At 36.7% G+C, this 126,061-nt stretch overlaps 7 protein-coding genes and 1 long non-coding RNA gene across 16 annotated transcripts; 3 read left to right on the forward strand and 5 right to left on the reverse strand.

The window, feature by feature from the left end:
• Positions 1 to 19,553: 19,553 nt before the first annotated feature.
• Positions 19,554 to 30,822, forward strand: LOC128858962 (1-acyl-sn-glycerol-3-phosphate acyltransferase alpha). Of its 9 annotated transcripts, none has more exons than XM_054095581.1 (4): positions 19,554 to 19,914; positions 22,290 to 23,257; positions 29,449 to 29,582; positions 29,636 to 30,822. In XM_054095581.1, exons 2-4 carry the CDS (start codon positions 23,070 to 23,072, stop codon positions 30,421 to 30,423), a joined length of 1,110 nt encoding a protein of 369 aa, XP_053951556.1. In that variant the 5' UTR covers positions 19,554 to 19,914; positions 22,290 to 23,069; the 3' UTR covers positions 30,424 to 30,822. The 9 variants fall into 9 exon arrangements, with proteins under 9 accessions (XP_053951556.1, XP_053951559.1, XP_053951561.1 ...); XM_054095584.1 differs by having other exon boundaries at positions 22,295 to 23,257; XM_054095586.1 differs by having other exon boundaries at positions 19,554 to 19,804.
• A 6,721-nt stretch (positions 30,823 to 37,543) lies between these two features.
• Positions 37,544 to 40,257, reverse strand: LOC128858961 (protein maelstrom 1). Its single transcript, XM_054095580.1, has 6 exons — positions 40,122 to 40,257; positions 39,868 to 40,006; positions 39,574 to 39,775; positions 39,355 to 39,504; positions 38,897 to 39,288; positions 37,544 to 38,835 (listed from the first exon to the last, which is right to left on the reverse strand). Exons 2-6 carry the CDS (start codon positions 39,982 to 39,984, stop codon positions 38,152 to 38,154), a joined length of 1,545 nt encoding a protein of 514 aa, XP_053951555.1. The 5' UTR covers positions 39,985 to 40,006; positions 40,122 to 40,257; the 3' UTR covers positions 37,544 to 38,151.
• Positions 40,258 to 42,312: 2,055 nt separating this feature from the next.
• Positions 42,313 to 44,637, reverse strand: LOC128858963 (uncharacterized). Its single transcript, XM_054095592.1, has 2 exons — positions 43,732 to 44,637; positions 42,313 to 43,671 (listed from the first exon to the last, which is right to left on the reverse strand). Exons 1-2 carry the CDS (start codon positions 44,403 to 44,405, stop codon positions 42,909 to 42,911), a joined length of 1,437 nt encoding a protein of 478 aa, XP_053951567.1. The 5' UTR covers positions 44,406 to 44,637; the 3' UTR covers positions 42,313 to 42,908.
• A 376-nt stretch (positions 44,638 to 45,013) lies between these two features.
• On the forward strand, positions 45,014 to 48,162 carry LOC128858964 (N-alpha-acetyltransferase 30A). Its single transcript, XM_054095593.1, has 4 exons — positions 45,014 to 45,407; positions 45,483 to 46,723; positions 46,801 to 47,046; positions 47,206 to 48,162. The coding sequence occupies exons 2-4, from the start codon at positions 45,716 to 45,718 to the stop codon at positions 47,368 to 47,370; spliced, it is 1,419 nt and encodes a 472-aa protein (XP_053951568.1). The 5' UTR covers positions 45,014 to 45,407; positions 45,483 to 45,715; the 3' UTR covers positions 47,371 to 48,162.
• Positions 48,163 to 91,530: 43,368 nt separating this feature from the next.
• LOC128858966 (uncharacterized histidine-rich protein DDB_G0274557) lies at positions 91,531 to 96,014 on the forward strand. The gene is made up of 2 exons (XM_054095595.1): positions 91,531 to 91,793; positions 95,259 to 96,014. Exons 1-2 carry the CDS (start codon positions 91,779 to 91,781, stop codon positions 95,631 to 95,633), a joined length of 390 nt encoding a protein of 129 aa, XP_053951570.1. The 5' UTR covers positions 91,531 to 91,778; the 3' UTR covers positions 95,634 to 96,014.
• Positions 96,015 to 96,613: 599 nt separating this feature from the next.
• On the reverse strand, positions 96,614 to 104,896 carry LOC128858965 (kelch-like protein 1). Its single transcript, XM_054095594.1, has 7 exons — positions 104,701 to 104,896; positions 104,223 to 104,580; positions 101,218 to 101,526; positions 100,835 to 101,148; positions 99,438 to 99,642; positions 97,118 to 97,204; positions 96,614 to 97,063 (listed from the first exon to the last, which is right to left on the reverse strand). The coding sequence occupies exons 1-7, from the start codon at positions 104,826 to 104,828 to the stop codon at positions 96,833 to 96,835; spliced, it is 1,632 nt and encodes a 543-aa protein (XP_053951569.1). The 5' UTR covers positions 104,829 to 104,896; the 3' UTR covers positions 96,614 to 96,832.
• Positions 104,897 to 105,329: 433 nt separating this feature from the next.
• On the reverse strand, positions 105,330 to 106,090 carry LOC128856740 (uncharacterized). The gene is made up of 2 exons (XR_008453862.1): positions 106,055 to 106,090; positions 105,330 to 105,993 (listed from the first exon to the last, which is right to left on the reverse strand). It is a non-coding gene; the product is annotated as an uncharacterized LOC128856740 (long non-coding RNA).
• Positions 106,091 to 108,618: 2,528 nt separating this feature from the next.
• On the reverse strand, positions 108,619 to 112,312 carry LOC128857707 (uncharacterized). The gene is made up of 3 exons (XM_054093451.1): positions 112,232 to 112,312; positions 111,064 to 111,265; positions 108,619 to 110,959 (listed from the first exon to the last, which is right to left on the reverse strand). The coding sequence occupies exons 1-3, from the start codon at positions 112,310 to 112,312 to the stop codon at positions 108,867 to 108,869; spliced, it is 2,376 nt and encodes a 791-aa protein (XP_053949426.1). The 3' UTR covers positions 108,619 to 108,866.
• Between the last annotated feature and the right edge of the window lie 13,749 nt (positions 112,313 to 126,061).

The following is a 126,061-nucleotide window of genomic DNA, read 5'->3' on the forward strand; positions in this document are numbered from 1 at the left end:
TATATCTCTGAACTGGATTCTCTGAAATTAAAAAACCAAACAGATTTCGTAAAGTAATGTTAAATGTAGTAATTATTCGAAAGAATAAGCAAAATACATTTTTTTTGACAAAATGGCGGTTTCCCAAAAAACAAAACGATTTTTGTCCAAAATTTCGGCCATTAATTGTTTATAAAAAAAAAATATATTTATTGGTGAAAACAAATCTTCGATTAATTACTAAAAAATATATTTAAGAAGCTTGTTTTAAGATTTGAGACTAATCGGTTTAGCCGTTTTCGGGTAATGTTGGTCACCGACTTTGAAAATACAGGTACCATTTTGAGAAAAACGTGTTTAAAGTTTGGAAAGCACTCTGAAACGGCTTTTCAAATTTGCGTGTTACTATGAAAATATTCACCGGAACGATATTAATCTGTGTGTATTTCTAAATATATGTATGTACCTACTTAAGAAAAAAATATATAAAAAAAAAAATTTTTTGATAATTCTAGCTCTATATAATCTCTTAAAAAAACAGTTACTTTACTCTGACGTCAGCTCCCTTCGCAATACAAACCAAACCAAAGTAGAAGAAACTACATGTTTGAGAAAATTCAATGAATGGCTGGGTAATATTGTAATTTGTGAGAATAAAATTAAACAAACGGATGCAACGAAGTGCCGCGTATTAAATTGTTAAAGCACAAATGAATATAAGCCTCTAAATGCAGTTTTTTGCGTTTCCTACAATTCTAGTATTAGTATTGCTGCTACATCAACAACAACTACCATAAATTCTTTTAAAAGCCTCTTTTGCTTCAATAAGCATTAATTTTGTAATTTATTGCACAACCAACAAAAACTTGCTTATATACAACGAAATATGATATTTGCTGTCGCGACAAGAACATCTGTCGCTTTTTTGTTTATATGCGGCAATACTTTCATTGTGGCACCACAGTACGTTTCAGTCAAATGCTTTGCCGCAACGGACCCATTGTGACAGCCCTATAATTCACAAGTGGCAAATACGATTGACGTACGACGCCATTTGCAAAAATTATACATCTTCAGATTTGCAAATATCGCAAAAATTAATTCAGGAATTTTTCTCGATGAAGCTTACGCGATAGGGAATGGGGGAATTTTAAACGTTTGCTTACATTATTTTTGCTAGCAAACAACTCTTCCTTTTCTATTATCTTTACCTTTATATGGCGGGAAATTTCTTTCGTACAAACCTTGTTCTTGTAACCGTAAATACAATGCAAAAAATGTCGAGCCAAAGAATGGTTCCCACGACAGTCGGTTCTACGTAACCTCGGTTCGTAGGGGAATTTTTATGCTGCTACAAGTACGAGAGAATGGTTACATACGTACAACTTAAAAAACATGCAGCGCTAGCATCAGAGGCTATCAGCTGATCGCCGAATGAATAGGTCGCAATCTTTTAGAAAGTGATATATGGTTTTTATGTTTTCCTCAGTTGGGCTGGAAAGGAGGGAAATGGGATCCGTATTAGAGTAACATTCTCTTTTATCTCGAAGCATTGGGCAAAATTTTAATAGGTGGAGGACAGTTGCTGTGTCGTTGCAAAATGGACAGTTATTGGTTCTTATGCTACCAAGGAGGTGAGCATGCGGAGCTATTGTGTGTCCTATCCGGAGGCGTATGTATGGAGTGAGAAAGTTAGCTGGAATTGTTGAAGGATATACTGGTTTGATCCTTGCTGAGTTGACTATTGTATAATGATGATTATAAGAAATCCAATCGATGAAGAGTTTCGAGTGCCTCTTTTCATTGATGAGACGATATATATCAGATTTTGTAAAGAAGTTGAATGTTAATGTGGGCGCGTTATATGCATGTTTTGCTAATTCATCTTCGTAAAAATTTCCTGTTATACCAGTATGACTAAGAACCTACATTAGCTTAATTTTCTTTTGATATAAAATAGATATTCTCTAATTGAATTAATGACAGTAGTTTGGTTATAGCAATTTTTTATAGCTTGAAAACATGATAAGCTGTCGGTACATATTACATACTTTCCAGAGTTTTTAGAAGCATGTAGAACAGCGTGGAAAACTGGGGTGGCCTCAGCAATAAATATAGAACAGAAAGGGAATAGCAGCCAATAGGATATCGGCTTACCTTTCTCGCTAACGACAGCAAAAGACGTACTTGAGTTTTTAGAGCCGTCCGTGTAAAAAAATTTTCAACTATTATGATTTAATTCGCTCGCGACTACTCGAAATTCAGCGATATAAATCGCATTAGGAGTGATGTTCTTAGGTAGGCGGACTAGATTGTCTATAAAAGATTCTTTAGGAATCAACCATGGTGGATGACAAAGTTTACGTAATTTAGGTAGTTTTAATGGCAAGTTATTTGTTTTAGCGAAAATCACTTTTTAGCAATTGGATCCGTGGTGATGATGAAAACAAAACTTTTCGTAGCATGTTGTTGGAACCAAGAATAATCCTAGGGTAGAGTTTCATAGTACTGTCTTCCATGTTATCCCTTAGTGAGGGAAGACTAGATTCAGCTAATAAATTTTGTATAGGCGATGTTGGAAATGCACGAAGCGATCTTCTTATAGCTAAATGATATGGGGCAGCAAGCATTTTGAGATGGTTATTTGAGTGATGTTCATAAATTTCAATAGCGTAGTATTAAAGCGTTGGCGACATGAATTAATAGAGCTGGGCCAATGAGCGAACGCTTACATGATAGGTACTTAACAATATTTGAGTTTTTAATAATTCTATTTCTTATATACTGACAGTAATCTTTAAATACATACTTACTATCTAGAACTAATCCAAGAAACTTAAGTGTAGGAGAACATGTAATATTGACATTATTAAATGAAATGGTTGGAAAATTACAATTTTGTTTTCTATTCTATTCTATTCTTTGATTTAGATCTAGAGTACGATATTGAAGCGCCTGACGAGAGGGACCAAGATGACAGCTGGGAAAGGGAGTCTACAAAGGAAGATGATATGGAATTCAGGCCGGAAGATTTGAGAAATAGGAGAAGGTCATCAGCATATAGCTGGTGACATATATTAGGAAAATTTGATAGAATAGAACTAATTTCGTCGAATGCTATGGTGAACAAAATAACTGATAACGGAGATCCCTGAGGAGTTCCGTTATCTAAAGGAAGTGTGGAAGAAGATGTACCAGAAATAAGAACTTTGATTTTACGTTTATAAAGGAAAGATTTTACGAAATTAAAAATATGGGACCTTCCATTAAATTAATTGGTGGTTTTTGTTAGATAGAGCATCACAAATGAAGTGGGTCAAGGTACAAAAGAGCATCGATTGTGCTTTGGCCTTTTTTAAAAGCAACCTGATAAGAGTGTATGAGCTTATTAAATTGGATGAACCAGGAAAGCCTTGAGCAACAATTTTTTCTAAGAGTTTACCTAGGCAAGGAAGAAGAGAAATAGGACGATAGCTGGTAACTTCGCAGGGAGATTTGCCCTGTTTTAAAATTGGAATGATGACGCTGGTTTTCCAGACTTGAGGGATGATAGAGGCTTGAAAAATATTGTTGTAATGTTTAAGGAGTCTATTGAGGAGAAGAGGGGGTAGGCGTTTGATGATAGGATAGGAAATTTTATCTAAGCCAGGAGTTTTACCTTTCAAAGAAGACAGGGCAAGATGGAGTTCAATTGAAGACAAATCAGAGTCGAGATATTTGGCTGAATGTAATAAGGGAGGGGGGTAAGTAACTATGGGATAACTAGATTTCTTGTTAGAAGAGTATACAGGTGAGAAATTAGAGTCAGAGGAGATGTTAGAAAAATAAGTGGCGAACTCTAAGGCTATATCCTGAGGATATAGTAGAGTGCCTTGAGAGGAGTTGAGGGAGGGGATAGGAGAGGAAGTCCGGTTGCCAGATAGTATTTTTATGTTTCTCCAAATCATTTTGGGATCAGAAGAGGAGTTTATGCTGGAGGTGAGAGTCTGAAAAGATTTTATTTTTGCCAACTTAGCTTTTCTTCTAAAAATTGCATTCGCTTTTTTATATGCTACAAGATTTGATGGCGAGCGATTATATTTGAAATGATGCCAAGTTTGTTGTTTATGAAGTCTAAGCGAGGAAAGTTCGTTATCCCACCAAGGAGGGTTTTTATTGCGGGGCTTAGGAGAGGCTTGTGCAATGGATTGGTTGGCTGCAGATCTTATAATTTTTTGAATCCGGGAAGTTTCTTGATTAATATTATTAGAAGGAGGTAGTTTATCTGAGTATTTCGAACCAAATTCTTCAAACTTAGGCCAGTCAGCTGAAGAGGTTTTGAAGAATATTCTAGGTCTAGGTTGAATTGGAGGATGGTTCCATGTGTAGAAGTCCACGCAAGTGGGGAAAGTTACTGATCGCCATTCACTTGGGAGTGGCCAGGACGATTCTTCTGCATATCGTTCAAGCAGCTCACAACGGCCGGGATTAGCCCACGTATCCTCTGGGTAGCTTCCGAACACCCGTTCGGGAGTGAGCTAACGTGAGAAGGCGAAACATTCCAGGATAGCTGGTTGTCCGCCACTTAAAAATCCCCCCCCAATGAAAAATTAAAAAAGCCTCGGATGAGACCTCCCTATACTGATGACGACCACTGCAAACGAAATAAGGATTACGATTTGAGGGCATGCACCTGGAATGTCCGGTCCCTTAATGGGGAAGGTGCCACTGCCCGGCTGGTTGATGTCCTCATGAGAGTAAAGGCTGACATCACTGCCATTCAAGAGATGCGATGGACAGGGCAAGGCAAGAAAAGCGTAGGACCTTGTGACGTCTACTACAGCTGCCATGTAAAGGAGCGCAAATTCGGTGTTGGATTTGTTGTGGGAGAGAGACTTTGTCGCCAAGTACTGCCGTTCACTCCGGTAGACGAGCGTCTCGCAACAATCCGCATCAAAGCCCGTTTTTTTTAACATATCGCTAATTTGCGCCCGCGCCCCGACGGAAAAGAAGAACGATGTGACCAAAGATTCCTTCTATGAGCGCTTGGAACGTTCCTATGAGCGCTGCCCCCGTCACGACATAAAAATCGTGTTTGGCGACTTCAACGCCAGGGTGGGCAAGGAGGGAATTTTTGGTCCCACAGTCGGAAAATTCAGCCTGCACAACGAAACATCCGGTAACGGACAGCAGCTGATCGACTTCGCCGGGGCCCGAAACATGGTAGTCTGTAGCACCAGATTCCAGCATAAGAAGATTCACCAAGCCACCTGGCTGTCTCCTGATCGAAAAACACGAAACCAGATCAATCATGTTGTGATAGATGGAAGACACGCTTCTAGTGTATTAGATGTACGTTCGATCCGCGGACCCAACATCGACTCGGATCATTACCTTGTTGCAGCCAAACTGCGCACACGCCTCTGTGCGGCAAAAAACGTGCATCTACCTACGCAAAGAATGTTCGACATCGAAAAGCTGCAATCACAACAGACAGCTAGAAGATTCGCCACTCGACTCTCACTCCTGCTCTCAGAGAGTACTGCCCAACAAACCGGCATGCACGAATAATGGACCAACATTTCTCGTTCTCTACGTACCGCCGCCGAAGAAGAAATCGGATTCCGGCGAGCCCGAAATCCCGCCTATAGAGCCACGCTGCGATCGGGCGCAACGCGAGCCATGTGGGATCGCTACAGAGAGCTGAAAAAGGAAGAGAGACGTATTATCCGACAGAAGAAACGAGAGGCCGAAATACATGAGTGCGAGGAGCTTGAGATGCTGGCCAATAGGAACAACGCCCGAAAATTCTACCAGAAAGTTCGGCGGCTTACAGAAGGTTTTAAGACCGGGGCGTTTTCCTGTAAGAACAGGACATGTCACCGAGAATATGAAGATCCCGATACCCCAATCGTTGAAGACGGAATTGTCGTTCCGCTACCCGATCATGACGAGTTGAGAATAGCGATAACACGGCTAAAGAACAACAAAGCCGCGGGCGCCGACGGACTGCCGGCTGAGCTATTCAAACATGGCGGCGAGGAGCTGATAAGGTGCATGCATCAGCTCCTATGTAAAATATGGTCAGATGAAAGCATGCCTGTCAATTGGAATTTAAGTGTGCTCTGCTCAATCCATAAGAAGGGCGATCCTGCAATTTGTGCCAATTACCGCGGGATTAGTCTTCTAAATATCGCCTATACCTAAGGTTCTAACGAGCGTATTGTGTGAAAGGCTGAAGCCCACCGTGAACCAACTGATTGGACGTTATCAGTGTGGCTTCAGACCCGGAAAGTCTACCATCGACAAAATATACACAATATGTCAAATGTTGGAAAAGGCCCTTGAAAGGAGAATCGACACACACCATCTTTTCGTCGACTTCAAAGCTGCATTCGACAGTACGAAAAGGAGTTACCTGTATGCCGCGATGTCTGAGTTTGGTATCCCCGCAAAACTAATGCGGCTATGTAAGATGACGTTGCTCAACTCCAGCAGCGCCGTCAGAATTGGGAAGGACCTCTCCGAGCCGTTTGATACCAAACGAGGTTTCAGACAGGGCAGACTCGTGACTTCTTTAACCTAATGTTGGAGAGCATAGTACGAGCCGCAGAACTTAATCGCTCAGGCACAATTTCTTATAAGAGCGTACAATTGCTGGCGTATGCCGATGATATTGACATCATCGGCCTTAACAACCGCGCTGTTAGTTCTGCCTTCTCCAAACTGGATAAAGAGTCAAAGCGAATGGGTCTGGTGGTGAACGAGGACAAAACGAAGTACCTCCTGTCTTCAAACAAACAGTCGGCGCACTCGCGTATCGGCACCCACGTCACAGTTGTAAAAGACTTCGTTTATCTAGGAACCAGCATTAACACCGATAACAATGTCAGCCTTGAAATCCAACGTAGAATCTCTCTTGCCAAAAAGTGCTACTTTGGACTAAGTAGGCAACTGAGCAGTGAAGTCCTCTCTCTACGAACAAAACTAACACTCTTCAAGACTCTCATCATGCCCGTCCTAACGTATGGCGCAGAAGCTTGGACGATGACAACATCCGATGAAGCGATGCTTGGAGTGTTCGAGAGAAAGATTCTGCGTAAGATTTTTGGACCTTTGCGCGTTGGCAACGGCGAATATCGCAGACGATGGAATGATGAGCTGTATGAGCTTTACGACGACAAAGACATAGCGCAGCGAATAAAGATCCAGTGGCTACGTTGGCTGGGTCATGTCGTCCAAATGGATACAAACGCTCCGGCCTGGAAAGTATTCGGTGCGGTACCAGCTGGTGGTAGCAGAGGAAGAGGAAGGCCTCCTCTGCGTTGGAAAGATCAGGTGGAGAAGGACTTGGCTTCACTTGGTGTGTCCAACTGGCGCCGGTTAGCATGAGAAAGAAACGACTGGCGCGCTTTGTTAAACTCGGCGAAAATCGCGTAAGCGGTTATAGCGCCAATTAAGAAGAAGAAGTAAAAGTTGAATTATGGTGGGAAATGTTAGCTTTGATAGGAAAATGATCGCTTCCATAAAGATCATCAATACGATGCCAATTAACTTTGGAGGAGAGGGAAGTAGAACAGAATGTAAGGTCAATATGAGTAAAAGTGGAATGAGTGGAAAAATGGGTAGGGGAACCATCGTTAAGTACAAAACAGTCGGAGGTAAGTAGAGCGTCTTCAATTGCGCGGCCTTTGGTATTAATTGAGGGAGAACCCCAAAGAGGACACCAGGCATTGAAATCACCAGCAAGTAAGAAAGGAGAAGAGGAAGGAGGGATAAGGTTCAGGAAATCAGCTGAAGTAAATGTTTGCTGAGGTGGAGAATAGGCACAAATTAGAATGATTTTAAAGGGGGAGGAAATTTCATGGGAAATGGACGAGATGTTAGAAGGAGGTGTAGGGAGAATGTTATGAGGGATGTTTCTTCTAATCAGGATTGCGATACCTTGCTTGCTTGATGTGTTAGACGGAAGGTTATAGAAGTGACCAATGTAGGGTTTTGGAGTATACGCTATTAAATTGTTAACTATATGTGTTTCATTCAATAATATAACAGAGGGGTTGTGTTCTTTATTTAATATTTCAAGTTGAAAGTAGTTATTTATGTAACCGTTAATGTTCCATTGAAGGACAGTTAACATCATGAAGAGAAAAGGAAAATAAAAATAATTGTAAGGATTTATGTTTCCATGAACGAGGGGATGTGTGAGGAGGGAACGGTAGATGGAGAAGGCGCAGAGGCGGGAGGCAAATTAATGGCAGGAGATGAAGATAGGGAGAGAGGAGAGAAAGGAGGGGAAGGAGAGTTATTTAAGGAAGATACTGAGGGAGATGGAGTATTATAGCAGTCTGTAGAGATTGTATGGATGTTGGTATTAGATAAGATGTTATGGCTTGAAGTTTTAACTATAATTTTGAGGTTGGAGTCATTTGAGGTTAGCTTGTTTAGATTTTTGGTGAAATTTGTATTTAAAGAATCGATGTTGCTGGTAGCAGTTACATTGGCGTAAGAAAATGGCGAAGGAGTAGTTGGAGTTTGAGACTTATATAGACTGATGGCTTCCCTCATGGAGCATTTGTGAATAGTTTTAATTTTGAGTAATTCTTTAGATTTGACAAATTTTGGACAGTCATTAGAAGAAGAAGGATGTTCACCTCCGCAATTAGCACATTTCACTCTAGTACAATCAGAGGGGGAGGAATGGTTAGAGGGAAGATTGCAGAGCACGCAAGATGGGTTGTTGTTGCAGCGCTTGGTCGTGTGACCTAACAACTGGCAATTTCTGCAGCGCATGGGATTAGGATAATAAGGACGGATATCTAGTGTTCGCCAGCAGTGGCGGCTACGTCGGTCACCGCCGAGTTACCTATTTATTTTCGTTTCGCCAATCATCCTGGCTTCGCCGTAATGAGTGTTCTCACACACACTGCCCGACACGATATCTGTATTGGATGAAAATGTTTGTAAGTACAATAGGTAATGTGTGTGTAATATGATTTATCATTTATTTATTTATTGAATTCATGGATGTAGGTAAACCTATGAATGCAATAAATGAATCAGTTATAAGTGCAAAAGATCTTAATTTAGCATATATAATATACAAACATAATGTGTGTGTGTGCTCTTCATTATGAGCGTCCGATACCAATATCGTATTATCGGGTAGTGTGAAAACGCTCGATTTCGCGACCGGCGCACGAGACTCTGGACGGGGAGTCCCCGTGTTGTTTAGTTTATTTATCTATATTTCATTTGTCTGTGAGAGTAATTTTCTTCATACGGCAACTTGCAGACTCGCAAGCGCAAAGTTTCTTTTTATTGTATTGTAAAGTCATCACACCGACGTTCTAGTGCACAGTTCTACGGGATAAAAGTTTAACGTTATTTGTTATTAATTTCATAGGTAAGTCAACATCAACTTTTTAACGACTTTAACGATAGTATATTACAACCCAAGGCCAGAAAGTTGGATTTCCTGGCAGGTGTGAGATGATGGCCGAGACGAAGCCGAGATTGAGAATAATATTTAACCCAATTGATTCTGTTTTCGTCAAATAAAATATTTTGACAACAAACTAACAGGTTAGAATGCACGGACTAGTATTGTGAGGTTTCGTATTGAATTATCGGCTCTAGCATGTATATTACTGGACTGCCGGCCACGAAAGTCTTGTAATCCGCTAGAGCGCGCTGCGGCTCGAGTAGGCCTCAAAAGTTGCTCTTCCTGGAGTCAAATGCGGCAGAATGACCGTACTTTCAGCGGAGAGATCAAGAAAAATTCAATAGTTACCTATATCTTTTATATGTCGTAAATACTCGTACTATTAATCAAGAAATAGATTCGATTTTATATTTACCCAGATAAGTAAAGTACCTACCTACTTATTTTTAAACCTGCGCTAGTGATGATGATTCAAAGTTGGCAGCTGACTCGTAAATTTTGTATAGTCGTTTTTTTCATTTCCGACAAAAAGTTTGCTAAAAATTGTTCCGGGTATGTATCGTAATCCATGGTTTTAGTATTTTCACTTTAACCAGGACCTCCCTGTGTAATAATCATCAACCAATTCTTATAATCTGTATCCTGTAACATTGTGTTCTTACCAAACTTAACGAAAAAATATTTTAGATTATCATGTTTGGAGAACCCTCCAGAGACAGAGATGTAGGGAGAAAATGGGAATCCGGTGCGTCAAAAAGAATAAGAAAGGCTGAAACTGTTATATCCAACCACGCTCTGAGTTCCAGTATGATGAAATTTTTAAAAAGCCTTCTTCAGGTGCCACTGCTTCAGAGTCATGTGATGAATCTTAATTTTCTGAAACAGAATCAGTTACAGAGTTCAATGAAACTTTTAGTCAAATTTCTGATACAACTTTACCTTCAACATAGAGTGAATCTGCTGTGACCCAAATTTCTGAATCCAATAAAGAGTTAGTAAGTGAGTATATGTGTGAGTCAGAAAATCAAGAGCAAGCAGTTCATTTAAGCGAGCCATTAATACACCTAGATCCGGGGAAGTGGGTATTGCCACTAAATGATGCGCAGCGCCATGACTTAATTCAAAACGGTCGCGATCAAGACCTAGAGAAATCTGATGAAAATTACCCAAAACACCAAAGTAAAAAAAATGTTTCTAAATTTCATTATACTAGAAAATTGAGTAACGGAGAAACGCAACATCGCAGATGGTTAACTTACTCCATGTCTCAAGATAAAGTTTATTGCTTTCCATGTAGACTTTTTTCACAATTGCAGACACAGATAGTAAAAGAAGGATGTTGTGAAGCATCTGAGTCGGTTACTGCAAGGACATGAACGAAGTCAAGGAGTGCATGACTGAATGGAGTGCATGAGAAATGGATGGAACTCTTTAAAGGAATCAAACACGGTAAAACAATAGACAAGTATAACGAGAGATTGATTAGGGAATCCCAAAAGTATTAGTATGATTTGTTTGAAAGACTGATAGGTATAATAAACTACTTCAGTGGTCGCCAACCCGTCGATCGCGAGCTACCGGTAGCTCGCAAAGGCAATTCTGGTAGCTCGCGCTGCTCACGTTGCAAAAAATCCAAAAGTCTGAAAATTATACCAATATTAGCAAATTTCAGAAATTTTCATAATAAATAGATAAAAGCGGCAACACTGCGGTAAGCGATTTCGCGCCGACAAACACGACGCGAAGTCGCGTCTCCGTTCTAGGATCGGCTGGAACCGATTAGCGTGTTCGAGAATTTTTTGGCTTTATATATACGCAATGCACGTCGACATTGCGCTCAGTTTAATACTGAACGGCATTATCAACGTTCTGCGTGCAGCGGTTGGGTTAGAGTTCGAAACATTATGGCAAGCAGTAGTAAGAAGGCGAAGACATACCATTTCCATTCGGAATGGGAAGAACAATACTTCTTCACAGAAGTTAAAGGCAAAAGTGTTTGTTTGTTATGTAATACAAATGTGTCAGTTCCTAAAAAAGGAAATATTGAGAGGCATCATAAAACTGTACATTCGAATTTTGAGAAGGCATTCCCGTTAAATTCTGCCACCAGAAAAGAAAAACTGAAACATTTAAAAATCCAGTTAATTCGACAACAGTCAATATTTTTGAAAACAATCGACAAAAATAAGGCTGGAACTGAAGCATCTTATCGTGTTTCCCAGATAATTGCACAAAAGAAAAAACCTTATGAAGACAGGGAAATCATAAAACAAGCATTTTTGGAAGCTGCAGATTCTTTTTTCGCCAACTTTAGAAATAAAGACGAAATAGTGTCTGCTATAAAATCTATGCAACTTTCTGCTAATACAGTGCACAGTGGTCCGGCGGCCGGACAAAATTCAATTTTTCAACATTTTTGAAATAAAAATTTGATAATGCAGATGTTTTCTTAAATATTCAAGGCAGATTTCCTGAAAATATTACTTAATTTAAAAAATTGTTCATTGTAGTTTTTTGACTTTAAACATGAAATTGTATGCAAATCGTTCTTCATACAAGAGTTTCATTTTCATGTCTGCAAATAAATATTACCATTTGATTGTTAACCAAATATTGAAAAAAAAAGATAATTGAATATATTAACGGAAACAGTAATAATTCTCTTAAGTTGTGGTACAAAGACCAATTTTTTTTTTTGAAATTTCAAAATTTTTCGAAAATTTTTTTTTTAAAGATCATTTTTTCGAGTGGTCCACACCGGTCCAGTTGAAATCAACCTGAGAGCTGCAGCCACATATTTCAGCTATGATCTCAAACTGAAACCTGTTGCGCAAATTAAAAATAATGTAGCTTTTGTGCATTTACCCACAGGCAAAACGTTACATATGGCTTATGCAATTTTGTGTAAAAGACAGAAAAAGACATCACAGACCCCATCAGCATTAAGAGACAACTAAAAAAAAAAATTTTACAATACACTATATACAATAAAATTATATATAATAATATAACATTTTTATCTGTCACCGGAGGAACGGGCATAAGCCGATTAGAATATTAACGAACATCTGAGAATTGCTTGTAATATAATAATAAAATCAAAATGACGTATAGTTTTGAAAAAAATGAGTTATTTATTGTATTTTTTTGCGTTCTTCAGAAAAAAAAAGTTTTGAGTCAAAGAAGTTTGAATTACACGATACAAGAGGGTTCTGAATCATAAAAAAAAGTTAAGAAATGAAAAACAAAAAAACAACTAAATATCCAAAAAAAATTTAAAAACTAAAACAAAAAAAAAATTTAAAAATTAAAAATAAAAAAAACATTAAAAATTAAAAATAAAAAAAAATTTAAAAATTAAAAAAAAAATTAAAAATAAAAAAATAAAAAAATAAAAATCTAAAAACAAAATAAAAAATGAGGAGAGAATAACCTTACCGTAAACCTCCACGCGGTACTCTCTGGGGTCGTGAAAAATGTAAAAATTAACTCACCAGCTAATTACGGAAGTAAAAATGTATTTATAGTATTCAATGAATTTAAAATTTGCTAAAACTAAGGTCAGATTCGTCATCACTGATCCTTAAAACCCCTAAATATATATTTTCAGCTTAATTAAATGAGTTTTTGAATTTTGTCCGCCAACGCCTTCTGGTCGGACCACTGTGCAGTGATGAGGCGAGTAGAAGTAATGAGCAATGATATTTTTTTACAGTTAAGAAGTGACTTAGATAACTGTATTTATTTTTCACTGCAACTGGATGAATCAACAGATGTAGTTGACACCTCACAGATGGCCATATTTGTCAGGATGGCTTTTAGTGATTTTACAATTAAAGAAGATCTTTTGAAGTTTATTCCACTCAAAGGTCATACTACTGGGCTAGAGCTGTTTTCTCATTTAAAAAATCGCATATCTTCTGAGAAAATTCCAATATCAAAAATGGTAGGCCTGACAGCTGACGGTGCTCCAGCTATGGTGGGTTGTGATAAGGGGCTCGTGGCGCTATGTCATAAGGATGAAAGTTTTCCACAATTTCTTAGTTACCACTGTATTATACATCAGCAAGCATTATGTGGAAATTTTCTAAACTTGAACAACGTTATGAAACTGGTGGTGAACAAGATTAGAGCTCAAGCGTTACAAAGAAGATTATTTAAAACTTTGGCTGATGAAATTGACTGTCAATACGGAGAGCTACTTCTTCACTCTGAAGTGCGATGGTTAAGCAGAGGACGAGTGCACAAACGTTTCAATGATGTCCTGCCTGCTATACTCCAATTTTTCAAAGAACGCGATGAACCGATTCCTGAACTGGAAAATTCGACTTGACTCAGAGATTTTGGTTTTCTTGGGGACATTACAGAGAAATTAAATGAGCTTAACTTGCAGCTTCAAGGCAGGGATAAAGAATTAGCGGAAATGATTTCTGATATAAATGCATTTATTACAAAACTTGAGTTTTGGGAACAAAACCTAAAAAACCGCGATACTAAGCATTTTCCTATTCTTTCCGAAAAGATTTCCAAAAATCTATTGTATTAGAGCCCTATGACAGTAAATATCATATGAAAATAGTTTCTAACTTGAAGGAAAACTTCAAAAATCGTTTCAAGGATTTCAGCAAAATTGCTTTAGTGACGCAATTTGTTCTTTCACCCTTCATGGACTTTGATATACAACAGTTTGCAACTTGTGTTATGAACAACTTTGGCGAAGACATTGCTGTGACAGAAATGGAACTGATTGCTTTTCAAAGTGACTTGACTTAAAAATCTTTAGGTTCAAATACAAAATGTATATGGACTTTAGTAAGTAAAGATAAGTATTCAGTTTTATGTCGTGTTGCGTTGAAAGTGAAAGCGTTATTCAGTTCAACTTATTTGTGTGAATCTTCTTTTTCCAGTATGAAATTTATTAAAAATAAATACCGCAATCGGCTTACAGATATACATTTGGATAACTGTATTCGAATGACTGTATCAAATTATACTGCAAATATTAAAAAAATTATCGATGAGTCAGAATGTCAACCTTCTCATTAAATATGTTCTTTATATCTGCCCATATTTTATTTATATAATAATGTGGAGGCCGCCGTAGCCGATTGGGTTTGTGCGTGACTACCATTCGGAATTCACAGGGAGAAGGTCGGTTCGAATCTCGGTGAAAACACGAAAATTAAGAAAAACATTTTTCTAATAGCGGTCGCCCCTCGGCAGGCAATGGCAAACCTCCGAGTGTATTTCTGCCATGAAAAAGCTCCTCATAAAAATATCTGCCGTTCGGAGTCGGCTTGAAACTGTAGGTCCCTCCATTTGTGGAACAACATCAAGACGCACACCACAAATAGGAGGAGGAGCTCGGCCAAACACCCAAAAAGGGTGTACACGCCAATTATATATATATATAATAATGTACTATTACTGTTTTGTTGTTTTTTTAAGTCGCTTGTGATTTGCCATTATGACTGCAAAAAAATTTGTTACGATTGATAGGTGTGAACATGGATGTAGTTATGCCTAAGTATAAGCACTATAAGTCATAAGTTTATTATATTATACAATATATAGAACGTATATTAGTAAAATAAATACATGTATTGTATGTCGAATATAACTGTGTCAACTGGAGCTGTAGAAGAACATTTCATTGACGTCGCAGAAACAACAGGAGAGTATTTAACAAAATCAATATTACAAGAACTGGAAAGAAATGATCTAGATATCCAAAACTGTCGAGAACAGGGATATGATAATGGCCCCAATATAGTCAGAATTAACAAAGGTATCAGAATAAGAATACTCAATATAAATCCAAGAGCATTCTTCACACCACGCGGATGCCACAGTTGGAATTTACTTTTGATATATGCAGCTAACTCTTTAACGACAGCCAAAACATTTTTCGGCTTTATCAATAAAATCTATGTGCTGTTTTCAAAGTCAAGCAAGCGTTGGGAGATAGTAAAAAGTAAATTAAAATTGGCTTTACAAACTCTGTCTGAAACGAGATGGGAGAGTAGAATCGAAGCAGTAAAAGCAATATTTTTACAATTTGATGATGTCATCGAATGGGTGAATGAATTGAAAAATAAATCTGATGATTCCGAAACTCTAAGCGACAGTGAAGCAGTCCTAAAGGAAATGTTAACTTTTGAGTTTATTGTTGCATTACACGTGTGGTATGAGGTTTTGCTACGTGTAAACAATATAAATAAACTATGGCAATCGGTTCAAGTCAACTTGCAAGTCGCTATTGATACTTTACGTTCATTTTGTAGCTGGATTCAAGAATTCCGAAATACAGAATTTGAAAGAAGCGTAACAGAAGCTAGATTATTTGTGGAGAAAAGTACTTATGAAATTCAGTCTCAATTTAAGGAAAAAAGAATAGCCAGGAAAAAACGAATGCTTAGTTACGAACATACTGATGAACCAGTTGAATCTCCTGAAATGCAGTGCAGAGTTAATTATTTTAGCACAATGGTAGATGCTATAATAGTCGATACGGAATGTCGATTTACAGCGCTCAATGAATATTTTGAGCAATTTGGTTTTATTTATGATATCAATTATTTGAAATCTATGCCAAAAGAGGATCTTCTCAAACATTGTACTGATTTAGGTACAAGACTTCGGGAAGGCGAAAACAGTGACATAGAGCCTTTCGAACTATATGAAGAACTTCAGCTTTTAAAAACTAATTCACTAGACTCTATCAACGACGCGAAACAACTCATCCAATACATTTTAGAAAATAATTTAGAAGAAATATATCCAAATGTTTATATTACAATTAGAATCATGCTCACAGTTCCGGTCAGCACAGCTTCCGCTGAGAGAAGCTTCTCAAAGTTGAAATTGATAAAAACCTATTTGAGAAGCACAATGAGCCAAGACAGACTATCCGCGTTATCTGTTCTGTCAATCGATGCTGAAATAGCGGCTAGACTTAACTACGACACAATCCTGAAAAAATTCAGTGAGGCTAAAGCCGAAAAGTTCGACTATTTTAATTTCTGTGTGTAATTATTTTTTGTCCTCATTTTATTAACAATAAAACTCGTTGTACTCATGAATTATTTTATAATTTGGCTCACTTAATTTTACGGTTTTTTTTCACTGCGAAGTAAGAGGCCTCGCGAAGTTGATGTCGCCGACGTACACATTTGGTCTAGCGCCGCCACTGTTCGCCAGGCCACTTCAATACGACTAGGCAAAGTGTATTTATCGAAGTCAGTAATAAAGCGCCAGTAGGTGCCCCCGAGCCATTGTTTAATTTGGTGAATTTGTGAACCGCAGTAACGCCTTGATCTTTAAGACCATCAATTATTTCCTCATCAGCAAGTTTGCATATGAATGGAGCATATATCGTCCTCTTTACTGAATTAAGAGAGTCATGGAGTGAAAATACAACAGCACCAGTGCCAGGCAGATATGTAGTGGACAAAAATGTTTCGGCAATTTTTTGACTTTTTACAAGTATTAGTAGACTACCATCTCGAAAAGCTGTGATTTTGTTAACGTCTTTACTAATTGATTGAATACCTTTGTAGACAGCAAAACAAGATGTGGATGAGATCGGTTTAGTGTCGTCCTGAGATTTTAAAACCAGATACTTAGGATCATCCTTCTTGGTTATAGGTAATTCCGGGAACACATCAAGAGTTGAGGTTCTTGGTTTTTTCCTTTTGCTTTTGGGAGATGAGGGTAAAGGTGCAAACCTATTATCCCCCAGCTTGTTGGCCCCAGGGGGCATTTTGATGGAATATTATGGTTTTGTCAAAATAAGTTGTAAGTTAAAAGCTTTAACAGAAATACAAAAAAGCACGTGGAAAAACTTTAAAAGCAAACTTAGGTTAAGTAGCGGAGACAGAAAGAAGCAAGTATAAAGCACAAACGAATTAAATGCGACCGTACGATTTGACAGCTCGGTAGCGAATGTTGTTTCTAATTTATAAGATTAACTTGTACTAAATTTGGATTCTATTTTGATGCCTTTCCTCTCGTAACTCCACTTTATGCTGTTATATTCTTTACTATTCTATTTTATATTATTTTGTTAAATTTTTTTTGTTTATTATGTCTTATCCTCTTTTAAAATTTGATTACTAGTCAAACGAACCATAACGGGAATATCCGTTTTCATTCCATATTTCTGCTAACGAACCGGAAGATAGCAGAATTTGGTATTGCTCCAGGGTTGCATTCATACTTGCCAGTAATATTTACATGTTAAACATACTTAGATAATTTAAAAAGCTCGCCTAAGTGCTCTACTAACACTTGTAAACAAACTAAAAACTGTATTTAGTCAATTATTACAAACAAATTCATATATCCACTTAAATCGCAGGCCCTAATTCAGCATTCAACTCCTCTTGCACTTACAGTGGCAGCATCACATGTGGAACTTACCATTCCGCTATTCAGTGATGCCATTCGAACCTAAAGTTATACATTTACCAGAGAACGTAATATACGTTCTCTGCATTTACGAGCGAATTTGAGGGATTTTTTTCCAGTGGAACTAAATTATTATAGTTAACTAATTTATGTTGAATTTGATTAAAAAGTATTGCGTCGCATTTATAGAAGGCATTTTGTTGTTTCCTTGATTATTATTTTTTTTTTTTGAATAATTTCTGCTGAGTGGACAGGTGAGACTGGTACAAGAATTTAATCCAGCAAAATACAGTCGGTTTAATATAAATACATTATTTTTCAACTAAACTATTTAATTTTTAGGGCTGGAGAAAACCTTTTTGTTGATATATGTAAATATGGATAAATTTGTTATAAAAAAAACATATATATGAATATTAGTGCAAGATTAAAAATAAATACAAAAACCGTTTATAAGACATACAAGGTGAAGTCCAAAATAAACAAGACTGAGCTAAAATAGAGACGACCGGAGCTTTGTTCTGATTACTTCGAGTTTATTTATTCCAAATAGTCCCCTCTGGCCTCAATACACTGTTTTGCGTGATCTAAAAGCTTTTCGAAAGAGTGTTTCAGATCATTGACCGGAATGTCCTTCAGAATGTCGGTACAAGCCTTTTGGATGGTCTCTACGAAAGCAAAACGTTTTCCTTTCATTGCCAAATGCAATTTTCCGAATAAGTAGAAGTCACAGGGAGCCATATCAGGCCAATACGGTGAGTGATTGATGGTTAAAATGCGATTTCTAGTCACAAGAGTGGATCGATGAGATGGCGCATTATCATGCAATAAGTGCCAACTTCCACATTCGCGGTATGCAGGGCTAATTCGACGAATACGATGCAACAAACGCTTCAAAATGCAAAGTTAGAAAATTGTATTGACGGTTTGAGCCGTTGGCATGAACTCCTTGTGGACAATTCCCTTGGAATCGTAAAAACAAATGAACATCGACTTGGTTTTTGACTTCTCCAAACGCAATTTTTTGGGTGGTGGCTCGTCTGGGGCCTTCCATTCGGCACTTTGACGCTTAGCTTGAGGTTCATGTTGGAAACACCACTTTTCATCACCAGTTACAATGTTCTATGTAAAAGAAGTTCTCGTCTTTTCTCGCCTCTTTAATGAGGTCTTTCGAATGTTGAATTTGGAGCAATTTTTGGTCCTCAGCTAACTTGTGCTGACCTTTCGTAAGCCCAAATGATCAGTTCAAATGCGATAAATCGATGTTTTGGAAATATTCAACTGCGATTCCATGAATTTCAACGATGATTTCGGTTAATTTACGAACTATTTCGATGAAGTTTTCGGTGATTTCTGATATTGGGCGGCCCGTATGTTCATTGTCATTTATGTTCTCATAACCACCTCTGAAACGTTTAAACCACTTCTGAACTCTGACACGAGATAGACCATCATCGCTATAAACTTTTTTCATCAATCCAAGTGTTTCAGTAAACGTTTACAAACAAAATTTGATATTAGCCCTTTGTTCGAAACTAATTTTTATACTGATGACATAAGCATACCGACACGCAATAACTTCGCTTCCAAGCTTTCACTGGAAGTCAGCTAGGGTTGTAATTTCCAACGCACTAACTCATTAAAAAGATGGCGCCCTATTTTTTAGAACGCCAGTCTTGTTTATTTGGACTTCACCTTGTTAAATACTGTTTTATTTATTATCTGTCATATCGTTAAATTCTTGACTTTGTTTGGGCTTAATTTTTTCACGAAGATGCGGCAACACTGCAGCTAATCAGTTGATTATAAACAGTCGGAATCGTTTGGTGTTGTTGGATGTTGTCAATGTTGTTGGCTGCTTCTTGGCGGGTGTGGGTATGTCATGTTCTGAGTGCGATACTAATGCAGATAACGAAACAGTTTAATTTAAATCAATTACGAAATTTGTGGCAAACAAGAAAGGTTTATAATTTGTTAGCGCAACGTTAAAAAGTGTGAAAATTACTAATAATAGTATACATATTCATACATACTTATTTAAGAATCGTGTTGTGCGAAAAATCGATAAAAACAGTGAATATTATACAAAAGCACTAGCAAATGTAATGAAAACAAAGCGACATTTAAATGATACAACAAATATGTAAATACTGAGAAATTTTTACAGCTGAATATTATACTTTTTGGTGCATGTAAATTTTCTCACTATGTGTTACCATTGAACAAAGCTATGTACAGTAGAGTGTGCCCTAATTTATTTTTGTTGTGGTTTGATCTTCTACATACAACTGTGTAAATATGCACATGCACGGATATGCATCTATGTAGTATGCATTTGAATACATACATAAGTATGTATATACCGCCGCACCCTCCCATCTGGCGGAATTCGTTTATTGAATGTGTTCTTCCCTATAAGACTTTGTCACTTTTCGCTGCATGCTGTCACTCTACCGACCTATGTATGTTTACGAGAATATGTGCGTATGTATGTATGTATGTGTACAAAATGTCATCCTTTCGAACCCCGGTAGTCTCCTTTTTTATTGAAAGTTTTTCCATAGTTGGTAATTGCTATAGCGGGTATGAATTTGTGTTAGTTTTTCTTTTCGCGTCATCCTTATACCCCTACTTATTTATTTTTTTCACATTATTCTGTCTCCTATTATGTTGTATTATTATGCTGTTTTTTGCGCTCTCTCATCATTGTAGTCTCCAGTTTATTATTTACATACCGTTGAAATTGCTACACCAACAACACAATCTGTTGCCGGACGTCAGGAGGTCTCTCTACAATTGTGAATAATATGACTGGGTTTGCTATGGGAGTGATTGTGTACTGTATTTTTTTGTTACATTCAATTGGCCGGTATGTCGCGTCTCTCAAATAGTCCAGATTTATGTGATTGAGTAAAAATCACGTATTAGGAAGTAACTTGCATTTTCGTTTGCTTAATCTGATGGGTAAATGCAATTTTACGTATGCATGTATGTATACAACAATCAAAATATTTCGATGCATATACAAACATACTCCAATAGGTATGTATGTATATGAAAATATGCACCTGTCTCACAAGCTTACACTTTAATGCAGCACTTATGCACCTAATTGGCACTGGTTGAAATTCTTGTTACTGTTGCTTTTGTTTTAGCGCTTTACATACTCCTTTAGTGGCTTTCTTCGATGCCGGATTTTTCGATGGGGTATGATCCAAGCGAAAACACTGCTAGATATGTTGGTTTGAGAGAACACTTCTATGACAGCCCATTCGATGTAGTAGATTGGCACAGTTTTCCGCCCTTCAACCTCGGTGAGCTTCCGTTAGCAGCGGTTGTTGTTAGTGTAGCAACATACGAATTCCCTCGTGCTCGGTTGTTGTGGGTGCTACCATTGTTGGAGCAATACAAACATTTCCCATACTTTCCAATGCTGCTGGAGTGACAGTCCGCAGTCGAACATACATCTGGGTAGTTCCGGTGATGTAGAACCGACTGAAGAGAACACATTGTGGCCGCCATTTTTGTTGTGTTATGATTTAGGCGCATCAGTTCAGAACTCCGTTCGGCTTGAGCATTCTTGAGTCATTATTAATATTACTATGAGTGGATTTAGCACTGCTACTTTAAAAATCAATTGTGTCCCCTACATCTGCTCAGAGAAATACTCTAAGTCCAACTTGCTCAATAAATTGTAATCCAATAAATTTGTATTATTTTATTGAGTTTTATTTCCTCCTCTGGTAAAATATGTTTACTCAGTTGCTTGTGCCTCTGCATTAGTTCTAGGCACAATGCCAACACATGCTTGGCGGTTTCATCTTCCTCGCTGCACAACCTTCAAATCGGAGTATATTCCCAGGCTAGTAGGATGGTGATTCAATCTATAATGTCCTGTTAGAATTCCTGTGATAATTCGAAAATTATTCCTATTTAATTCTATACAATCTTTAAATTGCTCCAAGCTTCTTATAATTGATTTTTATTGCGATAAATCCGGTATATTGCCCCTGTATGGTATTCTTTGCATTTCCTCTGCTTCCTGAATAAGAGAGGAGAAGTTATCCTTTTCTATGCCAAAAAATGGCTCCGGGCCTATAAATGGTGGGGCAAAGGGGTGGTTAAGTGCTGAAATATTATGAATTCATAAAAACCTATATAAAAACGAACATTTAAATACCTTGGAGGAATTGAAGTGCTGCTTTTGTCGAGCGTACTGAATTTTTTACCAAAAAATGCTTTTCTGTGTTACTTTTTAAAGTTCCGTTAACTTTGAAAAAATCTTCGTAAGTTTTTATTTTGTATTGTTTCTCTCAAGTGCGCGTGTGTGCACAAGGTCTGTTGCTTCTATCCTACGCACAGTTAGGCAGCAAAAACAAGTGCAACAATTATGACTACAACAATATTGTGCATTTCTCACCTACAAACTATGTACGAGTATGAGAGAGTTGAATTAAAATCGATTTATTAAACTCAGTGCAGTGAAAGCTAATTATAGGAGGTGAAGTGAAATCGCACTTCGTGACATATAAACCAAATAATGAAAACAAAAAAAAAAATAAAAATAAAAACATTAATGGGCCTTAAATTATGCAGCTGTTCAAACACAATTTTCAAATTAGCTTCATAAACACAAAACAGCAATCATCAAAGGTAAACTTCAGAGAGCAACTAAATATTTTGGAAACAATGACGCGCACAGCCTAGCAGTAATTCATGGCACACACTGTACAAACATACATATATAGTATGTGTTAAAAGGGCTAAATATAAGCACAATCTACTTAAAACTTAAAGTGACTACCTGCAAAAAATTATAAATTAGAAAAAAAATTACCCGTGTTAAGATATGTAAAACAAAATAAAATAAATGAAAATAAAATAAAGTTATTACGCTTAAGGAGTGTGCGGGTGAAAAGCGTATGACAGCCGTAGCCACCTCCCTACGCCTAAAAAAGTTTCAACCACTCGCAAATTAGTGGGGCTGCATTTCGGCCAAATGCACTAAGCGTATTGTATAGTAATCGACCGCGAACGCGAACGCTGCTAACGAGCCACACAAGGCCGCACAAATAATGACAATTCATATACCTAAGTAATTACAAATATATACAAGCTTTTTACCTATAAATATATACACAACGAAAGTTGTCAGTGCACCAAACATAAAATTAACAACAACGCGCCAAGCAGCTATACATTTGCAAGCCGATCACTTGGTTACAGACTCCATTTGGTGTTCATTCGCCTTTTCACGATGACCTCGTACATAGAGTTGCTTGTATTGTTTTTGCTACTACTCTTACCATTTCCGTTCTTCTACGAGAATAGTCATATTTTTCGTTACTACTTCAAATTTTTCATCTACTACGGCATTGTGTCCTTCAATTCCATCATCCTGATACCGGCATTCCTGCTGCGACCGTTCGATGTGCGAAATTTGCTGTGAGTATAAAAAAAATTGATTATGCTGCTTAGCATTCAGAGTGTTTATTTTACAAATAATTAAGTAAGCGTGTGTGTGTATGTGTCCTGGCATGAGTAGTGGGAATTTGATTTACCGCTCGTTGTTATACGCAGTCAAAACTAAATCGATAATAATGTTGTTCTTGGTCAGTTGGTTGACTCTTGGTGGGTGGTATGACACATTTGGAGGTTTTTGAAACCGCTTCACCTCTGCGAAAGTTTCACAAGTTCAAAGGTGCGACAGACAGCAGTTTTGTTTGGTGACAATTAAGTGTTTTAGTGTAATTAACGCGCTTTTAGTGAAAGAGAGAAATTTTAGGGAGGTAAGAGAGACGCAGCTACATACTCCTTTCGCCCGCAAGAACTTATTTATTTATTTTATTTATTTATTTATTTATTATTAAAGTCAACATACAACCATAGGTTATTTTTACAATGATTGACCTTAAGAATAGTTTACATAAACGGATTAACAGTAAAATCGAAACTAAAATTAGAATTAAAATTACAGATAGTAGTAAAGAAGTATAAGTTGGAGAAAGTATTAAAAGGAAAGTAAGGTAAAAAATAGTAGTAGCAGGAGTAGGGATTAATGGGAAGAGATTTAAAGTACATTCAGCAATTTTCGGCAAGATAGCGAAGCAATTTATTTTTGAAACACGAGCTTTCTTTTATACGTTTGATTTTGTAAGGTAAGGTATTCCAGAGACGGACAGAGAACACAAAGTATTGACGTTCAGTCACCAAACAACTGTATTTCATCGGGACTAAGTTTAACGAACGGCAGGACTTTAAAGGCATAAGTCGATCTTTGAGGTATCTGGGTTTCTGAGTGTTTATGATCTTGTGGAGTAAAACTAAACATTTAAACCTAAGCAAGTCGTTAAAGGATACGGAAGCAATTTTTTTCGCGAATACTGAAATATGGTCATAACGTTTTTTACAGTACACGTATCTAGCAATGTTGTTATACAAAACATTAAGCTTACTACGACACACACTATCACAAGGAGTATATAACTCGCAACCATACAGTAACGTTGGTAACAAATACGTTTTAGCTAGTAGCAGTCGAGTGTTTACTGGTGTAAAATATTGAGTTGTCCATAAATTTCGGAGCATACCATAAACTTTGCCTATGACAGTAAAAATGTGGTTGCTCCATGTCAAAGTTCTATTAAATGTAACCCCTAGATTTTTAACATTGTCCACATATTTAATCGCAGCGCCATTTAGTTTGACTTGTGTATAGCCATCGAGCTTGATATATTTTTTGTAAATAACGATGCATTGGGACTTATCGGGATTAAGAATTAACCCATTTTCAGAAGCCCACTTGCTTGTGAGGCTCAAGTCAGAATTCATATTACTTATGCAAATGTCAATGCAGCTAATGGGACAACTAACATATAATTGAACGTCATCAGCATATACATGGACATCACTATATTATTTTTGTCAATTTTGTATTAGTTCGTTGTACGTATTTAAATATTACATGAAAAGTTGTGGGCATGCCACTATGAAACTGTCAGGAATTACTGGGCATAGTCTCATTTATTATTGAAACAAAAAAATCTGAGGCTTGTGTTTTGCAAAAGTTAACAAAAGTTTTCTAAAAGTAAAAACAAAAAACAAAGTGTTTGCCAAACATTTTGAACAAAAAAATAAATTTAAAAAAAAAATTAAATAAATTCCAGACGAAAGTATTTTAATTATATTTTCTTTTAAAAGAGTGTTAAGTGTCAAAAAGAGCCCAAGATATTTTATTTTCAAAAACTCTATATCAAAATTTTCAACTTTGAATAAATCTCAAAATTACTATTTTTTTTTCATTTTACTGTTTACTTTATAATATTCGGGCAAATGAACGTGAGAATGCAGGTTTTTTCCTCACTACCCTCATAAAAACTGCGGAGATGGCGGGCGCTACCCTCTTCCATTCCTCCCTAGAGATTACGCCGTTGTTGTTGTTGTAGCAGCATAAACATTCCCTGTGCATATAAGAGGAATGCTGCTGAAGTGACAGTCCTTGGCCGGATATAAATCCGGGTCGTTCCGGTTACGTAGAACCGACTGTCGTGGGAATGCTTCTCAGATAACTGAGAATCATTTTGGCCGCCATAGCGCTCCAGGATCTTGGTAGCCATACGAAGATCAGAGAAGGGCCGTTTACTCTGCCCTGCCTACCGTTTCGGCCTAGTGGAGGGTCCTCGAAGAGATGCCCCCGAAGCCCCAGGAAAAGTAGGGAAAGCCCTTTGCTGGTGCTGGCTATCCCATCCAGCGCCACTAATCTAGCAATCGCAGACGGTTCCGTCTGTAATCCGCTACCTTGTCACCGTTCAGGTTTCCAAAGAACGAAGGCCGTTGACGCCGCAGATCATTTAGCGCTACCCAGGGTGCACCACGCGGAGACGGGCTGCCTTACACCCCACCTACCTTTTGCTTGCGATGGCCAAATATTGGGAGCGTGTCATTATTCTGTTTTCCAAAATTCTGGATGACAAATGGATGATTAAAATTCTGCTTTCTAAAATTCTGCTTTTTAAAATTCTGCTTTCTAAAATTCTGCTTTTTCAAAATGCTGCATGTTTAATGCGAAAAGGCCGAAGGCCGCCCACGCGAAAAGGAGTTGTACGCAAAAATACGGTGGATTGCGTAGCCGGAGTCGGACTGATGAGGGTTATTTTTTTAAAGCGTGGCCGAAGGCCGCCCACGCGAAAAGAAGTTTTACGCAAAAATACTGTGGATTCTATCGAAACTGACGAAAAAATTATTATTATTATTTTTTATTTAATATCTCGAATAATAATAAAAAAAAATAATAATAATAAATTAAATAATTACATTACCTCTTTAACATTGTTATCATTGTATTTTAATACAGCATTTTGTAATACAGAATTTTGAAAGCAGAATTTTAGAAAGCAGAATTTTAAAAAAGCAGAGTTTTAAAAAAGCAGAATTTTAAAAAGCAGAATTTTGTTTTTAGAATTTTGTACAAACAGAATTTCGACACCAACCCCAAAATTTGTATCCTATAATTCTTCGTTTCTTGTCCGAAACAAAACGTTGTTGTTGTTTATTGTAATTTTAATTACTCCTCTTGCCGGCCTTGTTTTGTGCGTGTCTTCAAGCTAATAAGAAACATAAATTACTCTATCAAAGTGGTTCTCTATAGCCCGAGCACCTACTAAACACACGTAAAATGGGCAGTATCGGGCATAAACGAACGACCTCCTACGACCAAGTAAACGAAATTCAAGACTGCTACAAAATTTAGTGACTGCTTCTTTGATAACTTTCGTTTTAAATTTTTCACCTACAGATATATTTTTCTCTGCTCTAGATATCAGAACATCAAAGACATTTTCGCATTTCTCTCTGGCAACTGCACCAGGGCGACGTCATGCCTCTCTGATGGGCAGAATCTTGTATTTTATCATTCGTGAGAGGGATGCCTGGAGACTAACGCCAGTCATAACTGGCTTTTGGTCTGTCGGAGAACAAGCAGCCCAAATGGGCATCCCTCACAACACATACTGTCACAGTTGTAAACAACTGGATAAAAAGGAAACAATCTTCCACTTCCCTATGGAAGGACAGAATGTTAACCTTGGGCAGGCCGCTGTTCGAGAGTCACGAACAACTGTATGGCTTAGATGTCAACAATCTAATAAGGTTCTTAAACCGCACAGACTGGATATAGTCATGTCGTAAATAACTGGTAAACAAGTTGGTAACGAGGATGTGGCAACAAAATGGCGCGGAAGCGCTAGTTGGATTCTAGAAGAATCACCACTAAAACCAACCATCCAACCAACCATCACTTGTGAGTTATATTTATCAAATGGATTATATGGAATTTTGCAAGCCACCGCTAGCTGTCCAATGGCAAAGTAAATTCGTGGTTTTGTTTTTAATTTGTGCAGTTAGCACTACTGGCGATAATCCAACATCGAGCATTGTACTTGAGGCACTTAGTATCTGTATTTGCTGGCTAGTCACATACCTCTAACAGCTTACCGATTTTCATTGTTTATTTTACGATATATTAAAATTCTTAAAGCGACCTCAGTTAGTGGCATTCATTAGATTTACTGTTTACAGTCTATACCTTTTACGTCAGAGAAAGAGTTATGAACCAAAACAAACAAAAAAAAAAACAGAAATTTTATTTCGAGCTCGTAATGTTCATACAAATATGAAATTGATTCGATTATTTATTGCAACTAATTTTCAGTTTAATATTTACCTACATACATACATACATACACACATACATATGTAGGTATGCATGCACGCACATATGCATATAAATCATTACTAATTAATAAGTAACTGAGCGTATCGTTTGCTTCGTCAATTGCTTGGCAAATAAATTGGGGCTAGAAACAAATACGATTCAATTGAACAAAAAAGTCAACAACCGTTGTCGAAATATGTGTATGTATATGTGTACATTATACGATATGTGGAGTAAAAAGATTAAACATCACTGGCCCTCAATCCAAATATAGAGCGTAAGCGAAAATTCTTTCTCACAGAGAAGCAAAAGGCAAAAAGTTAATGAACGGAAAATTACCCATTACTTGCAAAAACTATTCGAAGAAGACATATCAGCTGAGTTTGTTTACAAATTTTGGTGTTGTCAAAAAAAAAAATACCATAAATATTAGTAATAATATTACCATAAATATATTTTTTGTCGATAAATTTTCCATTCTATCGTTTTCTGACTCTAAATTGCAAATATCAAACCAGCACAAGGAAAAAGTGCTTAAAATGCGAGATTCCATAAAAAATAAATTTGTTTGCTTATAAAAATTTTAATTAAATAAAATGTCTTCAGCACAAACTGGCCGTCTCTCTTGCATCGAGCTGTCACTTTGCTCTCACAATTTTCGAGTGATAGATCATTTTATGGCGTTAACGAGCGCGGAATAACTATTACAAACACGACTACTATTCCAATCGGTTTTAAACACTTAATATGAGAGCATTTCAGGAAAGTAAAAAATAAAATAAAAATGTCGGCATCCTGTAAAAACTGTCAGGGCTGGTTTATCATATATTTTTTTATTTGATGTCGATTTTTATCATAGTAAAAAGAGTTGAGAATGTGAGGCCACTAACATACCGTTATCTGGCTCTCAGCGAATTTGACAGAATCAGCTGATGGTCTGACGTAGCCGAGGTTATGAATCGGTTTGTTTACAAGCAAACCAAGAATGTGTTAGTCTTGTATGAAATAAAAAAAATGTTACTTCGATGTTGTTCAGATGGCAGCGAATTAATTTGAGTGTTGGGTATGTTGATTTTTTCTTATATCATCAACACAAACTCAGTTTTGTCGTAAACAAACCACCGTCACATTATCGGTTGTATCCAAGAATGATAGAGAAGAAGATTGCGCCTTCCGAATTCGCCGAGTTCATCAATAAAGAAACAAAAGGGAGGGAATCACTTGTTTGTGAAGAAGAAGAGTAGGCGAAAGCTATGGAAACACAAGAAATTATACGCACACCCTTTCTAACCACGACGTCTTCCGCATAAAAACGCAAACGAACTACATTTGGAGGATTATTATTATTTGAGCTTATACAGTTTAACACGCGGCACTTCGTTTGTATTAGTTTGTTAAGTTTTAATCTCAATCTGTAATCACAATATTACCAAGCCGTTCCCTGAATATGCACAAACATGCAATTTCTCCTACTTTTGCTTGTTTTGTTCGTTTGTTTTGTATTGCGAAGGGAGCTGACGTCAGAGTAAAGAAAATGTTGTTTAATGGCGCCACCTTCAGTACTCAATTCGCCTTGGGCTACATCAGCAAATCTGTTGATTCCTTCAAAATCGCTCATCCGGTTAACGGCCTAATGTTGGCCACACCTCTGCATTCTGTACATCGTAGACACCTGTCATCTAATTCTCTCCTATAGCACATCTAAAATTACGTCATATAAAACTTACTCTAAAAATTCCATTTCGATCGATGTTATATTGTATTTCATCATTCTGTACTGCATATAAAACATACAAATGTCTGAATACATTTCTAAGCATTTTTTTTATTATAATCGGCGCTATTTTACTTTGAAATTAACTCATTTTTTTTAATTTAATTTTTGGCTTATGTATGTATGTATATCGTACTTTCTTACTTGCAGTTGGGCGAGCACTTTTTGCCATCGCGTCTCAACCTTGATTGGCCTACGCTGGGAGCTGCGTGGCAAAGAACATCTGGAAAAGGATCAGGCTTGCATAATTGTGGCGAATCATCAGAGCTCATTGGATATACTGGGTAAAAAATGCATATCAATTTACTATTTAATAATTCCTCAACCTCTCCCACAGGTATGTTCGAAATCTGGCACGTAATGAATAAATGCACAGTGGTAGCCAAACGAGAACTCTTCTATGCTTGGCCCTTCGGTTTGGCCGCCTGGCTGGCCGGTCTTATTTTTATCGATCGTGTGCGTGGCGAAAAGGCACGCGATACACTCAACGCTGTGAATACTCGTGTGAAGATGGAGCGTATCAAATTGTGGGTATATCCCGAAGGTACACGACGCAACACCGGCGAATTGCATCCCTTCAAGAAAGGCGCCTTTCACATGGCCATCGATGAGCAAATACCCATAATGCCGGTAGTCTTCAGTTCGTATTGTAGTTTTCTCAATGATAAAATGAAAATTTTAAATGCGGGCAATATAATTGTGACCGCTTTGCCGCCAATCAACACGACAAATCTAACAAAGGACGATCTGCCCGAGCTAATGGAGCGCGTACACCGGCAAATGGCGTTAACCTTAAAACAAACCTCGGCCGAAGTGTTGGCGCGTTACAAGACGATCAAGCAATCGCCCTTAAATGCAACGTCGTCCAGCAACACGGGCGAAAGTCTCAGTAGCAATACGAACGGTAGTAGTAGCGGTAGCAGTAGTAGTGGTGTTACTGTTGGTATGCAGTCTAAAAAGCATACAATAATTCATGCAACACCCACTGTTGCGACGACGACTGCGGCGGCTGGTTCATTGCAGCACCGTTTGCCATGCGATACTATCGTTGCGGCCGCGGCGGCGACGGAGGAGTACAAGTGTAGTAGTAAGCAAAAAGCAACTGCGCTAGAGACGACACATTAGGCAAAATGAGAGAGTATACAAATTAGGTGTCAGTGGTAAACGCACACCCACATACGCACACACGCAATTTTTGCAGACTTTTTAACAGCAACAGTATTAACGTCGTTTAGCTTACTAATGTAAACAAATAAACCGGGTGCATTATTTGTGCTTTCACGAAATGACATTCTAACAGCACATTCTATATGTACATACGAGTATATCTGTGTGGAAAGGCCCTAAATCACATTTTTACCAAATTGAGTTTTTAACACAGCTTTTAATACACCTTCACCAAAAAAGTATGGCATTACCATGGAACGTCAATATAAGCATTAAAAAAAATGAACTCATTAGATTTAAGCTGCGATTAGTGGTGCCGTAGCTTAGCCGTAACCGTAACCATAGGAATCAGATGTTCTGTTCAAACATATGGGCATCACTGTAAAGGATTATAGGTGCCGAACCATAACGCCGTAACCATAACTTTAGCCGTAGGTATCTATTAAATTTTGATTTTCCCCCTGAAGCAGCTGTGAAATACTTTACATTTGCTTTGATATTTGGGATAAAAATTTGAATATTAGAAATGAACGACGAAAATCGAATCGATTTAGTGTCAAATTATCCGCATTTTTATGACAAAAATGTTGTTATTGTTGTTGTAGCAGCAGAAACATTATCCGTAAATGTACGGGAAATGCTGCTAGAGTGGCAGTCCTTGGCCGGATGAAAATCCGTGTCGTTCCAGTAACCAGTAAAACCGACCGACGTGGGAACGTTTCTGTTGAAATTTTGACAGATCAACAACTTAAAAATGGCGAAACGCACTAAGAAGGTTGGAAACGTGGGTAAATATGGTACCCGTTATGGTGCTTCATTTCGTAAAATGCAAATGTTGTCATTAATTCTACTTAAATATTTGCTGTTTATGGTTGCGGCATGACTAATCGACAAATGCAGTAATGTTGCGGCTATGGCGTTATGGCTACGGCACCACTAATTGCAGCCTTATTCCTGTTCCGCTCAAATTTACTTGCACTTTTTTTCCTTCTCCTTAGTTAGGACCTTTCTACAAAAAAGATAACGAAATGCACAAGGTGGTACAAAATTAATCATACAAGTTTGTTTTTGAATAACTTTTTTGCTCAATAAGAAAAAATTATTTTCGGTGATGGATATCTTTATTTTGAACTTTACGCAGTCCTTTGCCTGTATGTTTGTATACTGCAGCTGTCTAGTTCAGGATGATTAATTTTCTGCCACCTTGTACATACTATGTCCATGAATAAGACAAACTCGCTCGTTTAATAATGTATATGTATAATTTGAAACGAAGCCTTCATTGTTTTTTTTTTTTTTTTAATTTAGTTAGCCAAGGCGTAGCAATTTTTTGGCAATTAATATTTTTGCATAGATTTAAGCGTTTATCTAAAATTTAGCCGACGAAATTTGTAGTTATACACGTACATATATATAACAAGTGAATTGCAAGTGAAAACGTGATGAATTTTATGTATTTGAAATATCTCATTTAATCTACAAATGCATATACAACTAACGGCAGTAGTTTAAGCAAATTTTATCAAAATGATATTTTAATGAGGTATTAATTAAATTAATATAATTTATTATTTTTTGTGCTAATTTTTAATTTAAGTGAATTTAGTTTTATTTTACTTCTATTTCATTGTTTAATTTAATTTTTTTTCGTTCTATTCCTATTAACTTTAATTTGTTTAAGTATAATTTAATTATGCTTAACATTATTTTGTTTTATTTCCTTTCCGTTATTTTTTTTTATTCTAATTAATTTAAGGTAATTAACTTTATTTAATTTTATTTTATTTCATCTCACTTCATTCTAACTCATTTTTCTTTTACCTTAGTATTTTATATAATCTTATTGTATTATACTTAATTTTATTTAATAAAAATTAATATTATTTAATTTTATATATATTACTTTTTTCTTTTTTATTTTATTTTCTTTTATTTTTATCTAATTTAGCTTGATTAAATACAATTTTATTTTATTTTCATTAATTTTATTTTATTTATTTATATTCTCATTTATTTAACTTAATTGAATTTAATAAAACCTAGTATTATTTTATTTGATTCTCTTTTTTATTTTATCTAATTTTGCTTAATTAAATTAAATTTTATTTCATTTTCATTAATTTAATTAAAATTTATTTTTAGCTTAATTGAATTTGGTTGGTTGGTTGGTTTAAGGGTGACCCCGCATCGGAGTACCACATAGACCGCAAGTTGGGTCCGTTGTGTTGCCCTAGAGCTCATTATTTTAAATGATTTCCCCACCTAACCGAGATTTTTATTGTAGATTTTGATCAAAGATATTAATTCGTTTCGAAAATTTGATGAGAGATTCGATTTTCAGGTCCGAGAGTACTGAAAGATTGTCAATTGTTGGAGAGCCTAGAAGAGCGAGTCGACTTCTGGCTAGACCCGGACAACTGCATAGCAAATGTCTGCTCGATACTTCCTCATCTTCGTCCTCGCAGTATCTGCACAGGTCGTTCTGAGGAACCCCGAGCCGACGTGCGTGAGTGCCCAAAAGGCAGTGGCCGGTGATAAGAGATGTTATATGCCTTAGTTCGTATTTCGAAAGACTTATAAGGATTTTTGTCTGTTTCAGATTGTAGGATGGCCAGATTTGTCTGGTCGTAACGCAAGTAGTTTCCACTCGCCACCTCCGATCAGCAATGCTGTGAAATTCTCGATCGATGAGCATTTTACATGTTGAGAGCGGAATGTGGATTGTGGGTAAGTCACTAACATTTGATTGCGCAGCTCCAGCTCTTGCGAGCTCATCAGCTTTGCAGTTACCTTCGAATCCACTGTGACCCGGTATCCAGATAACTTGGACAGAATTCTGAACACTTATCTCGTTAAGAGATAAGAGACAGGATCGAACCACATCTGAGTGGGTATAAGAGGAGCTGAGTGCTCGAACGGCCGCTTGACTGTCGGTGAAAAAGCGGATATCCTCTAGTGATATTCTATTTTCTAAGAGAGTTTTCGCAGCATACCAGATAGCGCATACTTCCGCTTGGAATACGCTACAGTAGTCGGGTAATCTAAATGATAGATTGATGTGAGGGGATTTGGAAAAGATTCCAAATCCCACTTTGCCGTCTTGTTTTTAACCATCTGTATATATAATCAGCGGGCCATCGATTTCGGTTAGATTTGTCTTCCATTCTTCCCTAGTTGGGAGTGAACAGGAGAATAGCAAGGGTGGTAATGGAAGACTTACATGATAGTCTATGTCGGAAGAGATAACAGTGTTCCTGTTCAGTATGGCCGAATGGCCAAGATACTTATTCCATTTCGATATAGCATTCATGCGTGTCGCTGCTTTCGCTGCAATCGCTTTGCCAGCCAGATCGATAGGGAACAAGTGAAGCAACGTATTTAGAGCCTTAGTAGGTGTTGTACTTAAGCATCCTGTTATCAGGAGGCAGGCTGTTCTTTGGACTCGATCAATTGTGGCTACTCTGCACCGTTTTTCGAGTGCTGTCCACCATACAACCACACCGTAGAAGAGTATCGGTTTGATGATCGAGATATATATCCAATAAATTATCCGAGGTGAAAAACCCCAGGTTTTGCCTGTAGCTTTCTTACAAGTATAGAGAGCTATGAAAGCTTTTTTACATCTGTTTTCGATGTTCAATTTCCAACTCAACTTCCTATCTAGAATAACTCCTAGATATTTAGCTGAATCAGATAGGAGTAATGATTCCCCTTTTAAAGTTATTGTTTGCAGTGGAGGAGATTGTTGTTTCCTATTGAAGAGAACAAGATCTGTCTTTGCTGGATTCGCATTTAGTCCGCATTCGGTGCACCATTTTGACAGAATATTGATTGAGCGTTGCATGAGCTCAGTGAGGGTATTCAGGTGTTTGCCTGACACGCAGAGTGCAATGTCATCTGCATAGGCTACAACCTTGCAGCCTGCTTTTTCGAGATTTCGAAGCAAACTGTTTACAGCGAGATTCCAGAGAAGGGGTGAAAGTACTCCGCCTTGAGGAGTGCCTTTGACGGCGTACATTCTCATGCGGCTTAACCCAAGCTCTGAAGTGATTATTCTATTTTGGAGCATTTGTTCGATCATCTTTCGGATGGAGTAATTAATACCCAATTTGGCAATTTCAGACAAAATAGCGTTGGGTTCAATATTATTAAAAGCACCTTCTATGTCCATAAATGCGACAAGAGAGTACTCCTTATTGTGAAGGGAAGTTTCCACTGTTTGCACCAGTGAATGAAGTGCCGTTTCAGTCGATTTCCCTTTAGTGTAGGCATGTTGTAGTGTAGGCAGAGATCAACTTAGTATCAAGTTGGGTTTTGATTTGCTCATCTAAGACTTTTTCAAAAGCCTTTAAGCAAAAAGAGGTTAGGCTAATGGGCCTGAAGTCGTTTGGTTTGCAGTGTGAAGGCTTCCCCGTTTTCGGAATGAATACTACCTTCGATTTCTTCCAAATTGTCGGAAGGTAAGAGAGATTTAAACACTTGTTAAAGATCCTTGTTAACCAAGGCAGTAGAATTTCCAGTCCTTCTTGAAGTTCTGCTGGAATGATGTTGTCAGGACCTGGTGATTTAAATTTTTTAAAGCTTAGTATTGCTGTAGAGATGCTATTCGAGCTGATTAGATCTGATCTATTCCCATAATTACTCTGAAGAGTACTGGGAAGTGCAGGTAAGTTGGCAACACAGCCTGGAAAGTGAGATTCTAGAAGTATTCTAAGAGTGTGGTCAGTTGAAGTAGTCCAAGTTCCATCTTGAGTCATGATAAAACTGGGAGAGACTGGGTTTGATGCAAGAATCTTGCGTAGCCTGCTTACTTCTGAAGTGTTCTCTAATTCTTGATGTGCGTTTTGCACTTCTGACGGCTTTCTTAAAGTCTTTGAGACATTGTCGATATTCTTCCCATTCGTCTGTTATTTTAGATTGGTTAAAGAGTTTCCGAGTTCGATTGCGAAGTTCTGAGATTTCTGGAGTCCACCAAAAAGGTTTACGCTTACCTCCTGTTTTCGTCAGGGGGCAAGATTGTCGTGCTGCGCTTTGACACGTCTTCGTTATCATGTTGACAGCGTTTTCGATATCGTTTTTATTTGCCATTTCAAACTGCCTGATATCAGGAAGTCCATTGGCAAGATGTTCTTTATATTTGATCCAATTCATACGTTTTTTGTTAAGGTACTTCATGGGTTTTGCCGTTTCGGCTTTTAATAAAACTTAATAATATTTAATTTTATTTCCTTTATTATTTTATTTTCTCTTATTTTTATCTAATTTTGCTTAAGTTAATTAAATTAAATTTTAGTTTATTATTCCGATTAATTTAATTTAATTTAAATTTTTTTATTTTAATTTTTTTATGTTTGTTGTTTTTTTTTTTAATATACATTTTGTTTTTATTAATATTTTTGCATATTAATTTAGTTGAATTTATATATTTTCCCATTTATTTATGTTACATCACTGCATTTCATTTTTCGTTATTTAAATTCATACAAATTTTACTTGAAAATGTACCAAAAAATGCGGTAGTCGTCATTGGCCGATTAAGAAAGAACAGTATTTTTAAGGTATAACCTCGCATCGGCGGTCACCGCTACATTCCGAATTAAAATACGAACCGTTAAAGCGAATGTGTACTTTGTATTTTTATAGATGTAATAGTTAAACATTTATTGTCAGTATTTTTTTGACTAACTATTAATTTATATGTATATATACCACCTAACTAATTTCACAAGTAAATATATTTTAAGTTAAATTAATTTCCTGCGTATGTAATTTTTGTTGTTGTAAATTTTTTTGATTTGGCACCTTTATTAAATATGGCATTTGTAAATATATAAAGTATGGCTTAACTAACACAACAGTTTTCTAAAATTTGGACCGTTAAGTCTTTCTAATTAACAAATAATCTGTTTTTTGTACTTTCAATGAACTAAACTTTAAATGAAAATATGAAAACTTGTTTTTATTATTGCTCGACAAAAACAATGTAAACCAGAAAACGTCAGAATCCTATCCACAAGAGTCAGTCTTCTTTTACAAACGTCGGCAGTTTTCTATAATCCGTACGAAGTAAAGTACGAACTGAAAAAGGTAAGCATGTAAAGGCTGAGAATGTTAACATTCTCTGGTTATATTTAGGTCGATAAGGCAGATTCCAAAGAGCTGAGAAGAACTACATAAAAAACTTGGAAGCACCGATTTCATTCGCAACTGCTTCATACAAATTTTAAAGTCATATATGATATCTATGATATATGATTTTAAACGCAGACGCAGGGTCATCTATGGATGCAGGTTTTTTTTACATGAACTATTCTTAGACGGTGTGTAATTGCCACTAGTATATATCGGGTGTTTTTTTAGGAACTTGAGAACTTGAAATAATAATACAAAACAGGAATATTGTTGGAATATATTTTGTTTTTTTTTTGTAATCAGGGAGATAATGGCATTTATTTTCTGATATCCGGCGTATGCTCGCCACGGCTACGAATTGCATTGATTCACCCGATTAGTCCAATTTTGGGTACCTTCACAAGCAGAGCATTTACCTGTGATGCGCGGGTCCCCAGCAAGGCACGTACGCCATCATCTTAAAATTAGAGAAGAAAGCAGTTGTTGTTGTAGCAGCATAAATATTCCCCATACCTGGACGGGGAATGCTGCTGGAGTGACAATCAATGGCCGGATATAAATTCGGGTCGTTCCGGTTACGTAAAACCGACTGTCATGGGAACGAGAAGAAATCAGTCGTAACGCCTGAGTGTAAAGAGGTTTGAATACTAATGAATTAGGCAAAAGCGGGCAAAAATAGTATTCAACGAAGTAAAGACAGAAGTACCGAGTTAATAAAGGCAAAACCACTAGAAGCTGCATGTTAAAGCGCGCTACAATGATTTCCGATGACTACTCCAAAGTCGATCAGCAAAGCCAACCACCTGGTGCATGAAATGGAAATTCACTTGTAAACCAGGAATCACCTAATAGCCGATGCTCCAAATATATTTCATGAAATATAAATTTAGTAAATAAATACCGTTATAAGAGGTCCAAGTCTAGGAAATAGATGTACGACTTAGAATTTGTTTTAAGTGTGCGGCATTTTATTTAATAAACACATTTCACTGTACATTAATATTGTAGTCAAGTTACTCAAACAGATCTAACATGAAAATTAATTAAGTAAAAATTTAGTGTTTTTCGCGTACTTATCGTTACCCAAAATGCACAAAGCGTGTAAGCAGAAATTTTATCGAAATGGCTTTTTTTACATTATCTGCTGTATTATGTATGTATTTGTAGATGTATCTGTATTAAAATACGCTCTGACAAAACTACTTTAGCTAATCCAAAATCCTTTTTTTTTTAATTTATAAGGGTAAGCACAATCCGCTGCATATATGCCTGCATATTCATATTTCACGGCAACAGAAATTTTGCAAATGCAGCGAATTATGCACAATCAAGGCCATATGCACGGGTTGTGATTGCCCTTAATGGATTTTGCTTCTGTTAAATTTCAAACATGTTGGATAGGGACTCTTTGTGCATGTTTTTGTAACGATTTTGTAATTTTTTTTACTTACAATTAAATATTGAAATACGCGCACTTTTTGCTAATACTCTACGCCTTATTTGGATATACATTAATTGTATAAACATAGTTTTAGAATTAAACACTTTGTTTAATCAATTGCAGTAGTCGGGATTTCGCCATAGCCTGCCACGTCCCGAGCCTGCAGTTGTATTGCTAGTGGCAGAATGATTCATACGCATTCTTCCACGTCCATAACCACTGGAAGTTCCAGGCCTATCATTGTCGGTTGTTTCGTCGCGAGTGTAATTGATATCGAAGTGCGATGTATCTGGTTCGCGTGGCACATCACGCGAACGTATTGACCACGGATTCCCACCGTCGCACAAATCAAGATCAAGTGTTCTGCCATCAAAACCTTCCGTGTTCCAGCGACTGCTTCTTGGTGGCGAAAGTGAAGTAATTTTTGAAGTTTTCTTTCTAGCTCCCAAATACGGAAAGTCATTGGTCTGGTTATTGTTCGTAGAGGTACCGATAGCACTTGAATGTGCCGACATAAATGTTTTGTGGTCATCATAACAAACTCTGTTCTCTGAAAATGGCCTGGTGGCGTATGTGCTTTCGCTATTTCCAGAAATTTGTGATTCAGTATCGAAGCAAGTACTCGGTGGTGCCGGATTGTTATTGCCACTGTGGTCTACATCCGTACGAATCGGTTTGTGCCGTCCTTCTACCACAGAGATAGCGACGTCACCACACATGAAATCCGAGAAAATGTATCCCCAGCGGGTTACACACGATTGTGTACAATATTTACTTTTGTCCATCTCTTCATGTTTCTGTGAATGAAAATAAAAGAAACTTTTGAATAAACAATTTAGTAATTTAAATTACACTCACATTGCAGGCAATATCGGTTTGATATTCGTAAAAATCACGGTCAAAGCAAGCATCAGTTATGTAGTGACATTTTGGGCTTCGTACGTCGCCCTCTTTTGCTGTAGCTTCCTTGAGTATAAAGAAAAGGTATTGTATGGAATATACCTTCAATTCAACATTAGTTGAACTGGAATTTTTGAGGAAGTCCAATACAGACTTAACAATTGGTATTGAATCACGATGTGTATAAATGGGTGGATAATCTCCAGTTTCTGGGTCGCGTACAAAGTCCAATACATGATTATAAATCAGACCCAAATTCTCTTCACCCAAAGCATTTGGTGGCAACGGAAGCTTGTGGGTGCGGTCCGCATGATCTTGCGCATCAAACTGCAGACCGTACAAGTCGCGACCTTTGGAGCAAGTCAAAACGTAAATAATTAAGAGTCATACAAAAAATTCTCAATCCTGCATCATACCAGGATTTATTAACGTATGATATTTCCGGCAAACGCCCTCCTGCAATGAATATTCAGCAACAGATATTTCGGCTGGTACATAGATATCACCCCTGAGCGATTTCACAAAATAATTAACCATTACAAAAAAATATGACTGCGTTTTAAGTTCTATAATATAAAAAGAGAGGTTAAGTCATTTACATGCAAAACAGTTATCAGAAATTCCTGTTAGCTTACGGTCATTATTGACACTATTGCGCACCACCATCTCTATATTTCTTTTCATCTGAACATTCCATTGATCTGCCACTTGTAAATCTTTTTCCACTTGATCTAAGGGTTTCCCTGTGCAGGTTAGCTTCGGTGGTGCAGATTTTAATTTAGATCTTTCTTGTTTAGCGCGCTCATTATAAGGGCTGCGTTCTTCCATACTCATCGACTGGATATAAAAAACGGAAATGAGGCTATAGCAACATAACTTACGCCTTCAACACTACCGCAAAATAAATCAAGAAAAAAGTTCATATTTACAATCCAAATTTTGCCTGCTTCTTCCGTAGCTTGGCTCAAAGTCATCCTTTTACCATACTTTGACTTCCATTCATTAGTGAACGTAAGAAAACCATTCGGCTTTTTATTTTTCCTCATTTTTGAATATATCGTTTTAATGCTGCCATGAAATAAAAACTACATGAGCTTCAGGAACAATTAAAAATTCCTCAAACGAAATTTATTAAATTATCTGTGCAATCCAAATAATTTAAACGAACTTAATTATAAAATACCTGCACTAAATTAATAAGTTTTCTTTTTTGAGCTGAAAATAAAGCTTCCCAAAAACTTTTCTTTGGTTTATCAATTTGTGAAACAATTAAAATTGTTGACAAGCAAATAAATTTTACGCACTAGCTGGAATTGATTTTTGCCGTAATGAACATGAATTTTAATGTCAAATTGACGGCTGGGGAAAATACTGCAACGGGACAAAAGAGCTGCCATACTCGGGCATTTTAACCTGTTAAGTGATTATGTCGTATGTATGCGTCAATTTCAAAAGTTAATTTTTTAGTTAATGTCGTATATGTGCGTCATGCCGAAAAAGGAAATTGTATTTGCTATGAAATTTAAAGTTAAGCAAAAAACGAAAATTTCCCTGTTAGTTTGACATTATAAAGTAAGCATGAACATCTGATAATCGTTATCATAATTATTCAGCCAACGCGCACGGTGAATCCAATATTTGGCTGAAAACCGGGTTTGCATCGACAGTCCATCGCTTGAAATTAATTCAGCGTAGTAAATAGAGCTGTCTAAGAAAAACAAGTTAAATAAATTACAATGAAATGTTAGCTGTTCCCAAAGCCCAAGATTACGATTAAGTTCCTTTTAGATATACAAGAAAGGAAATTTCGCTTAGATTCGCAGATTCGCAGCAACTCCTCAAGCAAATAAAAAAATGGGCGGAGTCCTCACCAAAAGCGTATAACATTTCTTGTGAATATAATGTGGGTGCTAGTGGGCGGAAATGTTTTAAAATTCAAAACCTTGAATGCCAGTATTTCGTAAAGTACTGAAGAGACTCGTTTTCAAATGGAGGCAAAATTAGAAATCCATAACCTTAAAATGCCAGTATTTCATAAAGTATTTAAGCGATTAGTTTTCAATTGGAGGAAAAAGTGGAAGTTTAAAAACCTTTAAATTCCAGTATTTCGTAAAGTTCTAAAGCAATAAGTTCTCAAGTGATGTTAATTTCGCAATTTAAAAAAAAAAAAATTGTTTTAAATAATTTTTTCTTTTATAGTTATATACGTACATACATATGTACATAATTGGCGCTTTGGGTATTTGGACGAGCTCTTCCTCCTATTTGTGGCGTGTTTCTTGTTGTTGTTCCACAAATGGAGGGACCTACAGTTTCAAGCCGACTCCGAATAGCAGATATTTTTTATGAAGACCTTTTGCATGGCAGAAATACATTCGGAGGTTCGCCAAGGAGCGGCCGTTATTAGAAAAAAATATTTTTTACCATTTTAATGTTTCATGCACTGCCGAATGGTAGTCACGCACCAAATTATTCGGCTACGCCGGTCGTTTATATAAAAAAGTAAATAGATATATACATTTAAATAAATACATATGTACCTATAGAATGATACAAATTTCGTTAAAATCGTCTTAGTAAAGGGTTTTCCAATAACAGGTGTTATTTTGAATAGCTCGCAGTTATCGAGAGATGATTAACGAGTTTTTATGGCCGGAATTGGAGGGTATTGATCTGGACAACGATTCTTTTCAACAAGACGGCGCTACGTGCCACACAAGCAACGAAACGATCGATCTTTTGCGGGAAAAGTTTCCGGACCGTGTTATCTCTCGAAGAGGTGATCACAATTGGCCATCGAGATCTTGTGATTTAGCACCTTGTGACTTTTTTCTTTGGGGCCACGTGAAAGAGAATGTCTACGCCAACAGCCCAGGGTCGATTCAAGACCTCAAAGATGAAATTCGTGAGGCTATCGAGGACATAGGGCAGCCACTTTGCAATTCGGTTATGGAAAATTTCATGAAAATTGTCCTGTAAGCGTGGTCATGGTGTTCATTTGCCTGATGTTATTTTCCACTATTAACGGCATTCCTTCCTCTTTATAATAAAATAAACATCCGATCATTTATATTAAAAAATAACATTTTTCTTTGAATATCAAAATAACACCTCTTATTGGAAACCCCTTTACTTTAAGAAATAAAATCATTTTAAGGTTTTGAAGTTTCCATCTTTCCGTCCCTCTAACATCCATATTATTCGTTTGTATAATAAATGTTATGTGCCCTTAAAATAAAACGTTCGGACCATGCCCACTTTTATTTCTTTCCGTCTGCACTTATGCCAAATTTCTAATTTAAAGTATCTTTTGCAAACTACCCTTTTCTGCTGCTATCGATAAATTACCCGTCAGAAAGTGTAAACACAAACTATTGTATTTTTATTTGATAAGTACATATATTAATTTGTTGTATTTGGTAGCAAAAACAAGGGTACACGCAGGAGAAATTTAACTGTTTCATACCCGAAATTAACTTTTTACGATAACAAAATATAAGGCACAACCAGAGAACGTTGATTCCACGTTCTCTGGTAAAACCGCACAGCTGTGTGATTAAAATTACACAAAGCTTTTGTCAAGTGTCTTCATGTATCGGCACATGCAGAAGTATAATTTTTTGCGTTAGGGAAATTTAAGGGCATAAATGAATACCACTAACAAATTTAAAAACTTTCACAACGGAATTAAAATAAAATGTTTAAAGACATTTTTCTAGCAATACAATTTGTACACATTTACCTTTAAAATACAGGGTCAATATTTAATGTACAATTTTTACTTTAGTTCGTTTGAAGTTGGTATATCAATTATTTATTTGAATGATCAAAATGACTCTTTACCATTGATGTATGTAACATGCCTTTCCTTGGCTTTGATCTCACATTAATTAATAAAATGCAGTGATTATACTCTTGATTGGGTATCGTCTGGTATTTGAACGGGTTGCTTATGCTGGTCTGTTTGCGCTCAAGGATTTGGTCCGTCAGGCACATCTTCAGGTTCTGGTTTAATAAATACGTCATCATCCTCTTGATCTTCTTTACTATTCTCGTGCAATAATACATATTCCCTAGTACTAAACCCAAATTTGATAACATCTTTCTCAATTAGTTCATAATATTTGCGCGGCTCAATTTTTTTGTTATTCAGAAATGTGCCATTGGCTGATTCTAAATCGATTAGATACAGCCGCACACGTTTACCTTGTGAACCATCCTCACGTTCGAATGGCACTAGGCGATATTGTAGCGCTGCATGTTGCTTTGAGCAACTGGGATGATCTACAGCTAAATCGGCCACTTTACGATCTCGCCCCACCAAAAAGCAACTTTGTCTATGTATGTGCAATGTGGGAAGAGCCGTTTCACCCTTGAACGGATATAAACGCCAACGACGTTTTGGCTTTCTTGCCTCCGGTGGTTCAGCATATTTGACAACAACTCCATTCACTTTGTTTGTGTCTTCCAATAATGCTCCACTTAGGCCAAAATTTGGTTTCTCTTTATCAATTGGCTCCTCTTTTGTCAGATTTGCATCCTGCTTTTCATTTGCTCGTTTGCCACCCCATTCATAGTTTTTGCTATCATCATCACGTGAATTTCTACGCTGTGGTCGGCCACGTTTGGATGGTGAATTTTGTTGCCTAGAGGGCTCTCTGGGCTCTCGCTTAATTCGTTCATCACCATGCGGCCTGCCATGGTCCCTTACAGCACGCGGGCTACGACTGTGTCTAAATTAATTAATTTTGAAATTTTATATTATGATATATAAACAAATATAAGCTATTTACTCCTTGCGCTCGTTGTAACGGTCATATCCCTTAATTCGATCATCTCTCCATTGACCATTGTGATTTCTATTTGCATAACGTTCTCGATAGTCACGTCTTTCCGGTAAATGATCTCTTTCTGCGTATTCATTGCGTGTTTTATTTCCTCGCTCATAACGATCACTACGCGATCGCTCTAAATCGCGTTCATGACTCCTGTCACGTTCCCTACTCTGCTTGCGTCTTTGCCGACTTCTACTTCTGCTACGTTGTCGAGTTCGTCTATCAGGACTGTCCCATTTGGAGACATTCGGTTCTCCACCACTACTTTGTTCCTCACGCTCGCGACTTCGCTGGCGTCGACGCTGCACTCGTTCTGTGGTCTCATAAACATTTTCTCGTTTTTTGCTACCATTCTCTTTGCCTTTTGACTTTTTACGCTCCTCAGTTTCTGAATCTGTGTCTGATGAATCACTTCCAGAAGTTGAGGTAGAGCTGCTGCTACTTGATTCGTGCTGCTCCGAATATTTGTTGGATCGATTTTTCTTGCTTGAATGTGTTGAGACACCTTTCATACGTTTTTGCTCGCGATGCCTTGACTCGGACTCGGAACTATGGCTCTCGTTACTGCTAGTATCAGATTGCAAATCGTCATCCTTGCATTTGTCCTTGTCCGACTTCTTAGATTTCGACATTATTTTCTTATAATAATTTATAATTATTTCAACAAATGTATCCGAGAAATGTAAATATTTTGCGCCTGAATAAAATCGGCGTTGACAGTGACAGCAAATAGGAAGCGTTGCATTGTCAAATGATAGCGAAATACCTTGCTTTTAGCACAGGGTGATCTTAATTAAAACGAAAACAGAAATATTTAATTCTGAGTATAATAACAACAGTTTCATGTAATAAAATAATATCAACTGCATAAAAAATGTAAAATTATACAGTTATAACATTATAACTTCCTTCTGCAATTTTTAAGATATCAAGCTTATATGTATCTAATAACGGTATAAGTTTAACAAACCTGTTCTTATGTCATAGCAGATGTCAACTATTAACTGCTCAAATCAAAAGTATGCTACCATATTTTTCGAATTCGTACCTTTTAAAAAAACGGTTAGCTCTAAACTACTCGTTTCTTATGATTAATTTTTTACTATACTCTTTTATGCTTAAATACTTGTTCTTCGTGTAATGCTTTTTAAAACTTCAATTGATAAATACTCCAACATTTGTATAAACTTAAAATTGTACATATATTCCTCAGAGTTTTGATGAATTTATTAGCTTGGCATCTGGCAAGGCAGAACTTGTCTTTCACGTTCAGCTCGCGAGGAAAGTGAAAATTTCAGAAAACTTACGAAAAGTCAAAATTGCTAGTAATTTTAATTGAGAAATTTAATGTAACTTGTTTAGGAATTAAATAAGAATATATATAGCTTGACTGAAATGCAGGACTAGAATTTGGGAGCGGTTGGTTAGATCAAGGGTCGAGTTGATGGAAGTCAGCAGAAGGCAGGGCAAAGCAGGGGATAGACATTAGTAATAAAAGGTGAAGAAGAAGGTGGCAAAGAAGGGTGACTTCGGTTATAAGTCAGTACTGAGGAAATCAGAAAAGAAGAGGACAACAAGCTGGTGGAAGTACCAAAGTCTGTTTACAATAGGGACGGCATATATAAGTCTTTGAGGTAATAAAATCCTTCATGCTAATCAAAATTGATATTAAAATTGCTACATTTCTCGTTTTACGTCTTTCTATGTAGGCAAAGCAAAGTACAAGTGTTCGAAGCAGGAAGTGTCAAACTCGTGCTGGTGTGGTTAGCGACACGAAAAGTGCTGAAAAATTGAGCAACAAATAGCAAATAAGAACGGAACAAAGAAACTTTAAAAATATCGGCATTTCATTACCCAACTAACTTGGAACTAGGAACTAGGAACTCTTGCATTAATTTAACGCTGTAATCAATTTCTGTGTAATTTTTCATTTATAAAAGCAATGGATGATACCGCAAGTGCCATTGCTGAACAGCAAAAATTAGCTACATCACAAAAACCGAAGAAAAGGCAAAGGAATAAAAAAACGAACGGAAAGGGATCTGCCAACATTTCACCAAGTGACAACTTGATAGACGTGAACAATGGTCAAAAACTCGATAAAGTCGGTGGCGATGCCATGGTTTCAACTAACGGAATATCAGAAAAATTAGAACAATTACATATTACAGGCGATGGACTTCAAATGAATGGTGTTAATGAGAAGTGCAGCAATCAAGTTAGTAGTCATGCTGTTCAGAATGGGCACCATACACCCTCGACCGTTAATAATACGAACGACAGTACGAGGGTGTCAATTGCGCAGCCACAACAGCAGCAATCACCACTTGAAACACCAGCGTGTGTTGCTGTGAAAAAATCAAAAAGTAAAAGTAATAAACAAATCAACAAAGAACCACATCAGACAAGTAACTACAGCACTGACGAACCATCATCTCCAGCAATAACAAGGTCAATGGAAGCACTTGACAAAACATCGGAAGTAGCTGAGGTGAAATTGAAAAACGGTTTTCAGGTTTGCGTTAATAAAAAAGATAATATATTGCATTGCAAAGAGTCCCAGCAACAGTGTGCACCATTTGCAAATACTGAATTATCAACGATTAGCAATAACGAAACTGAAATTTTGACTACAGTTCCGCCGGATGCAGACGCTGTGGCGAGGGTGTTCGGGAAGACTGTAACAGTATCTACGCCTAACACCTGCCCACAACAAAACCAATTGCCGACAACTATAACAGTACACAACAACACTACAAAAGCTAACCCTCCCACTGCAATACACAGTTCAAACAACACTGCCAAGCAGGACGAAGACGATGCACAGCAAGCTAGCGCAAATGCTATGGCAGCGTCAGCAGAAAAGCCGACATACGCCACAACACCCGCTTTAGATTTGAGTAATGTGCATATTGAGTATAAAGAATACGAGTCGGAGCTGCAAATGCATGTGAGTTGGTATACATATGACATATACATATAGCATATGAGAAAGGAATGCTTACATTAAAAATGTATTTTCTATAGGACATAATGCGTTTGATACAGGCTGAATTGTCGGAGCCATACTCCATTTACACGTATCGATACTTCATATACAATTGGCCGAAATTGTGTTTTTTGGCAGCGCATGGCAGTGAGTATGTTGGTGCCATAGTTTGCAAACTTGACATGCATATGAATGTGAGACGCGGCTACATAGCCATGTTGGCGGTGCGCAAGGAATATAGAAAACTTAAAATTGGCACAACATTGGTGCAAAGGGCTATTGAGGTACATAATGCATATAAAATGCGGATTTGTTAGAAATATCGCCATAACGAATAAGCTGATGTTATATTTTATATATATTATATTTTATATTTATGAAGTTATATTTTATATTTATATACATTTTTTTTATATATATATTCTCCACAACGTAATTTGCAGGCCATGCTCGCCGACAATGCCGATGAAGTTGTACTGGAAACCGAAATGCGTAATGTGCCCGCGTTGCGTTTATACGAGAACTTGGGCTTTGTTCGTGATAAACGCTTGTTTCGTTACTATTTGAATGGTGTCGATGCGTTGCGCTTAAAATTGTGGTTCAGATGAGATTGTGTTTAGTTAAAGTTTCATTGCCAGATTGCATGCACACATAAATATTTTTATTATATTGTAATAATTCGTATGCGAAGCAAAATCGGTTGAGACGGTCTCTTTTACGTTTACGTTGACATTTTAGCTATTAAAACAAAAACGAGAAAAAAAAACCAAAACATTTCGAAAATCATATAAAAAATTACATGAACTATATTAATTGTTTGATTACCTTTTGAAACATGGCAGCACGTGGCTAATGCAAATGTGAGAACGTAGTATCAGTCAATTTCGCAATGGATGGGTTTTGCGTTTCATAACAACTTGCGCATTGTACCTTTTATTTTTGGGTTTTAGTTATTAAGTTTAATAACGACGTTAAAATAAAAGAATTGTATGTCAAATTAGTTTTCGTTTTTTTTTTGTGGTCGTTTTTTTAGTAGGTAAATTCTCAAATTACATAGTTTACGAATTGATTTATTAATTGCTATATAAATAAGTGTCTCAGAATGTTTGAATTCCTTATGTTGAAGATTTTTCAGAACATCTAATGTTCGTTTCATGTTTCACTCATTTGTTTTAAATAAAATTAATTTTTTTATGTAATTTTAATATACTTTGTTTAATATTACTGTCACGTGTTTGATAAATTTGTTCATTAATTTATTTCAATTGCGCTTGACTGACTTTTTGTTTTTTGTTATTGGCATAAAATTCTTTCAACAAAGCCTGCAATAATATAATGTCTATTAAAAAAAAAACAAAAAAAAAACAAAAAATAACAGTGCTGCCTAGCACAAACCACGAGAGCTACTTGAGCAAAAAATTGTAAATAAAAAAATTAATTACTACTATTTAACCATTTTTTAACTGTTATCTAGTTGAAATGCTCGGAAATTTTTCTCGCATAATCATAGCTTTCTAATTTCTAATAAAAAAATTTAATAAAACATATTGCATAATTTCAATCTTATAATTTGTAAATGACTAATTTTCGCTTTAGAGCTATTTTTAATGAAGTGTACATTTAGGCGCGCTCTTTATGTTACTAACTTCCGCTGCAATACCCTGCAGCAACCGTGTGAAGTCTAAATATTTACAGTGATAATTCTCATAACAAGGAAAATATTTTTATTGCAAATATAAGCAAAATAAAATGCTACTTAAATGTGACAACACAAAAGCAATTAAAATTTTTGTAAAAAATAAGCTACATTTGCATGTGTAATTAAAAATATTTAGTTGTGTCAGTAGTAAGATAAAAAATATGTCTAAAAAAAGAAAATCGTTAAATTTAAGGCAAGAAAATATTTGAAAGTAAACACCAAAACAAAAAGAAATATAAAAAATAGTATGTCTATGTGAAAATAGTAGAATGTGAATATTACGTAATAGATCAAATCATGTAACTGTTTATATGGATTCATTATTTTTGTTGGAAAAATGCAAAATCATGTCTAAAACGCGCCTTCTGAACAATTTTGTATGTGTACTTAAAACAATGGAATCATCAGCTTAAAAAAAAGTTGGAAATATTAGATTAGGTGAAGTAAAAAGTTCTGAACATTTGCCACTAGACAGATTTAGTGAAAAATATCTCACAGGGTATACATCAAAGCGGGTCCAGCAAAAAAAAAGTCAACAGTTAGTGTATAATATGTTAAATAATATAAGTTCTGCAATGGAAAGAAAGAAAGAGATAATTCGATACACAATCTGGCTCATAATTCTTTTCACAATGTAATATTTTGTAGTAGAATTATTTTCTTAGTAGATTCAATTAAGGGGTCGCGGTGGTCTAGAGCTCGAAAATTTAGGGTATTTTCATGAATTTTTTTTCCGATAAAAAAATGAAAAACGATATTTAAAATTTTTAGACTTTCTATTTAACTTCTTTTACATACAAAAATGAAAAAAAAATTTTCCGGAAAAAAAAATTTTCCTGGAAAAAAAAATTTCCGGGATTTTTTTTACAATAAAAAAATGAAAAACGATATTTAAATTTTTTAGGCTTTCTATTTAACTTTTTTTACTTACAAAAATGAAAAAACATTTTTTTTTTTTAATTTTAATAATTTTAAAAATGACGCTGAAGTTGACCTTTTCGAAAAATTGGACTTGGACGGCGTTGTCCATTTTGGCTCTTCTACTTATCTGAAACACAAAAACTAAAAAAATTATTAATCAGTACGACTGTAGCTATGCCCCGCTGCTAGAAAAAAAAATTTGACAACATCAGGCCGAAAAAAAGTTTTGAGATAACTGAGTCTAAAGTTTTGAGAGTGGATAATGCGACCATTGATGCAGCCGCGTGACGAATCTGACGCTACCTGCTAAAACGGCTGTAAAATCGAAAATACTGGGAATATCCTTCCAAATTTTCAAGTTTTCTAATTTGAAAGTATATTCTTAATATTCGAAATATCAAAAAAAATCGATTTTTTCAAAATTCTACACTACCGGGATATTACTTTGAATTCCTTTTCCTGTAAACCAATATAGTTATTTGATCGCGTAATATGCAAAAGCAACAACAAAAACAAAAATGCGTCGTTGTTGTTGTTGTAGTTGTAGCAGCATAAACATTTCCCATGCATATACGGGGAATGCTGCTGAAGTGACAGTACTTGGCCGGATATAAATCCGGGTCGTTCCGGTTACGTAGAACTGACTGTCGTGGGAACGAACCAAAATGCGTCATACTTTGCATTGTCTCATAATTGTTTTCAAAACTGGGAAAAAAATAAACAAACATCATAAATTTAACCCTCCGTTGGACACCTGAGACCTTCGCTTGTACACCCGAGTCTGGCTTTTTTTCGCTCTATTCGAGGATCGTTTTTAAAAGGTTATTTGCGTAAATCGATGGACGGGTACCCAACGCAGGGTTAACGGTGTACATTTTTTTTGTATATTTTTGGTTGCTTCTGCACTTAAAGTTGATGGGTCAGTTAGTTACAAGTGATTTAAAACTGTTCATTACATCGCATCAATAAAAACAATAACGCCGGGTTATCGCACGAGTAAAAATAGTATACAATTGTTTTATTATAATTATCATAAAGGTAAATTACCAAAGAAATGACTGAAATGTTTTCTATTAATAGGTCTGTTCATTTAAAAATTATCCAGTAACTTGCCAGTAACTCAATTTCCGAAAATTCTCTCGTAAAGCAGAAAATATAACAAAAAAATACATTAACGCCAAACCACTAACAATTTGCTAGTTTTACGGACAGCTGATTAAATTGTTGAAAAAATCACAAAAATTAAAAAAATGTTCACTTGAGCTACCTCGTATTAAATTAGAAACAAAACTAAAGCAAATAAAATGCAAAATAACGAGCTTCGGAATCACATGATTTCATTTTGTCCACAATAATTTGTTCCGTCTCATCATCGCTGTCAGATGAAGAACATTCCATTAGCTATTACAGTTCGCAAATTTTAATTCGCTTTTATTTTTACGTTGCGATCAGCTGTTGTTCTCACTTGCAAAATCTTACAAGTAAAAATTTATTCAGTAAAAACTTGCAACTTCCCTTCAAAATAAAATGCCACTTTGCTCTCTCACTTTCCCCTACTTTGCAAGTTGTTTTTGGGTACATGAACACCAAAACATGATAATTTATGACAATTGTTACAAACTATTTGCTTCATGAACAGACCTAATGCGAGGATAGCGCACAATATTCTAAATCGTAAAGTATACAAAAATCGGTCTGATCTAAAACACTACAGTGGCAGACCAAAAAAGCTCACACCAAGGATGGAAAGTTCAATAGTGAAATAAATTGACGAAAAACGCAGTACAGCTTTAGAGTGTTAGCCGCAGATTTGGAAGATCGCTAGGATGTGAAAGTAGGTCACGAAACAGTCCGAAGAGTTCTCTTATAATCAAAATTTTCATTAAGAGGTGCAGGAAAAAAGTAATTACCAGCGCATGCTAATGTTGACGAACTACTTTCTTTTACTCTAACTCACGTTGCGCACTCAGTGGAATATTAGGATTATGTGTTTATTTTTTTGTGATGAGACAAAAATAATGTTTTATAAGCTCAATGGATGCAATGGAGTTTGGAGGAAGCCGCTGGCAGCTCTAAAAAACAAGAACACTATTCCCACAGTGAAATTTGGGAAGCTAAGTGTAATGGTATGGGGTTGCATTTGCAGCAAAGTTGTTAGGAAATTATAACTATTGAAGACAACACGGCAAACGAAATCTATTTAGACATTTTACATAATAATTAGAAACGAAGTGTACATAAATTTGGATTCACTGATCCAAAAAACCCCATTATACCAATTGTAATGATCCCAAGTAGCAGGTCTTGATTGCTACGTAATTGTTCAAAAGCGCTAGATACTCCTGCCCAAATACGCTCACAAACAACTTGATGCAGTGCATCGAAGAGTAATGGGAAAGGATTCCATAGGAATATGACCTAAAAATAATAATTTTATCAATACCCAGGAATAGATACTGCAGGTGGCACATTTATTTGATCTTTTATTTTCTTGATATGTGAAAAGAATTTTGAGACAGTGCCGACATCTTTGTTTTAATTGCTGTTTTTGTTTTTAAATCACTTTAAATTCATAAATGGTGAAAAAATAGAACAAGTTTGCTTACTTTCGAATTCCACTTCAAACATTTTTTCTTGTCGAATATTTTTATGAGTTCAGTGCGTACTAAGTTGGAAAGACGGTGGAGTCGGCCAAAAAAATGTGTGCTATTAATGGAGTCAATACAGTATGCAAATTCAACACCAAACTGGTGGCTCTTATGCAGAGTATACACGCTCCAACTGTGTTGTACGAACACGAGCATGTTGGTTCTACAAGCGATTTGGACGTTGGTCCAACGGTTGCATGAAAATTAAAATGTTTTAATTTTCGGTGGGCGTAGTTAGCGGTTGTACAATGAGTTGCAACGTGTATACGCATATTGTGCAATCAAATTTGTACACAATTTCATTTTTAGTTATTGTCTATACACGGAAATAAAAAAACAAAAAATAAAATAAAATGAAATAAAAAAAAGTAAATAAAAAGTATTGAAAAAAAACATTAAAAAAAAAACAAAGAAATGAGATAAAAATAATTAAAATAAAAAAAAAACATATAAGAAAAATATAAAAAAATATTAAAAAAAGTAAATAAATATACAATAAGAAAAATTAAAGAAAAAATAAATAAAAAAAAAAAATTAAATAAAAAGAATTGAAAAAAACATTAAAAAATAAACTGACAAAAAAATGAAATAAGAATAATTAAAATAAAAAAATCATTAAAGAAAAATATAAAGAAATATAAAAACTAGTAAAAAACTAAAAAAAAGTAAATAAATATAAGAAAAATTAAATAAAAGAAATTAAATAAAAGGAATTAAAAAAACATTAAAAAAATAAACAAAAAAATAATTAAATAATTATTATATTTAGAATAAAAAAAAAAACCTTAAAGAAAAAAATAAAGAAATATAAAAAAGCAATTAAATAGCATTAAATAAGAAAAATGAAATAAAAAACAAAAATTAAATAAAAGGAATTAAAATAAAAATCATTACAAAAATAAACCAAAAATAAATAAAAATAATAAAAAAAAACACATTAAAGAAAAATATAAAAAAGTATATAAATATAAGAAAAATTAAAGAAACAAGAAATAACAAATAATAAATTATAAATAAAATAAAGTTTCTGCAATTATTATTATTGAACAAATTTCACTCGATTCCTGCATTTTGCGAAATGTTTAACACCACGCATATGAGAATAATAAAGTTGGCAACGCGTTGTATATCATGTTGGAACGTGTATACTAAATAGCCGTCTAAATTATTGCACAAATTTTGTAAAGATACTGAAGATTAACCAGAAAACGGTTTAGAAGCATTCACATAAGGGTGGTCTCAAGAAGAGTTATGGATCATTACAGACGTCTAGCAGGAAAGGCGCAGAGCTTTACTTTTCCAATACATACTAATATACACATATGTACATTCATACACATAAACACACACGTGCGTACATAATTAGCACTTAATATTTGCAAATAACCGAATTGTGTATAGTTTGTACAAATCGTGGTGCAGCCGAACGCAGATGAGACGAATATAGATGAGTCGAGTACGAAGTAGTTGAATGTATGTGTTCTTTTGTTAAAAAACGCTTATTCATTTATCAATATCATTTAAAATAATTCTCATTAGCTGAATGTTGTGCATAGTTTTGCACGACGAAGTTGCCGAATTACATGAATTTGCGTAGGGATGCGCGAGAATGTGTAGTCTTAGCTGTGTACGTAGTGACTTACCATAATAAGATTGCACAATTATAGATGCGCTTTAACACCTTTGATTTTGCTAGCGGTTAATCAACAATGAAATGAAATAAAGTAAAATATAAATAAAATAAATGCAATGTAAAAAAAGATAAAATGAGAGTGAAATGAAATTCGACACATAATTAAATAGATTAAATTATATTAACAAATTAAATTTTCTCCTTAGTTACACATACACATACTTATATATACATATACATATTTGTTAAGACAATTTTACTTAAATAATTTTTCTTAGCATTACTGAAAATCTTTAAGTCCAAGTGAGTTGTATGTAACATGAACATTTGTATGTAGCTAACAATCAACACCTATTTATGTAAGTTAAATATAAATAAGTAAATAAGGCGGCCACCGTAGACGATGGGCTTGGTGCATTACTACCATTCGGTAGAGCCCGGGTTCGAAACTCCGAACATGAAAACATGAAGTAGTAAATTATACAAAAAGCGGACTAGCCGTCGCACCTCGGCAGACAATGGCACACCTCTGAGTGTGTTTCTTCGCTCCACAGCGCATAAAAAACCATCTGCTCTTCCGAGGCGGTTCCGGTTTGCGGAAAAACAGCAAGACGCACCCTACATATAGGAGGAGGAGCCAAACACCCAGTAAAGGGTGTAAGCGCCATTTATATATAAATATTTAAATATACATATATATATATAAGTTAAATGTAACTTTTGTAGCAATGTAAAATAAGTTGGTATTAGGAAATACGATAAAAGTACATATAAACGTATTAAATTATTTAAGAAATCCAAATGTAGTAAATACATAGAATCATGTGAATGCATAATATATAATATAATATAATAATAATGGCATACATACATGAGTACATATACATACATAAATATATATATCAATGAGCTACATATTTACAGCAATGGGTGTATAAAAGAAATGTTGATGATAATAATTATTCAAGCAATGATTATGAAAATTAAACTCGTGAAAAATCGTTATAAAAAACAACACAGTTATTATGCATTACAAACAGGTAAGTTGTTTTTGTTGTTGTATCCAGCATAAATACATGCGTGAGGAAAGCTGCTGGCAGTCCTTGGCCGTATATACTTAGTTTTGCTGTAAATTCTGTGTCAAGGTGACATTTTTAAATGTGGAAAGCGGAAAATATTCCAAAAAGTACCTGAACGCCAAACCACTAATAATTTGCAAGTTTGACGAACAGCTGATTAAATTATTGGCAGGAAAAATTACAAAAATTAAAATTTTTTCACTTGAGCTACCTCGTAATAAATAAGAAAACAAAACTAAATAAAGCAAAGAAAATGCGAAGTAACGAGCTTCGGAATCACATGATTTCATTTTGTCCACAATAATTTGTTCCGTCTCATCATCGCTGTCAGATGAAGAACATTCCATTAGTTATTGCAGTTCGCAAATTTTAATTCGCGTTTATTTTTACGTTGCGATCAGCTGTTGTTCTCACTTGCAAATTCTTACAAGTAAAAATTTATCCAGTAATAACTTGCAACTTCCCTTCAAAATGAAATGCCACTTTGCTCTCTCACTTTCCCCTACTTTGCAAGTTTTTTGAAGTGAAAACTTCTTTAGAATCGTTGGGAGTGATTTGAGACTCGATGAAACGAAAAAGCGACACCAAAAAGAAGAAGAAAAAAGATATACGTATATATAATAGGACTATGAATAAGTTCGTGCGGTTTTTTTCGAAATTTGAAACTTTATTGAAGTAAAATGGTTACAAATTTAATATTCAAAATATTGTCCATCGCTTACTACTACTTTTTCCCATCTTTCTGGCAATTCACGGATTCCCTTTGTGAAAAATTCGGTCGGTTTTGCCGCAATCCACGAATCGATCCATTTTTTGACTTCATCGTAATTACGGAAGTGCTGGTCAGCCAGGCCATGTTGCATCGATCGGAAGAGATAGTAATCGGATGGCGCAAGGTCTGGACTATACGGCGGGTGGGGTAGGACATCCCATTTGAGCGTTTCTAAGTATGTTTTGACCACTTGTGCAACATGTGGCCGAGCATTGTCATGTTGCAAAATAACTTTGTCGTGTCTATCGGCGTATTGCGGCCGTTTTTCTCGCAGTGCTCGGCTCAAACGCATCAATTGTCGTCGGTAGACATCCCCCGTAATCGTTTCATTCGGTTTCAGTAGCTCATAATACACAACACCCAGCTGGTCCCACCAGATACACAGCATAACCTTCAGGCCATGAATATTCTGCGCCGACGTCGATGTTGAAGCATGGCCAGGGTATCCATACGTTGCCCGACGTTTTGGATTGTCGTAATGGACCCACTTTTCATCGCCAGTCACAATTCGATGCAAAAAACCCTTTCTTTTGTGCCGTTGAAGCAGTTGTTCGCATGCCATAAAACGGCGTTCAACGTCTCTTGGCTTCAATTCATACGGCACCCAATGGCCTACCTTTCGGATCATTCCCATGGCTTTTAAACGTTTGGAAATGGTTGATTGATCAACTCCCAAAGTTTTTGCAACCTCTTCTTGCGTTTGAGCCGGATCTTGATCGAGCAATTCCTCCAATTCGGTATCCATGAACTTTGGCGGCGCACCCTCGCGTTCTTCGTCTTCCAAGCCAAAATCACCACTTTTAAAGCGTGCAAACCACTTCTGGCACGTTCGCTCAGATAGAGCATGCTCACCATAAACTTCCACCAAGATACGATGACTTTCGGCTGCTTTTTTCTTCATATTAAAATAATGAAGAAGAATTCCCCGCAAAAACACATTATTTGGCACGAAATTCGACATTTTCAAGTGTGGTAAAAATATTGTTGTTTACGCTTCAAATAAAAAACTTATACTGACGTTTGTGCCTTACGACAGTAGCTCTCCAATGAATGTTTGGAAATGTGGATCGATGGAATAATAATCAAGTTATGCCATCTGTTGTAAAACCGTAATGAACTTATTCATAGTCCTATTATGTATGTATAGAAAATGCTTCATTACCAGGCACACAGAAGGATGGCATAAGCAAATTTAAATTTGTGAATTTATATATGTATGTATATATGCGGATATATGTATATATGTTGTGTGTATGTACATATGTGCCTCGCCACAGCAAAACATACGGTAAAATGTCTCAAGAAATCCAGCGCGCATTCATAGGCACAGCACAACATTGCATGTCGACCCGGCCTAATGTACAGTAACCTTGAACAGGCAGCTGCGGTTGTCGAGCATTTAGAAACATATATTTACATACATATATGGGTGCAAACATATTTACGGAGCCGCGGGCACTCGACTTGACAAAAATTGAATATTGGCAAATAATTCTACGCGAAATATTCCAATATTGACTATTTTCGAATTGTCGAGAAAATTAGCATATGGGCGGCTCGTTTTATAAATGAAAGTACTTGCTCTTAGAACTATGAGTTCGAATTTATAAATCAATTTTTTGGTGATGAGTTTTTGTTGCACAGTACAATAGTTGAAACTGTTCGGCGCCGCCGCGACTGTTCAGCGCTATGGCAACTAGGATGATGGCCGCTACGCCTGCGCCTATTAATGCATTTTGTTCTTGTAGTCGCTAGGCATAGAATTTTAGCTTTGGACGACATACGCATTTACAGGAATAAAGTGAGTGGCCTGTGTGTGCGATTGTATGTAGATGCATATGTGTATATTAATAAGCATTGTTTTGCTGGAAGTTCAGAACACAAATATGTATGTACGTACATAGGCTAGGCCATAGTATAGCATACATACATATGTATAAAAAATTCAAACCAAGCGTCCTACGAATGTTTGCGTGTATGTTAGTACGTCTTTGTATTATACGCGTTACGACGCTCATAATAGCAACCGCGTGTGCTGTATTGCGTCCGTATTTTTATATTCGTAAATATTTTCATTTTTCAATATTTACCGCAGTTATGCCGAAAAATAATGCAGAAAAGTGTCGTGAATTTCGACGAAAAAAAAAACAAAAAGAAAATAAAACTAAAAAAAACGCAGACTTCAACAGAACGTGTCCATGAATTTCGTGCAAGCCGAAAAACAATCGCCGATCAAAAACAACAATTGACGCGGTATTTCAAAGATATGTTGACAACATCGAAACCAAAGCATTTGTATCATATTTTAGCTATCATAAGCCACTCGTATCATTTGTTGAAATTGAAAACATTGAGGATGAATAACAATAAAATGAAGAAAATAAAATATGAACTTTATAGCAATATTATAATGAACCTATAATTATCCCGCTCCTAATGCTGCTTTCGTCTCATTCTCTCTCAGTTTGTTTTACGGAAGGTTTCACTTCTATCGCGTCTAACCGTTAGACTGGTATTTTTTTTGGGTACATGAACACCAACACGTGATAATTTGTAACAATTCTTACAAACTATTTGCTTCATGAACAGCCCTACAATTTTACAATCATACGACGCGAACGAATTCGCAGCAAGAGTTCCGTTCTTTTTGCTTTTATTCGTATGCATTGACTACTCATAAATTATACTCAGATTCGTGGCAAATTTCGCTTGTTAACAATGGAGTGGGGAGCTAAGGAAAATCGCATTGCAGTGATTGCATTACAAAAGTGTGGTAAAAGTGCAAGTGAAATTTACGAATTGCTGAAAAAACTTAATATTTCGATATTGTTTACTACAGCATCAATTGTTTTCCTCAAGCATCTGAAGGGACAAGCAGAAAAAGAAGTGGTCGTCCTCACGTGGTTCAAGCCAGTGCAGCCATAAAAGTCGTCCGAGAAAGAATTCGAGAAATCGAAGAAATCTCCTTAGAAAGCAGAAAATCATGTCCAGGGCAATGAATGTCTCGACCAGATCCATGTCAAGACTAATTAGAGATGATCCCCACAAGAAAGCCTTCCGTTGCTCAACTGGTCATCTTCTGACAAAGCGCTTGATGAAAATTAGACTCGATAGATGCAAGCAGCTGCTTTGGTGGCACGCGGTGAACGGCCATGAAAATATTTGTTTCACAGATGAGAAAATTTTCACTGTTGAATAAGTTTTTAATAAGCAAAACGACAAAATCTGTGCTAAAACTTCTAAAGACTCAAAAAATGTTGCTCCAAGGTTTCAGCTTGGCCACCATCCAGCCTGCGTAATGGTTTGGTGGGGAGTGTATTGCAGAGGCGTTACATCTCTTCATTTCTGCGAAAAACGGGTTAACACCGGGGCAAAAGTGTATCAGGATGATGTCCTAGAAGGCATAGTAAATCACTTCAGCAGTACTCACTTCAATGAGGAGCGTTGCATCTTCCAGCAAGATTCCACTCCAGCCCCCAAGGCAAAAACCATCAGGCAGCGGCTAAAAAAATAGTCCTGACCGCAGAAGATTGCCCGTCTGGAAGTGCAGATTTGAATCCCTTGGACTGCAGTTTGTGGTCAGAATTGGAGAACATGGCCTGTCGAAGATCCCACAGAAATTTGGACAGTCTCAAACAATCTTCGATAGGCGCATTGACGTCAATATCCATGGAAACCGTGAGTGCTGCAATAGCTGAAGGGGACAGGTACTTGTAAAATTTCGAAAAAATAAATTTTTTTTTCATAAAATGTTAATATGTATAATCCTTTAAAAATATGTCATATGTCATTTTTAAATTTTAGAACGTAAATTTAAGTATTTCTTATATTATAGATGAAAATATTTTTTTCAAAGCAAAAGTAGTAGGAAAATTCGCCCAAAAAATTCATTTTTTTCAAGCATTTTATTCCGCGATTTTTTTTCCATTTTTGTTTAATTCATATATAAATTATGACATTAGCAAACAAAAAAATTTTTAGTTTCTTGTATTCAAGTCACTGACGCTGATGCTACAATGCCCGCCGATTGAGAAGCCGCCATTTTAAATGATTAAAAAAAAAAAAAAATTGTTATATTGTTTTAATGTATAAATAAACTGTATGCCAATTTTTAAAAAAAATATATTGAATTCTTCATTTTAAATAATTTTAATGAAAATCAGGGAAAATATGGCCATTTACAGGTATCTGTCCCCTGAATGGCCCAATCGTTTGAAGGTTTGTGTAAAAGCAAATAGTGGACATTTCGAATGAAAATAAATTTGTTTTTTGTATTTACATGTTTAAATAAAACTAACTTCATTAAAGTATTATAATTTTATATTTACTTATATGACGGACTTAACTTGTAACAGAACTTGTGGTAGGACTAAGTAAACCCGGCACTTTCCGATAACGTAGAATCGACTGACGAGAGACAATCAGGTGTGTCCCAAACTTGAGTTCTAATATCGGGTGTTGCTTTAGCTGCATATGGAGAGCTAGCGATATCGATAAGTATGGGCCGACCGCTGATAATAGCAAATTATCTTCACATTTTTGTTTAGCAAAGCAACACAACGTTTCCAGATTGGGGAAATTTGCTAAAAAAAAAAATAAATATGTTCGGGAAGTTCATAGAGAGTTCTTTGTGCATTTTACGGGGTGCGGTTTGCATACTGTTGACATTTTCGGTTCTTATTTCTTTCGGAATGCGGAAGAGCTGCCGTTACGGTGAATGGCGATCGCTATTGAGCCATGTTGACTGAATTTTAGTTTCCAAAATTTAAGCAGCTAAACATCGACGATATTTTGGCATTGGCAGCCAATATTCAAGCCACCGTTGACGCCATATGCCCAGATTTTTTTGGAAAAAGTAGTGAAAAATTGGACTGAGCTAATGGATAATATAACTCGTAGCCGCGACGGTCGATTTCGTTCAGGCATTTGTGATGTTAAAAAAAATATGTCTATAATGTCGATAAAATCGTAGAAATAATCGAAGTTGACCGGCATTTTAGTCGTCGTAGCATCGCTAGAGCTAAAGTTCGACCATAAAACCGTTTTAAACGCAAAAATATTAAATTTATTTTTCCCAAACTCATATTTCTGCTTTGTATTATCATTTTGAGTTGCCAAGCTCTTAAAAAAACACCTAATATATAATATTTCCCAGGAACATAATTTTTTTTAATTAAAATTATTAATTTATTTTTTTTTAATTAATTAGTTTTTAATTCCGCTTTAGTAAACTGTCTATTAAAATCTTTATTTGCGTGAATCTTTTCACTTTGCACAAATATAATGCATGTATTTTTTGTTATTTAAAAATTTCTCGAATTACTCACCCACATCATCTTACTTCTACCGGCGGCATTTGTGACAAACCACCTTTAAAAGCAATTGCGGCGAAATATGCGCTAAAATATCCGCTACTCAATTCGTCAACACAGTGCGCCATTCTCAGCTGTCAAACCATAGTAAGCGATATCGATAGTTCTCATGCAGCTGCAAAAAAAAAAACACCCGTTATTTCAGAAGATTCAATTTATTATCAGGCTGCATAAAAAATATGCACGGAAAGCTAAAGTATGCGCAAAATTATGAAATTTGCAAAATAACGGAAGTGTAACACTTTGCATACAAAAGCAAAAACAAAAAAGAAACAAAAAAAAAACAAAAACGCACGCTTTTAACTGCCACTAACCTGAATTTGAATTTCATATCAAACTTTAAGGAAATGCATAGAGCCATGCTATATTACCCTACATACGAGTAAGTCTCTTCGCTCGCACAAGCACTTCCTACCCAGTAATGATAGCTGCGCGTGCCTTGCAACACAATTAACATAAGCACGCACATACATACATACCACTTTGATCGAAAAGTTTCCGGAATATAGTATAGAAAATTCAAAATAAAAGTTTATTACTCAAAAGTGATATTAACACCTTCAAAGTACTCCACATCAACTGCAACGCACTTATGCCCGCGTTTGATACAACTCACGAAATATTTCTGGAACTCTATTTTCGGTATTGTCATCAGAGCCGCCTACGATTTTCCCCATTACTTCTTTCGGCTGTTAAAACGTTTCGCCGTTTACCGTAGTAGTTTTTTTGATTCGATCAAACGGAAGAGAAATCGCAGGGAGCCATCGCAGGTGAATTCGATGGCTGTAGGCTGGCATTCGTTTTGTTCTCCGTCGAAAATTCACGGATAATGATGGAACTGTGCGACGGTGCGTTATTATGGTGCAAAATTTACGAGTTGTTTTCTCATAAATACTTTCTTTTTTGGCGAATAAAAATTCCTAAATAACTGTCTAATCTTCTGGCAAAAATTCGTGGTTCAATGTAATCCACAAAAACCGTGAGCATCCCTTTCTTTTTTGAGTGAAAATGACATGGTTTTTTTCGGGCTTGGTTCAATTGAAGCTCTCGACTCACTCGCTTGATATCTAGATTGCGTGTCGTACTTATAAGTCCACGTCTTGTTTCTAGTAATTATGAGTTTGTTGAATGTCGGGTCGAATTCAGCTTTGGAAATCATGTCTTTGGCGGCCTCTTTTTTGCATGAAATTAAGTTCCTTTGGGACTAACTTTGCAGCAACTCGGCGCAAACCTAAATTATTAACTACAATGTCCTGAACGGATGCATACGCAATGTTCAAGTGCTATGCCCGCTCTGTGATGGTTATTGATCAACTTTTTTTTCACTTTATTGATGTTTGCAACAGCTTTCCATGTTGACGTTCTGCCACTGCGTTCGCCTTCCTCGATGGACTCCCGATCTGAAGCGTTCATGCCACTCGTAAACATCTGCTTACTTTATAGTTTCGTTTCAGTTTCTTAACATTCCTAAGATTTTCACACCATTGAATCCATTTTTAACGCAATATTTAATATAAACTCGTTGTTGCAAATTCAAATGCATTTTTAAAACTGCAAAAAATCGAAAACGGGTGCAGAGGTGTAGATTTACTCAAGACGGTGTCACTTTTACAAATGTTAAGCAATGGAGATAAAATTTTAGTAGGTATGTTAATCACAGATGTCAAGAAGGGAGTGGCAGCCACCAAAACCATGGAGAAAGGGGAAATTAAATTTTTATACAGATGGTTCCAAGCTAGACGATAAAGTTGACTATGGAGTATTTTCGAAAGAACTAGGACTGGAACTATGCGTCCGACTATCAGACTACTGCAGCGTTTATCAGCCAGCCATAAAAGAAGTGACTACATACCGCATGCCGTAACAAAAACGACTATAAATATATTCCCGGATAGCCAAGCGGCAATTAAATTAATGAATGCGGCTATACTAAGATCAAAGGTTGCACAGGAATGCTGAGCAGCCCTAATGATATTAGCGTCGTGTTCAAAGTCAGCTTTATTTGGGTCCCGGGACACAGAGATATTGAGAGAAACTGTAGAGCTAATGAGCTAGCCAGAAAAGGTACTGCTCTTCAATTGTTCCGTGATAAAAGTACCATTGGAATACCTTTGGCCATGAGTAAAATAATAATAAAAAACAACATTACCCAAGAGGTCAATAGGTCATGGGAAGATGAAGATACATGCGTAACAGATAGGCTACTATGGCCGCAAATGAACAATAAAAGGTCAAAGGAAATGCTTAGCCTCTCAAGAGAAGATATCTCGAAGGTCGTGGCTTGTGTCACCGGTCACTGGCTATTTGGCAGGCATTCCTTGAGACTAGGAGTATTCTCCTAGAATATTGTAAAAGTTCTAGAGATGAGGAAGAGGAAGAAACAGTTGAGTACTTCCTTCAAGAGCCGCAAAATGGTTTCATGAAAATAAATAAACAATGTTCCCGTGTCGCACATGGGTATCACAACGGACCTGTAAGGTCTAAGTGAGTTGGTCATACGGACCAACTACCACCATAACCTAACCTAATCACAGATGTGGCAACCCAGCAAAAAACAAAAGACAGAACTCAAATCAGTTGACTTAGTACGTCACCTGTCAGTTGTTCCGGGAACTTTTTTATCAAGGTGGTTTGCATATACGAGTACACACACTTGTTTATGTGTTGATTGTGCGTATAGGTCCACACATTTTTACTTTTGCTAATTTTGTTGCTACATGTTATTGGAAAAATGCATATATATATATACGTGCATATGTATGTATGTATTTTTGATCAACACAAGCAAATTTTTGCGATATCTGTGCACCATCCCAGAAAACATTCGTTTGTCCGGATTAATATTTATCCTAAGCTTTGGGGGCATGCCTTGGCGTTATTTGTTAGGTTGTTCAAAATTTATTTATTTTGTAATCAATGTTTATTTAATTTTAAATACTTATTTGCTCCTTTGTATAGTTGAAATCGTATAAAATTTGTCTGTTAAAGTTTTATAGTGCAATTAAAGGGGAAATGAAGTTAATTGGAAAATTTTGCATTTTTGCTTTTATTGCGTTTATTGCCTCAATTTGCAGATACATGCATTTGTTTTTATCAAGCAATTGCGGTAATACTCGTAATTAAAAGCACGCTGATGGTGTTTTGGCTAATTTTTTAATTTAATTTTTCTGCTGTAAGCACTCACACTTTTGGCTGAAATGCACACTGGGCCCCTTCCATACCCGCGAGTGCTCAAAAATCGATTTTTAAAAATTGAATTAATTGAAATGAATTTATTAATAATAATGAAATTTATTAAATAAAATTAATCATGAATATAGGGTGCATTTTTCATAAGTTATATCAAATTTCTAGTTTTATTTTTGGTGGAGTTATAGAGCTGGAAAGTTTATTTAACTTATTTAAGCAAAACTTAAAACTTAAAATTAGAATCAAAAGAAAATAACAGAACAAAAAACCAAAAACGGAAACAAAAATAAACTGAGTTAATTGATTAATTTAAGGGTTGCCACCTTGCATACATTATTTTCTCTTTCAAAAAATATCAGTATCTTGCCACATGGAAAGAGGAAGGCAACGAGAGAACTAAGTAAGAAAGAAATAGGAGAGAACAGGTGAAAATCTACAAAAAAAAGCAAAAAAATAAAAAATTGAAAAAATAATATATATACATAAAAAACTAAAAATAAAACCTAAACCCAATACAAAAACAAAAAGCAACCCAGTAATTTATATATTGTTCTTCTGGAAGAGTTGCCACCTTGAATAAATTGTTTCCTTTTTTTCAAAAAATATTAGTATCTTGCCAAATGGAAGGAGGAAAGCAATGAGAAATCTACTTATAAATATTTTTTTACAGTACAACCTCTTCTAACGGACACCTCCAATAGTCGGGTATCTCTCTTGAGCGAAAATGTTTTTCTATACCAAATCTTAAGCATCCGAAAAGGTCGCCCTTGTTTGGACGGACAATAACTGACTGATGGTGAGTGTTCACGCAAAAGAGGTTTCACTGTATATGAAATATAATTATAAATAATTCCATTACTGTTATAACGTAACCAGCAGCTGGGGCTATCGGGCTGCCAAGGAAACTAAAAATAAAGTGGGAAATAGGAGTGAGCAGATGGAAAATCTACAAACACAAAAACTGAAAAAAAAATTTAAGAAAACTATATTAATATAACTTTTTTCTTCATATTCCAAAGTCAGTACTCTGGCATTACTATAAATATATTAATAAATATATATTTACTGTTTTAATTGTCTTGCCTTTGTTACTACATACGAGAGTGCATTAATAAAACAATAAATAAAAAATATGCCCTTGCCACTTCAAGTCCAATATTTTGCTTATTAAGCAGCTCTTTTCAATAACTAATTTTCTCACTGATCTGTTAAGCTGTTTTGTTGTGATAGCCATTTGGAATAGATATCAACTAGTAATTTCATAAAAATTGAAAATTGTGAAAATTGTGCTCGTTAGCCCTCTATTGGACGCCCGAGTTTGGCCAGACTGGCCTTTTCGAATTTGTACGTGATTTTAACAAATTTCTATTATATCTAAATATAACAAAATGGCGGACTTTTGGAAAGGGTATGCCCGCCATTTTGTTATTTTTCGAAAAAAATTTCCCATTGTAGCACCTGCCAGAATGACAAGCCTACAGAATAATAATCAGTTTAACTTTTTCGTTTCAGATGTCCTGAAGAGCCAAAATCCTGTTGATAAGCCACCTATCTTTTTTTTAAGACGCTTACTTTGGTGCCACACTACTACAAAAAAATGTTAAAAAAAAAATGTTTTTGTATTATATACTAGTATTTTATGTCAATAACATAATAATATAAAATCAAAACTATCGAATGTTATTTTCTTAAAAAAAATCCTAAAAAATATCTTTAAAAAATGAGTATTTGACCAGACTACTACCTTAATTTTCTATCAATCTATGGATATAATTTTTAAAAAGGACGTTCGAACAGCCAGACCCGAAGGTTTTAAAATGGTTCGAAAAAAAGCCAGACCCGAAGGTTTTAAAAATGGTGTCCAACGAGGGTTAAAAGCAAATTAAATTTTTTGCTTGGAAAAACCACCAGACAAGCTGTAGTGCAATCAATTCCAATACAGTAATAAAAAGTGGGTATTAAAGTCTGGCCACTCTAGAAAAAAAAAACAGATCTACAGACTATTTCAGCAGGGCCTTTTCTTTCGGAAATGGTTTCTCGTTCCGAATACCCTTTAAGGCCGAATGTGAAAGTGATTTACTACTGAATCTGAGCCATTTGCAGCGACGATTCAAAATTAAATTCAAAAGCAATGAGAGGCTTATACAGGCAGGAGCTCTTCTTAAACTGAGCTTCCGACTGTTGAGGCACTGACTGTATAGTTTACAAGCCGTATTTGCTGCAATTAGAAAAGCTTTGTTAAAACTGATCAATTGAATCATTGTGGCTGCCGTTGCTAACGTGCAAAAGTTCAAAAATCTTCCGCCGAATCTTTCTCTCAAACACTCCAAGGGACGCCTCATCAGATGCTGTTATCGTCCAAGATCGGAAACCCTACATGTCCGAAATCAGCATTTTGTTGTTGAGATCAGTGGCTGTGCTTCGTTAACGGTTAAATATCTTGTACCGCTTTTGAGTTCAATTGATGAAGAGATAAGGTTTAGGCAAAAAGGTTATCTTATTTGTAGGGTTTTCCTATTCAATTCTTCTCTCAACCTGAAAAAAACACACTCACTATCTTCTTCGACTTTTTTTAAAGAAATCTTGCCGTTAGTTTTCCTGCAATGGAGCGCAATGGCGATGTCCAAGCATTCGGTAAAAACTTTCTACATCGCATGCTTGATGATTGAAAATGGTACTGGAGCTGGATGGCATTTGGAGAGTAACTTGCTTTACTGTTTCAGGTAGCAGACTGGATATCTGGCGAAAGGTGGCGAGGACAAAAATTAGGGTCTGCAGTGATGCCTTATAAACCGCTCGCTCCTCTAAAAAAATATACCAAGAATGCAAGTAAGTTGAAACTATTTTCCGTTGCAAGGTGGATTGAGCTTGAACATACGCGGGTGCTGAGACGTAGTGGTGTTCAAGGAAATGAAAAGTGCTAAAGAATTAGTGAGCTGTGGTTTTTTAGAGCGCCCAATTAGACCGGGTCTCTTAATAGCGCCAAGCATTTGCAAGAGCATAGACAGCCATCGTAACAGAATGAGATGGTGCGTGAATACCATTCGAAAATGCATGACTTTGAAACCCCGGGTACGAAGCACCAATTGATGGGCATTTTTTTCTAATGGCGGTAGGTGCTTAGCAGACAATGTCAAACCTCCGAGTGGTAAAACAACTGTCGTTAGGAGGCGGCGTAAAAATGTAGGCCCCTCTATTTGTGGGAAACATTAGGACGCGCACGAAAAATCGCGGTACCGAAATAATACGATTGTGCAAACCTTTCATTCATTTTATTAAAAAAATATATCTTTTAGTTCGGGCGTAGAAAAAAATTCTTTTTGTTGACTGTGTAATTTCAAAAAAAAAAAAAAAGAAAATAAATAAATAAAAAAAATTAAAAAAAAAAATTAAAAATATCGTAACTTCATAAAATTTACACCTTATTCGACTTTTATCTGTTAATATACTTTTGAGCGATGTTTTGTATGCGGCGGCCCCAGGGTGAATTGTCCAAAGTAAATCGAGTGTGATGGTGTGAAGTGTGTACGCATGTAATTACCTTGCACGCTACTGTTTACCAAGCGTGAAAAGCTGGAATTTCTTTGCGTGGAATTTTTGTGGAGATACAAAAAGAGACAAGCGCTGGTGTGATCTCAATGAAAGATCAATATTTTAGTTGAACTACTTAGGTAGGTTGGATTGGTTGCCGGCCACCGCAGGCCAAAATAAAATTACGATCCCACAACTAGATGCATTCAGAAGATGCAGAATCGTTTCCTCTTTTCCATAGTAAAAGGTTTTCTATAACAGGTGTTATTTTGGAATGGATTGCGCTCTCGAGAGATGATTAACGATTTCCTATGGCCGAAATTGGATGGTATTGATCTGGACAGCGTTTATTTTCAATAAGACGGCGCACAGAAGCAACGAAACCATTGATCTTTTACGGGAAAAGTTTCCGGACCGTGTTATCTCTCGAAGAGGTGATCACAATGGGCCATCGAGTTCTTGTGATTTAGCACCTTGTGACTTTTTTCTTTGGGGCCACGTGAAAGAGAATGTCTACGCCAACAGCCCAGGGTCGATTCAAGACCTCAAAGTTGAAATTCGTGAGGCTATCGAGGACAAGGGGATACACTTTGCAATTCGGTTATGGAAAATTTCATGAAAAGGATAGTGTCTTGTAAGCATGGTCATGGTGGTCATTTGCCTGATGTTATTTTCCAATATTAACGGCACACCTTCCTCTTTATAAGGAAATAAACATCCGATCATTTATATTATATTAAAAAATAGCATTTTTCTTTGAATATCAAAATAACACCTCTTATTGGAAAACCCTTTACTTATAGTTACTGCAGCATCTTCCGGAAGGTGCACCTAGGCAGACATTTCGGGTGGCTTCCTTGGAGTTCCATTGCCAGTGTAAGTATCTTTGTGATTAGAGTTGTTTAAGGGAGCCGAAAAACTGATGATTTTCAATAATGTTTTGTTGCTAGTCAATTGCTTTATTTTACAAAAATTAAAAACATAGCATTAATACAACATGTTTCGACTTGACTGTAGCAAAATTTCCAAAAAAATAATTACTAATTGTAAAAGTTATCGCTGTTTGCGTGGAGCCCGTTTCTCCAGAAGTCCCTTGCGGTGATCATCACAAATCCTTGGAGATTCAAGATTAAAATCAATCGGCAAGAGAAATTAGTTTTATTAATAGATAATCTTGTGCCTGATCGAAGTTTTTTTTCAAAATTAACAATATGATTTTCGAGAGAAAAAACGACAGTTAATTGTTTAAAAAAATAGAAATTAAAAAAATCCTTCGATCAGGCACGAGTTTTTTATGTTTTTCAAAGGCAATATAAACTTTATTGAAATCTACCAAGCAGTTTTTAAGTCACAGTGATCACCAGTTCAAAAAAACACAGTTTTAAGAAGAACGCATTTAAAGTTTTGCTATCGGTTCCGGAACGCCCGAGCGCCCTTTGTTAATTGTTGAATAAATCGCAGTGGCGTAACAATAGGGTGGCATGGGTGGTAAAATGCCACGAGCCCCCGACCCAAGAGGGCCACAGGCCAACAGGCCGCGAGCTCAAGAATTTTTTTATATTGTACATGAGTAATTTATTTTATGTGAAAAGTATATTTTTATAAATTCTGCTTAAAAGCCAATCAATAAATCGTTAAGCATTTCAACCGAACTAACAAAAAGATGTTTATTCATTTTTAGAGAAGCACGCGTGACGAGTAATTTTACTTACTTATGACCGTCAAAAACCCGTCAATCAAAATACCGATAATTGCAGGTTCTTATTCATTTTAAAATGCATCCATTGGTTCCTACATATTTTGGAGCGGAACGTTGGCAGCGCGGGTGAGCATTAATAATCGGGGAATTCCCCATTTAGTTTTTTTTTTCGTATCGCTACTGCGGGGATGAGTTGGCCACACTATGTTACTAGAATCCCGGATTTGATATTTTTTTATGAGGGCTTCACTGACTGCGTATTCTTTGTGCGATTATTTTAACGATTGGTGATTTGTATGCTTGATTTTGTTATTTTATTGAATATGAAAATAGTGGCAAAGTAAATTTATTGTGAAAGTTAAATATTAAAATGTCTAGTTCCAGAAAATATTTAAGTGGCATCGAAAAACGAAAGAGAAAGAAGGAAACTGAAGAAAAAAATAAAAAGCTACCTAAAATTAGTCAGTACTTGAAAAATGATGACTTAAACAATAAAAAATCGATTGAGCAGTGCTCCAGAAGTGAAGAATTGGAGCTTACTAAAAGTACACCAGTGTTATCAGATGCAGCACCCAACAACAGTGAATATCCAGATCCAGAACAACCACAACAAGGTACCGGCAAAAATCAAAGTGAATTATATTCTACCATGAAAAATATTGTATCTTCGCCATATGTTACTGATAAGGGTAGTTTTAAAGAGGTAACTAATCAAGTGAAAAGCTTCGTGATTGAAAACGGACATTGCAAACCTAATGGCCCTTTCTTAAAAGATAGTAACAATAGATCTTTTATAGAAAAACATTATTATATTGTTTCCAAGTCTGGCGTCAAGCTTGAACGTACATGGCTTTCCTATTCTTTAATACTTCAGAGTGCGTATTGTGAACCGTTTTGGTTATTCGCAAATCGGGCATCTAAGAATATACAAAATGTTTGGATTGAGGGATATGACGACTGGAAACATATTGTAGATGGCACACAAAGACACGAGACATCAAAAATTCATCTGGATTCCTGTCATACGTATCAAAAGCGGCGACTACATGGAACACTCGGTGAAGAGCAAGAGTCTATAATCAAAAGAAGAAAAATCCTTTTGGCGACAAGTACTTTCTAGACTTCTTGATGTTACTCTGACACTTTCAACATGTAATATAGCCATTCTATTCTATCATATTCGATGCAACGCAAGATATTTCAAAAATTGATCAAATGTGTGAACTTTACCGTTATTGTATGATCGATTGTAATGGGATCCCTAAGGCACTTGTCATTAAAGAAACATTTTTGGGATTTCATGAAGTTAAGGATCAAACTGACTTAGCAATGTCCAAGCAAATTATTAAATCCATAAATGACAAAAACATTCCTCTAAATAAGTGTCGAGGACAAGGATATGATGGTGCTAACACAATGAAAGGGACTTATGATGGAGTTCAAAAACTCATAAAAGATGTTGAGCTAAATGCCTTATATAATATGTTCACTGTGCTGCTCATAATTTAAATCTAGTACTCAATGATGCAGTGAGAAAGGTTATTGATATGCAGCATTTTTTTGAAACAATTCAACAAATTTCTAATTTTTTTGGGCATAGTATCAAAAAAATGGAATATTTTATCAAGTTTGATATCTAATGAAGAAAGTGAGTCTTCAAATTCAATAGCATTGAATGTTGTAGTTACGTCACTGATAACTCGAAAAATATTTATCGTATTCACTTCAAATTTTCACACAATATTTTTAAACTAACTTTTATACTTTAAGAAAATGCAAAAAAAATCCAAATTTTTGCAAATTCTGTCAATTCCTAACCTCTTAAAGTGGCTTCAAAAATTCGTCTCCGAAAAAAAAATGGAATTAAACAATGAATATTTTAAATTTTTTTGTTCATATTCGAAAAGCTCAACGCTTCTTATATTCTCTGCAAAAGAGAGGATAATCAGAGGAAAACTGACGGAGTTGTAGAATTTTGCCTGAAAGAATTTAGTGCAGGCAACTTGGGACTACTGAAATCTTAGGCTCATTTGATTGATTTTTTTTAAACCAATTTTTGTGTTTTTCCATATTTGAAAAGCTCAATGCTTCCTTAATTCGGTGTCGAAATTTCAAGCAAATCAGAGGAAAATTGGCGGAGCTATAGAACTTTGAATGAACGAGTTTAGTTCTGGCAACTTGGCATTACTGAAGTCTTAGGCTGACTTAGCCTTAATCCCATATCGTTCCATTTGGCATTAGTCCCATGTAGATTGGTTGCTCGCGTCTAGCGCTTATTTCTACTATATAACGCCAACAGAAAATTTGAAAAAATTCATAAGGTATCTTCTAAGAGTTAACTAAACTTAACCGAAGAGATTTTTTCAAAATTTTTTATTTTAATATAATAATATTTTATCATAAACAAATGGTATGAAACATGCACCGTGCAGTAGTTTCATAAAAGTAGTTTCATGATTTCTCAACGTATTAGCCAGACACGAACGACCCATCGAAATGGGATTAGGGTTAATTTCGTTTATGCAAGCAAGATTCCCTATTTTAAATTTTCATCAACACTTTAATATCTCCTTTGCTTGTTAATTCCTCCATATTTTTTTCCAATTGATAATATCACCAGTGTTTTGCTTTTTTACACCGTCCAAACGGCTTAACTGACTTGAGTGATATCTTTCGTACTTTGGTGGTCACTTGGATGGTGCTTAGCTATCTTTGAACCTGGTAGAGTGGAGATATTTGGAAAAACCAAATTTGTATTTTTAGTCCAAATTAAATTTGTATTTATAGTCCAATACCCGACTTGACACAGCCTGAGTTGATGTATAAAACTACCAACACTTCATCTGCAATTATGAGCAAATGGCTTGGAATACTGGTCATTTTAATTTGCTAATGCTTTGATGCTAGGTTGATTGCGCTTAATTGTAAATTGTCCTAATTTATTCACAGGTAAGCTAAAGACGTTAAATTACAGTTTGGATAAAAGTATGCTGAGTTGAAGCCACAAGAAAGTGTGTCTAATTTCCTTGCTTAATTTCTAGACCAAGTAAGTATTCAATTCATGTTGTTTACAGGCTATGTTAGGCTATCTGAAAAGTAGCTGGAACAGAGAATGTTAATAATATAAATGAATAAATTCCATTAACATTCTCTGGCTAGAAGAATAGTACTCGCTCAAACGTAATCCAATTTACTCTCCAGCATTACCACAACTCACCACACTCACAGTTGTCAGCGAAGTATGAGAATCGCTTATGCAACAAATACCAGTAAAAGTAAAATCAAATGAAAATATTAAAAAATAAATAAAATTGAAAAAATATAAAAATCGTGACAAACTTTATGATAGATTTTATTTGTTTTTACTACACACTTTAAATAATAAAAAATGTAGTTTCATATTACGCCCATTGAACAGACAACCGCCTACCTATTACGCGGCCAAATTGCAAATTGCAAATAAATTATTATGGATATAACATGCAAACATTTTAATTACAATAACTGAATTATGAAACCTGAAGAGGATTGTTACCGACTACTGACTACTACTGACAACCTACTGCCGGCTTGTTGGCTGTCAGTTGTGAAGTGGTGAAATGTGGCTTCAACACACAAACATACCTATCTTTTACCAAACTTTTTCTTTTCTTTTCTTCCAACGAAGCTGCTGTTAATGGGCTGGCCTATAAATAAGTAAATAAATAAATACTTATATGAATACTTGAGTTGGTAGACCAAGAGCAGGGCTCACATATGTATAAGTACGTACAGCCAGCGTGAAAATAGAGTGTACACCACATATTGATAAGTTTTGGCTACTTGTTTTTTATTTTGTTGGTAGGTAAGGCGGCCGCCGTAGCCGAATGGCGAAAGGCCAAAATGAAAGAAAAAAGAATTTTAATAGCGGTCGCCCCTCGGCAGGCAATCGTAAACCTCCGAGTGTAATTCTGCCATGAAAAAGTTTGTCCTAAAAAATATTTGCCATTCGGAGTCGGCTTGAGGCTGCAGGTCCCTAAATTTGTGGAATAACATGCAGACGCACGCCACAAATAGGAAGAGTAGCTCGGCAAAAAAAAAAAAAAAGAAGAAGTTTGGTAGGTAGGTGAAATGGTACCACACTGGTACTCCCAAAGAAACGCTGAAGCGCCGTTTTGATACCATTATGAGACCTCCAACAGGCAGATATCTACAGCCAGCCATAGCTGTTGATGTTAAAGAGAAGATTGATGAGATTTAGGTTGGCGCACTGCTGCAGGCTGTCTAAGAAAGGAGCATCCAGTGACATTAATAGTCTAGCTGCCACACCAAGACATTTTCAGAGAAAGTGCTTCACAGTCTCCTGCTCTGAAAGGTCCGCACAGCCTCTGCAATGGGGGTTAAATGGTAAACCTAGCTTGTGTGCAATGACCGGTAAATACAGCTACGAGTTTGGAAATTGAATGGCGTGGCATCCTCAGAACTTTCTGACTCCTCCATATATTGTATTGGGACCAAAGGGCTTTCGAAATACTACATGAAGAAATGGAGCTCCATCTTTTATGCGCTTGCCTGAGATATAATTTGTGCAGTTCCCCTTGAGCAACTGATGACCGGGTAGGTGGGCCCTGAGGCCAACTTAGTCCCCTTCCTGGCAAGCTCATCAGCAATTTCATTTCCTTCTATATTGCTATGTCTTAGCACACAGATCAGAGAAATGTTTCCTGCACACCCAAGAGATTTGATCTCCTTTTTCTTACAGGAGTTTACTAGTTTGGTTCTGCAGACAAACTTAGCCAGATGGGAACCACGACCGTATGAAATCGCTACTGAATCTTAGGAGACAGAATATGAGAAAAGCGATAGGCGTACTGACTAATTGAAAGACATGCAAATAGACTGACTAGGGACTAATGGCTTTTGTCGAAGCTGTCAGTATATCGAAAAAGAGGAAACCGTGGAACACTTCCTGTGCACATGCATTGCTCTATACAGAAAAAGGCTTTCCGCGCTCGGATTCACCTATCTTGTCAATATGGGAGAGGTCTCACTCAATAGGGTTGTCGCAACTAACAAAATTCATAAAATCCACAGGTTGGTTCAGAGGAGACGTAGGAGTGTAAAGGATGAGCTCTACTGGTATCACAATGGGACTATGAAGGCCTAAGTGGTTCGAATGACAGCCATTCAACCAAAGCTAACCTAGCCTAGTGTAAAACTATCATTGCATGTATGAAAAAATGCAAACAAATGCTACTTTTGCTTCATTTCAAATATTTGTGGTTATGTCACGACGAATCAACTTAAGCTTTAAGGTTATGCCTATGGCATTATGCGATTTTTGTGCGGGCCATTAACGATCGAGCTGACCGAACTATCAAAATGAATGCAGAACTTTTTTTTTTTGGTTTTGTTTCTTCCTTGTTCACTCCTCTCGGGAGCATAGGCCCTCGACAAGACTCAATCTTGCATTGGTTTCATTAATCTATTTTGCTATCTGACAGGGTAGGTGATTAGCCTGCTGCTACCAGTTGTCCTAAGTAGGGGGAATGCCCACCTGTCGTTGCTTAGGAACAACGCATTCTTACTGCTGGGAGCGCCATCTGTGTTTCACATTTGTCTGCCAGAAGGATTGAGGATTTGAGAGATTTGCTGTGTCTGCGCTATTACCGCGGTTGCCCGCTTCCTATTGCTGGCGCCACTTGATGCATTGTGTTCCTGTGTGTTTTCTTTGTTTTTTCTTCTTTAGCAGCCACAATGCAAGTAATGCGCTGACTTTTTGTGCGGGAGTAAGGATGAAAAGGATATGTTTTTGAGGTTGAAGAATGAGTTTTTTTTTCTATGACAGAATTATTCTCGAATGCTTGCTTTTACCGATCAAGAGGCAATCGTAATAAGAAAAAAAGTTAAAAATTTGCTATCAGTTTGATGATTTTAAATTCGACCCAATAACTTTTTTCTCAGCCTCTTTTAATGATGTATATGTAGACACGTACTCGCCTGTAAGTATGTACCTGTGTGATATCTGCATATAGCAGCTGTGAGCTTGCCTATACAAACTAATTTGTAATGTAAAAATAGTAAAAACTGTTCGTATTTATTAAAAATAAAAGTACATAAAAATATGTCAATTTAAATTGGCGGCTTGACAGAAGAAAATTGCCGATTGCATAACGTATGCGGAAGTTTGCGTTACTGCAAATAAATAAAAGAGATAAATCTTGAAAGAAAACGAATGAAAATGCTCTCGTTACCCGTTTAGCTCATACGTCGTTACATCACTTACGTCACGATGCGCGATGCTTAAACTATGTAAACTGCCAGTGGGAAAGCGATAGAATTATATTGTTAATTTATGCTACGTTTACATTGGTATGCTCGAGTGCGGTGGCATACCTCAAGTATATTAAATACCATTTTGCGTCATTTTATTTACGCTATAACTGGTTCATCGATTGATTCCTTGAGCGAATCTACTTTCTCCGTAAAACATTATTTCTTACGTACTAAATTCATACACAAATCGCACCAAAAATATGATTTTTATAAATTTATCTGCTCCTGCGTCACTTATCTTGTATGTAAAAAAAAGACAAAAAATTGTGAAAATCATTTTGATGATATACCAACATTCTGAATAAGACTCAATCAAGATGAATACGATTTTCATAGATACATATGTAGACTCCAGCGCTGTCTAGCCGATCCAAAAAAACTTACAAATCAACTCAGTGAGCGCTGTTGATTATTTCGATACATTTGAACGACGTTATTAGACGTTGCTATCGTTCAAGCTTCACGCATCAGCCGAATGCGGGTGGATCGATGCCCTCGTTTCTTAGCCAGTCTACATCTATATCATACTCGTCTCAATATCGGCAGCCTGTAGTGCGATTCACTAGCACGTTTCATATGGCGGGTTAAGTAGGATTTCCAACTTCGGTGTTTTCAGGTAGGTTTTAACGAGTTTGGCAACGTGAGGCCGAGCGTTGTCATGCTGTAGAATCACTTTTCCATGCCTCTCGGCGTATTGCGGCCGCTTCTCGCGCAGTGCTCGGCTTAATCGCATCAATCACAATCAATTGCATCCTTAGTGATGGTTTCGCTTGGTTTTAACAGTTCATAATAAATAACACCAACTTGGTCCCACCAAATACATAGCATAACCCTCGCAGCGTGAATATTCGGCCGATGCGACGACGTAGAAGCATGACCGGGCAGTCCCCATGACTTTCTATTCTTTGGATTGCTGTAATGAATCCATTTTTAATCACCCGTCACGATGCGATGAAGAAAACCCTTCCTTTTTTGCCGCTGGAGCAGTTGTTCACAGGCGAAAAAACGATGTTCAACATCCCTTGGTTTTAACTCATAAGGATCCCAAGTCCCCTGTTTCTGAATCATTCCCAAAGCATGCAATCGCTTGGAAATGGATTGGCGGGTAACTCCTAATACTGAAGCAAGCTCTTCTTGCGTTTGACACGGATCCTCATTGAGCAATGCGTCCAATTCAGCGTCTTCGGAGGTTTTTGGCCTTTCTTCACGCGGACGATCGTCAACATTTAAATCACCGTCTTTGAAGCGACGGAACCAATCTCGGCACGTTGTTTCACTTTAAGCAACATCTCCATAAACTTTTTGTAGCTCTCGATGCGCTTCAGCCGCCGTTTTTTTTCGAATGAAAGAGGAAAATCAACACTTCCCGCAAATGACGATTATTCGGCACAAAATCAGACATTTTCACAAAACCAAAAGTATATGATACCAAAACAAAATCACTAATGTGTCGAAACAGTTGGTTTACCATATGTCTAAGCTTGGTTTGTGTCATTTAGGTTATGTTAGAATCGACTAGCACATACTGCTGGCGGCATCTATTGACAAACAGCGGGAACTTAGTTGCGCACCTAATAACACTCAAGCTAATTCAATTCTAAATTCTGCCTTTATATTACTAGGTTTTAGCTGCACTGCGTTTTTTTTGCAAGTTGATGCTATCAACGACCCATAGGTGAGCAATGGAGACAGTTGTCCGTTAGCCATAGCATCAATCACGGCAATTAACCGTTTCATATTTCCAAGTAGAGCGGCCAGTGGCAAAAGAAATTTTTGATTGAGTTGCTGGCTGTGAGCTGTCGCTCATGTCCTAAAAAAATATATGGAAAAAAGTATTAAGTAAATATTAATTTCAAATAAACAATTATTTTATCTTACGTTGTGAAAATATAATTGAAAAAAAAAACACTCCAAATTGAATTTGACAATTTGGCTAGTATTCTTTTTGTTATTCTTCTTTGCGTTATTCGAACATTTTGACATTTAATTTGACAAAAATGCCACTCTCTATCAGTTTGAGTAAATAGGAGAAGATAGCTGTTTAGTGTTAGTTAGCATAACTTCGTGAGTAGCACAATCGTTAATGCAAGCGACAAATACTCTAGACAAGAATAACAATTGTCGAATCGTTAAAAGTTAGTGCATCATACTACTGGTCTAGTAATTACGAACACTTCCAAAGGATGGTGCCGGAACTAAACACTATTGCAGCTTGGGCTATTTTTTCGAGCACTACATTGAGCAATTCGCACGTAGGAGTATCACTCTCTCTAAACAACTACATTGGACTTATTACCCCTGCGTATGGTGGAGCTAAAAGTTCCATAGTGTTTGGTTTGGTTTCGTCGTGTAGGTTGTTCTACCAAAGACCCTTGATCTTCTCCTTCATAGCGCGTATTGCATTTTGAAGGAGAAAAGCTCCTAAAATCAAACACAATGTTAGCTAAATACATATGTACATATGTACGTTCACAATGAAAATGAGCATGGGGTGAAAGTTTTGGAGAAAGGTATAAGAAGACAAATCTGCTGTATACTCGTATGTATTGAATGATATGGTTATCTATTATGCAAATACTTGTAAATGTACGTACGAGTATATGAGTGTATACGAGTAGGTCCATTAAGAGCCATCTGGTATGTAGTGATCAATTCTTATGACTAGTTATTAGAGGTAACAATGTAAATACATGCATAAGCATGCGCACACATATCTACATACGTACATATGCTGATATGGAAATTTTCTTGCCATCCACATACTCAAATGTAGTTGTAAACATACATATAAATATAGGTTGTTGAATAGCTGTGCGACAGTAAGTGAATGGAGAAGGCGCCAAGGCGGTGTCGTAGTAAGAAACGAAAACAAAAAATAAAATATAACAAAACAAAAATATAAACAAACCAATGAAGTAGAAAGTACGGCGCAGTCGCGTTGACAGAGATTCAATATGGACCATTGCCAATTTGATGAATGGATACGACGTGTATTACCAGCGCCGTAGGCTTCAGAAGCAGGGAAACAGCTAAGTTAATTGATTCATTGTTTTTCTGAAGGGGTTGCCAACTTGTATAAATTTTTTTACCATCTAGAGGGAGGAAGGGAATGAGAAAATTAAATAAAAAATGAAAAAAGAATAGATGGAAAATCTCCAAAAAACACAGCTATAAAAACAAAAAACCAAAAATAAAACCAAAAGCTAAAACTAAACATTAAAATCAAAAGAAAATAACAGAACTAAAACTAAATATGAAATCAAAAAACCACTCAGTTAATTTATGTATTGTTTTTCTTAAAGAGTTGCCACCTTCATAAATTGTTTTTTTTTTTTTTTTTAATATCAGTATCTTACCACATTGAAGGAAGAGGGCAATGAGAGATTTAAATAAAAAGTGGAAAATAGGAGTGAATAGGTGGGAAATCAACGAAAACCGAAACTAAAAAAAATTTAAAAAAAGCCAAAACAAAAGCAAAACTTAAAACTTAAAATTAGAATCAAAAGAAAATAACAGAACAAAAAACCAAAAACGGAAACAAAAATAAACTGAGTTAATTGATTAATTTAAGGGTTGCCACCTTGCATACATTATTTTCTCTTTCAAAAAATATCAGTATCTTGCCACATGGAAAGAGGAAGGCAAAGAGAGAACTAAGTAAGAAATAAATAGGAGAGAACAGGTGAAAATCTACAAAAAAAAGCAAAAAAATAAAAAATTGAAAAAATAATATATATACATAAAAAACTAAAAATAAAACCTAAACCCAATACAAAAACAAAAAGCAACCCAGTAATTTATATATTGTTCTTCTGGAAGAGTTGCCACCTTGAATAAATTGTTTCCTTTTTTTCAAAAAATATTAGTATCTTGCCAAATGGAAGGAGGAAAGCAATGAGAAATCTACTTATAAATATTTTTTTACAGTACAACCTCTTCTAACGGACACCTCCAATAGTCGGGTATCTCTCTTGAGCGAAAATGTTTTTCTATACCAAATCTTAAGCATCCGAAAAGGTCGCCCTTGTTTGGACGGACAATAACTGACTGATGGTGAGTGTTCACGCAAAAGAGGTTTCACTGTATATGAAATATAATTATAAATAATTCCATTACTGTTATAACGTAACCAGCAGCTGGGGCTATCGGGCTGCCAAGGAAACTAAAAATAAAGTGGGAAATAGGAGTGAGCAGATGGAAAATCTACAAACACAAAAACTGAAAAAAAAATTTAAGAAAACTAATATTAGAACAAAAAATTGTTTAACCAAAACAAAAGGAAGAAAAAAATTAACGGTTTCACTTTTGCAGTGCAGAAATTTCGTGAAAAAATAAAAAAATTAAATATTTGTGATTTTGAAAATTATTTCAAAACTCTCCTTCTCTTTTTACTTGTTTTTGACTTGAAACAAAATTGATCTCTTTACAAACCAACAAATCTGAATTTTTCCAAAATTCTTAAAATTACTCTTTTCTTTATATTGAATAACATAAAAGGCTTCAAAAATATTGTAGAAAAAGGTCAAAATCAAACATTTTTTAATTGACCAAAATGTTTGTGAAAAATGATATGCTTAGTTTTTCTCAGTAGCCAAATGGGTTGGTGCGTAACAGTCATTCGGGAGTGCGTAGGTTCGAATTTTCGTGCGTGAAACAGCAAAATAATAGAAAAAGTATTTTCTAATAGCGATCGCCCCACGGCAGGTAATACAAGCCTCCAAGTGTATCTGTGCCATGAAAAAGCTTGTCAAAAAAAAGGGGTTGTCTGTAAAGTCGGTTTACTGACGATAGTTTAACGTGACAACGTCATAAGAAAATATTGATGCAAAGGTTGCAATTTTCAAAACAAAATTTTAATTTTATTTGTTTGATCGATATTTTGTATGGATATAGGGAAGGAGGTAAATGGAACCGCAATGGAATAGGTCAAGTTACATTTACACAAACGTGAAAAATGACGAAACATTTATCAAATTCATGAAAGATATGTTCAATTTCGATTGTGTATCAGACGTTAATATAGTAAGTCAACAATACTAAGAGGCAACATCATCGATTTAGCTTTTTCAAGACACATTACACTCGAAACACTCCCTTTCATTTCCTACTTTTCCTATCATCGTCCTATTCTCAACAGAGAAATGGTTCATTACCATGCACACAGGAAGAAGGCATATGCAAATACAAATATGTGAATTTATATACATATGCGCATATACATACATATATATGCTCATTCAAGTCGGAGAGAGCCAGATGTCGAACGTTGCCGAACGCGGCCGATAGCGCTCTCGCTTGCAGTTCAAGGTAACGACGATTGAGCAAGATAACGGCGCATTTTTTCGAGCGTGCAACCGGCTAGATCGAATTATAAGACGTTATCACGTCAAAAAAAAAAAAAAAATAATTCATTGACCATTCGGAGTCGGCTTCAGACTGTAGGACAGTCCCTTTGTGGCACCACATCAAGATGTACAACACAAACAGGAAGAGTAGCTCGGCCAAACATCTAACAGAAGTGTACGTGTAAATTTTTTATTTATTTTAATCTCAGCATTCAAGTTCGGTTAGGTCAAAATGGTTGCCCAAAGAGTGGGCACACTCGGACGAAAAAAATCAGATTCATCCTTTTTTGATAATGCCAATAAGTAATTTTTTATATTCAATCTTTTTATTTCAAAAGTTCCTACCAAACATAAACTAATTCATAGACATACTTAAATAATAAACGAAAACACATACATAAATAACACTGCGTTACAAAAATGAACTTTTTTTCTAAACCAAATATACTTTTTCGGAAAGCGGAGAAAAAATAAAAATAACGTGTATCGGCGATTTTCATGTACACATCAGAATGTTTTTTTTTATGTATAAAATATTGAGCTCGTAGTCCGCCTGTGTGAAAAACTTTGGATAAATTTTTAACCCTTTTTCCGTGATCCAAGCGCGCTGAATTTCTGCAGGCAGACTCGTGGAAATGTTTTTATTATGTAAAATTAAAAAAAAATTGTATCAATTCTCAGATTTTCTTAAATTTTTTTTTCTAAATTTTCGGCATAACTTGAAGGGACTCCAAATTTTTAAACAACTTATTAACCTTTAATTTATTGTTTCATACAACACACTCTGTGCCGTTTGTGTGTTTGTTCCAGTTCCGGAAGTTCCGATCATCTGACAGTTGCGCTACTAGGAGACGTATACTTTGACAATTGTTTTAAGTTTCCCTGGTGATTTAGGAGCTTGTAGCGATGAACATGGCGAAAGGTTCCATTAGGACATTGCGGCTATTGAAAAGCGCTTTAAAGGACATGACATTACGCATATGCTTGGCGAATACTGTTGGTCTATTTGTCGCGATACTGACACAAATGCTTACAAATGCAAAAATAAAAGGCCTAAGTTTCTTTAAAAGCATTAAAATTTTTAATGTAACAATTTTTAATTTTAATATAATAAAATTAATTAAAAAATTCGGGGTTTTATATCTCTATTGTAATGCGGAGTGAAATACCTTTCTTTTGATACCCACATCGGCATATCTCATGGAATTTTTTTTTTAAATTTCGAACAGGTGGCAACCCTGTGAAACATTGTCAGTGGCAACACCTAGGTGAAATGTCTAGAAATGTGATACACTATCGGTGTGCCCAATTTCATTCAAATCCGTTAAGCTAATCCTGAGATCGTGTGGCTACAGATATGCATACAAGAATTGCTCGTTTAAAGTTATAAAATACAAAAAAAAAACATTGTGACGTGTACATGAAAATCGCCGATACACGTGTATTTTTATTTTTTATCCCCTTTCCGAAAAAGTATATTTGGTTCATAGGACAGAATGTGTGTAACGCGGTGTAATAGAAGAAAATAAGATTTAACTAAATTCCGCGAGGAAAATTGTTTTAGTTTTTCATTCAACAAAATTTTTCGAAAATTTCGACCGCTGTTTTTTATTAAAAAAAATTATAAAACTAGAACTTTTTATTCTGTTTGATGGGTATTAGATAGGGCGAGCCAGCAAATTTTCATTTGTTTATTATTGATTAACTTTTTTTGTAATAAATCTTTACTTGGGAGTTTTGAAATTCATGTCAATCCTAAAAGTCTGGGCTTTTAAAGTGTTTGCCAATTTATTTCCCGATGGGAATTTAAATTTTGGATCTGATTTTGACTTATTTTGCACTAAACCCCTGGCAACCCTATGGTCATAAAAAGTTATTTAATTTACTTCTGAAAATACTGTTGCGTCGTTAAATGGGCATTTGGGTAGAGCTTGCAAGTGGCGCAAGAAGTAATAACGCCACTTTATGACATGTGGAGTGGTGGATTGAATGCTTAAGTAAATTTGGCCACATGCAAGCGGGTAAATTGACACATAATTAAGAAACTGTAACACAATTTATGAGTGCGGCAAATCGTGGTGTTAAAGGCAATACGTTTTAATTCTTTATTGTACATATGCAATCAATTACATAAGTACGAAAACATAATTTCACCATAACTCTAATAATTCTCAGGAAAAGCAAAAATAATAATAAAAACATTTTTGGACGTTTTATTTATATAAAAAACATATACATATGCTTATACGAAAGTCTAAATAATAGAATTTAAAGATGTGCCTCCATTCACCTTTTACCCATATAACCGTAAATAGTTGTTGTTGTGAGCTTTTGTAGTGCTACTTATAATTCATAGTCGATAACAATAAAATGCGCTGCCATATATATTCCAAAAACTCACGTTCCAAATGTTATGAAATCAAATAGAGATTGGGAAACTGTATTAAAAAAAAATAATAGTAATAAAAAACAAAAATTAAAAAAATAAATAAAAAATAAAAAAATAAAAAATTAATAAAGAAAAAATATATATACATATATGTACACCCATTGACAACTAACTAGAACAACTTGAATGTATGCATTATACAAAACGATTTTCAAATAATTAGCATAAATAAATTTCATAGAATTATTAAATATTTGCCAAATATGTTTTAAAAACCATATATTTGAAGTCTGAACGTTTCGAATTATTTGTTACACTTCAAACAAACTCAGCTGAATGAACAGTGAATATGTGAAACCAAATAGTAAATAATGGTAGTTATACCGTTTGCCAAACGGTTTACCAAAATATGAAAAGGGAAATGTAAAATTTGGGCTAATTTATGTCCAATCCTGCATCGTTTCCAATTAAGCGCCAAAGGGAGTACACTTTAACTGTAAATTAAAGATAAAACCAATGGCGAGTTTTTTGTTCTCTGTCCCTTTGCTTTTAATTTCATAATTCGTTTTTCTTTTTCCTTATTTTTTTCAATTTTTGTTCTTTCACTATTTTTTCTTTTCCCTTTCCCTTTTTAGCTTTCTTTACCTTTTCTTTTTTGTTTTGCTTGTCATTTTCTTTTAAGCTTTGTTCTTTTTTTAAGCTTTGCTCTTTTTTTAGCTTTGTTCTTTCTTTTTTCTTTTTTGTTTTGCCTTTCTTTTGACTTATTTTCCTTTCACTTCTCTTTCTTTTTGTTCTCTGCATTTTTTTCTTTATTTCAATTTATTTTTCTCTCCTTTTTTTCTTTTCATTTTCCTATTTTTTTCTTTTCATTTTTCTTATTTTTTTAATTTTTTGTTCTTCCACTTATTTTTTCCTTTCGCTTTCCTTTTTAGTTTCCTTTACGTTTTCTTTTTTGTTTTGGTTTTCGTTTTCTTTTAAGCTTTGTTTTTTCTTGTTCCTTTTTTGTTTTGCCTTTCATTTGATTTATTTTTCTTTTCTTACTTTTTGTTCCTTGCATTTTTTTCATTTTCGTCATTTTATTTTTCTCTTCCTTTTTGTTTTTCTTTTTATTTCTTTAAATTTTTTAATTTTTGTTCTTCCACTTCTTTTTTTCTCTCCCTTTCCCTTAGTTTTCTTTACTTTTTCTTTTTTTACTTTGCCTTTTGTTTTTTTTGCTTTTTATTTTTATTTGTATTTTTCTTTTTCTTTTCCTATTTATTTTTAGTTTTGCTTTTCTTTTCATATATCTTTTTATTTTTGTTTATTTTCCTTTTTCTTTCCCTTACCTTTCCCGTTTCATTTTTCTTTTTCTTTTCCTTTTCTTGTTTTTTTTTTGTTTTGCCTTTCATTTGATTCACTTTTCTTTTTCTTTGCTTGTTTTCTGTTCTTTGTATTTTTTTATTCGATTTTTTTCTCGTCCTTTTTCTTTTTCTTTAAATTTTTCTTATTACTTTTTAATTTTTTAATTTTTGTTTTTCCACTTTTTTCCTTTCCTTTTCCTTTTCCGTTAAAGTTTTATTTACTTTTTCTTTTTTGTTTTGCCTTTAATTATCTTTTAAGCCTTGCTCTTTTTCTTTTTGTCTTTTTTGTTTTGCCTTTCATTTCATTAATTTTTCTTTTTCTCTTTCTTTTCCTTTTCTTGCTTTTTTGTTTTTTTGTTTTTGCATTTTCTCTTTTTTCATTTTATTTGTCTCCTCCTACTTTTCTTTTTATTTTTCTTTTCCTATTTCGTTATATTTTTTTTTAATTTTTGTTCTTCCACTTTTTTTCTTTCCCTTTCCTTTTTAGTTTTCTTTACTTCTTCGTTTTTGTTTTACTTTTCATTTGATTTATGTCTCTTGTTCTCTTTTTATGTTTTTTGCTTTTTGTTCTTTGCATTTTTTTCTCTCCCTTTTTCCTTTTATTTTTCTTTTCCTATTTATATTTATTTTTATTTTTCTTTTCTTTTTATTTTTTTGTTTCATTTTCCTTTTCCTTTCCTTTACCTTTACTTTTCGTATTACCTTTCCTTTTCCTTTTCCTTTTCCTGTTTCTTTTTCTTTCCATATCCATGTCACATGTAACAGTTTGATTTGAAGTGGCCGACAACAACGACTACTCTGAACAGAATACCCTAACGAAGAGCAAAACCCACACTAAATAAGTGCCCCGTCATGTCCACGCCGTGGTTAGACGCAGACGCTCGAGAAAAGGATTTCCACTACGACCTGTCTTAGCCATTTTTTAAATCAAGCATTTTTTTATTTCTTTTTTTAATTTCCTCTTGGTTACACCAAATGGTATTATTATTATTAGAAGGCCATTACGCACTGCGACCAGAGCTGATCTATTGTGAAAGGCCTATTTTGTAACCCTAGAGTTTTAGGCTTTTTAAAAATTTTAGCACAATTTTGGGTTTGTTGTTCCAAAGATTGCATGGAGATACTACGATACCACCAAGGTGGTGAAGTCTCTGTCTGCCCAACGCAGGACATTCACAAAGCACATGTTCTGAGCTTTCTATGTCCAGTTCGCAAAAGCGGCAGACATTGGTCTCGGATAGACCAATATTGTTTAGATGGTACCTCAGGCTGCAGTGACCTGTAAGGTATCCTGTTAAAAGACGCAGATCTACTCTGTTTAGTGAGAGAAGTTTGTCAGATATTCCTTTGTTGGGACTTATGAATAGTTTGGCTTGACGCTGACCGGCACAGTTTAGCCAGTGTGCGGCAAGCTTTCTTTCTTCCCATTTCCTAAGGAATTCATTAATGTGGCCTTTTGTCAGTCCACAGAAAGGCTCAGGACCAGTAAATTGCATATTTGCTCCTTGTTTTGCAAGGTCATCAGCCATTTCATTTCCCTCATGTCCTTCATGTCCCGGAATCCAGCATAGTGTTACTATGTTGAGGTTTCCTAACGTGTTTAGAAGGTTTAGGCAATCATTTACCAATTTAGAGGTGATAGTTGTTGATAGAAGGGCTTTTAGAGCCGTTTGGTTATCTGAAAGTATGTAGATGTGAGTACCTCTCATTTTCCTGCTAAGGCATTCTCTCACACATATTTCAATGGCATGTATTTCTGCCTGGAATATTGTTGGGTAGGATCCCATCGGAATTGATTTTTTGAATTTGGGCCCATTGATTCCTGCCCCTGTTCTACCATTTTACAATTTGGACCCATCAGTAAACCATAGCTGGGAGCCAGGTTTGAAAGTGATAGACTTAGTTCTCCAGTCGTACCAAATGGTAAAATCTATCCAAATATTTTTCAGCTACAACAAATCACGAAATTTCTGTTGTATGCTGTAAAACACATTCCATTGACCAGTTTTAGTGAAGATGATCGAATGCCGGCATTGTGTGGGCAACGCATGCGTGGCACTAGTTACCTTGCCCTTGTGCGCACGCGCACGCACTCACTCGCGCACACTTAGATATGAGCAAAAAATGCTTGATTGTTATATGTAATTAACGTTGCATTTCTCGTTTTGTTTCTCTTTTTTTACAACTCTGTGTCATCAACCATTTTCGCTGATTACTCGTATCTGATGTTTTGTGCAGAAACTCTTTCTGCGCATCAAAGTAGTTGATGTGAAATTTCGCTTTTACGGCTTAACTATTGGCTAAGTTACTATTGTCACTTGCTATAACTCATATTTTTTCCAGTTTCATTCCATATTTCATTGTCAATATTTTTGTATCGTTACTGTCGCTTTAGTATTTCAGCGAACTATTGTCTGGAATTGTCATACGGTACGTATGCGTAACATTCACTGTTGTATTACAAGACATTACATGTGCTGTAGTTGTTGTTGCTGCCGTTGTTTTCACGATTATCTGCTTTAACAAGCTGAAGAGCCAAATGTGACGACAACATCGACGATAACAAGAAAACAAGTAAGGACGTTGATGGTTTCGTCAAGGTCAAAGGCTAAATAATTTTCGCCTGCGGAATTGCCAAGAAGGTATTACTTCCCAAGGCTAGTTAGCTCAAAAGATCCTAGTTATTGTTGACGCTTACGAATCTCCGTTCCTCTTAGATCATTATGAATATGTGTTACATGCGCGCAATTAGCCTTACATTTATCAGTTGATTTCAGCATAAAGTTAGGTTAGATATGCGAGGTTTTTGTGGTGATATGTTGGTACTCATGTTTCTCACTCATGCCGACGAGTTCGGCCATTTTGAATGTTCAGTTAATTGTTGACAGCTGCTTTGCTTGCACGTGTTTGGGCTTGTCTTCGATTTTTACCCATTCAGAAAGATGGATCAAAGAACCTGTATAAAATTTTGTGTGAAAAACGAAATTAAGTGCGCGGATGCATTCCGAATGTTGACTGTGTCATACGAAGAAGCTACTTTGGACCAAAGAAATGTTTATCGGTGGTACAAAATGTTCTCAGAAGGCCAAGAAGATCTGACGAAAAACGTGTCGGACGCCCGAACACTTCAACAACAGACGAAAAAATTGATGAAGTGAAGAAAATGGTATTGGCCAATCGTCGAATCACCGTTAAAGAAGTTGCTGAGGACCTTGACATATCGATTGGCTCGAGCCATTCAATTTTTTTCAATCATTTGGGCGTGATTTTGGTAATTTCGGCCAAAAGCAGCATCGCATGAACATTGCCAATGAGATGTCGGACTTTGTCCGCGACGACCCAAAATTGCTCCAGAAGGTCATAATTGGTGACGAATCGTGGATTTTGGGTTATGACGTGGAAACCAAAGCTCACTCATCTCAATTGAAGCTTCCGCACGAACCTAGACCGAAAAAAGCGCGCCAAGCTCGGTCGCATGTAACCGTTTTCCTTGATTGCAGGGGCGTTGTGCATCATGAGTTCTTGTCACAGGGTAAAATGGTCAATAAGGAATATTACCTGCAAGTTATGCGCAATTTGCGCAAAACAATCCGCTAGAAACGCCCGGATTTGTTGAAGAATAAAAATTGGCTCTGCTCACATATCGTTGCTTGTGCCCGACTTTTTGGCCAAAAACAACACACTAATGATGCCACAGACTCCGTATTCCTCAGATCTGGCCCCCTGTAACTTTTTCTTGTTCCCGAAACTGAAGGGGCCCATGAAAGGACAACGCTACGCTATGACTGATGAGATAAAGACGGCATCGAAGGAGGAGCAGAAAAAGATAAAAAAATGATTTTTTGAAGTGCTTCGAAGATTGGAAAAAACGTTGGCACAAATGCATAATATCTCATGGGGATTACTTTGAAGGGGACAAAATAGATATTAATGACTAAATAAATAATTTTGAAAAAAAACAAAAAATTCGCGATATTCTTTTAACAAACCTCTTATCTGGCTGCTCGGAATAGATCTCAAAAATAACCGCAAGGGTCCGTAGTGTTACCAGAGTTCATCATAAACTCCATAATATTTTCTCTATTTAAGATTTTAGAGGTTTCGAGAGCATAGCGTGGGCAGTGGAATAAGACGTGATCAAAATCTGCTTCTCTCTCCGTACAGATTGGGCAGTTTGATGAACTATCAAGGCCAAATCTATGGAGGTGGTTTCTAAACACCCGGCGGCGTGAAAGGAATTGAGTTAGGTGGCAGTTTGCTTTCACGCGGTTGGTTTCTAACCACGTCGTAAGGATGGCTAATACCCATGCCTCCATCTACCCTAAGGTGATCTGTTCCACCGGTCTTGGCAGTGCGCGATTGAACGACGCCTTTCTTCTGCTGCAAGTTCTTTATGCTTTGGTCTACTAGTGCGTTCGGATAGCCTTAAATATATACTCTTCATTTCTTTTGCCAAAATGTGTACCGGGACTAGTACATAAAGGCGCAAACTTAAATATAAGGAGAAACTCGGCAAAACGCCTACTAAAGGTTGCACGGGTCAATTATATTTAATTTAAAACGAGTTGAGGCTATTAAATAATGGGGCAGGAATAAACAATTCAGTGTTAGACCATTCGCGTTATTCAACAAATCCTGGTGCCTAAGGTGACATCTGAATTTTTATTCTTCTGCTTTTCTATTCTTTCCTTCTTCTGCTTCACTCCAAGTGAAGCCAAATTCTTCTCCACCCAACGAGACCTTGTTTTTCCTCTGCTACAAAATGCACTAGCTGCTACCGCATCGAATACTTTCAGAGTCGGAGCATTTGTTTCTATTCGGACGACATGACCCAAATAACAAAGCCACTGGATCTTTATTCGATGCACCACATGTCCATGTCGTAGTAAATCTCCTAAGTTACTGCTTATTGTTCCATCGCCTGTGTTATTCGCCGTCGCTAAAAGCCCAAAAATCTTCCGCAGAAACTTTCTCTCACACACTCCAAGGGACGCCTCATCGGATATTGTCATCATCCAAGTTTCTGCTTCTAAATCAAAGGAGGAAAATCTGCATTGAGTCAGTCACATAAAACTCAGTGTTGTTAAGAGAGTGGTATTTAAAAAAGGAAATTTGTTTTTGTCTTTTTCGCTATTTAGTAAAAAGTTGTATTTTCGCCTGGAGCATTGGAAAAGTATACTTCAAGCAGAAGTTCTGGCGATAAGGGACGCTTGCAGGATAACTAACATCCATCCCGACAACTATCGGAACTATATTCTATTTTCAGATAGTCAAGCAGCCGTATTAGCTTTAAAGTCACCTATAACCAATTCAAAAATCGTCAGATAATGTCAAGAAGAACTTAATGCTTTAGCGCGCATGACAGACGACTCTCTCAGCTGGGTACCTGGCCATAGTGACATCGAAAGAAACGAGAAAGCTGATGAAATTGAAATACAGGGGGTATCCTATAATGAATTCGAAGCGGTAGAAAAAGGGCGTTCCCCAAGGAATGCGCAAAAGGGAGATCTGCTCGCTATTCCAGAAGCAGGCCGTTGACAGATGACGTTGACGGATACCTACAAAATAACGAAACAAACGTGGTCCAATTGCAACAAATCCAGAACTGATGCGTTGTTAAGAAAGCCATGAGTAGACCTATTCAGAAGTTCGTCAACAATAACCGGCCACTGGCCTTTAGGAGACCATGCCCGAAAGATGGGGTGAACGTACAACGGTAGATGTAAAAGCTGCAATCAAGAAGAACCTAAGCAAACAATTTTTCACCACCTGTATGAGTGCCCAATTCTGGGTGCTCTGCGACATATATGGTAATAGTGGGGGAAACCTGAGTTAACTTGAAAGAAATTGCACTTCAAAGAAGTCATTTCATTGTAATTTCATATGAAGATAAGATGTGAGAGGGTTCTATGCACTACGACAATAAAAGGTCTATTATAAAAAGATGGAATTCCGTAATTTGTACGGCGGCAGAATGTGCCGTTAAGCGGGCAAGTAACTTAGTTTAATTATTTCACGTTATTGGCCAAGTTACTTAAGCAATACCCGTAGAATGGCTGTACAAATGAGACTTTTGTTCCACAAAATCCGAAATTTGAATAACTGTAGGCACTCACGTGCATGTATGCCTGTGTATGTATGCATGTACGTGGCTGCGTTAAGATGAATGGATTCATTAGGAATATGAGCACTTAAATACTAAACACTAATTAATTTTTTAACAAATGACAATCGTTGTCCAAATTTTGGCACAATAACTTTTAGTTCGTGAAACCAGTAGTTCGTACACAGGCAGACAGGCAGATATGGTTAAATCGGCTCAACCAATTAATGGTCTTATCAAGCTTCTTTATGGGTGTTATAAAAATTATAGCAAATTTAATTTTTAAATGTATGGTATAAAAGATTAGTTGTCATAAATAACAATAATAACAACAACATATTATACAACAGGCAACAAGCAGGTAACTACTTAAACTAAAGAAAATGAAAAGGAAACTGGCTAGGAAAATCGATTGTACCAAGTTCGTTAGCTTCGCTAAAACCATTGCCTTTGTTATTATTGTTGTTGATTTCTAATTGATTGTTTTTGTATTGTATTGCTGTTGCGGCCTTTTACTTTTTTTCCTTCAGTTGCACTTTGTTACTGTTGCTGCAGCGATCGTCAAATAAAACCGGACCCGAGCGCTCACCAGTTCATGCGTCTTTTCCTTTATAATCTTTCAATGTTTTCCTTTTGGTAATTGTTATTGTTGCTTAGCTGTGGCTCACCGTCACATGCCAAATGGTATAAATCGAATCTGGTAAGCGCACATTGGCCACATTCAGTTCGACAACGTGTCTGGTGCAACAGCGTGTCTTAGAGTTGACGTCGGCTTAGCGAAAATATAGTATAAGAGAAATAATAATAAAACACACTTAAAAAAGAGATCGTGGAAAAGCGCAAAAAAATCCATTTGCATTTGACATCATTGCGCTGCGCTTCCTACAAAAATAGGCAAAAACAGGCCGTGCTGACGTTTATTGTGCTCGCGCTACTATTCTGTGTGTGTGTGTGTTTGTGGTGGTTTACGTTTCCTGAAAAATGTTCAAATTTACCGTAAGGAAACTTTGATCGTACAGCACTGAATTGAGAAAGAAAATGTGAAATAAATTTATTGAACTGCATCTTTTGGAAAATTTGAACTGGAAAACACTATTTTTTCTTTGCTAATTATGAAAAGCAATTTTATTGAAATTAATAAACTTGAAATTTGGTTCGAAAAAGTATTTGATGAAACTGCTTTGAATATTTGGCATAAAGTAAATATTCATGTTATGAAAAGAGATCAGAAAATTTGAGTTTTAAAAAATATGAAACAATTTTTTTGCTGCATAAATTTTTTTCCGCACAGTTTTGGATTTTTGATTTTCAATTAAGTCCACATTGAAGTCTCTAGAAAAATGCGCGTTTAAATAAATTGGTTTTTAAATTTAATAAAAAAAGTGTATTTCTTAGTTGGAAAGGAAAACAAAAAATGTTTGGTTGCTTGCAAAAAAAAAAAATAACCAAATTACATTCAAGTTTTTAATTATAAAAAATAAAAAAATATTTGCAAGTTTTTCATTTATTTTTCAACAACAAATAAAAAAAATATTTGTCTTCAAGCCGTTTTTGAATATTTTTAAATTAAAAATTAAAGTATTTGAAAGCTTTATGGTAAAACTTTTTGCCCCTAAATAATGAACTTACTTTACATTTTGCTCACAAGTTGGAAAAAAAATTTAAGATTTCGGAGTTAAGATAAAAAAAAATCGTCAAAACTACGAGTTTGAACAAAAAAAGCAATCAATTTAGACAAAAAACATAAATTTCTTACAAAAAAATAATAATAATAAGAACCAAATTGTTTTTAAAGCGTTCACACTTTTAGTTATTAAAATAAAAAATATTTGCCAGTTTTTTAATTTGTTTCTTCACCAAACAAAAAAAGTTTGTATTTAAGCCGTTTTTAAATATTTTTAAATTAAAAATAAAAATATTTGAACATTTTAAAAAAAATCGAAAAAAACTTGCGAAACTACTAGTTTGAACGAAACGAAAAAATTTCATTTAGTCGAAAAACATAAAATTAAAAAAAAAAAAATCGACAAACTCCGAGTTTGAACGAAAAAAAATGTAGTCGAAAAACATACATTTCTTGCCAAAAAATAATCAAATTATTTGTTTGTTTAGTTATTAAAATAAAAAAAAAACCATTTGCACAGTTTTAAATATCTTTTTTACCGAATAAAACAAGTATTAGTTTTCAAGCCGTTTAAGAAATTTTTTAAATTAAGTTCCTTAAAAGTACCAACACTTGAAAATACTAAAAATAAAAATAGTTTTGTTTTCAATTTAATTAAATAAAAAAAATTGTGTTTTGCTAAGTTTTTAAAATTTAACTTTTTAATTACTAAAAGAAAAAAAAAACAACTCAAATTTTTAATTGCTTTTTTCACTAAATAAAAAATTATTAAAGAAAATATGTGTTTGAAAATTTTTAAATTGAAAGTATCGATACTTAAATGTACTAATGTGTTTTTTTTTATTAAGTTTTCTTTACTGAATTAAAAAAAAAAATTATTTCTTGGTAATAAAACAGAAAAAAATTTTTTTTGCCAAAATTTTCAAAGCAACTAATATTTTTGATTTTTTTTTACCAAATAAAGAATTAGCAAAGAAAATATGTTTTTGAAAATTTTTAAAATAAAAGTAACAACACTTAAATGTACTAAAAATAGTTTTTGTTTTTAATTTAGTAAAAAAAGTATTTCCTAGTTATTTTAAGAAAAACAACAAAAGTTTTTGAATTTGTTTTCTTCACTAAGTAAATAGTCAGTAAAAAACAAATGTTATTGAAGCATTATAAATTAAGCAAACTACAATAAAAAATAAAATATTGTTTCGCTAAATTTTTAAACTTTAACACTAATTACTAAAAAGGCTTTTCGCAAACATTTTATGATTTAAGTTATGGTTATGGTTTGCTATTTTTACTTTCTGAATCTCGCTCGCTTATTTACTATATATTTTGTTAAATAAACATATTTTTTTTCATTTACGGTTTTTTATTTTTTTATAATTTTGAAAATTATTTAATTATTTGTATTTACTTTTTTTAAATTAAATTTATGGCTGGGAGGCGCTATTTTTACTTGATATTTTTACCATGTTTTTTTAAGGTATATTTAGTTTTTTTCTAAATAAATATTTTTTTTATTTAATTTTATTTATTATTTATTTGTTTTTTCATTTTGTTTGTTTTTTAATTTTTTTTAAATTTAAGCTGTTTCTTAAAATAATACTTCATGATTATGAATCGCTATTTATATAATATCGTTTACTTATATAATATCGTTTTTTATTAATTTTGCTAAAAAATCTGATAAAGAAAAACACATTTTTCAAGCTGTTTACAATTAAGGCTATTTAATAATTTAATTTATGGTTAAGAAAAGGGATTATTAACTTACTGATTTTTACTTACTGTTTGTTTTTTACTCTTACCCATGCTTTTTTTAAGGTATATTTATATTATGCTATTTTGCGAAATACATATTTTTTTAATAATTTTTGTTTAACTTTTTATAAATTAAGCAATTTTATAATTAAATTTTTGATCATTTTTTTTAACCTTTGTCCATATTTTTTTTTTAATATGCGTATTTATATTTCGTTAAATAAATATTGTATTTATTAAATATTTTTAATTAAATTTTTTTTTTAATTTTTACAATTTAGGCTATTTTATAACCTAATTCATGGTTATGAATCCCTATTTTTACTTACATTTCATAATTAAATTAAAATTTTATAATTAAATTTTTGGTTATGAATGGCTATTTTTACTTAATTTTTTCTTTTACTTTTGTCCATATTTTGTTGTTAATATTGCTTATTTATTTTAATTGTTAAATATATGTCTTTTATAAATTTTGTTTTGAGTTGCTATTTGTACTTAAGATTGTATTTTGACTCTCGCCTATATGTTTTTTAATAATTTTTTGTTAAATACATTTTTTTTCTTACTTTCTTATAATTTATGCTAGAATTTCTATTTTTACTTATTGTTATTTGTTTTATAGAGTGTTGTTTTTTAGTTGCTATTTTTACTTGATTTTAGTTTGTTTTACACTTGCTCATAATTCTTTTTAATATCGCTTATTTATTTTTTACTTACTTCTATTTTTTTAGAGTGTAGGTTTTTTAGTTGCTAGTTGTACCTAATTTTTGTATATAATGTTGCTTATTAAATTTTGCTAAAAAATCTAGTTTTTTTTTAAATAATTTTATTTATTTTTTACTTCTTTACAACCAAGGCTTTTTCATAATTTAATAATTTATGCTTTCCTTTGGTTTATTTAGTTCATAGTTATGCAAAGCAAATAATTTGCTGGAATTAATTAGTTTTTGTTTTTTGAATTATTAATTAAGTAATTTTTTGAAACTTGTATTTTTAGTGAACAGAATTTCAATGTTACCTCTTTTTTAAGTAAGTTTTATGTTTTGTTAATAATTTTTCGCCTCTCACTTCTCTTACAGCTCCTTTGTATAGCTTTGTCGCTCACCTTGGCAACTGCATTGAAAATTCACGATTTCGACCATCACGAAGCCGAAGAATCCGAACATCATCATGAAGTGGATCACAAGCATGCCACTTCCCATCAAAGCGTCAAATTTCATCACTTCCATCCCGTACCGGTCTATGTCAAGGACACACATTTGCTCAAGAATCCCATTGAAATCGGTGGTACAAAGCAGAAATTGAAAGTTTTGCACCCCAAAACCGAACATAGCCACAATCACGGATTGGTTCTGGAGGAGGAGAGCGAAACACATTTGCACGGCCATGGACATCACGAAATCGAACATCATGAACCTCATCAGGAGCACTACGAACACTATCATCACGAATAAGCGATTGGATAGAGAGGGTTGAGAAAACAAATTTAAAGAAAACGAGCGCGAATTGGAAAAAGTGTATTCAGTTTTAACGATCTGTAGATTGGAAGCTTGTTCCCGGATTTTCATATAAGCCTTTAGATGAATACTGTGTTTCACCGTAATACTGTGTGTTTTTGTTTTTGTAAATTTTTTTTAAGACCCCGTGGTCACACTTTTTTCAATTAGAGTGAGTTCATTAGTTGTCTTAAAAAAAAACAAAAAATACAATAAAAAATAAAGTTATATATTTAATTTGTGTGTATGTAAGAAAGGACTATGTGCGACGGCTCTTAAAAGCTACTCACTGAAAACTATTATAAATAAAAAGAAAAGAGTGTTTCATAAGTAAGTCGGGGTGTCTTTTTTCTCATATGAGTATGGAAGAATGAAATAAAGCCTAATCCTAACGCTGGCGATAGTTCAGTAAGTTTGAGCGTGCCTATCATTTAGTTGACTCAGACTCGGAGCCCATTGTGAAATGTATGAAACAGCAAATGATGGAAAAATCGTTACGAGAGATCAGAAATGCTACCTATAAAGCAGTGGGTGGCTCAAGTCAAGCCAGATTTTCATCCAAAGAAGATCGTGATATGTGTTTGGTGGGACTGGGAGGGCATGGTGCACTGGAAAATGCTCAAAAAGAATGTCACAATCAACAAGGAGCTCTACATTGCGCAGCTACACGGCGTGAATGAGGCTATTCGACTGAATAGACCTGAACGACATGGTCAAACCAAACTGCTTCACGAGAACGCCGGGCTCCATGTTGCACATGGCGTCAAAACTGCAATCCGAGAGCTCGAATGGGAAGTCCGGTGCTTCAGCATGCCATCTTTTCCGCTCCCTGATGTTATTTTCGATAACAAAGAGATCCTTAAAAACTTCTTTGACACCAGACCATGCGATTTTTGGTGGAACGGCATCAACAAATAGATCGAGAGGTGGGAAGATTTAACTTAGGGGTTAACTTATTGATATAATTATTGATTTTCGGTAAAAACGCGACGAACTTATTCCGTACAACACAATTGCTATAGTTTGAGAAATCCAGCTGTATAATTTTTCACGTTGCAAAGATGAAACGGCCACGATTATTACTTTAATAATTATAAAATATATTTCTGCTCATTTCACAAGTCTGTTTCTAATATTTAGCTCCATTAAAAGCATTTCTAGTTAATTGCTTCTTCCTTTAGTTTTTCTACCAATTTCGTGGGCACAGGAAAGCAACTGTAAACTCCTGTTTCTGGTAGTGCCTTCTTTATCTGCCATTGGTCGGTTGACACATCATAAACCTCAACAGTATCATCCACCTTTGTGGATCCGGCACCACCAAAAACCCATAGTTGTCCACCTATTGATTCAGCACACATATGTCTACGCGCAATATTTAAGCGGGCGATCTGTAAAGAAAGCCGGTTTGAAAAAAAATCAGTTAAATTCCGATTAAGATCAACCTTTGTCCATTCGTCCCGCCGGGGGTCGTACCGTTCAACGTTGCCTAATCCGCCCATCACATATATAAATTCCTGGTGTACAGCGACCTGTAAAGTATTTATATATTTTAAAGCTTGTTTATTAATGTATATTAAAATATTTTGAAATATACAAATACATATGCGATTCGTTTTCATTTGTTGATTGCATACTAGGTTGTTCAATAAGTTTTGATACTAGTCTAAAGTTTTTTTGTTTAAAAGCAATTTAGTATGGACGTATTACAATATGTTTTACAAGGGAAAAAATCAGGTATCATGCAGTGATTGAATTTATATTTTTGAAAGGTTTATGTAGGTAGGTATAGTGGTTGTCAATTGACACACCTAGGCCTGCTGTAGACCCATTGTGATACCACCAGGGCTGTCCCCTCTCCTCACTCAACATTGCCCTCATTGAACCAACCTATGGCTTTAATATATCTAACAAGGCTTGTTATTTTTAAATTGGCTACTTCTGCCAAGTTATTCAAAGAACTTTTTCTAAAATATTGAATCTTTTTCTATCCAGAGCCTTGCACCCGCACAGAAAATGTCCTATAGACTCTTCTGCTTCAATGTCGTTACAGCTTCTGCAATAGTCGTTATAGGATGCTCCCAATCTACTGGGATGCCTGCCAATCAGACAATGCCCTGTTAGAACCCCAAGAAGATTTCTCTTGTCCTTCTGGCCACGCCATTCTATTTGTTGCGCAGGTCAGGGACTGAGTCCATAACCCGTTGGCAGCTCTAATAGTGAGTTTGTCTATAAGCAACTTACAAGTTGCTAAAGGTATAGGAGGTATGTTTGCTTTGTCTGGTTGGATTGGTAATGTGGTACGCAATCTCGGTAGTTCATGTTTTGCAGTTGCTTGCTATGTCGCTGTAACCCGGCACCCAGATCAGGTTTATTGTTAAGTACTGTGATAGTTCTGTTAAAACGTCGATACATTCTTTTACTCTCTTCTATTAATATTAGGTGATTTAGTCTAGTTAGATTTAGGGCTAACAGGCTTTCCCTGATAGCCAGTATTTCAGCTTGAAATACACTACAGTGATCCGGTAGCCTAAATGAAATGCTGGCAGTCATTTCTCAGAGTGAAGGCCTCCGTCACCTTTTCATTTAGCGTATCTGCGTATTTTCGAGAGGACCAACGTCGAAATTACGAACCTGCCTAACAACAACTGTTCTGTAAATTTCACAAGTCTCTCGGCGACACCCAAACCAGTCACGGCGCCTGTTATGGCCTCCGGTAAGATGTTGTTGAAAACGCTCTCTGTGTCTAGTAAGGCTACCAGGGAATACTCTTTATTCTCTATTGATTTCTCTCTTTCTGTACCTAGTGAATTTAGTGCTGCCGCTGTGGATCTGAAAGAGATTTAGTAGAATGCGACTTTCACAGCAACATTTAGAGCTCTTTCCTCTACTTTTCCTGTTGGTGGTCGACGTGGCATTCAATGGAAGCTTGATAACACCATGCTGAGATACCTGACCTATGCCGATGACATCTGCTTACTGTCACTCAAGCTTTCTGATGTTAAGACTATGACAACGTCCGTGCCACAGCAACTTCTTTCGGCTGGATTTAAAATCAACGTCAATAAAACTAAAGCCTTGTATCTTAACAGTACCGCTTCTGAGTCATTGGAAGTCGGTAGGTAGCAGTTCTAGAGCGTGGATAAGTTTTGCCACCTTGCCAGTATTGTCGACGCAAGTTGAGGCTCTGACATAGATATTGAACAAAGAGTATGCACAGCGAAAGCGAAGTCTGCGTTGGGCATTCTCGCGCCTCTATGGCAGAACAACAACATAAGCGGCATGCATTAAATCTGTGCTGCTGTATGGGTGCACTACTTGGACAATCACAAAACGCCTTCAAATTTTCACCAATCGCTGCCTTCTACGCATACTATGAATCTTCTGGCTCCGTAAATTAAGCTAGCCCGACTTTCTTGTGATTACCAATCAGGTCGAGATTGCCTGTGAAGTGCGGAGAAGGAAATGGCAATGGATTGGTCACACACTTCGAAAAGACGATCACAACGTGGCTAAAAAAGTGTTGATGTGGTACCCTTTCCAACAAGCAGGACGTTCAGTTGGAAGACCTCGTACCACCTGGCGCAGATCAACCGAATCCGAAATGGCAACTCTTGTCTTATCATGGAGTGAACTGAGGGTCATAGCACAAAACCGTACTCGCTGGCGATCTGGAATTGTTAACGCCGAGGGGAGTTAAAAGAAAACATATATATTATCGAACCGCAAAACTCAGTGCACAACCTAGTACAAGTAAGCATTTACTGCTGGATTTTTTATTTTCGCAATCATAGAGCCGCACGCTGTCCAACGATTTGTAGCTGCATGGTAACGTTCAACGATGTTTACTTGGGTACCATTGCTTCCTCCAATTACATATATGTAGTCATTCAGAACTGCAGTACCGGCAGCGGCACGTGGCGCAGCTAAGCTCGCTACATAATGCCATTTAGAAGCTGAGACATCGAATCTGTGTAGTGAAAGGGTATATTAGTATATAACTGAACTGTACTTGTTCGTATGTATTGAACAAGGGCGATTCAATAAGTACTCGAGGTTGATGGCAGAGGGCGTTTTTGGGGGAAGTTGGTATTAGTAACGTGTGTTACCATCTAATTATAAAACGACCATCTACAAGACTAATTGATGTGTTAGTTTGGATTTGACAGGAGAAAAATGCGAGGAGATAAAAGCAAAGTTCGTTGCTGTCTATGGGTACGCTCGCCATCTGTGCCCACAGTTAGATAGGACGTCCGGCAGACGTGGTTACCGAGGAAATCATTCAAAATGACCACGTCATGATTTTCGCTAATCGACGAACGAAAGTGCGCGAAGTAACAGACACCATAGGTGTGTCGACCGGAGGAACGGCAATTAATATTTTACATGATAAGTTGGCGATGAAAAACTTGTCAGTCCGCTGGGTGCCGTTGTGTTGCTTACAAGCAACAACAAGCGGATGCGGCTGTTGACTTCGAAGCAGTGTTTGGAGCAATTGAAGCGATATCCGAATGGATATTAGCGTCGAGTGAGGTGACACCGTTGATGAAATCTGGATTCATCATTACAAACCAGAAACAACAATCAAAACAATGGATTTCTCCCAGTGAATTGGCTCCAAAGCGTGTGAAGACAGTCCCATCGACCGGAAACTGCGTCATCCTCATGTAGTTTTTATAAACAGGAAGAACGATCACTGGACAATACTGCAGTGAGTTATTGGACCGCTTTCATAAGAAATGGAAGGAGACACGGCCGCATTTGGCGAAAAAGAAGGTGCTGTTTCACCACGATAACGCACCAGCACATTCATTCGAAGTTGTCGCCACCAAACTGCATGAATTGCTGCCGCAGGCTCCGTATTCCCCCGATCTGGCTCCCTGCGACTTTTTCTTGTTCGTTAACATGAAGAAATGGCTCGCCGGGAAAAAATTTAATGCAAACGAGGAAATCATCGCCGAAACACAGGCGATTTTGAAGAATTCGACAAATCCTATTTTAGGAGGGGTTAAACAATGGCCGGAGCGTTGGGAGAAGTGTGTCGTTGAAAAATTTTGAAAAAAAAAAATGTTTTTTTGAAAAAACGGTGTCACCATTTCTAACATGGATACTTATTGAGTCCCCTCGTATGTATGATTGTATGGTTTATGTTGAAAGCATACCTTTCTACGCTCTGCAAGTATTTTGTGTATCTAGCTTGTCCACCTATTGCGTATATATTCTTATCCTGCACTGCGACACAAAAATCAACGCGAAGCTCTTGCATGCGGGGCAAAGCGTTCCACGCTTTAGTTACCAAATCGTAGGTATCAACGGCCCTTTCGTATCCGAAAACACTTATGCCACCAATAAAAAATATTTTGTTTTCCATGAAAGCTGCCCAAAAAAAGTATCTTTTCATATCTATGATAGTAACTTTCTCCCATTCTTCTTTAGCTAGGTTCAATTGGAGAATAGTTTTAGGTCCTGTCCAGTTCTGTAATTTTAAAATAATTTTATTTCCTTTTTCTGAGTTCGAATTGATTTAAATGAATTACATACTAACCTGTTGCACCCTTTGCACAGCCAACCAAGTGTTCATATTAGCGCGCTTCTTTATCGCTTCTGTTGCTAACTGTTCACAACCCGGGAGGGGCTTAATTACATTCAGTATAAATTCATCATTGAATTCGGTAAGCCTTAGAATTCCAATCAATGCGGGTAAGTATTGTTGGCGCTCAAATGATTTATATTTGTACCAGCCAATAATGGCCCAGAAGATATTAAATTGCGAAACGATACTCACGTCGACTTTTTTCATAACAATTTTCCACTGCTCCGGGCTAAGACCAAATATTTCGTTATTGTTGTTAACCTGAAAATAAGAATTAAATTTAAAGCTTTTATACTCTATCAGAATCTATAGGTACAATGTGCATCTAATCGTAAATATAAGGTGAAGTCCAAAACAAACAAGACTGAGCTAAGAATATTACGATAGAAGTTTTGTTCTGATAACTTCGAGTTTATTTATTCAAAATAGTCCCCTCTGGCCTCGATACACTGTTTTGCGCGACCTAAAAGCTTTTCTAAAGAGTGTTTCAGGTCATTGACCGGAATGTCCTTCGGGATGTCGGTACAAGTCTTTTGGATGGCCTCTACATACGCAAAGTGTTTTCCTTTCATGGCCAAGTGCAATTTTCCGATAGGTAGAAGTCACAGGGAGCAATATCAGGCGAATACGGTGAGTGATTGATGGTTAAAATGCGGTTTCTAGTCAAAAAATCAGTAACAAGAGTGGATCGATGAGATAGTGCATTATCATGCAATAAGCGCCAACTTCCACCTTCGCGGTATGCAGGGTGAATTCGACGAATGCGATGCAACAAACGCTTCAAAACGAAGAGATAGAAAATTGCATTGACGATTTCGCCCGTTGGCACGAACTCCATGTGGACAATTCCCTTGGAATCGTAAAAACAATTGAGCATCGACTTGATTTTTGATGGTGGCTCATCTGGGGCCTTCTATTCAGCACTTTGACGCTTCTGCTATATGTTGGAAAAGCCACGTTTCGTCACCAGTTAAAATGTTGTACAGGAAGTTCTCGCCTCTTCTCGCCTCTTTAATGAGGTCTTTCGAATGTTGAATTCTGAGCAATTTTTGGTCCTCAGTTACCTTGTGCGGAATGAAAAATGCACAGACCTTTCGTAAGCACAAATGATCAGTTAAAATGCGATAAATCGATATTCTGGAGATATTGAACTCTAATTCCATGAATTTCAACAATGATTTCGGTTAATTATTCATAAATTTACGAACTATTTCGATGAAGTTCTCGGTGATTACTGATTTTGGGCGGCCCGTATCTTCATTGTCATTTATGTCCTCATAACCATCTCTGAAACGTGTTAAGCACTTATCCACTCTGGCACGAGATAGACAATCATCGCCATCAATTTGTTTCATTAATTCAAATGTTTCGGTAAACGTTTGACCGATTTTAAAACAAAATTTGATATTAGCTCTTTGTTCGAAACTCATTTTTGTACCGATGACTCAAACATACTGACACTTTAGACGCAGAAATTAGTTTTGCTTGTTCCTTCGATTAATTACTAGATTTAACATTACTTTAATGAAATCTATTTGGTTTTTAATTTGAGAGGATCTGAACTGGATATACTGGTTACCGCAAAACGTCTTTTTTGAGATCAGCCTTAGCTACTTTCCAAATAAATATTTTTACTAATACTAAGTCTTAAAATACAGCTAAAAGATAGCATAAAATGTGTACAAATTTTTACATTAATAAATTTAAAAGCTTTCTCAGAAAAAATTCTGGAAAATTCACTTTTTTTCGGCCTTCTAACGGTATATAACCCCTTAAGCTTAAAACATTGAAAAGATATTCTTTAGATTAGAAATGAATTTTTAAAGCAAAAAAAAAAAACATGGAAGATTTAAAAGTGTTGGAGGAGCCGGAGAAACTGCTCCCCTTAAAGTGCCACTCTGACTAAGACTTTCGATTGCTTTTATACACTTCGTAAAAAAAATGTCTCTCACCAATACCCCTCTCAATTAGTGCCTTTCAAGCAACATTTAGTGCTCTGAGTAGAGTTGATTTGGGCAGCCAGGCAGCAAAGGTTACGGATATGTTAAGTAGATTAACGGCAAACATCGGTGGCCTAATTATGGCGGCCACAAACTCAATTCTCCTGTACGGCAGAATGGGGAATTGTGCAAAACTGCAAAGCCAAGCGCAAAGCACTGGAGGCTGTGCAACGAACAGCGGTACTCAGAGTTGTCTCAGCCTACCGCACTGTCTCAGGCGCAGCAGTCTGTTTGTGACCAGCGGTCAGATACCCGCCGACCTCATAGTCCGGGCACGAATGGATGCGTGGGAATTCAAGAAGAAACACGTCATCATTAGCTTCTCAGAACGGAGATGCCAAACTATGCTGCGGTGGCAAAGCCGATGGGACACTGAACCGAGTGGCAGATGGACGGCGAAACTTATTCCATCAATTGTCAAATGGGTCCAAAGGAACTTCGGGGAAGTGAACTACTTCTTAACTCAGTTCTTCTCGGGCCTTCGGGATACTTCCGAAAATACCTATACCACGTGAGCAAAGTAACCGATTCCAAGTGCATATATGTACTGCGAAGAGGCGCTGAGTGATGACACTGAATACACGTTTTTTAGTTGTAACAAATGGTACGCGGAAAGAAATGCACTGAGACGACATCGCGCCGAGCAACGTAATCAGCAAAATGCTTGAACGCGAGCACAGCTGGAACGCGGTAAAAAAATACATGGAGAACGTACTACAAAAGATTGACCTCGACACAGTGCAACGAAGCGAAGCCGCACATATAACAAGACACAAGAAGACGAGCCTATAGCATTAAAGCTGGCTACAAATATGGTGGACGCAGACGTGGGCGAATAGAATTGGTCGTTGTAAGTGCGAAGGCACTTCGAACTCTACCTCACCCACCGAAGAAAAAAATATAGTTTCCTCTATATTAGAATACTCTTAAGCCTTTGAAAATTGTATAACATCTCACCTTTTTGAAATGTTCAGCAACGTAATCAATTAGACGCGTTTCCAGTTTTTCACACTTTATATCAGCTTCTAGAGCGATCAACTTGCGCAACAAGAAATCGTCAATGTGAGCCATCAAATAGCTTACACAAACATCAATAACGCCATCCAAACGCAATGTAACGGCACCTCTGATCATACGCTCGGCATTACCTGCTGTTATATCTGTTTGCCCGTTGTAGCAGAAAATCACTAATTGCTCAAAAGTGTCACTATCCATATCCGTTATAGTCATTATGGTGCAGTCTGGCTCGGCTTTGTCGAAGAGTTCCATTAGATAGGGGCTAGCCCCTGCTAGGATTAGGCGATGTGCAGAAAAACTAACGCAATAAGAGCAGATGGAATCAATGTAGAGATTTTATAATAAAAAAAAGCGAATAAAAATAATAATTCAGTTAAGCTGAAATTTAAAAAAATAACAACAACGAAAGATGACTTACGCATAATCGGTATTGGAAAATTCAAATAAAATATCTGTGAATTTCTGTTCATTATAAAATGTATACACTTGCTGCATAACCTTCCAATTATGCTGGAGATCACTACGGTCCTTAACTGAAAGCTCCATTTTTGTACGAGTATATCATAAACAAAATTGATAATTTTTCCGCAAATCGAAAGGATTGACTGTGCCATTTGACAGCTGCAAACTCATTTTATATAATTTAGTATCGCTATAGTGCCTAAGTGCATACATTTGTGTATATATGTTGAGTATGTGTGTGTGCAACCGCAGTAGGGGTCGCATGAGCGTATTTGTTCTTTGTCTGAAATGAAAATACTGCGTTGCGAGTTCTTATCAATTTTTATTTCTCTAATTTTCACACATACAGTAGCTCAGACAAATATATTGCATATGCAGATCATTAGGTAAATGTTTACAATTTTTGTATTTTTCTATAAATAATTTATCTATAAATTACTGCGAAAATTTTTAAACGCAGAAATAATTGTTAAATACTTTTCATATAAACTTAAAAATATGTGAAAAAGTTTGAACTGATTACTTACAAAAGTACTTTGCTTTTGACCAGTAGTGACGTAAAGGGTAATTAATTAAGAGACATCCAGTTTTAAATGAAAATGAAACAACGAAATTTGTTTTTTGTTTTTTTTTTTGCGGATGAGGTTGTTTGAAATGCCTAATGCATCATCAAAGCTGTTGTCGCAGTAATGGTATGGCCGAGGAGTAAAAAACTGCTCCTCGTTTGGAACCATCACCCACCCTGGAACCGCTTTCGCATTACTTCTTAGCGGCATTGCATCTTCCTCATTACAAAGGTCTATGTGGCCTATGTGCCTGCGCCCAAGTGCCGCTTTATTATACGGAGAATTCTTACAGCGAAAACACTGATGATCTCCAACGTTTCTTCGCTACTTATCATCTTGCCGATTACATTTTCAGTTGTTATGTGACCGCCTACTACTACTTTTTACACTTTTTACTATTTTTGTGTACCACCATTCATGGCATCTATTTCTTAACCTGGACTTCCATTGTTAACACCCTGTAACGCACAACGGAATGGAAGCAACAAAAAAAAAGCAAAACATTTTTTTTTAGTGTGAAAGGTCAGCTTGTCACTACAGCCATCAGCCGAGAAATTAATGGATTTCCTTTTACCCAACCTATTTAATATAATATTTCGCGTGATAAGCATAATTGTCGCCGATCCAGTAGCGTGAATTTAACAAGATCCAATCTTTACAACTCCGCTGGGTTCCGTTTATTTCTAAATTTAAATTAGCAAGTACAAAAAATATTAAAAGTATAAATAATTAATGAATACTCACCGCGATGCGTTCTTCCACCTTCTTGGCTGACCGGCGACTGCTTAAATTATGTTCTCGTCCAGTTTATATACAATTTTAGGTGAACGGTTTCACCAATTGCATTTACCGTACTTTACTATTGTATAAGCAGCCAGAAAAGTGGAGAAACGCATCCCGGTTTACAAAACGGTGGTTATACATAAATTGGGGAAATAAGAAACAGAAAATTTACAATAACAAACGACGAATATCATAAGGTGGAGAGATGATAAACGGCAAATTTACAAAAATGAAACATAACGACTCATAACTAAAACTGCGTAATTAAAATAAGCGGGACTAAGCAACAATAATGCCAGACATATATATTATATTACAAATGTATTTTGTAGATTTTCTTCTTGTTTGCAAAATTCTCATAGGAAATGCGCAAAATACATTCCATAGATCAGAAATTTGAAAATTTATTCATAAAAGGGACTAGGAAAAATACTTCTGCGATCCACTGTAGTTATAAATCGCACAATTCATGTATGAGCAAGCGTGGGAAATTTATAGTCACGGCTGAAACATACAAAGGTCTCCAATACAAAATATGGGCTGAAAAGTCCTCGGGCCACAAATAAGGCAAGATTTTATGACTTATATCAAACTACCTCTTACCGTGGGAAGACCCAGAACGGTGTCCATTAAATGGACCAATACCCACGTCTGGGTCCATCATATTTGTAGCCAGGTTCATGCTATAGGCTCGTCTTCTAATGTCTCTGTGCCGTCATAATAGTGGTATGTGTGGCATGCTCTCAGGTTCTTCTCACTTGGGCGTATGGATGCTATACGCTATCGAGGTTTCTTAGTACATTTCGTCGGTGCACCTGAGCTACTGGTCTAACATTCGATGACTTAGCTGCCCATATAGGAGCAGCATATAAGATGACTGAATCCACCACACTTGCCAGGAGGTGCCTTCTAGAGTCTTGCGGTCCGCCTATGTTTGGAAGAATTCTTGTAAGAGCACCGTTGACTGCCGCTGCTTTGGAACCCACAGCTGCTAAATGTTCTCAATTATTACGCCTAGATACTTTAGTACCTCTTGCGACAGTATTCCATGACCACCTATCCGCAATTTCATGAACTCTGTTTTTCTTCGCGCAGTTACGAGGACCGCTTCGGAAGTTGGCCGTATAAACTTCAGCCCCGCTGCAGAGAGCCATAGTTGGATCCTAGCTGTTGCATCATTACACTTCTCCTGCAGGTGGTCTAGCTTGTCTTGTCCGTGATCCACGAGAGCGATGTCATCGGCATAGCCTACCAGTGTTTCTTTATCCGGTAATTTTAAGCCAAGTACTCCGTCGTACTTAGCATTCCACAGTGAGGGTCCAAGGACTGATCCCTGAGGGACGCCACCAGTGACTTTATATGCCTTTAGACCGTCATCCTGCAAGATTCTATCCCTAAATCAGCTTCATATTATGCATATTAGATGTTCAGGGACTTGGGGATTTCTTAAAGACAGCAAAATGTTTGACCACCTCGCCAAATTGAGGTTGGCTAGATGACAGGCCAGAGTATTGTTTACAAACGGGCGGAAGCATTTTGCCGAGAGTAAACGCGAAGGAAGAAAATCAGTAACGGATTTCAAGCGTTGCCTTATATTTGGCTGGAAAATCATAACCAGCGATTGTTCGTGAGCTCGAGCACCATCAAGTAGATCAAGTTTTTGTTTATCGCCCCATTACCCGTTACAATGATACTAGTAGCAACGCGAAACGTCATGGAGGTGACCATCAAAAGACTCCAACGTCAGGTGAATTGGTTCAAAAAGTGAAGAAGCGTTTTGAGCGAAATCCCCGAAGAAGTACCAATCAAATGGCGAAAGAACTGAAAATATCTGACCGTAGCCTTCACCGCATACTGAAAAATGATTGCAAAGTCAAGCCTTATAAGATCCAAAAGGCGCTCACACCATTGCAGAAAAAAACAGTCGGATTTGAGATAGCGAAGGAGTTGCTTCGCTTGGCCGAAAGCGGTCAATTGCCGATCATTGTCTTTTCTGACGAGAGCATTTTTCAAATTGAGCACTTCGTAAACTCCCAAAACGTTGGGGGTTTTTGACTGATCGCGAGTGCGCCAAAATACCAGCAAGTCACATCCGGGCATCTTTCGATTCGTTTCTGGACCGTCTCAAGACCATAGTCAAGGCAAAAGGTGGTCATATCGAGCAAACGTAAATTGATTCTTAATTTTGTATTATTTTCACACATTTTTTACTTTGAATTGAATAAAAGTAATTTTCCAAACTACTAAATGTGTGGCCTGTTTAATTGGTTACACTTCGAGTGCCGGACTCTGTAGTATCTGAAACCACTGTAAGTTGAAAATTTAAAAATTCTCAGGAGCTGTTAATTGCCAGTTTGAGTTGCGAAAGCAGAATTAATATTTCTGGTAGTCTACATTCAGGCGCAAGTGTAAAAGTAAATTCCAAGGAAAGCGAACATTTTCATACTTTTATTACACAAATAAATATAAAATGTTGGTATTTCAATAATTAAATTTACTACAAATACAAACACAATTAAATACCGTTATAGTTTCTTTACATGTACATACTTAAACTAAAATTGCACTTGAAAATTGGCATATATTTGCAATGTTTAATACGGAAGTTGTAGAATTTTCGTTGCATAACTTCAGGCGGGCACATACAAATATATAACGACAACTAACAACAAAAGCGAATAAATAAAGAGTAAAACAGCATTCAAATGAAAATGAAAAATCAACCCAGCCTCGCTATTTCACCGTTGCACGCACCTGCGCTTGTAATTTGTACCTAATTTTTCGGTGGTGGGCGCAGTGCCAAATTTGCCTCGATATCTTTTACGCTCGCGCTGCGCAGACTCTTCTTATTCACATTGGGATAAGGTACGCCACCACCGCGTTTACCGCGCTTACTGCCTGCTGCGTTTGGTCGGCTAACTGCATACTTGTGTCCTCCATGTTGTGGTTCGCGCTCCCGTTCACGTTCCGCTTTGTAAGTGTGCTGGTAGCCGTAGCCTTCAGGGTTGTTGTTGAATTTCGGACTGTAGCTGTCGTATTCCAAACCTTTTTGCGACGCTGCGAGTGCCGTATAGACGGGTTTGGCGTGCGCCTCACCCCAACTGGCGCTACTGTCTTCATACTTATTTGACAACGGCTCCTTCTTTAGTACATACTGATAGGGATTCATAATCGGGTAGCCATCATCCGAGACTTGCGCACTCGCGACAGGGTTCGTACTCTTCTCATCGGACGACTCTGCTGGCTGCGCTGCCGGTTCAGCGAAGTAGCCCGTGTAGCCTTTATAGTCGCCACTTAGTTCGCTACTCGTCTTCAGTTTGCGATATTCGGCAGCCGCTGCAGCAGCCGCAGCTGCGGAAAGGGTGCGCGTCTTTTCCGGTTTGTACGGCAACGAGTTGATGTCGTGATAGATTTCGGAATTGAAGTAGAGCTTATTCGGTTTGTTGGTAACGCTCGCGCTTAACGAAGATGGGCGCTCGTCGGGTTCCTGTGTAGTCACCACATGCGATAAATCGAAATCCTCGATATTCTTAAGCGCGGCTGTGTGATCGAATTGTTCAAAAGAGCCTTTAAGCGGCAGTGTATATGGTTTCGAAATCGTTTTGACGGTGGCTGTTTGTAGTGGGGCGCGTGTTTTAATCTTATATACAAACTCCACATTCGGCGCCAGTGCCTCGCCTATTTCATGTGGCTGATGTGCGCCAGCTGGTGCACGATAGCCAGTCTCAGCTTCGGCCTGATAGCGTTGTGTCGATTTTAGTTGATGTTTGGCCGTATGGTGGCGTGCTGAGCTTCCATAACCGGATATGTTGGCTTGCGAGGGTGCACGGTGTGAGGCCGCAGCTGCTGCTGCAGCGTTGCCACCATCGCCACTAACATATACGGCATTGTGGGGTGGCGTAGAGCCGGGATATTTAGGACGTACCGTTGTGGAACCGATATGCTTCTCTTCGCCCGGTACTGTCACCATTTTGTAATATGACTTCTGCTCTTGTGGGGAAGTAACAATCTTACCTTCCGCCTCAAGCTCTTTCATGTATTTCATCACAGACTTTTCGATCTGTTTCATTATCTCTGCTTTTGGTATCTCTGTTGAGGCAGAAACACGCAGCTGCTCCGCCTCTGAGTCCACTTGCGGTACACCTTGCGCACCAGCCTGATACGCTGGCTGAAAGATATACTTGGTGCGATAATGCCGATCGACGCCATCGCCGCTAATCGTGTCACCGCCATTGTTGGCTTCGTATGAGTTGACGTTCTCGTCATATACCTCGTAAGAACGTGTGGCTGGCTCTCTGCTGTAAGTAGGCGCCGACTGCTGGGGCACACCATTATGTGCATGCACAGCGGTGGACGCTTGACCTTGATCCGTTTGCGTTTCGAATTGTTGGTGGCTTTCGGCTGGCTGTTGTGCTTGCTGGATTTGTGCCTGAAATTGTGCACGCAATTGTGCCTCCAGTATTGCTTTGTGATTTCCTTCTAATTCTTGCGTGGCATGTTGCTGTTGCTGTTGTTGTTGCAGCTGTTGTTGCGCCACATTATAGTATTCGTATTTGATATTGGCTGATGCTGGACTCCCGCGCTCATTCGCCGACTCATCACTCGGTTGTGACGATATTTTCGGTGGAGCCTGCACGGCGCTTTCCGTGGACAAAATGCGGATGGGTTCACGTAAACGCGTGCCGTAACGTTGCATTTTCATTGCATTCGCCACATATTCCTCAGCAGTCTCGGCATCTTCAAGTGAACCCGACTCATAAGGTCGTGCAGCATTTAAGTTGGTTGTATACTTGGCGGTGATCTGTGTGTGCACTGGTTCGCTTTCCGGTCGAATGAGGTTCATTTCCAGATTGCCGTAGGGGTAGTCTGTAACGAGGAAAATGTGTTAGTTGAAGATCTCGCTAGCTAAATGTTGCCAATTCTGATAAGACAATAATTATTATACCACTCAAGTAGAAGTATTTGCCTACCTTCTCCATCACTGGCGTAGGCTCCTCCTCGTCTTTGGGGATTTTTCTCGGTATGGCTAGCGGCAAGTGCTAGTTGATCGGCTACGGCATCAGATTTCGCTGTCACATCTTCGGTGGCCGCTTTGGCGCTACCTAGAGTCGGTCTGCGACGGCTGTAGCGTCCATTGCTATTTGAGTCGGCTGAGTGAAGCGAAGCTAAGAACTTCACAAAAAGAGAATTTCGTAAGTCAGAGAGGCTTAATATTATATGTTCGCGAAAGAATTTTGGAATATGTGGAATACGACTTTTCTACAGAGGTTAGTTTTAAAAATCGACCGCGATTCACGTAGCTCATGTGGCTTGACTATCAGAGCCATTTGGAATGATTAGTGCTAGGAAATCTATTGTTTCGTATACAAATCACAAACTAGGTTTAGGTATTTTACTTGGTTTTGTTTTTGGCAGTGAGGTTGGGTTAAAAATGCCTTCGATCCATATAGTAACCGTCGATACTACGCGTGCGGTGATTCGACTAAAAATATCTTTTCGATTTTTCCCTCCATTAGAGGTTCTAGACGGTGTGCTAAGAAGGCCACTTATTTACTCACCCTGCGTCCAGGGTCATCTGTTTTGAAAAACCTATGCTCAATGCTCTTCAGCATAAGTTTCCATTTCACGCCTCTTTTTTCGGATAATTTCCTTCACGAAATTTGCGACGGAATTACATTTTTCTTCGTCCATAACCATTTTCTCGATTATTTCTTCAGGTTTTCACCTCTCGCATTTAAAGAAGGTGTGTTCCGCATCATCATACTCAGTATCTTCATACATACAGTTTGGTAGCTTCACCTTTCCTATTTGACACAAATACTAAAGGCACCCATGTCCGAACAAAAACTGTGTGAGGTAATAATTAACCTCACCGTGCTTTCTTTATACCCGCTTGTTTAGATCGGGTATTAGTCTAGCTGTCCATCTATCGTACCATTCAGAGCTCCATCTTGCCTGCCAAAGTGTAAGCGTCCGGATTGTACCGGGATTCGTGAGATTTTTGCCTCCCATCTACGTTTGCGCTCTTGTGCTAGAATATCTATAGGGATGGTTCCGTTGATAACTGAACACGCCACTTATGCTACTATTCTGTATGAAGAAGGCACTGAGAGCGCAGGTACGTTGCACCGAACTCACATCAACCTTGTAAAGCCGCAGGTGGAAAGCCATAGCGACCTTTCCAGATACTCCCAGTGCGCCTCGTTGCATTCCGGTCATGTTTTTTATATATACAGTCACACCTCGCATAGTGAACAAGCACTGACCAACACAGTGCCCAATATGGGAACAGAAATATGCCTAACTTTCTCTCTTACAGTGTCGCTGAAGCGAGAGACATCTTGACTCTGCGGAGAAGGAGATGCCCTTGAGGCGTATAAATCAGCGTTCAGCGTTCCCATTGTTTTGGGTTCAAATAACAAACTGGATTAGAAAAGGAGCCTACTAGGAAACCCATATTTTCGTATCCAAATAAAAAGTGCTCTGCCTCATGGCCGTTGAAGTTGGATGCCATTTTTTCAGAGCGAAATAGTAAACTACTCTGAATAATGACAAACGGAGCTGGCTGCCACTAGGAAACCCATTAGCTCTGAGCCAACAAACTGAGATAGAGCATGAAAATCAGTGTTCAGCGCACAGAGAGTTTTTTGAAAGGAGGTTACTAGAAAATCCATTGTCTCAGATCCACATACCAAACAGGGCTGAATTATGCTCCTCGGAGCTGGTTGTCACTAAAAAATCTGAAAAGCGGTCACTATGAAAAGCAGGAGAAGCATTGTCATGAGTCATTTCTATAATAGCCAGGGAGCAACATCATCAAAGGAGAAAAAAGTCACAGAACGTCTTCAATCCGTAGAAAAATGGTATCATAGACGAGATCTATCAGTTAACGGGCGTTGTCAAACCCTTGATTATATGTCTAAAGAGTTGAATGTTGACAGATCAACCGTCGGTAAACGTTTGCACTCGATGGTTCAGATGGAATGGTCCAGAAAGCAGGTAACTGGGTGCCACATTAATTGAAGGAGAGGAATATAGAGAGGCGTTTGGTGACGTGTGAGATGCTTCTTGAGCTTCAGAAAAGAAAAGATTTTCTGCATCGCATCGTAACTGGGGATGAAAAATGGATCTATTATGATAAGCGTCGAAAATGTGTGAGCCCGCCAGTTGAACCAGGTCTATTGACAGCGAAAAAAAATATTCATGCTTCAAAGGTTATGTTGTGCATCTGGTGGGATCCGATGGGTGTCATCTATTATGAACTCCCTAAAGCAGCTGAAAGAAAAGCGGCCTGAATGGGACGGTAGACATTTCAAACTGATTTTGCTGCATAACAATGCCAGGCTACACGTTGCTAAATCGGCCCACACATATTTAGAGCGACTGAATTGGGAAATCTTGCCCCATCCGCCGTATGCCCCAGACAGTGCACCTTCGGATTACCAACTGTTCCAATCGATGCAGTCAGCCCTTATTGGAGAGCGGTTCACTTCTTACGAGAGCTTCGCAAATTAGCTCAATGAATGGATCAAGTCAAAAGAAGTCGAATTTTTCGCCAGAGGAATCCATATGCTGCCTGAAAGACGGAGTAAAGTTGTAGCTTCCAATGGCACATACTTCACATAATATCATGTTGTATTTAATTGCTTAAATATCAATTGCTTAATAGTAACTTTGGCTAAGAAAGCACGGAAACATCCTATATTATATATATATATATATTTTTTCATACGAAAACTTCCAATACTTCCGCTTGAATAGGTTTCCGTTTTCCGGCCTACTGCAAATCCAATCCCAACCAATTCAGGTTTTCAACCAATTATTTATATCGCCTCAAAACACAGACCAGAAAATTATCAAAGCTAAAAGAAGTACACATTTAAAACGTAAAACTGTGTGCTTCTGTGTGCAGCGCCAACTCATTGCATCACCAGCAATAAGCAGTGCATCTCACTGTTGCATCATACACCGTACATATGTGTGTGTGTGTGACATACGTATGCATGTATGTACGTATGTTTGTAAGCGCACAATCGATACCGTCAAGTTCAAGTGATTTGCGCCATACTTTCATCAGCATCAACACACCTTAGACGTGCGTGCCACAATGTTATTGACTTTCTGTACAGCGCACACTTCCCAATCATATACCAAAATGGGCAATTAACGGTAATTATGTGCAACAGTTGCAGGCAGTAAGTAGCACGTAGCATAGCAGCAGCCAACATTAAACAAAAACAATTATACAAACGACAAAGCAAAATTAAACGAAATGAAAAGAAAAACCAAACAACAAAAAGCCACACACACACCCATACACATACACACACATGAGTTGTCATGGTAAAAAGAAAAAAAAAAATAATAAAAATTGGCAAGCTATTGCTACTCAGAGCACTTTCGCTTTCTTTTTGGCAGCGCACATGCAACAAAGTAGGCGCAAGCGAAGACGCAGGCGCAGCCGAAGACGCTGCGCGGTTCATTCACATCGGCCAGTGGCAAGCACCAGCGAATGCAACAGCCAGCATATCACTGAAGTAAATTGTAAATATATTTTTATTTTTTCTTATTATTGTTATTATTTTTCATCTTTGCTTCATGCGCGCTGCTACGTCGCTGCCAGACATTATCCTGCTGCGCCCGCTTGGCATCGAGTTTTTACAACAACCAGTTCGACTAGCATTCAATGGCGTCGTAACCTTGTTGGCATGCACATTGTGTGTATGTATGTATGTATGCGGTATGCGACACTTTTTGCCAGTACTGTTAGCATGTTGCGGGAATTGATCTTCTCACCAGCTGCTCGCCATATTTCTTATTTAGCCGAAAAATTTTGTGCTTTTAAAAAAATGTATTCTTTCTGTATATTTCGAGTACTTAGTTCCTTTTTAAGGCATTTCTTATTCTATATATGTTTTTTGAACAGGAAAAAAAAATCAAAACTCAACATCTGCACTATCCAATTCCACATTTCCACTTCACTGTCAATGCTACCACAATTTCATATCCAACACTCTTGCGCGTACTTACAACCAACAGTGATAACAAATAAAAATATTTTGTATTTTGCGCGCACATTTCTCGATTTCACGGTCTAACGGTACAAAATGAATTGGTGGTGGCGCTAGCCCGATCGCTGGCTTTTATAATAAAAATTCGGCAATCGTCGTGTGTATGGCTGCGTTGGAGGTGCCAGGCGGGCTGGCGGCCGATTGGCAGACTAGTGGATCGTGCTGATTAAAGCATGCTTTGCTGGTCATTTGGCAGCTTTTAAAGCGTTGTTGTTGTGTTTAGTCGTTTAGCAGGACTGACGGCTGATCGCTTTGAATGTATGTACATATGTATGTAAGTAAGAAATAATGTTCGGTTAGACGTTTGGTGGTAATGAAAAATGGAAATGAAAATGAAAACTAGAAAAAAAAAAATTTAAAATTCAAGAAAGGAAAAAAAACTACAAAAAAGACTTGGCTGCGATAGTTTGCGAAAAAGTAGGCTGCAAAAGTGAAGGAAAAAAAAATATATTTTTAGCCCGCGCAGTTACATTACACTGCGCATGTAAAGGTGTTGGCAAAAAATCAGCAAACGTGTCCAACTTCTTCTTCTTCTTAGCGTCACGGCCCTTGGTGAACCACTGCTTCCTTCACAGCTTTTTGCCATCGTTCTCGATTTACAACTACTTCTCTTAAACACTGCACGCGTATTTTTCTGACATCAGCTTCCACATCTTCACATCTTCTTCCGTGTCCAACAGCCTGCGACTTTATTCCAAAAAAAGTGGTTAGGTCCTAGTTTAGGGCACACTCTAGCGCGTAACGCAATGTTAAATGTGGTATCTGTAAACATCGCGAGCAAAACTGCCGCTGCACGTACCGCAAACAGGCTAAGAGGTTCGGCCTGCAGGCTTGATCTCACTTACAGACACACAAGTATTTTTAGAAACTTTAGGTTCATCCCCCTGACGACGGATCAATGTACACGCTCGCTTACTTCAAGCGAACATTCTTCACGAGTGGCTTGTAGTTAGAAGGAAGGATTGATGGAGAAGTATTCAGCGAGGAGCTCCCCATCAGACTCACGTTCAGGTTACCGAACCACTGCGGTGCGTTTCAAGGAAGGTAGCCCCAATCGAAAAAGAGCTGATTGACTACTCTGGTAGCCAAGCGGGAATAAAGGTCCTGGGCTCAATGACGGGGCATTCGAAAGTGGTCAGGGAATGCTTGGCTTCATTTTCGATCGCATTTGAATTCTCTGACATAAGACTCAGCTGAGTACCTGGTCATAGCGTCGTTGCGGTAAAATAAAAGGCGGATGAGCTGGCCAGCTAAGAAACTTGTGAGTTAGTTTATCCGCGAAATCAGTGGATTGGTATCCCCTTGATCACCTGTGCTCTACTCCTGGAACGATGGACTTCGCATCAGCGAGCCCTGGGCGAGTACACAAACTTGTAGAGTCGCGAAATCCTTCTGGCCACGTGTGGATCGGAGATCGAGGGATCTTCTGAGGTTGACAAAATCTGAGCGCTCGAATTTGTGGGTGTCCTCACAAGATACTATCCGCGAAGTATGCATGCTGTGTGCCTTGGATTTACTTCGAAACCTTGTTGCGTCAGCTGTATAGAGGATGTGGTGGAATCATCTCAGTAACATCTCCATGGCAGCTCCGCTCTCGCGCGGCTAAGATTTAGGTATTTTGGTTCTCATTTCTTTGTTGCGTCTGCTGATATCGCAGGCATTGATATTAAAAACCTGATGAACTGTATCAGCAGCACAAATAAGTTAACACAATCGTAACTCAGTCATCGTTCGTAATCCACAAATACTCAACCCCCTCTTCCATTTGCTGATTGCTCTTCTGTCGTAATCCTTATTCCTTGAACAAAAAGAAGCCTCTACCGCGGTAGACTCTTCGGACTGCCTTCTTGTAGCTAAGCGCTCTTTTCCCAGTATGAAACCCCCAAAAACTGATACTTACTTACCAAAATATCGCCAATCTGCTTGCACTCGAAGCTGTCGTAGGAACGCTGCCCCCTATCTTTTGCGTAGCACTTGACGACTTTAGGTCACACTTGGTCTGTTATCTAACAGGTACACTCCATGTCTCATCTGTTATTCGCCTTTCGATGAACCTCGATATAAGCCAGTGCTTACTAGCATCGGCTTGACCTTTAAACGAGCTTGCAGTTTATTGTGCGGTCTGTTTGTCCTACACTCGATAAGTAGTTATACGTAGTAATGGTAAAGGTTTGGCCCCACAGCTCGACTTCTTTTATTGCTGTTAAGTTAGTCGGAATCACGCATCAAAGCCTGAGATTTAATGAGAGAGCGTTGGAGTGAAGTCTACCACTTACGCTGCGCTTAGCCTAGAATCAATAACAAAAATAAAAATTGACCATAGTATCTCTTTGGAATTTTTGTTGAGAATTTGTTGTTAAGACTGAGGAGAGGGCACTACCCAAATTCAAGGTCCCTCGAAAGCTGAGTTGTGTTCAATCTGCTTGCGTTATATTTAGTCTGAAGTTCGCCGTAGAGATGCACCGGTAGAAGGTTTGATAAAAACTCTAGAGAATTTGTGGCAATGAAAGGCAAAGCTACTACGATGAATATAGAAGCTGACGACTCTAGAGTAAGGAGACGAAATTGATTGCTTTAGAAGTGCCCCAGCCCAAATATTTGGTTATGGAAGTCCAACTTATTTTTGAAAAAATTGTTAAAGGTAAGAGTAGCTCACAGCACCAAACTAGTTCCATTCGTTTTGCGTAGTTCGGTCTCCACAGATTTATCATTAAGACTTGTGTCCTGCCACATTGAGCGGATGCTCCCTTTTATGTGCCCCCTTCTGGATACATCCATTAGCTTCTCTAGAGTCTTGAGAAGAAGCGCGTAAAGGTTTTAAGACTTGAATTCTTTTAACTTCACATGGGCATAAAGACTACTGGTTCTTAGTAAATTCATCAGTGAAATCAGCAAGGCAATCATAGGCATGCCATTTCGCCCTTGGAACATTCGCCCCTGCGTATGCTGGGGATTGGGTGCTCTAGAGGATGTCTATCATTTGTCAACTGTGCTGTTAGGTTTCTGATTGGAATTCATAGTAGATGACCCACCTTTCGGGAGAATATTTCATAGTCGATTTGGTGGTTTCTTTATGATTTTATTAAAGATTTATACACATCCTGGTAAGCTTATACAACCTTGATGAAAAAACTCCCGAAACAATTGCCAGGTAACGCACTAAGTCAACTGATTTCAATTCTGTTTTTTTTTGCTGGGTTGCCACATCTGTGATTAGCATACCTACCAAAATTGTATCGCCATTGCTTGACATTTGTAAAGGTTACACCATCTTGAGTAAATTTACACCTCTGCACGCGTTTTCGATTTTTCACAGTTTTAAAAATGGATTTAAATTTGTAACAACGAGTTTGCATTAAATTTTGCGTTAAAAATGGATTCAATGATGTGAAAACCTTAGAAATGTTGGGAAACTGTTTCGGCAATTATACTTTAAAGAAAATAGACGTTTGCGCGTGGCATGAAGGCTTCAGAAGAAATCAGAAGAAATCGGGAGCCTATCGAGGAAGACGAACATAGAGGCAGTCCGTTGACATCGAAAGCGGATGAAAACTTCAATAAAGGGAAAGAAAAGTTGATCAATAGCCGCAAATCAATCAATAACCATCAGAGAGCTGGCAGAGCACTTGAACATTGCTTATGAATCCGTTCAGGATACTGTAGTTAATTTGAGTTTGCTACAAAGTTGGTCCCAAAGGAACTGAATTTCATGCAGAGAAGGGACCGCATTCATATATAGTAAAATACATGATTTCCAAGGCTTAATTCGACGCAACATCCATCAAATGCATCTTTACTGGGGACGAGACGTGGGTTAATGAGTACGACATGAGGCGTTTTCCGTCGAACAAGAAAGCGATGCTTATGGTTTTTATGAACTACAACGACATTGAGGGCCACGAATTTTCGCCAAGGTTAGACAGTTAATATGGATTTTATTTGAGCGTTATGAAGAAGGCGTTGACGTGAAGTAATTCGCCAAAAAAAGAAGTATTTGTGGGAAAACAACTCGTAAATTTTGCACCATGATAACGCACCGTCGCACAGTTCCATCATTATTCGTGAACTTTCGAGCAAGAACAAAACGAATACCAGGCAAAAGCCGACGAGTTCAGCTGCTATGGCCAACTGCGATTTCTCTTCCGTTTGATCGATCCAAACCTACTATGGGGAACGAAAGGAAGTAGTGAAAATTTGAAGACCGAAAATAGAGTTCCAGAAAGGTTTCGAGAGTTGGATCGAATGCTGGCATGAATGCCTTGCAGTTGATGGGGAGTACTTTGAAGACGATAATATCACTTTTGAAAAATGCATTTTTCTTTTAAATTTTCTGAGTTTACTTAGAGATTTTTTCGTTCAAGGTGGTAAGTACTCGTAACCTGTACTTTTGGTTTGGTTGAAAAGCCACTGCTATGTTTTTCTCAATTTTAAAGTCTTATGACTTCTTTTATTCAGCGAAAGCGTCTTCGGGTAGGAAACCGTTCAACGACCAACGTTAAGTTCAGGTTTCTACCGATGCATCCCGCGCACCGAGAAGAACAGCCTAAGCTTCAGGGATTATAAGTGCTCTGAATAATAGAATGGGTGTTGGACCCTAAACAAAGTTGAAAGATAATCAAAATTGTAGCATTTTGAATGAATGGATTTGTCAATACAGGGTTTGCCATTACATTTTTGACATATTTTTTTGCCTTTTTGAAATGATTTGAAATTTGAATAGGTCGAGCAAGGAGTACCGGGAGATTAGGTGGCTCCTAAAACACTTAGGCTAAAAAGCCGATTGTATTTAGAGCTCTGGAAAGAGGGTAGATAGTCAAGGAGAAAAGGAGAAAAGTATTAGAGAAAGAGATAGGAAAGAATAGAGACAATAGAGACAGAGACAATGGCAGTTAGACTCAGAGATCAATCTGAGTTTAAGGAGAGATTGTCCGCCATCTCCACAACTTGTTCAGTTGCTTCGGAATTTTTCGACGTCGGTGTATCGTTCTCACCTATTCGGCTCTCCATTGACATAGCCAATGTGCCATTTTTCACCACTAGTAGTGCGCTTCCTCCGGAACCCTGAGTGTCGGCTCCGGTCTTAAGGGTATGTGGAGTTCGGGGCTGTACATCCGATGCCCGAGCCGCTGATTGCTCGCCGGAAGGATTTTCCAAAAGTGGGTTACCTCGTGCAGGGAGATCCTTGTTTCACTTCCATATTTTAAGAAAGAAATGCATTTTATACCTCTTGCCAGGTCGTCGGCGCGGTAATCTCCGCATAGTATCATACTTGGATGGCCCCCAATTTCTATTTGGTGGATACCCAATTTCTATATGGAGCTACCCTCTTAGTTCGTGGGAAGTTAATTTCCATAACATGGGGTTAAATCACCTCTTAAGCCTCATCTCCGCGGCAAGGAGATCGACACGATAAGGTCGGTCCTTTACTTTGTTTGGTTTTGTTGTATATTTTCTTAAATATGCTGCGCATCAGTCCCAAATTATTAGAGAGTTTGAGAGCTACTGTAGTCCACCTTTATTTAGAAATAAAAATTCCCTAAGCATTTCGCTCCCTTTTAAAAGACGCAGTAGTCAATTATAAAATGTATGTATGTATGTGTTGTGTAACGCACGCAGTTGGCTGGGATATGTAGATAATTATCATGCATAATCGAGACGCATTTGTCAGCGCTGTTAAGTGGCTGAACGTCAATGTCATGGCAGTGGTCATCACGGCGGCAATGCCTGCTCAACATCAAATGTCAAAACATATGGGGTTGCATTTTTCGTACGTATTCCCCGTTATAGCTGCACGCATGCGCACGTTGTGCGGTTGATGCATTGAATGGCTCAGCTGTTTCAATTTGACACTTGGCAAAATTTTTGTAGTTTAAAACTTTTGTTTTGTTTGTTTTTCCCCTGATTTTGTTACATTTGTTGATTTATGAGGTGTTTTTTCTGACTTTACGTGACTTATAATGAACAGTGCGGTTAAGTATTTTGGCAAATACGAGTATTTTGTGAGAGATTCGAATCGAATTGCGTAGCCAGTGAACTTTAAAAGAAAAAAATGCTTGAGGAAAGAATTACACTGATCCATAAAAATGAACTCTTGATTTAACAAATGCGCTTTTTCCTTAGTATTTCTTACTTTATTTTGACTCCCAAAAATGGAAAACATATGTAGAAAAAATTTGGCACGTATATATTGTATTTTTTTTTGTGTAACAAGAACTTTATGTTTTATAAGAAAAAAATCTGCGACTGTATTTGTTCCTAACAGTTCAGAAAACTTTTTTTACAGTTTTTATTCGTGGAACTGATCGTTAAGGCTAGCTTGAGTTGGGAAATGAGGTTACCCACCATCAGAAATATATGTATTTTTATTCAAGGCACATCAACATGGTAGCGAGTAGCAATAGAGCAGCTGGATCGGCTTCTTTTTATAATTCCATGTGTTCCCGAAAGTGTCAAACTTTGTTTACCTTCTACTCTGTTGCTGTATAGAGAATTCAAGCAACAACAAAAAACCCGCCCTTGTTGGTTTTGCTCTGTTGTTGCTTCTTTGAGTTGTCTTGAGTTGGATAACGATTTCACCTTCAATTGCACTACATGGAGGCAAATCGTTGACATCATTTGCTGTGTCATTTGTCTGATTTGGCATTGCGGGCGTAAGTAAACCAGCACTTCGATGAATTTACATTTGCCTATTTCAAATCATAGGTTTATCGAAAGTCTGCCTCTACCATCGCGCTCCTTTTGCCCAACCAACAAGATTTTTTATGCATATCGTGCAACATGTTTGAGGCGCCCCATCCAAAGAGAAACCAAAATAATCAGGGTAGTATTTCGTCGGTTCAGTGAAGTTTTGTCGCTAAGGTTCTAATTAGCATAGAGAATCTGTATGGCAAAAACCTTGTCGATCAGCTTTATCTGTAATTTTAGCTTTCAAACTTTTTTTTGTTTTTGTGTTTTTGTCGAGACAGACTAGCAAGCACAGCACTTAGACGCATGAAGTCCATTTTACTGCACGGGTTCCCTTTTTAGTTTTCTCTAAATCTACGTAACCACCGAAGAAATCTGAGTAGATCTTGTGCTGCCAAGGAGCCAAGGTGGTCGCTTCTTAACACATCAGTGCCAAAGACCTCAAGCCTGATTCGATTGCGAAGCCCGGGTTCTATCCACTTGCTGGGTAGAGTGCACTGTCTGAGATGCCTACCTTTTTCAAGTTCTTTTCCTGTAGAAAGTGGCCCAGCATCAGTCCAACCAATGCCTGCATTGCCTTCGGCTTAATGACAGGAGGATCTGCGACAGTCGGTCAGACATCTTCATTCTTAAGTCAGAATTTTTTTAAGTTTCAGCAAATTTATAGAACATTAAATTTTGGTATCATAAAGTGCAAGTTTCAAGTAGTTCAAAAATGATTTTCATTTCAAGTAAATTTATTTAATTTCAAATCACACTGATTTTTGCAAATTTTTTTTTGATGCGGTCTTGTGCAGTTTCTCCATTTAACGACTGCTCCAATTTTTTTTGTATAGAAGAAAACACCCAATATCGTCAGGAAAAAGAATTGTCAAAAATCAATGCAACACTTAAAACCTGCATTTTATTGTACAACATTTATTTTTACTCTAGCATTTCATTAATTTACTTAATTTTTACAGCATTGCTTTATTTCAGTTACATTTTTAAAGCTCATTTTATTTAATTGATCTTATTTAAATTTATTGTTTTTGTATATTTATAATATTTTATCTTATTCAATTTAATTTAATTCGATTTTAATTGATTTTAAGTGATTTTTTTAATTTACATAGATTTATTTGATTAAATCTTTTTATTTTATATCATTTTATTTATTGTATATTATTTCTTTCCTATTTTGTTCTCTGTGAACTTATTTATTTTAATCTTATTTAAGTTTTATAATTTCTTTTTTATTTTACTTTATTTGCTTTTAATGTATTTAATTTATTTATTGTTATTTATTTGCATATTTGTATGTTGTTTAAGTGCAGGCGTGGCAATTCCGTTTACTTGTCAGTAGTTTCTCGTAGCTATGATACTTAATAAATTGGCATTTCCCCTTTGTAATGGCACATTTCCGCGAAGGGCAAAATGCAGTAGCGAAGCTTCCTATTATTTCAAGATCGCTAAAAGATTACCACATACATACATAGCCATGAATGTAAGTGTGTTTTTGTGGAAACCCAATTATTAAGCGCAATATTTATGTAAGTGGAGCATACCGCATGCCGCATGCCGCATGCCACATGCCACATTTGCCAAACAATTCGCTCATAACACAATTTATGCAAATTTGTGCCGCAAAGAAGAAAAGAAAATTAAAAGCCAAAAAGTAAAATAAAAAAACAAAAATTACCAAACAAATGTTGCTATCGGCAAGTGTGATGTTTGTTGTTGTTGTTGAATTTATTGTTGCATTAATAACTCTCATCCTCATAAATAATAATGCCGTGTTTGACCAATTTGCTTTTATTATAACCGTTGTTGCATTGAGAAGCGTTTTTTGCCACGGCGATTTCAGGAGCAACAACCTCTTCACCGTTGCCACGGTGGCACTGCCAGTGTTGCATTTGTGTATTGTAACAATTGTATTTAGTAAAATATATCGTCAAACAGGCACAACTTCACAAACGCACGTATGCGCACATGCAATAGAAGCTATTCACTTATTTTTCCCCCTTTTTGTTTTATTCCAACAACAGCAGTAGAATTGTGTAGCAGTATTTGAGATTTTAACTTATATATTGTACATAGGCACATACATATCTTACATATGCATATGCATAATTGAAACTATTTACTCTATAAATATAACTCTTCAGCCTCTCCATGGTTATCTCATTCTCCCATTCGCTCTCTGTGGTTTATCCAAATGCACTAGCAGAGAAACACAGCGTGGCTGCATTGAAATGTTTCTTTTCCCCGTTTTCTTTCTCAATAGCACTGCTATTGTTGTTGTTTATGTCATTGCAATTAAAAGATAATAATACACTTGCCATAATTAGTTTGACTTAATTCGCCAGTGGAATGGACAGTGTCAAACGTGTGGCCGTCGATACTTGACTCTGACTTTGGTATTTGATTGATAAAAACAAAAAAAATATAAATCAACAAATTTGGTTCAGACTACTTAAGCTGCTGGCAACTTGATTTGGCGGGCATGTTGTTATAAGCGATTGCATGTATGATATTTATCCAGAAATTCAAAAGAGGGAATGAAGTGCTTGCTTTTGTATTATTAGCAGCATATCCGTTCCCATGACAGTTCAATGCTTGTTACCGGAACGACCCGTATTTATAACCGCTCAAGGACTATAGCTCCAACAGCATTCAAATGAAAATGTAAAGAAGAATGTTTAATGTTGTTGCAGCAACAGTTATAAGTAAGAGGGATGCAGACAGTAATTCAGTGTATTTGCCCCTTACCGTAGTTGGCATAATTTACGCTGATGCCGTTGCAAATTCAGCAATGGAAAAGCATGTTTCATGCTCTAAACGACTACAAAATGCTCTCTGTCTTTAAACATATGATGGATTTAGTGTTGACCACGCCATGACCGACTTGGTACTATTCACGGTAAAATATAAAATTCCCTAACTTAAACTTTCGTATACTTCTTTAACTTCTAAGAGGCGGGAGGGCAATATGTGAGCTTGCTTGTCTGTAAAGTCGGTTTACTGACGATAGTTTAACGTGACAACGTCATAAGAAAATACTGATGGAATGGTTGCATTTTTCAAAACAAAATTTTAATTTTATTTGTTTGATAGATATTTTGTATGGATATAGAGGAGGAGGTAAATGGAATCGCAATGGAATAGGTCAAGTTACATTTACACAAACGTGAAAAATGACGAAACATTTATCAAATTCATGTAAGATATGTTTAATTTTGATTGTGCATCAGACGTTAATAAGTCAACAACACTAAGAGGCAACATCATCGATTTGCCTATTTCTAGACATATTACACTCGAAACACCCCCTTTCATTTCCTACTTTTCCCATCATCGTCCTATTGTCAACAGAGAAATGGTTCATTTGCACACAGGAAGAAGGCATATGCAAATACAAGTATGTGAATTTATATATAGGGTTATTCAATAGGTGCGCTTCAACTTTTTTCCGATAGGGAGGGCGAACGACGCAATATTTTTTATTTTTCGCTTGTCATTTGTAAACTTCATTAGTATACATTTCGTCATGGAACGCTACACACTTGAGCAACGATTGCAAATCGTGCAAATTTTTTATGAAAATAATCGTTCTGTTGCTGCTACTTTAAGAGCATTACGGCCATTTTACGGTCCATTTAACAAGCCGTCCCGTTTTGGGGTTATGTGAAGTCATTGGTCTACAGTAACAAGCCGGCGACGATTTGTGTGCTCAGAGCCAATATTGAACGCGAAATTGCTGGAATTTCGGCCGATTTATGCAAAAGAGTGGTCGAAAATTGGGTTCAACGATTGGACTTCGTAAAACGTGCACGCGGTGGTCATGCAAAAGAAATCGAATTTCATACTTAAATGTATATGCTCAAACTCGATAATAAAAAAAAAATTACAATAGTTAAAAAAGTCAAACCGTTTGTGTTTTATTCAAAAAAGTTCACAAGTTGAAGCGCTCTTACTGAAAAACCCTATACATATGCGCATATACATACATATGTATGCTGAATCAAGTAGGAGAGAGGCAGATGTCGAACGTTGCCTAACGCGGGACCGATTGTCCCTCCTTGTCGTTCGTTCCGCGCTCTCGCTTGCAGTTCAAGCAAGAAGACGCCGCATGAGCAAGATAACTCCGCATTTTTTGGTGCGTGCAGCCGGCTATATCGAATTATAAGACGTTATCACGTCAAAAACTGCTTGTGTTATCACTCACCCAATC

The sequence above is a fragment of the Anastrepha ludens genome, chromosome 3, assembly GCF_028408465.1.
Source record: "Anastrepha ludens isolate Willacy chromosome 3, idAnaLude1.1, whole genome shotgun sequence".
Taxonomy (NCBI): Eukaryota; Metazoa; Arthropoda; class Insecta; order Diptera; family Tephritidae; genus Anastrepha; species Anastrepha ludens.

Bases quoted from the DNA above. Each gene is read 5' to 3' on its own strand.
- LOC128858962 (XM_054095581.1), top strand. From the start codon at position 23,070: ATGACCTCGTACATAGAGTTGCTTGTATTGTTTTTGCTACTACTCTTA. The intron at 23,258-29,448 runs GTGAGTATAAAA...TCTTACTTGCAG, and splicing joins TTCGATGTGCGAAATTTGCT to TTGGGCGAGCACTTTTTGCC. The intron at 29,583-29,635 runs GTAAAAAATGCA...CCTCTCCCACAG, and splicing joins GAGCTCATTGGATATACTGG to GTATGTTCGAAATCTGGCAC.
- LOC128857707 (XM_054093451.1), bottom strand. From the start codon at position 112,312: ATGACCGGAATGCAACGAGGCGCACTGGGAGTATCTGGAAAGGTCGCT. The intron at 111,266-112,231 runs GTGAGTTCGGTG...CTTTTTGTGAAG, and splicing joins TGCGGCTTTACAAGGTTGAT to TTCTTAGCTTCGCTTCACTC. The intron at 110,960-111,063 runs GTAGGCAAATAC...TCCTCGTTACAG, and splicing joins CTACGCCAGTGATGGAGAAG to ACTACCCCTACGGCAATCTG.
- LOC128858965 (XM_054095594.1), bottom strand. From the start codon at position 104,828: ATGGAGCTTTCAGTTAAGGACCGTAGTGATCTCCAGCATAATTGGAAG. The intron at 101,149-101,217 runs GTTAGTATGTAA...TTAAAATTACAG, and splicing joins CTGTGCAAAGGGTGCAACAG to AACTGGACAGGACCTAAAAC. The intron at 99,643-100,834 runs GTATGCTTTCAA...TTCACTACACAG, and splicing joins TACTTGCAGAGCGTAGAAAG to ATTCGATGTCTCAGCTTCTA.
- LOC128858961 (XM_054095580.1), bottom strand. From the start codon at position 39,984: ATGAGGAAAAATAAAAAGCCGAATGGTTTTCTTACGTTCACTAATGAA. The intron at 39,505-39,573 runs GTAAGCTAACAG...TTTATATTATAG, and splicing joins CAATAGTGTCAATAATGACC to AACTTAAAACGCAGTCATAT. The intron at 39,289-39,354 runs GTATGATGCAGG...CTTGCTCCAAAG, and splicing joins TCATACGTTAATAAATCCTG to GTCGCGACTTGTACGGTCTG.
- LOC128858964 (XM_054095593.1), top strand. From the start codon at position 45,716: ATGGATGATACCGCAAGTGCCATTGCTGAACAGCAAAAATTAGCTACA. The intron at 46,724-46,800 runs GTGAGTTGGTAT...TATTTTCTATAG, and splicing joins AGTCGGAGCTGCAAATGCAT to GACATAATGCGTTTGATACA. The intron at 47,047-47,205 runs GTACATAATGCA...CGTAATTTGCAG, and splicing joins TGGTGCAAAGGGCTATTGAG to GCCATGCTCGCCGACAATGC.
- LOC128858963 (XM_054095592.1), bottom strand. From the start codon at position 44,405: ATGTCGAAATCTAAGAAGTCGGACAAGGACAAATGCAAGGATGACGAT. The intron at 43,672-43,731 runs GTAAATAGCTTA...TAATTAATTTAG, and splicing joins CGTTACAACGAGCGCAAGGA to ACACAGTCGTAGCCCGCGTG.